The sequence below is a fragment of the Hakea prostrata genome, chromosome 2, assembly GCF_041222555.1.
Source record: "Hakea prostrata isolate BN-2017 chromosome 2, UWA_Hpros_2, whole genome shotgun sequence".
NCBI lineage: Eukaryota > Viridiplantae > Streptophyta > Magnoliopsida > Proteales > Proteaceae > Hakea > Hakea prostrata.
The window spans coordinates 54,665,389-54,793,582 of record NC_142601.1 but is presented as its reverse complement, the minus strand read 5'-3'; the positions used below and the strand labels follow the sequence as shown (position 1 = coordinate 54,793,582).

At 37.1% G+C, this 128,194-nt stretch overlaps 16 protein-coding genes and 1 non-coding gene across 22 annotated transcripts in view; 6 read left to right on the top strand and 11 right to left on the bottom strand.

Annotated features, from left to right (window-relative positions):
• Window positions 1–9,440: 9,440 nt before the first annotated feature.
• On the top strand, window positions 9,441–25,795 carry LOC149024941 (agamous-like MADS-box protein MADS2). Its single transcript, XM_089145134.1, has 8 exons — window positions 9,441–9,625; window positions 23,146–23,224; window positions 23,350–23,411; window positions 23,583–23,682; window positions 24,369–24,410; window positions 24,754–24,795; window positions 25,434–25,570; window positions 25,674–25,795. The coding sequence occupies exons 1-8, from the start codon at window positions 9,441–9,443 to the stop codon at window positions 25,759–25,761; spliced, it is 735 nt and encodes a 244-aa protein (XP_089001260.1). The 3' UTR covers window positions 25,762–25,795.
• A 9,300-nt stretch (window positions 25,796–35,095) lies between these two features.
• On the top strand, window positions 35,096–58,183 carry LOC149024940 (agamous-like MADS-box protein AP1). 2 transcript variants are annotated; one of them, XM_089145133.1, is made up of 8 exons: window positions 35,096–35,539; window positions 56,433–56,511; window positions 56,628–56,692; window positions 56,779–56,878; window positions 56,977–57,018; window positions 57,318–57,359; window positions 57,470–57,582; window positions 57,668–58,183. In XM_089145133.1, exons 1-8 carry the CDS (start codon window positions 35,355–35,357, stop codon window positions 57,774–57,776), a joined length of 735 nt encoding a protein of 244 aa, XP_089001259.1. In that variant the 5' UTR covers window positions 35,096–35,354; the 3' UTR covers window positions 57,777–58,183. The 2 variants fall into 2 exon arrangements, with proteins under 2 accessions (XP_089001259.1, XP_089001258.1); XM_089145132.1 differs by having other exon boundaries at window positions 56,956–57,018.
• A 2,022-nt stretch (window positions 58,184–60,205) lies between these two features.
• On the bottom strand, window positions 60,206–73,361 carry LOC149024939 (Regulator of chromosome condensation (RCC1) family protein). Its single transcript, XM_089145131.1, has 9 exons — window positions 73,154–73,361; window positions 72,629–72,896; window positions 67,285–67,478; window positions 67,156–67,203; window positions 63,928–64,000; window positions 63,466–63,637; window positions 62,268–62,699; window positions 61,995–62,186; window positions 60,206–60,604 (listed from the first exon to the last, which is right to left on the bottom strand). The coding sequence occupies exons 2-9, from the start codon at window positions 72,879–72,881 to the stop codon at window positions 60,538–60,540; spliced, it is 1,431 nt and encodes a 476-aa protein (XP_089001257.1). The 5' UTR covers window positions 72,882–72,896; window positions 73,154–73,361; the 3' UTR covers window positions 60,206–60,537.
• Window positions 73,362–74,750: 1,389 nt separating this feature from the next.
• On the bottom strand, window positions 74,751–76,186 carry LOC149024938 (uncharacterized). The gene is made up of 3 exons (XM_089143033.1): window positions 75,697–76,186; window positions 75,468–75,553; window positions 74,751–75,101 (listed from the first exon to the last, which is right to left on the bottom strand). The coding sequence occupies exons 1-3, from the start codon at window positions 76,028–76,030 to the stop codon at window positions 74,811–74,813; spliced, it is 711 nt and encodes a 236-aa protein (XP_088999159.1). The 5' UTR covers window positions 76,031–76,186; the 3' UTR covers window positions 74,751–74,810.
• Window positions 76,187–77,167: 981 nt separating this feature from the next.
• On the bottom strand, window positions 77,168–77,241 carry TRNAN-GUU (transfer RNA asparagine (anticodon GUU)). The gene has a single exon. It is a non-coding gene; the product is annotated as a tRNA-Asn (tRNA).
• Window positions 77,242–78,574: 1,333 nt separating this feature from the next.
• Window positions 78,575–80,218, bottom strand: LOC149024936 (uncharacterized). The gene is made up of 2 exons (XM_089143032.1): window positions 79,717–80,218; window positions 78,575–79,613 (listed from the first exon to the last, which is right to left on the bottom strand). Exons 1-2 carry the CDS (start codon window positions 80,046–80,048, stop codon window positions 78,752–78,754), a joined length of 1,194 nt encoding a protein of 397 aa, XP_088999158.1. The 5' UTR covers window positions 80,049–80,218; the 3' UTR covers window positions 78,575–78,751.
• Window positions 80,219–82,445: 2,227 nt separating this feature from the next.
• LOC149024935 (uncharacterized) lies at window positions 82,446–84,307 on the bottom strand. Its single transcript, XM_089143031.1, has 2 exons — window positions 83,793–84,307; window positions 82,446–83,678 (listed from the first exon to the last, which is right to left on the bottom strand). The coding sequence occupies exons 1-2, from the start codon at window positions 83,797–83,799 to the stop codon at window positions 82,756–82,758; spliced, it is 930 nt and encodes a 309-aa protein (XP_088999157.1). The 5' UTR covers window positions 83,800–84,307; the 3' UTR covers window positions 82,446–82,755.
• Window positions 84,308–84,654: 347 nt separating this feature from the next.
• Window positions 84,655–86,226, bottom strand: LOC149024934 (uncharacterized). The gene is made up of 2 exons (XM_089143030.1): window positions 85,868–86,226; window positions 84,655–85,757 (listed from the first exon to the last, which is right to left on the bottom strand). Exons 1-2 carry the CDS (start codon window positions 86,161–86,163, stop codon window positions 84,890–84,892), a joined length of 1,164 nt encoding a protein of 387 aa, XP_088999156.1. The 5' UTR covers window positions 86,164–86,226; the 3' UTR covers window positions 84,655–84,889.
• Window positions 86,227–88,921: 2,695 nt separating this feature from the next.
• LOC149024933 (uncharacterized) lies at window positions 88,922–90,532 on the bottom strand. Its single transcript, XM_089143029.1, has 2 exons — window positions 90,198–90,532; window positions 88,922–90,099 (listed from the first exon to the last, which is right to left on the bottom strand). Exons 1-2 carry the CDS (start codon window positions 90,494–90,496, stop codon window positions 89,289–89,291), a joined length of 1,110 nt encoding a protein of 369 aa, XP_088999155.1. The 5' UTR covers window positions 90,497–90,532; the 3' UTR covers window positions 88,922–89,288.
• A 4,218-nt stretch (window positions 90,533–94,750) lies between these two features.
• Window positions 94,751–97,904, bottom strand: LOC149024932 (uncharacterized). Its single transcript, XM_089143028.1, has 2 exons — window positions 97,479–97,904; window positions 94,751–97,381 (listed from the first exon to the last, which is right to left on the bottom strand). Exons 1-2 carry the CDS (start codon window positions 97,778–97,780, stop codon window positions 96,517–96,519), a joined length of 1,167 nt encoding a protein of 388 aa, XP_088999154.1. The 5' UTR covers window positions 97,781–97,904; the 3' UTR covers window positions 94,751–96,516.
• Window positions 97,905–101,404: 3,500 nt separating this feature from the next.
• Window positions 101,405–101,974, bottom strand: LOC149024931 (uncharacterized). Its single transcript, XM_089143547.1, has one exon. It carries the CDS (start codon window positions 101,972–101,974, stop codon window positions 101,405–101,407), a length of 570 nt encoding a protein of 189 aa, XP_088999673.1.
• Window positions 101,975–103,305: 1,331 nt separating this feature from the next.
• LOC149024930 (E3 ubiquitin-protein ligase At3g02290-like) lies at window positions 103,306–109,625 on the top strand. 2 transcript variants are annotated; one of them, XM_089145126.1, is made up of 5 exons: window positions 103,306–103,470; window positions 104,272–104,673; window positions 105,846–106,272; window positions 106,557–106,666; window positions 109,157–109,625. In XM_089145126.1, the coding sequence occupies exons 2-5, from the start codon at window positions 104,554–104,556 to the stop codon at window positions 109,181–109,183; spliced, it is 684 nt and encodes a 227-aa protein (XP_089001252.1). In that variant the 5' UTR covers window positions 103,306–103,470; window positions 104,272–104,553; the 3' UTR covers window positions 109,184–109,625. The 2 variants fall into 2 exon arrangements, with proteins under 2 accessions (XP_089001252.1, XP_089001251.1); XM_089145125.1 differs by lacking the exon at window positions 109,157–109,625 and having other exon boundaries at window positions 106,557–109,145.
• Window positions 109,626–110,181: 556 nt separating this feature from the next.
• On the top strand, window positions 110,182–112,788 carry REV7 (DNA-binding HORMA family protein). Its single transcript, XM_089145129.1, has 5 exons — window positions 110,182–110,400; window positions 110,495–110,575; window positions 110,671–110,783; window positions 111,402–111,591; window positions 111,933–112,788. Exons 1-5 carry the CDS (start codon window positions 110,370–110,372, stop codon window positions 112,130–112,132), a joined length of 615 nt encoding a protein of 204 aa, XP_089001255.1. The 5' UTR covers window positions 110,182–110,369; the 3' UTR covers window positions 112,133–112,788.
• LOC149024928 (oxidoreductase bty37-like) lies at window positions 112,653–115,240 on the bottom strand. 2 transcript variants are annotated; one of them, XM_089145127.1, is made up of 9 exons: window positions 115,144–115,232; window positions 114,942–115,066; window positions 114,389–114,548; window positions 114,161–114,280; window positions 114,011–114,054; window positions 113,781–113,906; window positions 113,354–113,438; window positions 113,185–113,241; window positions 112,653–113,085 (listed from the first exon to the last, which is right to left on the bottom strand). In XM_089145127.1, the coding sequence occupies exons 2-9, from the start codon at window positions 115,046–115,048 to the stop codon at window positions 113,008–113,010; spliced, it is 777 nt and encodes a 258-aa protein (XP_089001253.1). In that variant the 5' UTR covers window positions 115,049–115,066; window positions 115,144–115,232; the 3' UTR covers window positions 112,653–113,007. The 2 variants fall into 2 exon arrangements, with proteins under 2 accessions (XP_089001253.1, XP_089001254.1); XM_089145128.1 differs by lacking the exon at window positions 114,942–115,066 and having other exon boundaries at window positions 115,144–115,240.
• Window positions 115,241–116,791: 1,551 nt separating this feature from the next.
• Window positions 116,792–124,156, top strand: LOC149024927 (hexosyltransferase GAUT11-like). The gene is made up of 2 exons (XM_089145124.1): window positions 116,792–117,287; window positions 122,263–124,156. The coding sequence occupies exons 1-2, from the start codon at window positions 117,135–117,137 to the stop codon at window positions 123,715–123,717; spliced, it is 1,608 nt and encodes a 535-aa protein (XP_089001250.1). The 5' UTR covers window positions 116,792–117,134; the 3' UTR covers window positions 123,718–124,156.
• Window positions 124,157–125,933: 1,777 nt separating this feature from the next.
• Window positions 125,934–127,777, top strand: LOC149024926 (uncharacterized). Its single transcript, XM_089145123.1, has 2 exons — window positions 125,934–126,443; window positions 126,566–127,777. The coding sequence occupies exons 1-2, from the start codon at window positions 126,278–126,280 to the stop codon at window positions 127,567–127,569; spliced, it is 1,170 nt and encodes a 389-aa protein (XP_089001249.1). The 5' UTR covers window positions 125,934–126,277; the 3' UTR covers window positions 127,570–127,777.
• A 164-nt stretch (window positions 127,778–127,941) lies between these two features.
• The window catches only part of LOC149024925 (Chaperone DnaJ-domain superfamily protein), a 13,522-nt gene continuing 13,269 nt past the window's right edge, over window positions 127,942–128,194 (bottom strand). For all 3 annotated transcript variants that reach the window (XM_089145122.1, XM_089145120.1, XM_089145121.1), the window contains exon 5: window positions 127,942–128,194. This exon is cut by the window's right edge and continues 106 nt beyond it. In XM_089145122.1, the coding sequence (XP_089001248.1) occupies window positions 128,160–128,194 (35 nt within the window). In that variant the 3' untranslated portion in view covers window positions 127,942–128,159.

The following is a 128,194-nucleotide window of genomic DNA, read 5'->3' as shown; positions in this document are numbered from 1 at the left end:
CCTAAGTTATTTCATTTGAATGAAATATGAGGGATGCGTTCAAGTCAATAAAACATTATAAGACATCGTACCAAAAAATAGAATTAATCATTCTCAAATTAATGCAAGTTATTACCTAGGGATTCTTTCACACCACTCACAAGGACTAAGGCCTAGACTTAGAGGCACACCGGATGGGAAGGTGAGGGACAATGGGAAAGGTGTGGAGGAACGGAGGTTTGAACCCAATGCCTCCTTGGACTTGGTACCTCTACCTATGAGGTTGTCACCATTGTTACAAATGGGATATTGAGACATTGAGGTGCCTTGGAGCTACTAAATGTTGATAACAAGTTAGATTAATAGTGGGTCCAAATATCTAATATCATAGGTGAAAATCAAGACTTGAGATTGCATTGAGTATGAAACTTGAAAAGTATTATTGTAGAGAAACTCAATGATATTATCAAGGCAAGTATAAATATTTATACAATGTAAATATACAATCTAAACTACTTCTAAACTGCCACAACTATCAGCTGTAGGATGAATAGAATTTGTGACCATTAGATGAGTGACATCAGGAGTATGTCTAACATGCCCCCTCAAGCTTAGCATATCCTAAACCATAAGCTTGTCACGTAGTAAAACAAAACGGCTATGAAAGAGACTCTTAGTAAGACAATTAGCTAGTTGGTCCAAGTAGAGATATAATGAACAAAAAGATAACAAGTAGAGACTAAATCTCTAACAAAATGAAAGTTTATCTCCACATGTTTGGTCCTCTGTGGAGCTGGATGCCCAAGGCGTCTATGCCAATCTATTGTAGATGCAACTAAAGCAATAGAGGAATTACAAGCTACTAAACTCCTAAGACACAACACAGGAGTGATTACACATTACAATATTTACATCATTTTGCTTTGAAGACAAAAAACTATTAGGAAACGATACAGTGTATAGCCCACTAGTACACATCCCCATCAACAACACTTTGTGAGTGATGAGAAAATAATTCAAAGTAAGTCCAATTATCCTTTGCAGATCGAGAAATCAACAGCAAATTACACTTTACATTAGGCACACACAACACACTGGAAGAACAAAATTCCTGCTAGAATTTGAAACATAAATGGTGCCAATATGAGAGATCAAGAGGGAATTACCATTGTCAACAAACACCCTGTCAGTACTAGAATAAGACTCATGCACACTCAAATTGGAAGTTTGCAGTCAGATGACTATTAGATCGCAAGCAACTCTAGATCTTCCACTTTTTCGATTCCAAAAGTCCCTACGGTAGTTGCCACTAGTTCTACCATTCTGAAAAATTCCCTTATTAGACCTTATATTACACTATTGTTTTGAGAACTATTGCGAGACCAGTTACCAATCTGAGATGATTGAGTCACAAGATTAGCAGTGATAATTGGATCATCAGGAGCAGAAGAAGATTGACGCATATGAAGCTCATGTGTAATAAGATGACCCAAAAGATTATCAAAAGATAGAGGATCTGCCCTCATATAAATAGAAGTTTATTAATTTTTTAAACTTAGTGCCTAACCCCCTAAGAGTCGAAAGAACCAAATCATTGTCAGAAATAGGGGAATCTGTAGTAGCCAAAGCACCTACAACTAATTGAATCTCCAGCAAATAATCAGCAATAGAGTTCGATCCCTTTTAAACATGAAACAATCAGACCTTCAAATCAAGAATCCTAGCCTTTGAAGTTGAGGAAAAAAATCAAATTAAGAATACCCTAGGCTTGAGATGAAGTCTCGGCTTTAACTACATGAGAAAGGACCATTTCAATGAGAGTGACGAGATCAACCAACCCAAAATTAACTGATCTTGACGATCTCAATGCACATATGAGATCAACGAAGAATTGGCTCCAAGAACAACATTAGAGGATTGACAAGGAAAGGATCTGTCATAGTATCCAATTAAATCATAACCCCTAAGATACGGAAGAAATTGTGTCTTCCAAATGAGGTAATCGGTAGAGGTGAGTTTAATCGACAAACCACTGCCAAAGTTTATCGCCACAAGAGTAGAGGAGGCCGGAACCCAATGGTCGGTTCATTGCGGATGTGACTCTATTTCAAGCAAACGTAGGCTCAAAAGCTGCAAGCTACTGCGTGAATCAAAGAAGCAATGGCCCTACTACAACACAAAGGGGCCTTTTGGCCTGCCAAGCAATCAAACTATTGCGCACGGAGACTCTATCACGATCTTACGAATCTGCAACTCTCTTTACTTAGTGAGACTCCATCCTTACGCTTCAAGACAACATCCGAGAGAAGAGCTCACTTGTTATACGAGATTCGACGCTTCCAACAGAGCGAATCAGTGTTCCATTCTTTTCGACAACATCCTTCCACATTGGTGTATGGGGCCTGTTTGCTTTAGGCTTATCAATATGGCGGACCACAATTGGGTAAGAACCCTCAATTCTGCCTAAAACTCGTTCCCCAAATTGATGTAATTGAGAAGAAGACGACACATTAGGAGTTGAAGGTAGAACCACAGTGGCAAAGGGCGGATTTGTAGCCGCAGAGGGTGGATTTACAGTGGGCAGAAACAACACCATTAAACCCATAAATGTAAGAAAGGGGCGTTTGCCCTAAACGAAAGTGATACCATGTAGACTTGTAGAGAATATAAACTCAATGATATTATCAAGGTAACTACAAGTCTTTATACAATGCAAGCATACAATACAACCTACTTCTTTAACTGCCACAAGTATCAGCCATACGATGAATAGAAATGTGACAGCTGGACTATCTCTAACAATTATTGACAGAGGACATATATTTTAGAAATATACATCAAACATAACTTTTTGTTATTGTGGTCGGGACGAAACGTCTCCACTCGTTTCGACTTTTATCTTGAAAAAACGATCACTTATTACGTGAAATGTGGCGAAACGAATAATCGAGATTTCGTCGATCTTGACCGTAGCCCCGTAGCCCCGTAGCCCGTACGTGAGTGAAGTTGATTTTGACGGTTATTGCGATTTGCGCAAGAGAAGAGAAGAGGGGTCTGATTACTTTGTCAGCAGAACTCGACACGTCTCAAGCTTTACAGTCAGGTAACTGTTGGGTCAAAGACGTTATGCATTGCTCTCTCAGAAAAGCGAATAGCACGTTTTCCAGTCCCTCGTCTGCGTGATTGATGGACGTCTACCCAATCAGATGTCGACACTTTTTCTCTTCTTCCATGCGTATCTTTCAGATGAGATCCACCTTTCTTACCATCATCCATCATCACCATTGGCCCAGACCACGTAAGCCCATCGATTCTGTCTTCTTATTTTAAAAGTTTATTAACAAAATTAAAAAAAAAAAAAAAATTGCTCATATATGACCTCGTAAATAACGATGAACCGGTAGGAAAAAACATTATCACATCAAATATCAAACATGTCGAGTGGAATCTCCCACCCAAGGAATGGGGTTCAATTTCAGTCCGATGCATTGACTAAGTGATCCATGTCGAGATCTTGACCACTCATTTTTATATTTTTTTACAGATAAATATAGTTAAAAAAGTAAAAAAAAAACAAAAATAAATCGGTTGATCTAGATTTTACTGCTATCCACCAATTCATCATGACGATAAGCATTTCAGTGCTACACGTTAATCACACAACACTAAAGCTCCATTCAAGGAAATTAGAGGGTCATCATGCAATGTCAGGTCATACAAAGGTCTAGGTGTCACCGTCAATAAATAATGTCAATAAATGAGAATAAATTTTAAATCCAAAAATAAAAGATCAACATTTTGGAGTAAGAGATTAATACTTTTTCTTAGGGCTGAGGTGAGGTCCTCAATTCATATAAGAAAGAGAAAATAAAAGAACTCTTGAATATCGTCTCTTTTTTCAAGTACAATAAACAAACCTCCTCACAAGTTTAAAGGAGAAAAATCTTCATCTTCTAATATTAAAGATTGTGAATACAATAATAAGATTAAGGTGTCTAAAGAGAATTTTGAACATATTCAGATTAATTTTGTATTTGTATTTTTTTTTTTTGATAATAGAAATAAAAATCATGTTTTCTTTCACAGTGATAAAAAAAAAAAAATCAAATTAATCAATCATTTGTCTATAAGGTAGGACATGAGTATGGTGAAAGCTTAATAAAAGGGAGTGTACTCATGACTATTCACCCACAGTATAAATAATAAATGCATCTAGTGAAGAAAATTTTCAATTAGTAAACGATAAATTTTTTTTTCATTTTTTATTTTTTCTCGAATAAATAAAAATGGTAGCGTTTGGTATGATTTATACAGTTTATTTCTATTCAAAAAGTGTTGAAAAATAATTAAAAGTAAAAAACATGTCTCAATTTATTTTTAATTTTTCTATGAAAATAGATTTCATCTGTTTTTTGTGGTGATTCTTATAACACATGAGACTACAATGGTTATGAGCGAGATTAAAACGATAAATTCAATTTATTTTATAAAATTAAAATCTTCATTATCTTCCTTTTTTTTTTTTTTTGGTACGACATTATCTTCCTTCTTTATTCCTCCATAATCCCCCCATTATCTCTGTTGACAAAAAAAATTGTTTTATAGAAATATATACCAAATGTAATTTTTAATAAAAAACCTATTTTATCAATTGATTATCCCATGTTTTTCATGTTTTAATCCGAAATTTTTTTTTCTACTGATTAAATAAATAAATAAATAAATAAATAATATATATATATATATATATATATATATATATATATATATATATATATATATATATATATATATATATATATATATATATATATATATATATATATATATATATATATATATATATAAAATGAAAATCATGCCAAAGAGAGCCTAATGTGCTCACTTGTTTTTGTCGATTTCATGTTCACCTTTGACAATCTAATTACACTCCAAGATACAATAGCATTTTTATAAGGACCTTTTCACAATCCAAATAGAGAAGGTTATATTATTGTATGAAGAAAGATAAACTACTTCCATTTCTTTATCTTCTTGGCATGAAATGACAATCATAGAATCTCTAATTGATCATCTCACCTTCTCTTGAGTCCATATTGTTTCTTTCGATGGTTGTTGACCATGAATTACTGGGAGACCCACAGGGTTAAGGACTTAAGATGATGAGTTTTTATTTTATTAATTTATTATTATTATAAATTTTTACTTGTAAAGCCCCACATAATTTGTGGTTATAATGCCATCAAGGGAGCACAAATCAGTCAAGAGAGATAATCCACACTCCCTTCTCTCGTCCATTTGTCATCAAAATGTTTGACCTCCTTAAATGTTATGAGAAATTAAACGCGTCTAAGTCCCTTGCCAGTCTTATTTTGATGTTGGGTATACTCTTAGTTTCATGAAATGCAACATTTTTAATTGGTCTAGTTGTCGGTTCTATTGGTTGGTGGGGGTATTGTTTTGTTATTGGTCATATCTGTTGATGTTTGGTTGTTGATATGATGTCACCCACTATGGTGGGAGAGGTTCAAATTTTGTTTATTACCTTGTGCTTGTTCACTAATTTTTGTAGTCCTTCAGAAACATGTTGTGTATTCATTTGTTGTATGTGCTGTATGAATAGATTATGTTCCTGGGACTTTGTATTGGCTTATCTACATGTATAAATTAAGATGGATGATGAAAGTTTGATCAGATTCAACTCTTTCGTGTCAAATGTTTATATTGAAACTTGGTTTTCTCAGGTTGTGTTATTTATCTTATAAGAAGGATTGCCGTGTTATCTAAATTTCCCTTCTGTGGTTTCTTGTGTTGTTTCCTTCCTTCGATATTGTTTAATCTTGTGCTTTGAGTTCTAACTAACACCATGTTGCTTGCGGTCAAGAATGACAATTTCAAGTTTCATTATTACTGTGATAAACCGGGGATTACCTCAATATGTTTTGCAAATGATATCTTTATTTTTGGGTGAGCTTTTGAAGCTAATGTAGGCTGCCTTGATAGGATCTTGAGTGATTTCTCAACAATATTATGCATAAGTGTTAACCGTGAAAAGTCAGTTCTCTTGTTCTCAAACACTTCTCAATCAATGCATGAGGTTTTTACACAGACTCTTGGGTTCTTGATTGGTGCTTTCCCCATCCGACACCTTGGGGTCCTACTCACCTCCAAGCGTCCCTCACCAGCTGACTTTGCTTCTCTTATTTCCAAGCTTGAGAGTAGGCTCACGGTGTGGAAGGTCTTTATCTTATGTAGGTAGGCTTCTCCTTATTAAGTCAATGCTTTATGGTGTGATTGGATATTGGATCTAATGCTTTTGTTTACCTCAATCGGTGGTGCATTCCATTGAGTGTGCCATCGTAAGGTTTTTGTGGTGGGGGCCAAGGGATAATGGTGCTTTCAAGGTGTCTTGGTAGAAAAAATGCTAGCCTCTTGATGAAGGGGGTTCGGGTGTTCGTGATATTTCTACATGTAATCAAGCAACATTGATTAAGCAATTATGGATGATATGTTCTCCTCCCAAATTGATTTGGAAGGATTTGGTTCAAGCGAGATGATTGCAGAAACACACCATTTGGTCCCTTCCTAAGACTTCCTATTGTTGGGTTGATGGGTCCACTGATCCCATTTTCTTGAGTTGTTGGGATGAGATTACAACCACTCCTTATCGTTGGTTCACTATTGATACTGGACAACCACTTCAACGGGCAAGTTCACCATGCAATCAACATATGATGTAGTCAGGTGAAGCTCTAAAAAAGTTGAATGGCACCGCCTCATATGGTTTTTAGCTGCACAAAAATGGCATTCTTTTATTGCTTGGCTTGTGTGTCTTCATCAATTGGCTACAAAGGATGAGCTTCTTTCTTGGGGAAGAGGTGGTTGATCCAGTTTGCTTGTTATGTGGTTTGCAGCAGGAAACTCTTCAACACCTCTTCTTTGAATGTGCTTTCCCTCATCAAGTTTGGTGTAGTGTGATTAGTTTGCATGGGTGTAGCCAGATTAATTAACCCGATGTCTTGGCAAGAAGCTTTGGAGTGGTATCTCGATCACTTCAAAGGCAATGACACTTTCAATGATGTCTGCAGGTTCTCCTTAAATTTAACGATATATGATGCTTGGTGGGAAAGGAACTGCAGGATTTTCAGGATAAAAATAGGTAGCCTATGGAGGTGTTTCAATACATTACACATCTCACTCGGCTTCGTTTTTTCTCAATTGAAGAAGGTTGTCCCTAATACTCCTCAAAATAGGCAATTCTTTAGTTCGTGGAGTATCGATGTTTTCTTCTCAGTTAAATGGCCGACGGTTCACCATTGGCGTCCCCCTCCTTGGGATTGGATCTTGATTAATTGCAATGAGTATATTTGTGACAATTACGGTGGTTACGGTACCATTGCTAGGGACTGTCAGGGTGGTACTATTTTGCTTGTATTGGTAGGCTTTGTGGCATTAAAATTTTGTAAGTGTAGATGCATGCTATTCTCTATGGTTTGAAGAAGGCGAGGGCAATTGGATACAACAAGGTTGTTGTATAGTCTGATTTGTATGTGGCTATTGGTGTTATCTTGGGTATCCTCCGTGCTTCATGGAAGACCCTTAGCTTGCTAGAGAAAATTCTTGAGTTGTGAGGAATCAATTTTTGGATTGTTCCTTTTATCATGGGATTAGGGAGACTAATTGTTGTGCGGATTATTTGGCTGGGTTGCCAACTATGGTTTTTGAGGTCTTGCTTGATCCTCAAGCCGGACCAACTTCCAAATCTCATTCGAGAGGAGCAGTGTGGTCATTGGTATTTCAGAATATGACATTGTAATTATATTTGTATTCTATTGATATAAGTATCCTTTTTTCTCCGGGGAAAAAAATTAGAGTAGCGTGCTACTAAAATTTTCTATCCATAGTTGTCGGAAGATAATTGGTGTTGGAAAGAAAAGAAATTATAAATTAATTAAATTGCACGAAATATGAGTTCAATAATAAAGACAAATAGAGCAACATGAATGTCTAGAGAAAGTTTTGCAAAATTATCGTTATTTGGTTGATGATGACCAATATTTTTTGGTGAAGAGGTTACATGCATAGTATGAAAAGTTGGCGATATATCGTCATGTCAATGGAATCCGACACAAAACCCATAGGCGACATGGGAAATTCTAAAAATCGGTAATATATCACCAATAACGGCGATATTTAGCTAAATTTCAATTGAATTTCCGTGATTTTTCACTCTACTTTTTGCCATTTTCTCTCTATTCTCCAAAGATAGTGCCGTTGTATCTTGTAATTGTATAATAAATTGTAGACTTTAGTACTTCTCTTTATTAGTTGTGTACTAATATTCTCTTTATATGCTTAATTTGGTTTATATGAGTTTTCTAGACTTCTAACTTTGCCAGCATACAATTAGGCACGTACCGATCATGAACATTAATTTAGATGATATTTTAGGCTAAAATAACGCTTTCAGTGTGCTTATTAACATCAAATTATGCTATTCAACAAAACTAATGCCAAAATGACCTCAAATACGTTCGAAACTAGCGTCGATTTTTCATTGACACCAATCTAAATGTTGGAGAAATGTTGTTGATATTTGAGGTGTCGGTGGTGTCGATAACTACTGACACCCGAATAGTCAACAACATTTTAAACCTTAGTTACAAATTTAAGTCTCTATGATGATACATTATATTTCTTTTCCCCTAATATAAAAGCTACTAGTTAGAATATCAATTACCATTAAAAAATCTACGCGGTTGATAATGACCAATACCTATTCACAGTTTATTTGTACATGTAATAGTCTTCGCTGCCCCTAGAACTTTTTCCCAAAAAAGAAATTTTGCAAAATTTTTCAAAAAGGGTTCTGGGGTTCAACAGGCATAACTCTCGTCCACTGCTAACTGGACACGTGGTAAGCCCAGAGTTGAGTATTTTAAGGATGGTTCTGACGTTCGAAGTAAATAAAAGTATTAAAAAACAATTAAAAAAAAGGGAACAATACATCAAAAGTAAATCAATTTAAAAAGAAGAGATTTATGTGAAATGGAAAAGGTGAGCGAAGGATTGAGACCTGGTAGAAGGTAGGGTCCGCGGGTGGTGAGGAACCTAACAAGTACGCTCTTCTCTTTATTTCTTGTGAGGGAAACCATAAACCTGAGTTCGAAGGCCACATGTGAGCCAAGACTGAAGAAGAACATAGAAGGAACTACCGCTGTAAGGGTTTCAAACTTTCATTTCTGCGTCTCTCTCTTCTTTTTTTCTTTCTTTCTGCAACATCAAAGTACAGTTCACGAGAGAAGATCTAACTCCAATCTGAGACAAGCAGAAAGATAGGAACTAGGAAGGACGACGAAGAAAGAGAAACTAAAAGCTTAGTTCATATAAGCAAATAAAAAACTTCGTGTGGTTGTCAGAGATTGCAAAGTATAAGAAAAGTAGAAATTAAAGAGAAGAGAATGGGGAGAGGACGAGTTGAGCTGAAGAGGATCGAGAACAAGATAAATCGTCAGGTCACGTTTGCGAAACGAAGGAATGGACTTCTCAAGAAGGCGTATGAGCTTTCGGTTCTTTGCGATGCTGAGGTCGCTCTTATCATCTTCTCTAACCGAGGAAAGCTTTACGAGTTTAGTAGCAGTTCTAGGTATGCTTTCAGATCTGTCTCTGTTATAGTCTTAAATGCATGCTTTGATGCTTGGTTATTAGTTTGTCTGATTTGCTTCATTTACGCTTGGATTTCATTTCGTTTTCACTTCGATGAAACCAAAAACACGTTCTTTCTCTTCATCTCTTAAGATCTGCTCCGAGATGTTACTTTCTTCAGTTTTCGAGGTTTTGGTGGACTCCGCTTATGAAAAATATCTGCTTTTCTTTTGTTCTTTTTGTCCATTTTTCACTTTTGACTTCTGTTGTCTTCAGCTTTATTTTCACTCTCTGCGTTGCATAATAATATCGTGAGATCCGAGTATGGAAGGGGTTCGCGTGGATCTATTGATCCATTGATTAATAGATCATTAAATAGATTTTATTTTGGATTGTCCGTGAATTTCGAGTTTAAGCTGCTCGTTTTAGTATCCTGATAGGCTTGTGGTGCAAGTCTGTTGCGTTTTCAACTTCCCTTTCGGCATTTAAAAAGGCTATCTGGAAGATTTTCGTAATTTCGTTAGTAATTCTCTCTTCGACCAAATCTCAAATCTACGAGATGTTTGTTGCCTGGAACTGACGTTGAAAAATCTAGGTCACCGAGTCATCTGTCCAGCGAAATTCACTGTTTCATTGTAGTACGAGTTTTCTTTCATTGCTGGCTGATCCTACTCTCATGAAATTATAAGATCTGTTGGTATTATTTTTATAACGACATTGTTGTTGAGGCATGCATGGGTTTTTTTCCCATTCATGATTTCAAACAATTTGTTCCCCTTCTGTTTGGTGCCTCTTTTACATTAAAACCTTTTAGCAAAGGATTTTGTGACCTAGAGTTTGCCAATAGGCCTAACGGGAAATTCAATTTTCACAAACTATTGTTTCAAAGCCTTAAACTGAACTCAACCCCTTCTATAGGTTAGCTTGAGAGCATAAGAACTGATCCAAAAAAGAGCAACAGGTTCAATTAAGGAGACTTAAAATAAGTGTTTCAAACTCGTTTTAATGTATATAACGTTTTTAATAGTTTGGTATTAGCCTGCAAGTCTTTTTCTTTCTTTCTTTTTATTTATTAGGGCTTGGAGCCAAATCCTATTAACCTGCAAGTCAGTACAGGATCACCTGGGGCCTAGTCCACTTCTCTAGTCAACGTCCATATTGGTTTTAAAAGTATCAATGCGCCTCCGATTAAACTGATGAACAGACGATACAAGAATTGTATCGTTTTTGGGTTCCATAGGACATGGAGCTGGAGGCAGTGCGTTAGATGACCTACTATCTTCATGGTAATGGAGAAGACATAGAGAGAAAAAAATTAAAGACATAGCAATTATGAGTGCATCCCAGTGGTTTGAACCTTTTTTTTTGGGTAGTATCCCGGTGGTCTTAACTACCACCAAGTTTTGCTTATTTCATATCCCTGATGGGTCTGATCTGGTCCTGCATTCAAATTTCTATTTCCATGGCTTGAGATTCCTCGATGATTACAATTCAAGAAAGCTCATTTGTCAAGTTAAGTGTATCCCGTTTTGGCTGGGCTTATATTTCTAATTGGCTTCACTATATCCAAAATGATGAGAGAAACACTAACCGCCTACTGTCTATTTAATAGGGAAACGCCTACTGTCTATTTAATAGGGGGTAACTACAAAATTTGATTTATTTTTTTAATTCGGGGTAGAGGCAAAAATATTCTGTACAGGTACCAAAATAGGAAGCGGTATGGTGACAGTCCTATGTAGAAAATATTTTTGTTCCAAATGCCGAGGGTAAGGGTATTTGTAACACAATATAAGGAGTGAGTGAAGGCACTATATGTATGAAAAGTTTGAAGAAATGACAACTGTCCAATTTATTTATTTATTTTTTTTAAAATTTTTGTGATAGAATTGCATTCATGAAAAACTACTGAGAGAAACAACCAGGTGGTAAGAAATCCACCAGCCAAGGAGAGGAAACGGGCCAAACAGTCAAACTTGGCACTGACCAGGCCCTCCTAGCCAAGGTGTCTGCTAAAGCATTAGACACTTTTGAAATAAAAAGAAAATTACATACATCAATATCCTTTAAGAAATAAGACTTAAAATGTCTCCTAAAATAAGACTAAAATCCCAATCTAAGACCAAATTGGTGCCATTTAAGAAAGGGATAATCGGTTGATAATCAGAACATATCTGAATACATCTATATCCACTTCGAATTACATTTTGAAGGGCATCACGAAGGCCCAAAGCTTCACCCATTAAAGAAGACGAATTTTTTTTGGATCCGAAATAGCATGCAACAGAAACTTCCACTTGGAGAAAGAAAAACATAACCGATCCCATTTTTCTCTTCAGATGTTGTAAAACTAGCATGACATAATACTGTAAGTACTGTAGATATAGATTGGGAAGAAAAAAATAAGGGAAGACACCTAATTTAAATTGTTATCCTCTTGTAGAGAATCCACCATATGACCATCATTTTTTTTTTGTGCAATACTATCAAGAATTCATCAGCAGCCTTTTGTTCTTGTTGAACCACCACAATCGGAGGAGTGTCTTTTTGTCAAAAGATCAACAAATTACGAGTACGAGACTTGCCTCACAGCTCCATTTACTAGGACTAGGTGGGGCACATGACACCTAAACCCTATTGAGTGACATGACAGTTAATTCCTTCATTCTTACCTTGGAAATAACAATAATCAATATCACAATACAATTACGGAAACACTTAGTGAGAGAGGGCAATGCAAAATTTTGATTATCTAATGGCAACTAACTCTGTCTAAGTATAATTACACAAAAGTTACCATCATCAACTTTTCAAACTATAGTATCATCTTAACTATATATCTTTACCATCTTATACAAAAACTCAAGGATATAAACATAAACTTCAAACAGAGACAAACTGAAACATAAAAACCACTTGACCTTCCAATCATGTTTTTGTGCTGCTATGTGCTTACCATTATCTTGTTTCCGCCTATCTGCACATGATAAGGGAGAATGAGCTATACCAGCCCAGCGAATTTCATAACACAACTATGCTATAGTAAAAACAAAAAAATGTGTATATACAACATATTAGATTATCCAGTCTCATTGAAAATGCATATTATGCAAGATATTTCTATTTAAATCCTTTCATTTCAGTTCCTTTTTCAGTCATAGTCATAGGCCTAAACAATGCCATATAGGATGTACATCAGTTTATACCGTTGAAGTGGCTTTAGTCTTACCACCGTAGTGGCTTTAGTCTCCCACTAAAGAGGCTTCAATGTCAAGGCACAAGGCCATATACACCTTGTAGACTACTATCATTGGCTTAGACTAGTCTTTCCACCTTATAGTCTGGCCTCAAGGGCTGTGTTCATCAACAAAATCTATTTTATTCCTTTCCAGTCTTGATTTTATTAAGCTCTTCATATGAACAATCCTTATCATTATGTTTGAAAAAAATATATATTTCAAACCATGGTAAAAAAATTCGAGGGAAACTCAAGTTTTGACCGGGTGAAAATGGGAAACTTAGGTGGAAACTTGGGAAATTTTGAGGAAATCGAGGACTTTTCCGTACAAGTTTCGACAGGTTTTAGAGAGTATTTTGGGGTGGGATCCTGTGTTTAAGCTAATTAGAGTATAAAGAATACATTTGTTGTATTTTGCTAAAAAAATCATGTAGATATGTCATTCAATGTACATAACATCAATGTAGAGTTGTCCAAAAAGTACATTATAAACTTAACTACTTAAGCACATAACATTCAATATATAATTTTTAACTTCAAAATAGTTGACAATAAAAGGAAAATACAACTTAGTGTTAAGAGGAGTGCCAAGAGTGGATTCATCCTGTGAGCTGAATAGTACTATGCCTGTAACATCCTCTCCTCCAACCAACGAATATAGACATCCCATGACATTTTATGCCTATGGTTGTCAAGTTAATCGACAACTGTAACTTTATGAGTCTGATCATCAATATGCTTAAGATAACCAACATGAAGGAATACGCACTTTGGATAAGGAAGTCCTGATGGAGGGGTTATTTGTCGTGGGTATTTGGGGAAACATGAAAGTAGTAGTTTGATTGTTGGGTAAGGAGTGTTATAAACAACAAAATAAAAAATTTGGAAAAGCTACAAAATTTATAGGAAAAAGTCTCAAGTTTTCACAAAATTTTCCAACTTTCCCAGGAAACTTGGGAATTTTTTTTCCTCATGAACCAGCTAGTCCAACTGGGTTGAACCAAGTTTCGACAAGTTTTGAGGTTTCGATAAGTTTCGACGAAATTTCGACAGTTTAGATCGAAACTAAGGACTTTTTTTCTGTCCTCATGAGTTTCGTTTCACATTTTCCAAAATGGGAAATTTCGGTGGAAATTTCGCAAGTTTCGATGGAATTTTGTTCTATGTTTCAAACCAAAATACAATCATCTATAAATAAAACAATTTAATATATCACTCATTATACAATCATAAGCACTAATACTAGGTGCATACAGTCATTCAATTCAATAATATAGTCACTCATGTTCTCATATCAGTCATTTCATAATTGAAGAATGATTCATTTATAAAATATTATATCACTATATAGTTTACTAAGTATCACATAGTATATTACAATCATACATACAAATGAGTTGAGTTATAATACTCACATCATACGCTACAATCATATTTATCTACCAGTTGAGTTATAATACTCACCAGTCTTTCCAGTCCAAAAATTCTCTTTAAAATAAAAAAGATTTATGTTACTCCAGAGTGTATTCTTTCTTCTTAGGAGGTAATTCGCAATATGGTCAGTACCCAATTCGATGATTGATCAATGTCAATGTATCTTGCACTTAGGATTACCTCTCCCATCTTAATTCTTGCTTTAGGGTAGGGTTTTCAGATCTTCTATGATTTGACTTTAATCCTTGTTCTTGCTATGCTTGGTTAAATGAATTTTAGTCATCTAATAGGGTATCATCATTTCACTGGGCAGAAGTGTAGGGTCATTGTGACTGATGGATTCCACTGAATCTTACACTCAGATGCTACACTTGTTAGCTAGATTCCATATCTAACCCTATTTTCAATCCAGTCTTTAGGTCTTTTATTTGAACAACCTCGTTAAGGCTACATTACATTTTCTTTCCTAATTCTAGTAAGTCAATCTGGTCAATCGAGCTAAATAAACCTTTCCATCATCGAGTGTATGTCCTCTGTGTGTGAATCATTTTATTGAATCATACACTCAGATCCTATCCTCAACTCATAATTAAGGTTTCGGTCCAAATTGGTCTCTAGAAATTAGGGCTTTTGTCTACATAGAGTCTTCAAAATTAACTATGCTTGGAACTCCATATCAAATCTGAAATCTACGGGTTCTTGGTCTGGATTGCCTAATTATGGGTAATCCTTCAAAATTAAATTGGTGTTTTTGCATAACAATCCTTATCCTCATAACCCTATAATCTAAGTTGAATTTGCACGTAATTTTAACATGTCTCTTTATATTTTTCTAAAATTGCAACATTTTGATTATCATAGCTTACAATCAAATTTCATGCATGGTTCTATTAAGTTCCTTGCCCAAATTGATTGTTTATTTCAATTGTCTTCTTTCTTAATATAAAAATTTTCTTTCTCTTTTTTTGATATCTTTACTTGATATCTTTTCTCTTTCTCCTTACTAGTATATATACCTCCACCCCAACATCCCATGATGTTATTGTCTCTTCATTGGCTTGTATGGGCGTGCCCCCCCGTTTCTTACGACACTTTACTAGTATATATACCTCCACCCCAACATACCCATGTATATTAGTTAATTAGTCTCTTTCATTATTGGTCTTTGTTATGGGCTTGTGGGCCCACTCTGATTTCTTAGAAAGGACACTTTTGAGATTTTATTTTGAGGTACAAACGAACTTATTAAACTGGGGGATGGAGATATTAATATGCCTCAGCAAGAGTCGAACCCACGACCTCTTCACTAAGAGGTGTTGGTTTTACCACTAGAACAACTCTGAATTGGCACACTCTTGAGAATCTAATTTATGGTATTTTACGATTAAAAAAAGTTACGTTAATCATTTCCCTGTTTTCGATTCAATCTAATTTCACCGTACACACGTGGTCTACAAATGGTACTGGATTTCAGCCAAAATACGGGTTTAGAATCCAATTCTATTTTAAATTGTCCTTTAATTACATTAGAATCATTTGGTCAAACCATCCCAAAACCATGGTTCAGCCATCTGTAATCATTTAATAATCTTGTTAGAATGTTCTAGCATGAGTGTTATAAGATGTGGGGCATCACACTTGCAACATGGTAGTTCTTGAGCCAGAAATTTGATAATCCAATAAAGCGTGATGAATGGATAAAAACCATGAAAGAAGCAACAACAATAAGCCTTGTTCCAACTAAATGGGGTCGGCTACATGGATTCTTGCCCTCCAATCAATTCAGTTCGATGCCATGCTAGATACAAGGCCTAAGCTATACATATCCTTTCTCACCACTTCTCTTAAGGTTATCTTACGTCTATCCCTAGCTCTTCTAGTTCCTTTAATCTGGATTATATCACTTCTTTGTACATGGGCATTTATAGGTCTCCGTTGAACGTGGCCGTGCCACCTCAAACGACTTTCTCGAAGCTTATCACTTATGGGAGCAACTGCCAGACCAACTCTAATATGATCATTTCTTATCTTATCCATCTTAGTTTTGCCACTCATCCATCTTAGCTTTGCCACTCATCCATCTTAGCATCCTCATTTTTGCTAAATTGAGTTTATCTATATAATTCTTTTTAACAGCCCAACACTCTGCACCATACATCATAGCTGGTCGAACAACGGTCCTATAAAATTTTCCTTTTAAGCTTTAATGGAATACGCTGATCGCATAAGACCCAGGACGCACCTCTCCACTTCATCACCCTATTTTAATTCTTTGGGAAACATCATCCTCTAAATCACCTCTTTTACTTATGATTGAACCTAGGCACCTAAAACAATCACTTTGAGGAATCTCTTTATCGTTAAGTATCACCACTTCATCATTTGCCCGATCATGACTAAAGTTACAAACTAAATATTTTGTCTTCGATCTACTAAGTTTAAAACCTTTTGATTCCAAAGCTACTCTCCATGATTTTACAACAACAACAACAACAATAAGCCTTGTCCCAACTAAATGGGGTCGGCTAAATGGATTCTTGCCCTTCAATCAGTTCTGTTCAAGGCCATGCTAGATACAAGGCCTAAGCTATACATATCTTTTCTCACCACTTCTCCTAAGGTTATCTTAGGTCTACCCCTAGCTCTTCTAGTTCCTTCAATATGGATTATATCACTTCTCCGTACAGGAGCATTTATAGATCTCCGTTGAACGTGGCCGTGCCACCTCAAACGACTTTCTCTAAGCTTATCACTTATGGGAGCAACTCCCTGACCAACTCTAATATGATTGTTTCTTATCTTATCCATCCTAGTTTTGCCACTCATCCATCTTAGCATCCTCATTTCTGCTATACTGAGTTTATCTATATGATTCTTTTTAATAGCCCAACATTCTGCACCGTACATCATAGCTGGTCGAACAACGGTCCTATAAAATTTTCCTTTTAAGCTTTAATGGAATACGCCGATCACATAAGACCCCGGACGCACCTCTCCACTTCATCCACCTTATTTTAATTCTTTGGGAAACCTCATCTTCCAAATCACTTCTTTTACTTATGATTGAACCTAGGTACCTAAAACAATCACTCTGAGGAATCTCTTTATCGTCAAGTATCACCACCTCATCATCTGCCCAATCATGACTAAAGTTACAAATTAAATATTCTGTCTTCGATCTACTAAGTTTAAAGCCTTTTGATTCCAAAGCTAATCTCCATGATTCTAATTGGTATTAATCCCCACTTGGGTCTCATCAATCAACACAATATCATCCGCAAAAAGCATACACCAGGGGACCTCATCTTGAATGTCTTTGGTTAATTCATCCATTACCAGTGCAAATAGATATGGGCTTAAAGTTGACCCTTGATGTAGCCCAACTGTTATCGGGAATTCATTACTTTGTCCCCTAACTGTTCTAACACTAGTCACCGAACCATCATACATATCCTTAACTATATCTATATATTTACTTGCAACACTTCTTTTCTCTAGTAGTTGCCAAATTAACGCTCTAGGGACTCTATCATAAGCTTTTTCTAGGTCAATAAATAACATATGGAGATCTTTCCTACATTCTCTATACCTTTCCATAAGTTTCCTAATTAAGTAAATAGCCTCCGTTGTAGATCTTCCCGGCATAAACCCAAATTGGTTCTCCGTAACTGTAGTTAAGTGTCTCAAACGGGTTTCAATTATTTTCTCCCATAATTTCATCGTATGGCTCATCAATTTAATGCCCCTATAGTTATTACAACTTTAAATATCTCCTTTATTTTTGAAAATTTGAACCACAACACTTCTCCTCCAATCATCTGGCATTTTCCCTGTGCTCATAATCTTATTAAACAACTTAGTCAACCAAACTAGTCCATGGGTTCCTAAGCTCTTCCATACTTCAATTGGGATTTCATCAGGACCTTGTGTCTTGCCAAGTTTCATCCTCCTTAAAGCTTCTTTTACTTCGGATATCAAAATTCTACGTATATAAGTTCGGACATTGGTGCCTTGGTGAAAAGTGTAATCATTCGAAACATAAGTGCTTGAAGAATGCTCATTTAGTAAACTATAGAAATAGGTTTCCCATCTTTTCTTAATATCCTCCTCACAAACTAATACTTTACCATCTCCATTTTTAATACATCTCACATGGTCAAGATCTCTACTCTTCCTATCCCTCATCTTAGCTATCTTATAAATAGATTTTTCCCCTTCCTTTGTGCCCAACTTATTATATAACTCTTTATACTTCCTTTTCCTTTGCTTTTCCTGCAATTTTCTTAACTTCATTTCTATCCAACCTATACCTATGAAGATCCTCAACATCCTTAGTTCTTTGCCATGTCTTAAAACTAGCTTTTTTATTCCTAATGGTAGCTTGAACATTACTATCCCACCACCACGTCTCTCTATAAGAATGGATCTTTCCTTTTGATTCACCTAGAACATCTTTAGCCACCTTCTTAATACACATAGCCATCTCATTCCACATTGCATTGGTATCCCCTTTAAAATCCCATTTTCCTTGTTTGACTACTTCATTAACGAAGGATTTAGAGTACTCTCCATGATTCTAATTTGGTATTAATCCCCACTTGGGTCTCATCAATCAACACTATATCATCCGCAAAAAGCATACACCATGGGACCTCATCTTGAATGTCTTTGGTTAGTTCATCCATTACTAGTTCAAATAGATATGGGCTTAAAGTTGACCCTTGATGTAGCCTAACTGTTATTGGGAATTTATTATTTTGTCCCCCACTATTCTAATACTAGTCACCGAACCATCATTCATATCCTTAACTATATCTACATATTTACTTGCAACACTTCTTTTCTATAGTACTTGCCAAATTAACGCTCTAAGGACTTTATCATAAGCTTTTTCTAGGTCAATAAATACCATATGAAGGCCTTTCCTACATTCTCTATACCTTTCTTTTCCATAAGTCTCCTAATTAGGTAAAAAGCCTCCGTTGTAGATCTTCCCGGCATAAACCCAAATTGGTTTTTCGTAACTGTAGTTAAGTGCCTCAAACGGGTTTCAATCATTCTCTCCCATAATTTTACAGTATGGCTCATCAATTTAATGCCCCTATAGTTATTACAACTTTGAAAGAAGGAATCATGAAAATAGAAAAGAATGAGATATGGGAACTCATAGTCTCCCCAAGATAAAAGAAGTCATTGGAGTCAAGTGGGTGTATAAGACAGCTTAACTTTGATGGATTAATACAAAATTAATAAAAGGCAAAAGTAGACAAGGGATAATCAGTATAGTTGACCTATCGCTATTGAGATTTGCCCTTGGCTACTCTTCCCTTGGGATTAGTCCTTTAGAGAACTCTAGGGTTAGTTATTGAATTTTTGCAGGTCAAAATTAGAGTCTTGGTGAATTAGAGTCTTGGTGAATTAGAAGTCTAATTTGAGTTAGAGATAATTTCCTGAGTCATTGTGCATCTTCCTTAAAGATATATTCTTATCGGTCTTTATTTACAAGAAGAGTTTCTTTAGTACTTGAGTCGTAGGGGGAATCTATTTTAAAGAGACCCCATTAGATCTTTAATTATTTATTTGGACGGCTGAGATTATTTGTAAAGGGATCCTAACTTATAAAAGAAATTCACTTAGGATTAGAGTCTTCTAGTTAGCTATAAATAGGCTTGTTGTTTCTTTGTTTCTTCTTAAGCCTAGATTAATAAATTTTGTTCAAGAATTGCAGCCAAGAAAGATGCAGCAAGGTCTTATTTGGGTATGACCTTGTAGTTGTTTAGATTTTTCAAATCACTCCATCCTGAAATCCAGCAAACAGCCCAGTAACAATAGTAGCTCTACAGCCTTCTACAAGTAAATTCAGCCCCTCCCCCCCCCCCACCCATGGAATCCGGATCTTCTCCCCGTCGGGGAAGCACTCTGTGCTCCCCCATGGCTTCCTGACCACAAACATCAGTGGGTCCCACTGGTGAAAAAAAAAAACTTTTTTTAATTTTTTCCAAAAAGTGTTTTTCACCGTAGGCTCCATTGACGTTTGTGGTCAGGAGGCGTGGGGGAGCACTTTGTGCTCCCCGTACGGGTCGCTGATCCACATGATTCAACCAATAATCCTCCCCCTTCTTTCCTCCTTGCGCAAGCATTCCCAGCCCCAACCCACCCCTTGCGACAGCTCCAAAATCCCCTTCCACCCTCTTTCTTCTCTACAACAGCCTCTTTCTCTTCCATCATTTTTTTTTCTTTGTTTATTTTAATTTTTTGAATATTTGGCTCTTGCTGAAGTATTAAAACAGCAGAAAAAAAAAGAAAAACAAAATGACTCAAACAAAACAAGAAGAAAGAAAAGGAAAGAAAAAGTAAAAAGAAAGAAAGAAAGCAAATTGTAAGAAGTCTACCTTTTCCCTTCCTAACTGCAGGCCTTCCCTACCCTTTCCACCCCCTTCCATTATTTTCTTGAGTTCTTCCTTTCCCTCTAGGTTTTGCAAAACCCTTATTTCTTTTTTCATTCTACCCTTCCCAGATAATTTTAGGTTATCCTATGACAACCGATATCTCTTCCATCTAATTACAAATGTTGATATTTTTTATCCCTTATCTTAAAACTTCCCCATACCAAACCGCAGGTTTCCTAGGAAGATTTGATAAACCCCATATTTCTTGGTTACATCGCATATTGATTCTGAACATCGATCTCAAAACCATCCCAAAGTTACTGGTTAATGCTTTAGGCTTTTCCCTGTAACCCATAGAACCCCTTAATTTTTTTCTAGTGTTTCCCTCCAACTTTCATCTGGTTCAAAGCAACCCATGGGCATCCCATAGATTTATTAATTTACTTGTTGGAAAATTTTGGGAAAACCCTTAGTTTTAGAGAATTCTTCCAAGAAACCCTAACCCTAAAATTAGGTTTCCATCAGTTGGCCATGATAATCTTGTTTTGTGGAAGTAGAGTATCGATTTTTTATGGAAAAGAGAGACAGGTGTTGCGATTTTGTTTTTGGTGATCTGTAGCGAGCAAAGCTGAGGGTAGGGTTGGGTCAAGTGGGGATTTAGTAAACCCATAGCCATGGTGTAGTCTTACTTATGGACTCAAAGCTTTGCTCTTAGATCATTGAAGGAGACACCAGGGGAGACACCAGGGGCGGGGGACGACTAAGGTGTTCAATGGTAATAATGAATGTAGCACTCTAGAAATAGAGCATTCAAAGCATGAGTCACCAAGTTAATATCTTATCTAATCATTGATTGCAGCCAAGGAATTAGCAATGAATTTGACTCGTTTAAGGTAATCAGTGATGCAGAGCCTTTCGTAAGCACCCGAAGTTCACTTTGCGGACTGCTTTTGAAAGCGAGCAGCAAGGGCACCCCACAGATCCTTCGCAGTTTGAAAGACCAAGAATGTGGGATGATAGTGATTCAGTTAAGGTGGCTTATGTAGGCCTTTACAAATGATCTTGCTTTTGCCAAGCAATTAATTTAGGATTGAATTAGTGGCATTGTTGTCAATATTGATGGTTGTCGGTTGTGTTGCTAGAGTACATTGAGATGGCTCAATGGAGCAAATAAAATTTGATTCCAGTTGTTCTTTAAGAACAAAAGCAAGAACCATTTTAACAATAAATATACCACCTCTTCTTCGATTCTTTGAAGTTTGGTTGGTGGCTTGCAATACTTGACCATTACTAGGCCGGACTTGGCCTATGTGAACACTATTTTTCGAAGCATTTACACACCCACTATGGCTGACTTTGGATTGGTCAAACTTATTCTTTGTGATATGAAGGGTACTTTGGATTGTTTTATTTGTATTCAGAGAGATGGTCCTATACAATTATATGGGTTTTCTTATGTAGATTGGGCTGCTGCCCCTTATCTTGTTGCTCCACCACAAGGTTTACACATTTATGGGGTCTAATTGCTTCTCTTGGAGAGTCAAGAAATAGCCTATAGTGTCTCGCTGTAGAACGGAGACCAATTATAGAGCTATGGCATCTATCACTGCTAAATTAATGTGGCTTAGTTTTCTTCTTCATGGTCTTGGGATTTCTTAGCCCAGACTGACTATCTTATATTGTGATCATGTGGGGTCCCTACATATGAATGTGAATACAGTTTTCCACACTCGTTCCAAACATGTCGAGTTGGATTATCACTTTGTTAGACAGGAAGTGGCTCTAGGGCATTTGATCACTCGCTATATCTCTTCTTCTCATCAACTTGTGAACATGTTTACCAAGCCTCTGCCTAAGCGGCAATTTCTTGCTCTTTGTACCAAACTCAGCCTTAGAAGGCGGCCGTGTTTAAGGGGGGATATTAGAGCTAAGGAGAATTAGCCACTTGTATTGTATTAGTGGTTATATATATATATATATATATATATATATATATATATATATATATATATATATATATATATATATATATATATATATATATATATATATATATATATGAGTACTTGTCTAATTAATTAAAATACTTTTCATTTTGTTCTTCTATGAAAGAACCCCGGAACTGTTCTTTTGAGACTTTTACCAAACTCATCCTTTATATTCAGTGAATCTAATGTGTAAGTATTATTACTTTGCCGCAGTCAGGGACATAAAAAGCCTTGCTATAAAGAAAACTTTTGCCTTTCAGATCGAATACGAATCCATATTCTATATATTCATTAGCTAGATAATATAATAAAGAGGCATGCTGTAACATAAGGAATCTCTACCCTTATTGTTTGAAACTTAATTTGAATGTTGACCTTCACCGTCCTACCCCCTTCTCAGACCCCCACCCAAAAAAAAAGTTCTAAATGGGATTGAGCATCTCACTGCGTTTTCTGTTGTTCCTGATCTTAGCATGCTCAAAACACTTGAGCGGTATCAAAAATGCAGTTATGGCACACTGGAAGCCAGCCAACCACCAAAGGAGACACAGGTAATATAAAAGCCATAGCCAGAGCTCTTTCCTCTTATTCAATCTACTATGTTACTAAAAGCAATTATAAGTCGACCGTATGACGTTTAGCAATGTTTTAACATTGGCATATTGTCATTGAGCAGAGCAGCTACCAGGAGTATTTGAGGCTAAAAGCGAAAGTTGAGCTTATGCAGAGATCTCAGAGGTAAAATTCTAGCTTTGGCACGTAATCTTCTCTCTTTAGTAGGAAACTGCTCTGTTATTTGTTAAAGCTGTCCAAGTTCTTTTGCTTAGGATGGATTTCTAGTTAATTCTTATGAAAATGTCGATCACCTGCTTTCTGATGCATTACAACTTTCAACCTTGAATACCGTAGGAACCTTCTTGGAGAAGATTTGGGTCCACTAAATACGAAGGAGCTTGAGCAGCTTGAACATCAGCTTGACATGTCCTTGAAACACATCAGATCAACAAAGGTAAGCCCCTTCTTTTTCTTTTTCCTTTAATCTTTCCTTTTTGGGGTAAGGACATTTACCCTAAGTAAGAGGGAGAGAGGGGCTTAATCTCTACGAGGAAATCGAATTTGAAAGACAAGCTGAATCTGGTCAAGCCGTGATCTACCATGCACCCAGGTCCCAGCATTTCCTTCACTTGATAATACATGTCAGAGGACTGAATATTTAATCAGGTTTCCTCATCCAACTTTGAGCCTTACTTAAGAGATTTGTAGCTTTCTTGCGGTTATAATGAAGGAAGCGGCTTTATTTTTTTCTACCTTTTTTCTCCTATTTTAAATGAATAAAAAAAAAAAAAAGGTAAACGGCGTAGGTATGTGGTATGCTATCTGAAACTCAATTTTGAATTTTTTTTGGGTAAAAGAACTCAATTTTGAATTACTTTCCGAATTATATCAACTTCAGTTGGTCTTTTCTGTTTGGAGAATATTTTCCCATATTGATTAGCAGTCTTCTCGACAAATATATTTTCTCTATTTCGATAATGATACCGTTTTTTACCCCTTGTTAATGTAGTATGCAAATTCTTTGGGAAGCCTCTCCCATTATACAAATAAAAACCTTTGTTAAATGGATAGGGAACAACTATAATAACATAAGTAGGAGGTAATGAGACTGCTTCTGATTGCTATTTCCATGCCTTGCAGACCCAATTGATGTTGGACCAACTATCTGATCTTCAAAGAAAGGTGATGTATCCATACTTGAAAATTTGCTCTAGTGATTTCATTTGGGAAAGGTCATTTTATTCTTTTGCTTCACAAAGTTATAGCCTGGAAAGGAAGAGACAGTGACCATCGTTTGTTAAACATTTTGTTTGTAGCAAACAATTGATTTTGTAATCTACCAAAATAATAAAAAAAGAAAAGAATTGATTTTGAAATACTAAACCCAAATGGTGAACATACTGCATGACACTGTGGCCCATCCTACATTTGGAATCTGGCATCAAGCCCATTATACCCTGCACTTCGGTTTGGAAATGATTACCATCTACATCATTCTCATGTAAACTAGCAATGTTTTACGCAGGAACATATGCTTCAAGAAGCAAACAAGGCCTTGAGAAGGAAGGTAACATCTAACATTTCAGTTTAAATTTCAACTGAAAAAATATAGGGTTTTTTTTTCTTCATTTTTCTCATAATATACTGGATGACACTATGGCCCATCCCTGCGTTTGGCTCGACTCTCCTTGCACCATCTAAGCTATTGCACAAAGGTTTCTGAAGAGGGTATAAGGAACTAGGCATTCTTACATATTTGATATATTCAGTGATTTTTTTGTCAGTTTTGGTAGGGCAAACAGAAAAGCAACATTCACCGAAACAGAATGGTAATATTTTAAACCAACATAGTAAGGAGTAGGACTCAAAATTTTAAGAAATTGCTAAAAACAGCCCCTAGCTAGAATCTTCTGATTAACAAAGTTCAACTGCAGGGCCTAAATTTGTGAGAATGAACTTATTGGGGGGTGGGGAGTGGAGAGAGAGAGAAAAGCAATCCTGCTCAGTGCTCACCCCTATACTTGAATCATTTGCTTAATATCATAGTGTACCGCTTTCAAAGTTTTCTTTCCTCAAAACATCAATATAAATTAACCTTCCATCCGCAATTATTTCCTCATGGGTCCCGTTGGCTCATCATCTCTTTTCTATCTTACTTGTGCACGAATAAATTGAAGCTTTACATTAAATTTTTGTATGCTGCAGCTGGAGGAAAGCAGTGCTGAAAATACCATTCAACTCACATGGGAAGCAGCCGATGCAAACATCCAATTCAACCGTCACGCATCTCAATCAGAGGGATTCTTCCAACCTCTAGAATGCAATTCAAATCTGCAAATGGGGTAAAAATTGTATCCAAAACAATCTTTCTTTAATGAATGTTTATATGCCTATACTTTAATTAAATCTCTCTGATTGTGCTTCTTGGATAAAATGGTCACCCAGATACAGTCCTGCTGGTCCAGATCACATAAATGTTGCTGCAACTTCAGCCCAAAACATCAACGGGTTCATTCCTGGATGGATGCTTTGAATTTTCAGGGTAATGATCATCATGAGAAGATCTATATTTGCGCATGAAAACATGTCATATTTATGCTAGTTAGTTCAAGCTGTAATTATCTTCTCAAACTGAAGAACAATAAGAATGTTTCCCTCACTACGATATGTAACTTTACTAAGAAAGAATGTGTAACCTATAATTGCTAAGAAAGATTAGAATACTTCTTAGAATGTCTAATTTTTCTTTTTTTTTGGTGAACTCTTATAATGTCTACTAGATGGTTATTTTCCAGCTAAAAATATTAGATGACTGTAGAAAGTCCCTGCAATCGCAATTGGCTTTGTAATAATGACGAGTACTTCATTCTGCACCAGTAAGACGTGCAGCCCCTAAGAAGCAATATTTGTTCGACAACTCATGTACCTTTAAACCTGTGTCTGTGAATCTTGACGGTCAATATTCGATGACCAAACCCCCTCAATGGTCTTGTCTCCTGATTTGAAAGAAAAAAACAGGAGAACTAAAAAAGATCCATGCCAGATGCAGGGACGGGGAAACAAAGAACAAGAAACTTTTGCTTTTCACTCTCCGAGGCATGAAATGACCTTATTTTGGGAAAGGGAAAAGGAAAAGCTACAGTCACCAAAAACTTTTCATTCCCCAAGCATCAATCAAGGAAAGTAATAAACCCTAGCTTGTGACAAGTAAAGGAAAACAAAACTGTCCCATCAGAGTATTTGTTCAAACTTCAAAGAGTTTCTCCTGCTATGCTCACAGTAGTAAAGGGCAAAGTCGCCATCATTGCGACATGTATCAGATACGTTGAATTTTAGGATTGTAAAGTCAAACTTCAATCATAAGAATGGTTGTAAATGTGTTTCTAATACAATACAACGCTGGCGATTTCTTATATAATGACACCTAATTCTTGTAATTGAATCTTCGTCTTTTCACATTTTCTCTCCTCCTCTTTGCAATCCCTTAGGCTTTGTGATGTAATCATTACCCAAAAACATAAGAAATAGAGTTTGTTTTTTTTCTCCTTTTCTTTTGAGGCCTTTCGGTCTTAATAATGAATTAAATCTTTTATCTTATTTGACGAAAATAAAATGTAATTTACAAAGAAAGTAAATGCAATCTAAAGTAGTATACGCAACAAATCCCCAAAATGATGCATGCTACATATTATAATCTCTATACATCCTTCATTTTCATATAGTCGTACTTAATCCCAAAATTTATCTACCTAATCAAGGAGCAATAATTATAACAAATCAACAATAGTTATGAAGTCTACGAAACTCAACCTTCAATCCAAAGATAAGGAGCAATAACTATAACAAATCAGCAATAGTTATGAGTCTAAGAAACTCAACCATCAATCCAAAGATAAGAAAAGAAAAGAAAAAAAAAAAGAAAAAGTCAACCTAAATTAATATGACAAGGACATATTGGGATAATGCTATCTACAACGGGAGGTGATAACTTATTTTTATATGTGGGGCTTTGTCTTGATCCTAATGAAAGCAGTGGTCAAAGAATACATTATAAACTAAGAGGAAGAGAAATATCAACCAACAAAGATATTTCAAATCCCTGAAATCAAATTTTCATTTTTAATTATAAATGAATCCCTGTATTCATTTTCTTTAGGAAAAATAGAGAATGATCATTAATACAAAAAGCACGCTAAAACTAATTAAGACTTGAAAATCTTAAAGCAAATTGCACAAGCATCCTAAAATGGAGGTCTAAAAATACTGATATCCCACTTTATGTTTGAAAAACAAAGACATTCTAAAGTCAGGTTTTCATTGAATACATTAGTGCAATATGTTAATAAAAATTATTAAATCATTGTTTATATTCTTTTTAATTCCAAAAATACCCTTCTCAAAATATGATAAGTTTAAAAAAATTATTTACTAGGTAGGTGAAGGATTTTCCCTTCACCCATCTTCTTCCTATACTCCACCAGAAATCCCACCACGGTGACTACTTCCACTTCCCCTGCTCGCAACCACCGCTCCACCTCCTCTGAGTCTATAAAATAAGAGCTGTCTTCGGATTCAGACCAAAGCTTGCTTTGGTTGCTGGAGTACAGAAGCCGAAAGAGAAAGTCCAGCTCCTGGTACGGCCTCTTCTTTCTCTTCATTCATGGGTTGTGCTAGAAAATCAGAATAGCCCTTAAAAGGCATGGACCCCTCAGCTCCTCCACTATTGTCCTTGCATATATGAAACGAGTTATTGGTTGTATTGGGATGGTGATCGTTTTCTTCGGTCGTTAGACAACAAATTGAAAAATTATTTGGAAAAAAAAAGAAGTGGTAGATAACAAAAACTTGTTGAGGAATTTTCACGAACACTTAAATGGTTGTTGTAATCACAATATTTCTTTAGAGGAAATTCAGTGTTTACAATGAACTTGAAAAAAATGTTTATATAGAGCCTCAAAGGCTGTGGGTGAAAGAATAAGTCTGTATAACCAATGACTGGGTCACAACAGGATATAGGCTTGGTTCACGTCACACATGGTTTGATCATTAACCCTAAAGTAATATTACATAGGTCCTTAGTATATGTAAACGAGATAATTAACTCCTCTTAGTCAAATGTGGGACTAAAGTTTCCGTTATAAAAACCATAGGATATAAGACACCACTAAAGCATATATTTGTATAAAAATATAAAATAATATTAATTAAGCTTTAAACATATTTACAATCGTTTTTCTTATACTAAACTGAAATTCATTTAGATCATTTAAAAATTTAAAAATTATCTTTCTGATTAAAGGGAAAAAACAGAGAAAGAATTATTCAATTATTACCTCTTTCCCGTCTGCAACAGATTTCTGTTGCCGTTGGCAATTTAGATCTCCATTAGAAGTTTAGAACAACCACTAGTACTCACAGAGCTGAACGAAGCTCATCCAGTTTTTCTTTATCTTTACAATTCTTCTCCTTTTTCATCTCTCCATCTTCCTTATAGATTCTCTTCAATGGAATGAATTCTTCCATTAAAGGTCTACCATCTGATGCCGTACAGTATATTGTCCGATCCTCCAATACTTCAATGGCTGCAATAGAAAGAGATATATATAAGGGTATAACGGTTTTTGTGATCGTACAATTAACCATTATAAGGGAATAGGACCTGTATGTTTTTCAAACATAAAGTGGAGATGTCAGTGCTTTTGCCTTTTAAGTCTCTATTTTGGGATGCAAGTGCAATTTGCTCTAAGAATTAATTACTATATATAGCATTTCAAGTTCTCATTTCCACATATTCCAATGCTAGATCCAATAACGCATTGGTGCAAAAAGTCACTCTTTATGGAAGTGTGGTTCTTACACCAAAACACTGGTTGAAAACTTGAAGTGAATGAATGTGTCTGATGATGGAAATCTTGTCTTTATTAATGTTTCAAGTGTTCATTTTGGGACTTGTTTGAGTCCTGTGCATTAAATAATGTGTAGGACCGTCAAGCAAATTATTTTCGTCTGTTGGATTGAAATCTAGGTCAAAATTTCGACCTCAATCATTAATTCGATTCAATAGACCGGAATCTCGCTTGATCATGCACATTAACACCAGACAGACAATACGCTTATTTAACAAGCTAGCGAATCTCATTGACATCTCGGCCCACTTGTAGTGCCTTTTCTGTGAAAGCAAGGCGACTCTTATCAAATTTAAAAGCAAAATCAGTGGCAAGCTAAAATAATGTAAAATTATTTTATAATAGAGAAACTATATCTTATGGAGTTTCCTTTCATGTTAAAACATCCGTACATTCTTCATTAAAAAAGTAAAAATAAAAATTACTTGTTGCACCATATTTATCCAATCCCTTTGGTGTTCTTTCATACCTGTTTTAGCTTGTCATTAAAGTAAGAAAAGCAAAATATTTTTTTTTGGGTAAAAGAAATACAGAACATTTTTTTTTTGTAAGAGAAATACAGAACATAAAGTAACGGTAAAGAGAGCTTTCTTGCTGGATAAGGTTGAAAAAGTTTCAAATAGAAAATGATAAATAAATAAAGCATGGTAGCTTACTAATACTTAAAATGTTTGATTCAAAGATGATAGCATTCCTTGGACATTCTTCATTAAGTTTTGACTGAATAATCTGATTGTTTTCTATATACTTCCTGTTAGATCAGATGTTCTTCTTCATATTTCTTAAATGTATATCATTATTACCAAAAGAAAATGTATATCATTTGATCTAGTGTAGATAAAAAAAACTATAAAAAAAAAAAAAAAAAAAAAAAAAAAAAAAAAAAAAACTTCGACGGTTAGATTGCAAGTTGTATTTGTGCACAAAACAGAAATGATGGAGGTGTCGCAGATGATATAATGGGCCAGTGAGAATTAGTCAGGATGGATGTATTCAATGCCCTTATCACGACTTCTAGGAAAAGATAATATAAAGTTATCCATTCTTCAATACCCCCAACCCAAAAAATAATAATAATAAATAGAAAACTTCTAGGGAAAAGAACGAATTTATGTATAATTTATAATAAAGAAGAAGACTTATAATCTCATTCTCATTAACTAATAAATGTGGGTGTTTCCAGATGATCTGAGGTAAAGGGTTCAAAAATCTTGGGGTTAGGGGGAACGCCCTAGTTATATTTAGTACTTAACCGTCACCCCCCACACCCCCAACCCCCTCTTTATATAAAACTGCTGGTTTTCGGACATCGAAAAAAAAAGAAGAATAATAAGAAAGAGTTGAGCGAAGATATTGGTCATTTAACATGAAAAGCGTTTCGTTGAAGGAAGCATTGTGTGTTGTCCAACACAAAAAAAGACAAATTATTCTTATTCTACCAATTGGAATAACCCTCTTAATATCATATATTTTTCTATGATATTGGAGTTCCCACTTGGATAGAGATTTTCCTATTATAACATTTCTAATTTTGAGGGCTGTACTAAATTATAGAAAAGGTTAATGAAAAGAATAAAATGGAATAAGAAAATTTTCTATGTCCACCTCTATGAATTTAAAAATGGATGAAGGAAATATGTTTTCATCCACTTCTATGAAATTAGGGATAACGTATGCTAAAGTTTAAATGAAAATCTTAATTAATCATGAAACCGCGAGTTAACATTTTTACTTTCCATAAGATTTTTTTTTCCATTTTAATTAATAATAGGAAATACTTGAATCATTTTTCAACAAGAGACGAAAAGTTGCCACTATGTAAAGTATTACAGGAGAGAACTCTCATTTAACTTATCATTCAAAAATTTAACCAAGTTGTAGATTGTATGTTATGTGTTGCTGACAAACTAGGAGTTCGAGTATATCACCTATTTGGGGGGAGGGGGGGGGGAGAGGCAAATTTGGAGTGTTTTATTTCTCTTTTGAGAAACGAAAGGTTGAGAGAGTATACCTCATGATTGGCTCGACCTAAAATAGTTGATCTAAAGTCATAAATTAGTCCAATAAACCAATTAATCCTTATGATTTTAGGTATTGATATCATATAGAAGGGTATTACGGATTGCAAGATATAGATAAGAAATAATAAAATTTAGAAATAAATTTTATAAATCATGGAAGATAAGTTTATCTATCTGTCACCAATAATGTAAAATCAGAAAAAGGATTTTAGTGCGTTTTGTTTTTTTTTTGGGGGTAAAGACATTATAACAACATTAACTTCATTGACAAAGAAAGTTACCAGTTTGCATGATACTTGTCTCACAATTCACAAGCCAAAACGGCAAAACGGAGAAAGGATGAAAATGACAATTCTACGCTCCCAAAAACATAAGAATTCCGATAATCCCAAATGGTTGTATTACTATTACTGATTTACTGGTACGGTTATCGAGTGGTCAAATCCTTTAACAGCGGCGATTAGACGATCTAATCAAACGGTCACTTCATGCCTGTTTGATGATTGTAGGGTACAACTGCAACTTAACTTGCGAGGACGAATTTCGCTTCGATTGACGTCAAGTTCCGTTACCGACGTCAATGGCGTTAAATTTGTTCTCGAATCCAAGGGCTCATAAATCGAGCTATCTCATCAATGCCGTCCTTTACTCGACAAGTCAAATACCATGGGACACGGGGATAACGGAGATCCTGTTAGAACTGGACAATTCGCTTCAGAGGTCTTTTCAAGTCGAAAACAGAAGGTGGTGGAGGGTGGTGGCTTGGCTATCGAGTGCGACAGAGAATAACCAAGGAATAGCAGTGGGCCCCAGATTCCTTACGACAATCAACAATCCTCAAAACGTGTCGACCAGAAGAGATGCCTCGAAAGGTATTCGTATCTCTCCACCATATCGGAATTTTATCGGAATTAACATCCATTTCCTTCTTCTGTTTCCTTTGTCCCTATAGTCTTGTACACGAATTGCAATATTCAAAATTGGGTTATATGGAGATTACATAAAGTGTTCGACGAGATGACAGAAAGGAATGCTGTTTTGTGATGTTTGATGCATTGTATTTTCCTATATACTATTCAGTCAATTGCACAAAAAGTGTTTGAGGAAATGACTGAGAGTAATATTGTTTGGTGATATTTTGATGCATTATATTTTTGTCGTAGAAAATTATACTTCATAGAATGTGTGTCTATAATAATGCTTGTAGGGCGTGGTAGGTTTCAACCACCTATTACCCCGAAGAACGCAAGAGTACTGTCTCCCATAGTCTGTAGGACATTTTTGTTATAGTCCATTCCATTGTGTTTGTTATGCTATATCCATGCTATATTGCACACAAAGGACAATAACTTGCAGGGAACCAAAGATAAGGCCATTACCAGGGACTGATGATGATGATGGCCTCACCTCAAGACCCTACAATGGGCGTAGCTAGTGCTGCCTGGTTTACCAAATGGCTTGTAAGTTGTAATGCTGACTTATCATCTTCCCAACTGAACTGAGCTGATGATGTATTATGCCACACCAATATTCCATTATTGGCTTAGTAGCGTATAGTATAGCATGCAGTTGACCCAATAATAAGTTAAAAAAAAAATCCATGTGGATGGGTCCTCAACATCACTGACAAGTACATGAATGACCAAGTGGAATTAACCATTCAGGCTCAACAACAACTGTTTGCAATCAAAACCGAGACCCACCAAGGTGAGTCTATTAAATTCCAGCAACCCAAAACATAGTTTAGTTTATTTAAAAAAAAAAAAAAAACATAAGCTGATTTTATGTGTACATAATGCTTTAAAAGGGTTAGAATTAATGAAATTTACGGAACATGCATATAAATGATAGGCACTACTATGTCAGACACATCACTCAAGTAAGATCTGGCTCCATGCATGGAAAGTGTAATTCAAGAAGAATTCATGGAAAATGATCTTAAAGGCGAAAACTTCACCTATGATATAGTGTGACTCAAATTCCTATACATATGACTTCATTTCTTTCCGGACAAAATAAGTTCATTGTTGATTCATAGAATCTTCACTAATTAACTTGAACTCGAACCATGTTCTTCCCCCCAAAAGAATATGACACTTTTTGTGATTGATTTATCCCTGAGAGCAAACATATTGATTATCAGACCCACCATTTCAATAGACATACTTGGGCTCATTTTCATCTGCACTCACAATCACTGATTCTTTCTCAATTTGTTAAGAAATATTTGATTTTTTCACCACAAATTCTCGAGAGACCTACATCTAAATGATAATAATAATAATAATAATAATAATAATAATAATAATAATAATAATAATAATAATAATAATAATAATAATAATAATAATAATAAAATAAAAAAGAAGAAGAAGAAGAGGAAGTAAGACCTCTGGTAAGTTCCACATGGGTCTCACCTAAATTTGTGGAAAAAGATGCGTCGGAAAGCACATATTGCTCCCTCGATGGAGAGGTGATCCTGACTTCATTAGTGTGGTAGAAAGCACATGCATTCACATTTTCTTCCGCATTTTGAGTGTTATTTTTTTCTTCTTCTTGTAAATATGGTAATGGAATCCATTAATTAACCGGTAATGACTTCCATATTTGCCAAATTTATCCTTGAAATAATCTTATGGAATGGTTTTTCTTAGACACTGAAATAATTTTTCTAGGTAATTTTACTATCATGTAGAGGATTTAGCTGGCTATTTATGTCTGTACCATTGTCTTTACATTGGCCATGCCATCCCCCAACAAGGGTGGAGCTACCCCAGGCCAAGGGGGCAATAGCCCCCCTTCTCCAAATTTTCTGAAGTTCATTAGAGATTAAGACCCTTCCATGTGTGAAATATCAGCACTTAGCCCTTCTTCCACATTTTATGAATTTTCCTTCAAACAAACCTCCCACTTAAGCCTTCAAAGGTAACTATCAATTGTGGCTTCTCACTATGAATATCAATGTTTCCACAAGTTTCCAGTGTTGCCATTTTTGCCTATTTTCAGTTGGACCATTCATAGACGGACATCTGATCAGCTTGAGTGAGTGAGTATGTTTAGCATCAACACAATGTGCCAAGACAAGTCCACTTCTCAACTGATATTCCCTCATGTTTGATTGCATGGAAAACTATTTCCAACAAAATCCCATTTGAATGTGGATATAAAAGGGGAACCAGAACCAAGTTGTAGTTCCAATATTTCCATAGATAGATATGAGTTCCCAAAAATGAAATAAAACACACTGACATCAGTTCGTTATGCTAGTGTTACTAGCAAGCTGCTTCTTTTTTATTTTTTAAGGGGTAACAAACACTTGTTTTAACTTGGACCACAAGAGGAAAAACATGCTTTACTTGCCACAAGTAGCAAAATCCAAGTAATCCCTCTTTATCCTTAGGTTCGCGAGGATTAACGGAAATTGTGAACATAGTGGCAAACCTGCAAAATGCTTCGGTCCTTGCCCCTATTAGCAAATCAAAGTTCTATATTATTATCATAACTTTAATAATAATAATAATTAATTCATAATTCATGAATAGAAAATCATATATTTTTTTATTTATATTTTTATTTTTGGGAGAAGAAAGGTTGCGTTTTAACTTTTTAAGTAGTAGAGCCTCAACACGGAGACGCACACCGTCTTAAGAAACCGAAAACGCAACCCTCGGTCCGTACAGCCACGAGACTGGTTGTACTGTGTTGTCTGGGCTTTGTGGCTCAAAATCGAGACAACCACGAGTGTGAAACCCCCAGCCAATGAGAACTCGACAGCAGGATTGATTCAAACCACTCTGGTTTCGTCAAAACCGCTATTTTCCTACATGTATTTCATTTTTCATTTTTGGAAAAAGGATTCATGTATTTATTTATATGGGAATATTTCTATATATATATATATATATATAAATATAAACATCACTCCCTCGTTTCAGGTCGTCGGAGACTCCCAAAACCCTTCAAGAAATGGAAACAACGAGGAAACCTCAATAACTTATTCATATTACCTAATCTGTTAATTTCTCTCTTTCTGTTTTTCTTCTTCTCCTGCTACCTCGGAAGGAACTTCTTCCCCTTGTTTCCTTCTTGGATCCTCTAATTCCTTCCTTCATTCCTCCTCGAAAAGAAAAAAAAAAGAGATTAACAATAATACAGCTTCTCCAGACACAAGTGTACGGAGTGAACGCTTTGAAGAAGCTATGGGGAGAGGACCAGTTCAGTTGAGGCGGATCGATAACAAGATCAATCGTCAAGTAACGTTCTCGAAACGAAGAGCAGGATTGCTCAAGAAAGCGCATGAGATCTCAGTTCTCTGTGATGCTGAGGTCGCCTTGATCGTCTTCAATGCTAAAGGAAAGCTCTTCGAGTACTCCACCGACTCCCGGTACACATTCCATCCACTGTTTTACTGCTTAGTGTGATACAAATCTCATTAAAACGTTCTATCTTTCTGCAACTATTATGTTCTACCGCTTAGCATGATGGAGATCTCACTAAAACATCTCATCTTTCTGCAACTATTGCGTTCATCACTACTTGCTCGCTGCTCGCTGCTCGCTGCATTTTATTTTCCAAGTAAAAATAAAAAACGTTCCCGTATGAACAGATTATGAAATTCCGGTGTAGCTATCCATCGTCTCTTGTGATTTCCTTTTCCTTCCTTCTCTTCTATCTTCTTCACACTTGCAATCTTTCTTTCCTCTTTTTCGTTGGGAAATATAGAATATATAAATTTTGTACTGGATTTCTTCAAGTGGAACGTTAAATATGATTTCTTCGGACTTTTAGCGTAGCTTTTTTTTGGTAACTTTTAATTATAAAATTTTATGCTGTTAGCAGATAATGGATACAGTGCTATTTTTTAGTTAACCGTCATTATTTTATATTATATTTCGTAACGAGTCTTGGGGACCGGACCAACCTTGAACCGTCGGACAAACAGCTGAGCTTAGGGTTTACTTGAAGCTTTCGTCAAGAGAGGAGTCCTGTGCAGTTCTCACCTTGTTCAGGTTTATTATTCAGTCCGTTAGTTCGAGTATCTTCAGAGAAGAACGAGAAAGAGAATGAAAGAGGGAAAGAGGAAGACCAAAATCACTTAATCTGACGAACGCAGTACAAAGTTGAAACCCTTGGTTTCATGTGAAGAATCGTATTCTTAATCGCTTACACATTTCCGGTTAAACCTTTATAGCAGTTTTCGTTAACGTAGTCTATAGTTATAGATAGGGCTTAGGAATCTTAGTTTTACCTAACCTAATTGTTTTGTCTGGATCTGTCATTTCGATCCTTTGTCAGGTGATTGCAACTTGGGACTTACTTTTGAGTTTCAGATTCGATCAGTGGTGGATATTTCATTTTTTCCCCCTTTTTTATTCTCCAAAATATAGGAAACGAAGTTGTTCAATGATCATGACTTTAACATTACTGAGAAACTCATGCTTGCTCAGAAAGGTTCTGATCCACAGAAAGTGTGAAGAAAATATCTTATTTGGACATCTACCCCGTTAGGGTTATCATATATTCATAGCTAAGAAGAGTAAAGGCTGCATTTGCAAGAATCAAAACCAATGATACTGGCGGCCAGCCCTCAGTGGAGTGGCATATAGATTCGAGGTAATAGAACATCACAAAATGATGGAGGACATAGGATCAATAGGATCCTAGGGGCAAGAAAACTCTACAATCCTCATGGAGAAGACAACTGGGGACCTAATATCAAGAAGGGTGTTAATACAGTACTCAACTTGTTTCCTGAAATCTGTATTAGCTAAGTCCCCTATAATGATGCCAAGAACTTAAGCTCTTGTAAACTGTATTGGTTTTAAAATTGGGTCCGTCAATTGGAGACTGGTACAGTATTAATAATAAAGTTCCGATGGGTTCTAACTTCTACCAACCACTTAACGGAGGTTCTCAGATTATTTCATTATCATCCCTAGATACATAAGCCTCAAGAAAAGTGGATAAGACTTCTCTAGTTCTCCCCATCTATGCCTGACCTGGTTAGATTTCTATTCCATTTCTTTGATACTGATCAAGACTTCAAAGTTGTTCAAAGTCTAAAGCAGTTTGGTTTGTATCTAGGCAACCACTTGCAATCCACTTTCACTAAATTTAGTTAATCTTAATTTCTTAATTACCACAGTCAGTCACACCTAATGCTGGAACCATGGAACCTAGGTTCAGGAAACCAAATAGGAGTGGAGTCCATGAGTAAGGTTTTGCCATTGTTTTCACATAAACTGTCAGTCTAGGTTCATTAGTTCTTTGTTGGGTCTCAGATCATAAAGTCACTTTGGGTATTCATTGGTTCACCCTACAAGTTTAGAGGGCAACAGAACTTTATAAAGTAAAATAACCAATTGGCAGTACAAGTATAAAATTTTAAGGATTTGACGAGGATTGACATGTCAATGTAGAGATAAAACCTACCCCGAACAAATATAGTAAGATTTGATAATGATTTGATAAGGATTGACGCGAGAGAATCAATGTAGAGATAAAAGTCCACCCTTAACAAATATAGTAACTGAGTTTTGACATCCTCCTAGAGATGGTAATGCAATAGTGGTCAATACAGTCCCTCAAGTTGGAGGATAAAGAGAGTAGATCATCAGTTTGTCCCCAAAATATTGGAACCATGTAATAATGAGTACACATTACATGGTTCCATAGTGGGTCAGGTATTGTAGTCTAGATGCATTCTCAATGTAAAAGATAAGTTTCTGTCTCTGGAAACCACAAGTTAAAAGAACAACCATGTTAGATGTGGATCTGGGGTCATGGACAATTGAACACAGCGACATTGTGTTTGAAGATCAAAGACAAAATTCTCTAGTCAGCAGCTCTGGGGAAATAAGTGGAGGTGCAAATCATAGACCACGTTTGGCATAAGGTGCCCAGCTTCTGAAGAAGTGAAGATTAGTCAAAAAGAAATATGAAAAACTAGCGTTTTGAAGATGGAAACTCTAGATTCTCAAACAAAACAAAATGAGCCACCCATTCCAACCCTTACAATACCCACCTTGCTTTACACTAGACTCCCTTAGGTAAGGAAAGATCACTATATACTATAGATTAGTGATGTATTGAATGTTCTATGTTATTCTCTGATGAAAGACCATCGATCTGGTTCCAAAAAGACAATCACAATTAGAAACATAAACTTGATTTCTTTTAAGTCCATGCAACTGACGAACTGTGGAACAAGAGGAGATGATACTCTTTGGACCTCCAGTTGAAACTATTTTCATTAAAAACTAAAAACTGGAACGAACTAATTATATCATCAATCAATTGAACAACGAAGATATTAATGCATTTCATCACCAAAGGAAGAAAAAAGAAAAGAAAAAAAGAAAAGAAAAAAAGAAAAAGGAAAAAAAAAAAAGAAGGATATTGATGCAGCTCTAGATAAAATATATAGCAGTATATCGAGGGAGATTATGCAGTAATCACGCTCTTGGTACAGCAGCAATGTATTCCATGGTGTGTGATTGGGAAGTGTCTACACCATGGAATATATCTCATTGTTATAGGGAATGTAATGTTGTAGCTGATCATCTTGCGATGACAGCGGCAAGGTTTGAACTATCAAGCCCGATTGATAGATGGTCAGCTACCATTTTACAAGAGAGGGAAAGGATATGCTTAGTTGCCTTGTTTTAGGTTGCTGTAAAAGAGAGTAGGAGGGCCATGCTAATGCGAACTTGTCTGCCCAATTTTTACTTGTGGTTATAACTTGTCTCATTTTTGTACATCTCTTTTAAAATAAATTACTGGTTAGGCTCCCTTTCGTATAATTTATGACTCAACAATTCTCATTAATATAATCGATTTAAACATGAATTCATATATATATATCCAGAATTGAAAAACCTGCTAAATGTTTTTTATGTGGTGCTATTAATGAATATGTGCATTATTATTACTTAACTGCCAGTAAAATGGTAAAATTACCAAAAATTAGAATAAAATCTTGTTTTTGTCATTCTCCAACCTCCTTTACTCTCCTCTTCACTTTAACAAATTTTAGGGATATCAAAACTAGCTCAAACCAATAAAAACGAGCAAAAACTCAAATTAAAGCTGATATATATTTTATTAACAAAACCAACTTAAAACCATTGTAATGATAAGTAATATATTATTCACCCAACGGTACCAAACATATTTTTTTGTTATATATTATACTATGTCAAGTAGTAATCACATGAAAACTATTTATCATGCATAACCTGTTGTCATAATCGGTTATTCATAAATAAGTCATAAACATAAATATAAATTATAATAAAAAGAGAAAACGAAAGATGTTGGATGATTGTGCTAGTAATTATCCCAACCATGGAAGTATTCATCTGTTGTTCTTTTTTTGGTAAACTTCTGTTGAAGTTTCTTACGTTCAAACTGTGTAAATAATTAGATACAGTTGCTGTAAAACAAAGTGTCTCTCAGTTGTGGGTCGTGGAGAATGCCATGGTGATGCAAAATTGCCATGAGATATCCTAAATTTGATGTGGACAAAACTTCCACGCAATGATTAGCTCACAACAAGTTTATCAATGGCCCCAAAAATGGAAAAGGCCAATAGGCTCAGAGACATGAAGAGTCTCACGTTAAATGTGGAAATTTAGGTTTTCTATTCAATTAGGCTTAGGGTTTCATATATATACCCCCAAAAATATGTAGAACTTTTATGAAGTTGAAGTTATGCCTTCAGCTCCAGAAGTGAAATCGAATCAAATAATAAATACACTATATGTTAGCTTGTAGAGGAAATGAAAATACTGGAAATTTATCTCTCTTGGAAATGCTTCATGATGGAGGAGGTGACTAACAGGTGGGAAGATGATTTGGGCAAGCTATGGTTGTGATGACTGATGAGGAGTTGATTTAAGGGGAGAATAAGGAGTATTAATTGTTTCGCAATGGTAAACATTAATTTGCAGTGATAATGAATAAATAATGGAAAGCATAAGGTTGCAGGAAAAAGAAAGCATAGTATACAATATTAAATATTTCAAGAAATCCATCTTACCATATTCAAGAATACATAAGAAAAACTGAGGTCCATCGCTTACACCATGAAACCTCCTCACAGCAACTGTCTAATCTAATATAGTGTGTTAATGTAAAAGTGCAAGTTAACCCAGAATCAGAATCAAGCAAACCAACAAAATATCCTCTTTTCTCCTAATTATGTTCGAGTGACAACCATGACAATATTTTAACCCTAAGCACAGTTATACAATCAGTTCTTTGGAACACATAAGTTCAGTCTGAGACCCACAAAAATAACTTCTAGTGATTTTCGTTTGCTCAGCATTTGTAATACCATCGCCCATACTTCTTTTAATTTGACTGCATCAACCATTCATTTTTATAATTTTGGGGACTCATTTGATAGTTTCCTAGATTCTGATCTAAGCAGTGACCTCAACTTCATGGCCCCATATCACCATCGTTTACTCCCTACTTCAGACAAACTAAAGAGCGAAAATTTTATAGCTATCTATTATTTTTCATGTCCAATTTTGATCCCAACAAAAATTTAAGGGTTAGAGATTTGTCTCAATTTTAGGGACAGGATGCAAATCTGGCATTTTCAGCCTTTTGACGTTCAGTTGTCTATGCATGGTTTTTGGTCTTCAACATACTTCAACCAATGTTAGGAAATGCTTTTTTCTTCCTTTCAACACCATAAATAAAAAGACCATTTTATTGTGATGTGAATGGAACCATTAGAGGAAGGTACGTGAATCACATTTTCTTCACAAAAAGTTCTAAATTCAAAAATAGCTTAAATTTCTCCAAAGTTAGCTGCACCTCCAATTAATTAGACAAGTCTTCTACAAAAATCTTTAATGAAAAACAATGTTGGTTTTAAATCACATTCTTTGTATCTTATTTCGGAAAACCTTTTTAGAGATGCTTACTAAGAAAACATCCTCCACATAATCGATCTGGGTGATCAATGGAAGACAAATCTTTCACCATTTTCTCCTTAATAGCTTTAAGCCATTAAAACTCAACTATCCAAATCTTAGGTGCCAATGCCAATAGGAGTCTTTAACGAAAAATTTTTTGAATTTATCAAAATCATTTGATATTCATCAAGAACATTCTATTTCTTGTAATTGCCTTTTTTGGGGACAAATAGTATATATTCAAAACACAACACAGGAGTTTTTAAGGTAGAAACTCTTTTGATTCAAGCAAAGATAACACGCCAACCGGCATGCTTAACCTTCACACATTAAAGCCTCGTTGTTCCCTACAAATAACATTCCTTAGATTAGAGAGAGACATGCCCTCTAGATCCTAAATGAACCCCTTGCCTCAAAAGAAATAACCTCTCAAATCCTCCTAAAAGTCTTGGACTTGCCCATCCTTTTCCTCAATTTCCTCCCCCACCAAATTTGGTACATGGTAGTCGCAAAAGCTAATTTTCCCATGTTCTCAGCATAAGAGTTTCCGGCATTTTTTTTTTGGGGGGGGGGGGGGGGGTTTAAAAATCCATCTCTAGCTTAGACAGGTAGTACAAAATTGTACCCCATAATTAATGCAACTTCAGTGAATAAACTGCTTCTTATACATTTGTAGCTACTATAAACTTGCTAAATAGAAACGGCTTGAATGTAAACCCTAGATGCTCACTTTTCTGGTGAGGCATCTTCTCCATTTCCAAAGCAACCACTAGAGCTATGGAAGGCGTTTTCTTAGCTTTTGTTCGGAATGGTTCGGAAACTACTCGTTTTTTCCACCCTATCAGCTGGAAGGCGGTCTATCGGCCTTAAGTAGGAGGCTGGGAATATGACAAATACTATAATTTAGCCAATCTAATGAAGCTCATCTAGAAAATCTCCTATAAGCATGATTTCATTTGGGTTAACTAAGTCTACTTCTATTTTCTAAAATTTGAATCTATTTGGACTGCCTCTCTCCTCTCTTGCCTAGGTTTGGAGAAAGCTCCTTTAGTTGAGACCCCATGCCCTCTCTACCATTTCCACCTATTCTACAATAGCTCCTCTGTCTCCTTTTGGCTTGACCCTTGGCATCTGATGAACATACTTTATAACCCCCTTAGTCCTTATACTGTTTATTAGTCTTGTATTCCCAAGTCCACTACCGTCTTTACCTTCAGTTCCTATGGCTCCTACTCTCCTCCTACCCCCTTTGCATCTGAGTTTCACACAAGTTTGGATCTAGCTCCCCCCCCTTCCCCCCAAATCTCTTCACGTCCTCCCCCGTGACACCCTTCCTCCTTTGGTATCTTCTCCACTTCCTCCGCATCGAACCTATCCCAAACCTTAGTCAAAGACTCCCTTGGACCCCTTGGTTTGTTTCAAAGGTCACATCCCTTGACACTTACTCGTTTGTTTAGAGATCCCTTAATTGATGCCTTCTCACTTAGTCTTTTCTTATCAACTGATTTCAACCAACCCCAATTGTATCATTTGCTAGAATGGATCGGAAGACCTAGATCACATCTTTTTCACATGCCCCTTTTCTCGCTTCCTTTGGGGAAATGCCCTTGCTACCATTCTACCACATTCTAACTACTCTTTTGGGTTTGCTCCAAACTGATCATGGATTTTGAGATCTCTTTTTTCCTTTTTTATTTGTAACATAGTAGGCAAATTGTTTGTGGGGCTACCATTCATCACAGATGGTGGGAGAGGAACCTTAGGAGATGGACATCCAACTCTAGATCCTTGGATGCGATTTAGAAAGCCATATGATTTAAAGTCTTCTATAAGACTCACTGCTTACCCATCCCCCTGCTAAGGACATCCCAAGGATAGGTTCATTGTTGTTACATGGGTTTAGGCTCTTCCTTTTCAGTCCTCTACTTGAAAACTGGCCTTTCTCCTTTGAATATTCTCTATTCTTCCCTTTTGGGGGTTTTAGGTGATAATAATTTATTCATCCCGAAAAAAGTTCGTAGTTGGAACTGCTCCCGAGAAAACCCTCCACAGAAGGAGTGCTTAGAACTATGACCATTAAACCATACAGCCTTCCGCCAATCCACATTTTTGTTCCCACTTTGAATGGAACTCCATGCTTTCTTGAAAGAAAATTCCCCACTGAGCCTCATGACATCCTTAAAATCAGCTCAACCCCAACGAACTTGATCCAACTCCTCCTAAATCTCTCCAAAATTTGTAGTCACTGGCATTCTAAACACTGACCCATCTTCATCTAGGACGTCTGCCTCCTAGCCATTCTGTCCAAACCTGAAATGAATCCGATATCCTTTGTATACGCATTAAACAACACTCTACGGGGGTGTCAATTGTCCATAAAAAAGTAGTTGCTTGGCCATTCCCAATGTTCAACACCATTTCCTAATCCACATCGGGGCAAAATTTCAATATTTTTTTCCAAACTGAAGAAAACTAGAAATATGTGACCATTTACAGCAAATCTCTTCTCAAGTATTATGAGTAGATCCATTGAACCCGGAGAGAATTATGCTTTGAAGCAATTTTCCAAATTAACTTAATGCAAGCCTTGTCACAAACCAATTTCTCTGATTCCCAAACCTTCTTCCTTCTTCAGCAAACACAATGCTAACCAACTAGTACAATGCACTCAGAAGACTTCCATTCTCCTAGCCACTGCATTAAGAATTCCTACAATATCCCCTTGCATCACTATCTTTGACAACTACACCCTAGCACCATAGGGAAGAAGCCTCATGTTCCAAATGGCAAGCACTTCTCCAAAGCTTCACCTGAGGTAAGAAGATATATTAAGTGGATACTATAGCCCTTTTTTTTCCCCTATTCCTAATAATTGTCTCAAACTAAATATTTTGTTCATCCTGCCTGTCAAAAAGTAGCATCAGAAATATATTGATGCCTTTCATTTCTTAAACAAATTAAGATTCTACCTAATTAGCATGATTGGTTATGGGTTCAAGTTCTTAAAGCAACTTTATGGAAATAGACATAAGATTACCTACATCTGATCCTCCCTACACCTCTTAAATGTCGGAGCCTTGTGCAGTGGTATTATCACTTTATGATTTATCAAGTTTGAGTCCTAATTATTTATTAAACATAGATGTCGACTCTAGGAACCAACCACATGGAACCCCTTAAGGTACCTGCAGTAGATGGACTTCATCCACTACACAATGGATTCCATCTTTCATATCTTCCTTAAAAGTCGCCACACCCTCATCACCTTTAGCTGTGTTCATTGTGATGTCTTTCTTGTCTTTATTCCAAATCAAGTTTGGTTATAAATTCATGCTCTAGCAGCTTTTATTTCTTTTGGTTGAGCTTCTCTTCATGGGCTTGTAGCGATCCCACGTTTTGGTTGTAGTCATAGAAACTATGTCTTAATTTATACTACATGGTCAAACTTTGTATTAAAATTGAAAGGATTGTTATCTAGATGCTGTCTAAATTTTCATCTTTCATTTTTTGATTGATTTGCAACTGCAAGAATAGTAACAAACCCACCCTTGTCCTAGCTAAGTCAGAAAAACCAAGTAAATGTAAACTAAGGTCTAAAAAAGGTAATGAGATAAGAGAGGGAGAGGGAGATGGAAGAAGACCAAAAAGGTGTAGCCCAGCAAGTTAGGAGATTCTCAGCTAAATGAGTCTTGGATCCTTGCTCTTCAATGGGTAACCAAGGCCGCATTTGGTATAAAACCTACATCATGTGTGTCCTTTGTCCCCACCTCTTTTTCATAGCCGAAATTGTTTTCAAACTTTTCATATTTAAAGATTCAAATTCACCTGTAAAGTTTAAAGGCACACCTTTGTACCTTATTAACTCCTTTATGACCCTTCTCTAGCTCTCTTTGGGAGAAAGCTCTTGCTTCCATTTGGCCTAGGTCGAGGCATTCTTATGGCTTTGCTCAAGATTGGGAATGGTGCTTGAGAGTATTCTTTGGTTCATCTCTGTGCGACCAAGTTGGTAAGCTAGTGTTTGCAGCCTCTATCCATCACTTTTGGCGGGAGCGCAATCTTAGGAGATGGTCCTTCAAATCTCGATCTCTTGACAGGATTTGGCACGCCATCTGTTTTGATGTCTCTTATAGACTCCTTTCTATTCCCCATCCCCCGGTGGTCGACTCCCATAGGAATAGGCTAATTGTTAGTTCCTAGAGTCTCACCTCTTCCATTAGGCCTTCCCCTTGATAGGCTTGTTTCCCCCTCCCCTAGCCCTCTCCTTTGTATTTTTTTTTCAGTTCTTATCTTTAATTTAATTATTTATTCATAAAAAAAGAACTTCTTTATGACAGTTTTGAATGATCTTCCACAATTGCTTAACAGTGGTTCAAATGCTATTTCATTGAGGGTGCCTTCGTCTGTACCTTAATGGACGATGGAGACCCTTGTTATCTTTTTCTCTTGCTCCTTTCAAAGCATATCTTTGAGATTAGGAAAGGGTGGCTTGGTTTTTTAGCTTCTTGGAGTCTTCCTCTTGACATCAAGTACTTCAAGTAATTTGGATACTCCAATTGCCTTACTTGTCTTAGGTAACTTAAGGAAATTGGAGGCTGAGCATCTTAATCATATTCTTCTCAGCTTGTCATGATATTGCTATGTTTGAATAGGAAATACTCAACTCAATTCACTAACTTGAATCTCAAACATGGTACACAAAAACTAACGGAGACCTTTTTATAAGCTACAAGACATCTTGGCATCCTTTTTGAGATATTTCAAAAATATTCTACACACTTCTCTTAGATCTAATCTTTGATTTTTCTCACAGTTCTTCAAGATCCTAATTTTTTTTTTTTTAAGTGCACTTCTACTAGACTTTAAATTCTGCAGAGTTTTTCTAGTCAATTACAAACTAAACATCATCGTCTAAGAAAACTCAATTTCACCCAAATTTCAAGTTCACATTTTACACAGTTTTCGTATTATTCATTTCTCATAATAAAAGCTAATTCAGAAGTTACCTTAATACATGATAAGCCCCGATAAAGTCATTTGAGTTGGTATGGTTATGTTCAAAGAAGATCTTGGGATGCATTAGCATGAATGAGTACTTTGATTCAAATAGAAGGAAGTAAAAGAGTTAGGAAAAGATCTAAAATCAACATTGAGAAGCAGTCACGAAAACCATGCATAGCTTAGGCCTTGTTTCAAGTGGATTTATGTATCTATCATTGTTTTTTTTTTGGGGGAACAAATTATACTATAGCATCCCGAAGGGAAGAAAACCAAGAAATACAAGAGGGAAGGAAAAGACCGGGGGTTGGGGAGCTAAGTGCTTTGGGAAGAGTATGACAAAGAACTATCTAGACCCCAAGTAACAATAGTATGCCTTTTCCTCGAGGTGTTGACAATAGGCTTCAAAGGTAAAGAGGAGAGTTTGGCTAATATCACAATAGATGACCTTCCAAATATGGTCTGTGGACCTAGATTTGGTTGTTCATTTGCAAAAATTTCACTCCATCTAAATGCATGAAATGCAAGAGCCTAGAAGAAGCTTCCTTACAATATTAGTGACCTAGGATCCCCCAAAAGTAGAACCCAACCAATGGCACTAAATGGCATAGGGTTGTGGGCATTTAGATTTGGGCTAGATGGAAATCAAGGGAGCTAGATGTGTCTAGAGAAAGGGCAATCAAAAAAGAGATATGGGATGATTCAATAGCTGGGTAGAAGATACAAGAAGGGATGGCTTGGTTGAAACGACAAATGAGAAATGATTGTGTGTGAAGGCATTGGGAGAAGGTTCTCCAGACAATGAAGGCTTGGTAGGGAATGCAACCTTTAAACCATACGTGATCTTGGCCCAAGGGACCATGGGGGAGGTCCATAGATATGGTTCCAAGTTGAAGCAGTGGTGAAAAAAGACTTTTTGGAGGGAAGGGGGGCGGGCCAAGCTTTGGAAATTATGACCAAGAGAGGAGGCAAGACTTAGGAATACTCAAAGAGTAAACTGCCCTAGCTCCAACCACATGATAAAGAATAATGTCAAGGGGGATCCAAGTGTCTAGAAATACAAATGGAGATTTTGGAGCCGTCTGTAATTCTAAAGGACATAGCGGAAAGGGCAGAGGGACAGAGAGAGGAGTTTGTTTCAAGACCAAGAAGGATTGGGGGTGGGGGGGGGGGGGGGGATGGTGGAGTCTAGATAGAGTCATTTTTTGAGCAAGAAGGAGAAGACCAAATTAATGCACAAACAGAATTTTCTTTTGAGGAAATTTTCCAAATAAGTTCAAGGAGCCCATCAATGTTGAAGTTTTTTATTCGATGGACATAGTCGGATTTGGGTTTTTAGATATTAGCCCAGCTGGTTGGGTGGAGGAACTTAGAGGTTTATTGACATTTCTAGAGAAAGCTACAAAAGAGAGATTCAATGGTATGGATGGTTGGGAAGGAAGAGTCCCACACCAGTAGATATAAGAAGCTTGAAGGACCAATCAAATTAGCTCAAGCCTTCCTGCGAAAGACAGAAGCTTGCCTTCCTAGAGTTGAAGGTTTTCGTGAATGAAATCAAACATTGGGAGTATAATGGTATCCATGGAGACAAGCAAGGATGAGAAAAGTCCTAGGTATTTAATATGGAGAGAGTCAATCAAAAACCCAGTCAAGTAGAGAAGGGAGGTTGTTTCAAAAGGAACTTAGTAGAGGGTGAGGATCCATTTAGCCGAACCAATTTAATTTGGAAAAGGTTTGAATTGTTTTATGTGATTGTGTTCTTTTTCATAATCTATATTTTGTCATTGCAAAGATCTGAATAGTCACTTAGTTGGGGTACAGTTCGTTTATCAAATGTATGGAAATATTGCAGTCGGTTGTTAAATATATTCAAACATCAGCCCAATAAAAGAGATACACCTATCTTACGGTTCCAATATTTGTTGTAATTTTTTTTCCAGTAAAATATATGTTGTAACTTAGGTCCAAGATACCCTAAATACTTAAAGATACTCTAAATATTTCTCCAAAGTATTTTGAGTATCTCTGTAGGGTACTTTTGGAGTCTTGTTGGGGGAAAAGAATTCTGATAAAGAACAATTGTTTAGGGTTTTGTTCACCTAAGTTGAACATAGCATAAAACATGCAGAACAAGCTTCTGATGCAATAACGATCATCCATCTAACGAGTACTTTCTCACAATTCATATGAGAAAATGATAAAAATATTAATATTTAAGGAAGGATAGTTACCCTCAACACCAGATGCAGTTTGTATAACCTACAGCAATGACACCAAGAACAATTAAAGATTAAAAGATACATGTTGGACCAATTAGGCCTTAGGAAAATAACTAACTAAGAAAGCCTGCATGGAGTTTCTCACCTGAAGAAGAAAGAGAAACAGTTTTCTGAATTCTTTCGCCCCACTCTCCCCTCAACCCGCCCCCCCCCCCAAAAAAAAAAAAAAAAAAAAAAAAAAAAGAAAGAAAAAAGAAAAAAAAAATAAAATTAATAAAAAATATATAAATAAAGAGAAAAAGAGAACCACACAGGACCCAAAAAAAAAAAAAAAAGAAAAAAAAATGTAGCCATTTTTTTTCGTAGAATGTAGCCTAGTTTTTATTCCTTCAGAGTTCATTTCCACTTTTCTTTTATTAATTTGTGTCAAAAGGATAGCTGTTTGGTCTTATAACTTCTACATCAGTGTGAAGTGTATGATCATACTAAGACATCAACACACATAAGATTTTTAATTTTAAGGGAGACTAGACTGTAGTTTTGTATAGACTTATTTCTAGTACAGGAGCAAGATGATTAACCAACTATTCTTTTTTTTGGGTCAACCCTAGTTATTTATTCTTTTTTTTTTTTTTGGAGTGTCTCCCTTTGTTTCTTTTTTTTTTCTTTTTTTTTGTACTACTCCATTCAGATAAAAAATTGTGAATTACAAGGCCATTCAGATAAATAATCGTGAATTACAAGGCCATGAGTGGTATTGACTCAACCAACCACGGAGTGGTATTCTGCCATGTTGTTGCACACAGAATTGACAAGGCCACCTTTGCTAGATTATTGGAAACTGAGTTGGCCAATCTAGGAACATAAGAAAAAAGACAATTAACAAACTGAGAAGTTAGGAATTTGATGTCTGAGACCACCAACTAACCATTGAGGGGTATTGATTTCTTATCTCCTCTTAGAAAAGAAATAAGATCAAGGCTATCAGACTCCATCTCCAAATACTCAAGACCCATTTCTTTCGCTCCTTGTAGTCCTTCTCTCACATCCATAGCTTCTCCATCAAGAACATTGACAAATAACATTGGAACAGATCGAGCAAGTACAACACAGCCTCCCACATCTCTTATAATGAGGCCAACACCTGATTTACCATCTCCCTTAGAACGTGCAGTATCTACATTTGATTTGTAGTAAACAGTTCTAGGAGGAATCCATTTAACATCTAACTAGATTGTTGTTGACTTCTATGGCTTGTAGGTTTTGGAAACGTGCTATCCATATATTCATTAGTACACCTAATAGCTCTCTCAATCACCTCAGTTGGATGAAGGTTACCTTTCCCAAATACTCTGTCATTTCTAGCCAACCAGAGTGACCATAACATGAATGAAGCTAAACATTCCAATCATTTCAACCAGAGTGACCACAACATAAATGAAGCTATACATTCCAACCATTGCCCTTCCCTTTTACCGCTTGCATAAAAGGCTTTCTACTGTGAAATCCAATCAACAAGCTTTAAATATGGAGTTTGGCCAAAGTTGATGGAAAGGGGGCTTCCAAACCAAATTGCTTGAGCGAAAAGACAAACACAATGGGCCTATTCTCATTTGGCATTTTTGACATGCTTCACCACTAGCTAAGTTTTAGCCATCGCTCTCCAGGAAGCTTTTGATCTTTGGTAAGGTATGACAACTCCACACCTTCTTTCAAACCTCTATAGGAACCATCGCCCAAACATCTACCCATGATGATCATGGCTGCCTACTATCCTCCTCATCTTGCATATTCTTAAGTAGGTGATATGCCAACCGTATAGAGTAAATACCTGATTTTCTGCCCACACTATATAGTCTTCCATTGGAAAAGGAGGAAGGTTAATACTTTGAATTGCAGCCGCCAACCCTAGTTCAAAGACTTGCTCAATTAATTCCTTCCTCCATTTCCTGTCCATGGGGTGAACGAGTTGGTCCACAGTTTGGATAGAATGACCAATTGAATTTGTAGGTACTAAGGGCCATTGTCTTGTGATGTCCATACTTGCACCTTATCCCCTTTTCCTGTTCTCCACTTCAATCCATTGAGAAGAACATCTCTCCCTTCTAGAATACTTTGCCAACCCCAAGAGGGATTATTACCCACTCTGGCTTCCAAAAAAGAGGTGTTGGGATAATAAACCACCTTCATTATTCTAGCAAACAAGGACTGTGATTCTTGAAAAAGCCTCCATGTAGCTCTTGATAGTAAAGCCTTGTTATGCAGAATAGGATCTCTAAGTCCCAGACCACCTCTCTCCTTAGAGTATGTGAGTTTCTTCCATGATATCCAATGTACACACCTCTTATCTTCTTTCCCTCCCCAAAAAAATTTTGTTGCCATCTTCTTGGTCCTATTGTGATGAGATTTGGGCAGTTTAAAATGTTGTGTTGCATCATTAATTGATGGAAGAGCTGATGACTTTAGGAGATCTCCTTCCCAATGTAAGACAATAGACTCTTGACCCAACTGCTTATCTTTCCCTCAGTTTTGTTATTAAGATAATGAAAAACTTCAATTTTGTTGCCTCCTATTACTGTCAACTACTTTGATGGGCCATCACCATACGGTAACTTCAACACTCTAGAGAACCATCTCTTCACCTTTGACGGGGTATTTGGGCTGAAAAATAAAATTGACTTCTTTTGATTCACAATATGATCGCTAGCTTTGCAATATTTATCCAATAGTTCTTTGATGTTATGTACCTCTTGTACCAGTCATCTGCAACAAGGAGACGAGATAAGGCTTCATTCCTATTTCTGATACGAACACCTCTTAATATTCTTTCCAACTCACCGTGAGAGGTAGAGCACTTAAAGCTTGGGCACATATTACAAATAACGCTGGTGAGAGGGGGTTTCCTTGTCTTATGCCTCTAGATGGTTTAATTGAACACCTGATGAATCCATTAATTATAAGTGAATAATTGACCGAGGACACTGAAGCCATTATAATCTTAACCAACTTGCTGTCAAAACCCATATTTAGAAGTACTTTTCCAAGAATCTTCATTCCACCTTATTGTAGGCCCTTCGAAATCAATCTTCAAGGCCAATAGTTTCCTTTTACCTTTCTTCCTTCCTTTGATATAATGAAAAGCTTCATGTGCTAAGAACATATTATCTGAGATTAAATGATCAGGCACAAAAGCTGGTTGTCTCCCTTTGTTATGGGTCCTCAGCTGGAACCTTGCTTCAGTTCAGCGAAATTTGCAACCATTGGATTGAGATCTCAATCAAGATTTTGATCTCAATTGCTTATTTTCAACAGGTAAGATTGAAAATCTCGACCGAGATCTCAATCCAACAATCATTGTTTCAAGCTGAATAGTTCAACGCTGAAGCAATTTCCCCCCAATTGTGTGTTGATTACGTACAAAAGCCACTATAATTTAATCTAAATGTGGGAGAAAAAAAAAGGTGCAGCACATTGTTATACCAAAACCATTTAGGAGACCAACCATATCAATGTCCAAGCTCATCAAAGTCATATACAACCCCATCCACGCCTGGTCCAGGACTAATTCAAAACTAAATGTCAAAAACGATGTGACATATGGCAGCCTTACTCCCATAGATTTTCGGGAAAATTATGTGATTAGCTGCTTTTAGGTTTCTTTTTACAAAAGTAGCCACTCAATGTTTCACTTAGAAAACTAACTAAAACTGAGTTTGTGTTTACAAAACTAACCAAAATAGTGATTTTTCATATCTTTGGACATTTTTACCCCTAAAATTGATCATACCAACATAGGGATAAAAATGTCCAAAGGGTATGACACTATTTTTTCCTTTTGGTCAAAATGGTGATTTCCCCCTTCGGTGTGATTAGTCTTAGGGGTAAAAAATGTCCAAAAGGGGATCAAAAAAATCACATTTTTGGTTAGTTTTGTAAACCTAAACTTAGTTTTAGCTAATTTTACTAATTGAAATATTGAATGACTACTTTTATAAAGGTAAACCTATATGTTGCTAATCATGTAATTTCCCCAAGATTATCTTTGTTCAAGCTCCTTCAACTGTTAACCCCAAAAAAAAAAAAAAAAAGCTCCTTCAACTGCTACAGGCTACCCCCAAAATTCTTTCTTTAAAACTACAAAGTTGATAGAAGGATCCATGGTAAGTGCAGCGTCCCATGTTATCCTTATGGGTTTTCTCTTAAATCTCAACCATTGGTGCAAAAATAACATCAAGGGTTGAGATGTTACAGTAATTATTTTGGGTTTTCTTTATTTTCCTATAAAATGTCTAGGTTTATTGTTCATAATGCATTGAGTTTAGATTATACAATGTCTTTGATGAGCTCATTTCAACCTCAAAAAGTTCTTATTTTGAAACCTAGAAGAATTTCTCACCATCTTTGAAGAGTTGGTGTTGTCATTGTGTGTTATTTACTTGCCTACAAGAGTAGCAATTTACAATTTACAATCTACAACCCATCCTATAGAAGAAGTGTTCCAGAACTCATATGTTACTTAAGCAATTTTCAACATAAAAGAATCTGAGAAATCTGTACTTCACAAACTCCGGAGCCCATGAGTATTTGGCTATGGAGTCAACTCATTCTAAATTATATCTTTACATACAAAGATGCTTGTTTACCCAACAATGCAGAATTATGGGAAACCCTGAATCCATGTTCAAGTTTATAGGAGCTATTTCTGTCACTGATTTGAATCCAGCATCCTAACTCGAGGCTTGCATAATTTTTTATCAGAGTTTCTTAGGAGAGGAAAAAACTGTTGGAGATCAACTCTAGCAAAACATGCTAGTTCATTATCAACTCCAGTAGCCACGGAAACTATCATAACAATGACGTGAGAGTTGCAATTGGAGATCAAAGAACACCTGATGCCAAGTCACATTTGGTAAATATATATATATATATATATATATATATATATATATATATAATATATTTAATATATATATATATATATATATAATATATTTTTTTTTTTTTTATATATATATATATATATATATATATATAATAATAATAATAATAATAATAATAATAATAATAATAATAATAATAATAAATAAATAAATAAATAAATAAATAATAGAGAAGGAGAGATAATCATCTCTAAACAACAGTATTCGGTTTCTTTATTTTCTCTTGATAAGGAAGTATGGTCTAATGGAGGCATGCTATCTAATACTTGGCCACCACCAATTGCATGAAATAGAGGCAATCAATGAGGACAAGGATAATTTATACCCCCTTTATTGATAAACGCAACAAACTTGTTTAGAACTGTTCAAAAAATCCTTAGAAAACCCTAGATTCAGTTTCTAGGTTGGTTACATGGTATCATAAATGTAACTAAAACCTGTTTCTCTCTATACTTGTCATTACAGGGGTCATTTTCAGCTTTAATGTGAAGAAGGAAAACGTATTTTATGCAAGAAGAAGAACTAGGGTTTCATATACTTTTTTTCAAAGAAGATCTTGTAAACTTTTTTACAATTATTTTATGATGTGAGCAGAGAGAAGTCATCTGAATCTGAGAATGGCTCCCGGCGTTCCCCTTCCCCTTCTCATCTCCCTTCACCACCTCTGTAAACCCTACTGCCATTGATAACCCCATTAACCCCTCATCTTCCTAACCTTCACCACCACTACGACAACCCTGGAGCTCGCTTTTCTCCAAACCCTATTCTCCCTCTACCTCAACCAATTATTCCCTATCCTTCATCCCTCCATTGCTTTCGGCTCCCTATCCCCTCGTCCACTGCCCCTCCTCTACAACCAATCCCGGCACCCTCCCTTGGAAATTTGTTGTTATCGGCCAATTTCTTGGCCCTTGTCCCCCCATTAATGTTATCAAATTCCATCTCCAAGCAATGGTATGCTCAAGCCTCTCTTGAAATCTTTGCCATAAACTCTGGTATCTTTTTGTTTAAGCTCCCCTCTCTCTCTCTCCGCAAAGCCAAAGCACTTGAAGGCTCTCCCTGGTTTGTTGGTAAGGCCCCCGTCTTCACCAAGTCTTGGGAACCCTCAATTCCTTTTCGCCGGGATACATTTTGCTCCCTCCCCTTGTGGATTAACCTCCCTGGTCTCCTTCTTGAATTCTAGAGTTCTAACTGCCTTAGCCGTATTGGCTCAGCTCTTGGTCACCCTCTCCATGCCGGCCCTAAGACTCTCAATTTGTAGCGGCTCTCTTATGCCTGAATTTGTGGAATGTTTCTGCAGATAAACCCCTACCCCCTTGTATCTCAATTGAAGATGATTTTGGTCTCCACTACGACCAAATTATCATTTACAACTAGATCCCGAATAGATGCTTCATATGTGCTTCATTTGGTCACGACGACATGCTTTGCCCTGTTGTTTCGAACTTGCCGGCAAACTCATGCCCGAAGATGTCTTGTCCCCTGTCGATGCCTGAAGATCTTGTGCCCTCTGTCCAACTGGGCTCTTCTCTTGCTAGTGTGCCACCGCCGAATGATGAAAAGATGCCGCCTCCTGCAAATTCTTCTGCTTCCTCTCACCTAATCATCGATAGATTTAAGAAATGTTCCATTGATGTTGCTGTTGTGGCCGCCACCTTTGTTGGGGCTCAAGACCTAACATGCATTGCTGCATCCCTCGCTCTAGAAGACGCTTCAGTCATTGCTGCAAATTGCCCTTTTCCCTCTATCGGCTTTCTGGAAACTGTCCATTCTCCAACCGATGTGTCCTCTGAATCTCTAATCCCTTCTCCCTTATCGTTAGCTCCCCAAATCACCACCGGAATCTTACAATCTACCCCATCTTCCTTGGCGCTAGTAGCTTGAACTTACCGGAGGCGTAGATCTAGGCAAAAGCCTGCCCAAATAGTAACATCTCACTGCACGTTTCCCCTGGCGGAAAAGCCCTCTATGAACCTCTGCCATCTCAAGGCCGACGATGCCACTGCTAACCCTGCCATAGCCTGGGTCCTGCTTCTTCCTCAGACACCGTGAGCCCTTCTCCCAACCTCCTTGGGTGGTTGCTTTACTCGCCTGATCCTCAACCTGCAGATTTCCCCTTCCATGAAAGCTCAACTACTGAAATTTCTGACCACCCTTCTCCACCTCTGTTTCTTTCCAGTTCGATAATCAATCTTCTAGAAGATGTTTCCTTCGATAACCCTAATACTCCTCTCTTCTCCCACGATCAAGCCATCTTGACCATTTTATCCTCCCCTAAATCTTCTTTTTTGGGTCCCTTGACCCATGGGCCCAAGCCCTTCAATCCTAGCCCTCTTCAGAATTTGCCTTTGTTTTCCTTATTAGACCCCTTGGCCCATGGGTCTAATCAGCCCAATCCAAGCCCCGCTAAGAACTCGACAATCTCCCCTATTCAAAATTTCTCAGCCCACTCCCCAAATTTGCTTGCACTGTCATCTCTCAGGCTTGTGGTTCAATCCCTACCGATCTCGATTCAGTCCTCCCTCTCTCCCCCATCGCATGTCCTTGACCGCGCTGAGTGTTGAAGGAGCAATCGCCTAACTAAATAGCATAACCCTTTTGGAGACGACTTCTTGATGGACCTCAAGTCCTCTAAAAAAAAGAAAAATAAGAAGAAATCCGCAAAATAGTTTATTTGGCCCTGTTCAGCCCATTTTCTTTTGGCCCTGCCATTGTTGCTTTGTTAGTGTTTTTAGCCTTTGCTCTATGTCTGCCGTGTTGTAAGTGCGACGTTTTCAATATATTTATATATTTTGTTGATTACTCTATAATGCTTAACGAACCTCCTGTTGTAAATTGAAGCCAAAGTTCATTCTTGCCCCCAAAATATTTCCCTTCTATAGTTTTCATGTACTGTTCCTGTCGCAATTAGTGCTAGTTGCCAGTATCTGTCTCTGCCTTTGGTAATCTCTCTATTAAATAAGCTATCACGATTCACCTCTTTAAGTGAAAAACCTATGTCATGTTACGAGGATAATCACCCCATGTATGTAATAATCAATGCAATTTTGGTCATCAAGAATTTGATCATTCCTTGTGTTTGGTGAGGTGTGTGTGCAAGACATGCATTTAGCATCATTTAGCTTGAATCTGGAGATTTCCTTGGTTTTGAAATTCTTGTTAGACTCTAATTAAGACTCCCATCTTATACACAGCATGGAGAATATCCTTGAAAGATATGAGCAATACTCGTATGCTGAGCGACAGCTTCTAGCATCTGATCCTGAATCACAGGTATATTATTAATCTGTCCTCTAAAACTATTACTTTTCTAGATGAAACTGTCCTTGGGTTGACAAATACATCTGTTTGTTAGAGGTTTTCTTACCCTTTTGCTGAATATTTTGTAGGAAAACCTGCCCTTAGAACACGCCAAACTTAAATCCAAGATTGAGAGTTTACACAAGAGCCAAAGGTCAGTGATCAAGTACGCGAGTATACATACACAAAGGGACAGAGAAGGTAAACCATGCATATTAATATAATCAACTGTGATTGCAGGCACTACATGGGACAAGATCTGGAGTCCCTGAGTATCAAAGAACTCCAAAGTATAGAGCAACAGCTTGATACTGCTCTCAAGCATATACGGACAAGAAAGGTATGCAAACTTACTCAGATTAATATATTAGAATTAAGTACCGGATAAAGTTTGTTCAAATTCTTGTCCTTAAAAAGAATTCCTTCTGTTTTATGCAGAATCAGCTCATGTATGAGTCCATTTCCGAGCTCCAGAAAAAGGTAAGACCTTTGACAGAAAGAACTCTCCAAAACATGTGAATTACTAAAAGAAATGCTGTAACCATGAAACAAATATGTTAATTAAATAGGGCGAGAAGGAGGCAAAGAAGCACACTAGTACTGGTGGTTTTGTGGTTGTGAGTCCCTTTTGCCATATGGGGCTGTAAGCCTATAAACCTCGTCGTGGTGCACGGATCCATCCTATAAAGGACCTCAACTTGATGGTTGGGTTATCAAAACAATATAAACTTGAGGGTTGCCAAATATTCTTTACATGATCTCATATGGGTCTTTGACAGGAGAAGGCATTACAGGAGCAAAATAATCAGCTTATGAAGAAGGTGTGTGACCTTCGTTGCTCGCTTGGAACATACCTTTGGCTTCAAATCTTCAATACTAAGTTATGTAACAAAACCATACTGCAATTGTATGTTTTAATGATTTGAAACAGATCAAGGAGAAGGAGGAAGCACTTGCCCAGCAAGACATTTTGGAGCAGCGGAACGAGGACCAGAACTCGTCTCACTTCCTGCTTTCCCAGCCACTTCCTTACCTGAACATTGAGTAAAATTACTGGTTCTCTCTATCTTTCGCACAAGATGGTCTATAATTAAAACTGAACATATATAATTGTGCGATGCTGTGGCAGTCATGAGGCGAGAAGCATGGGATGCGGGAATGAAGGACGAGCTCAAGGTCGGACCAACATTCACATACCATCTTGGATGCTTCGTCACGCAGATGAAATCAATGAATAGAAGAGCATGAAGATGCACCACTCTACTTAAAATCATCGCCAAGTTTTAACTTCTTCAGGTTCATCATGAGACAAAAGTGTTGTGGAATGCTAGATATAAATACATACATATATGTATGTCACCGCAATATATCTGTATATCTATTTCTCTGTTATGTGGAATCTCTACTGCCACTATAAACTCGATCTATCTGAATCGAAAGTGGTTGTTTCGGTATAGCTGGGAACCTCCATTCTGATTCCTTCTATGTGTTTATGCCCCAGATTTATATATCTACTGAAGAATCGACTGGCTATGAGAAACTTTCGTCCTCCTCTGCTAAACCTTACTATATGTTTTATTAGTGCATGCTGTCTTATGTGTATTTAAAGACCTCTCATTTGGTTTCCTTAGTAATAACATAAAACCATCCCCCTCTCACTTTATGCTATCTTCTTCCTTTCCCCTCTTTAATCTTCTTAGCAAACACTTTACTTTTACCCCTTTTGGACAAAATAAAGTCTTGGAAATGGTTCGGACCGTTACACACACTATGGGTTGTTCATGGTTTTGCTAATGGCTTTTAATTAATTGATGACTGCCGGACGTACACTAATACATTCTATTCTACCTCCAGAAAAAAACAACTAATGCATTCTATATATTTATGGTACACTGATACGTTCTATTCTTTTACTCCAAAATAAAAAATAATAATAATAAAAAAAGCCTAATACATTCTATTCTCTACTACCAGAAAAAACAACTAATGCATCGATCCTATACATTTATGGTACTTTACATGTCTAGAGAGAGATATGAAAAGCCCTAGTTCAAAGGAGAACTGTAAGATGTATGAGGACCCTGAGAGATATTTTTTTTGATATAATAAAATGAGGTGGCCAAAAATGGACGTTGAAAGTGTATTATTTTTAGTGAAATTTTAAGACTGCAACTTTATTTAGTTTAGGAAAATAAGCAAAAAAGCTTTAACTTATTGCTGATGTAACATCTACTTTTTCCCACTCCTGTCCTTTATACACCTCTATTTTAGGTGAGTCTTGGATAAAGTAAGATTGCTTGGACTCACATGTTTTACTTTTTTCCTATTTTTTTTTATAAATTGCTTGGGTGCTCTGCAATTAATGCATATCACTTGCAGCGATTAATCTTGACCATCTATTTTCAAAAAGTGTACTATCAATTTTTGAGAAATGAACAGTCGAGATCTCAATCTTAATTGTTCGTAGTACAGTGCTGCGCATTAATTACGCAATACTAAAGTCGAGCTCCATATTTTTTATTATTTACCTTTTTCATCCCCTTCACCCCACTTCACTATCCTACGTATTAACTAAATGTAAGGGGCTCAACCCTTCCGTTATGCATACACTTTCTACTTTTAATGCTTTGTATGCAAAGGTTCAAGAACATAGTAGACATCTGGAGAAGAAAGACAGTTGGGCCAGCTTGCCAGAAGAGATCATAGCGTTGATACTTTCCAGCTTGCCAGAAGAGATCATAGGCATATGGAGATAGAAGATGCATTCTTTGGAATTTGCAAGAAGGTTTTATGGCAGCTCAATGTGTGGGAATTGGGTACTGAAGGCGCTTCCACAGCCTTAATGGAGTTGAAAGCTATAAGGGATGGATGTTGTTGGCAAAGTTGTTGGGAGTGTTCTATCTCCAAGTCAACTCTTACTTCAAACTTGGAATAGAGGCCTTGCAAGGATATGGCTCTTCCATATATTCACTGTACAAAACTCTTGTTTATGAGACCTCTAATGCTCTTTTTTGTATCAATTCTCATTTTCTATTATAGCTATTTAAAAGAAATAAATAAAAGAATTGATTATTGGTCTGGTTTGGTGAATTTTGTTGAAAATAAATTATAGAATGAAAAATAATTTTGGTGTAAAAATAAAAAATTGTTGAAAATAATAATGAGCAAGTGATAAAAGAGGGAAAAGGTATAATTTTTATAAAAAAATATGTATTGATTATTTTACCCTCATCTTAATCATAAAATTTTGGGTACACTTGTGCACAAATGGAGAGAATGAAATTCTCACCATAATCCTTAATAGACAAAAAGTTTATTATGAATTTTGGAAGTTTTTCTATTATTTTAATAAGAATAAAACTGATAATAAATGTCAAACAACTTAAAATAATGAAAAAACTTCATAATTGAAAATGATAATTGATACCAAAAAGAGCCTAAGTTTTAGATTTCAGATGTATTTGGTTTCAACATTTTTTGGGTCAAACAAAAGATTGCAGATACTCTAGCTAGGGATGCAAATCATTTTAAACTTTGTAACCATTGTAGTGGTATTCCACATTTCCACCTACTTTCATGTCCTTGACCTTGGATCCCTTTAATTTATGATATTTATATATTGCCCCCCCCCCCCCCCCCCCCCATCCCCAAAAACAACAAACCTATTTCACTCATTTTTCTCCTCAAACGTCTCAAGGCGATTTGGTGACTCTGTCCAGTCACCATGCCTTCTACAGAAAAAAGAACAGTCACCATGCCAAACACGGTGCTGGCGATTGGATACGTTTCTTCCGACAGAAAAATAAGATGTACCTATACTTGAATTTTCCTTCTCAATGACAGACAGCAGACCAACTTCCGCGTGACCCATATCAAAACATGTAATATTGCTTAACAGCAAGGATGTGTTTGAGCTTTGAATTTGGTTGTGTGATAACCCAAATCAAGAACACTTACTGGTTGTGTGATAATACAAGAATCAAAATATTCAACATTTTGTCACTGCAGTTTTTCATCAGTCTCTTCCTCTTGATGCAGGCTTCTGCCCAGATCAGGCCAATGCGCTCTGTAGAACATAAATAACCAACAGACGGTGAGTTCTTAAAGATGATCATAAAGCCAAACTCATAAAATTGCAAAGTATCAGTATCCAGTTTGGATCACATTTGCACAAGTACTCAATTAATTAAAAGTATACTGCGCTTGCAACGTCCACAACACCACTGTTTTAAGTATAGTCAAACCATTCGAGATAAAGATTACAACAGCCATACGGCTCACAGGACAGTAAACTATCACTGAAAAGTTCACGTGCTGTTTCAATTATTCAATGATCCATAAGTCCTAGGCCTTAAATATTTGGTTGAATTGTTTTCTTTGGCCCCCAAAAAACAGGCCTCTCAAGAAGTCCCATGGTTAAAAACATTCGAGTGAGTTAACTTGTTTGTCCCCTTTCATGCTGGCTTAACTTCTGGTCTGATAGATTAGATAGAAAGCACTACTTAGCATATCAATAGTTTGAACTTCAATATTCCTAATGCCCAGAATAACATATTGGCAGACCTAATGCCCAAAATAACATATTGGCAGAATTTTTTAGAATCACAAAAAGAATACTCACAAAAGAGGGGGTTGGGGGGGGGGGGGGTTGTTAAAGAAGGGTTCTGTAATTGGAAACTGAGTCATCCAATCAATATGCTACTTCCTTTTAACCAGCAAAGATATTGAGACATACTATCTGATACATGTTCAAATCCACATAAACCGACAAGCAATGAACATGCATAAGATGGGACACCATCACGACGATAAACACCACCAAATTATACATGGTACCACATTCTAGGCTTCTAGCCATCCAAAGGAATTCCAGAAGATCGATGAATCATTCACAACTTGCTCAGTAAGCAGCAAGAAAAGAATTATGTCAACCACTACCTCAAGTTTGATGTGATAAATTTTAGCCATAAAGAACCCCTCATGAAAAAGTTATATCATTTCTCTGGCCAAAGAAACTGATGGCTAATAATCCAGGTAGAAGATTGGAGGGCTACATAATTAATATAGATTAGAACTTAAATATGAACCATCCAATCCATCCCTCTCTAACAGGTCCATAGAAGTAAATTAATAAATGAGACATATCAATGAGGTGGATTCCATTCTTGCTTTTTATCTTTTTCCAGCCTTTAAAAGGCATGGCAAAACATAAGCAAGAATGGACTTGAGCAGAGGACTCTTTTCCCTTCAAAGGAATCCATAGCATGAACATCAGAGGAACACTCACTATTAGACTGAGGGTTCCACTGAAGGCAGAAAACAACCACCTTTCCCACGGGATAGATAAGGGAACTAGGGTTTATAACTTGGACGTCATAGAAAAGACCCAAATGTCATAACAAAGTGACTGACAAGAAATCATCCTTCGAAGAAGAGTCAGCAAACAGAAGGCATACCTCAAACTTTTGCATATGCGCGCTAATGCATCTGATCCTGTTCTTGATGCAACATCCTCAATCATGGAAGCATTTGCTAGATTAACACCATCTGCAAGCCTGAATTCACATAAATCTTTCAAGGAGCAAGCATCAGTCAACACAGCTGAATGGCCACCACCAGCTGCCAGTTTCCTTATTTCTCCAATGCACCTGCATAGGCATACTTCCTTTGATGAAAGCAATAATCTAACAAAAGGAACTTAATTCACAAGAACGATGTCAACACATTACCAATCAACAGGTGATGGGTACCAAGCATAGGTTGATTTCTCATTAGCTGCCTGACCATAGCTATTATAACCCCAACCATAAATCCTTCCATCTCTCATAGAGACAAGTGTATGAGAATGTCCACATGCAACAAGTTGGACACCTTCTGGGATAACCAAAACAGGAATATCACGGAATAGTGTATCAGACCCATTGGGAAAGCATGCAAAGTATCCACTCTCGGGTCCCAGCCCTAACTGCCCAAGCTGCCCACCACCCCAAGCATAAAGAGCCCCCTTTACTGTCAAAGCACATGTGTGGACACCACCACCTGCAACATCCTTCACTGTGATTCCTTCAAGAGCAACCACTCGTCTGGGCAACAGCTCTTTATCTACAGATTGAAGGGAACAATGGCCAAGTTGACCCATATTCCCTGAACCCCACGTATACCTGAAAAAATAAAAGAAAAGCAGTTACATAACATGAATAGTCCACCTGATCCAATCATTATTCAAGAAGCTCAAAGTACAGACGACAAATTGTGAAATATTAGCATACAAATAGAGAAAAGCAAGTCTCAATCCAAAGTAGAAGTTCTAAAGAGCCAATGGTCCTGCATCAGCAAATTGTAAGGGTATCGACTAGACGTAATTTGAGCCAACAATTTACTTTCATGCATGTGTGAATAATGCGAAAGTTAAAACCACCCCAGAAAACAGAAAAAAATAAAACTTTCTACAGTGTTTGAAGATCCAGTGCAAAAAATCATGTGCAATACTTGTACTTCAGATAGAGTAACCAATCCATGTATTCGGAGCTGCTAAAAGATATAATGAAGGGGCTCATCAATATGAAAGGTCAGCTGAATGGGAAAGGCTTGTGGATAAAAAGATTCATATTTAATCAAAAGACATGAAAACTGAAAAAGCAAATAAAACAATAAACACATCTATCAATAAGAAATTCACAAGTACGAAAAACCATATTGGGTTATTATGACTCGACTAAATTTATGTTCACTATCAATTTGATAGGACAGAGACTAACAAATCAAATTTCCAGTGCATCCTCCAATCTTCCAGCTAATCACGAAATCCCGATTAGAACAGCTCTCTAGACTTCAAAGACTTTTCAGTTGTGTCATGGGGTAACCACATTTGTCATGTGTAATAGAAGAACTCTATCTCCAGCAATGAAGGTCCTTCAGATCACTTACACATCACCACTTTCTGATATAGCTGCTGTGTGGTACTCCCCGCATGACACTTTAATAATCTTCACAAGCCCAGGGGCTTCATCTAGGAATTTCGCATAAGCACTTAAAACACGAGCCCCCTGGAGCCCTTCACAGGTAAAACCTCTGCCAAGTTGACCATATTCATTGTAGCCTGGTTTATCAGAACAGTAACACAGCTCTAATTAATACACTGTAGAAATCCATGAGAAAAGATTCAGGTTTTCTCTTCCAACCATTCATTTTATCTAACAACAGCCAATGTTTAAAACTTAATGCATTCATGTTCATGCTTCAAATTGTTCAGCGACAGTAACATCTTCCCTTAAATGTCATGAAAGTGCAAGTTGAACTACCAACAGAATTATAAAAGCAATTCACAGGGTTTTAAACAGAATGTTTTTTTTTTCATAGCAGCAGGGATGGATCTTATCCAAACTTTACCCCATGCCTGAAGTAAGCCATCCTCAGACAAAGCCACCGCATGAGCTGCTCCACAGGATACTTGGCAGATGATCTGTAAAAATGCAACATAATACAGGGGATAAACAATGATATAGAAATGATGGTGATGGTGACGGTGACAGAAGAAAAAACATGCAAATAAAAGAATACAACTAATATATGTAAGAATTAACTCAGTCCTACAAAATATAAAAAGAGTAAATTCTTCAGCTGGTATTGCATAAATAATATCAATTTTCCCATATTTATGATAAACTACTTTGATCCACGTCTGCATTCCTCCTCTTTTAAGTCTTGGTTTCAGATTGATGCCTATATAATTGATTGATACGTTTCCTTTTCATCAGCATAAAAACGTATGACAAAAATGTAATTAGGTTGCCTAAGGTCCAACCCAAGCTAGTGAAATTTCAAAATAAATTTTAGAGAAGTTCTGGATCTTCTAAGAAATGAAAACGGAATACAGTTTAATAACTTAACTTAAAAAAAAAAAAGAACAGGCCTTTCTGAAATTTCAAAAACAATATATATACATATATGTGTGTGTGTAAGTGTAGTTACCTTTCTTCAACCTCTCTGCAGGTCAAGACAAAGTAATGCAATCTGTGGTTTCTCTTTCTTCAACCTCTTGGCAGCTCAAGACAGAGTAATGGAATCTGAGGTTCAGAACTCCACCCAGAAGGTAGTTCTGTAATAAAAGAATCTTCAAGGCCACTTAGGAAGGCCAGGCCACAAAGATGAACTTAAAGGTGGGGACAAATTTTTTAATTAGACTGACTAATGGGTTATAGTAATCAAGGTGTTGCCTAAGTGTCCAAACTCCTTGGGTCCTTGCTGCCTTGTTGGTGTCACTCCCTCTAAAATGCCAAGGTTGCCTTGCTGCCTTGATAGCTATTCGACAGGTAGAAGTTGAATAAGAACAAAGAGAAAAAGAAGAGAGATGGCCGGGGGGGGGAGAGAGAGAGAGAGAGAGAGAGGGAGGAGATGCTGGGGTTGTGGAAAAGATACTGGCTATGAATAAAACAAAGCTTTAAAAAGCAACCCAAGATTTGAGGCTTTCCTACAACCACTTGACAAAATCTAGAATCATAATAAGTCAATACTACTCCCTCATATGGCCAGGGATCAACTGAAACTTCAGATGATGGATCACAACTGCTGATTCTCTTAATCCCTAATAATTCCAGCAACCAAGCAATTGAAGAATCCAAGAGGTCCCACTGAAATAGGTCCTTGTATTACAGAACCAGGTATGCATATCAGTTCATAAGTCTTATTCCATTAGGAAGTTGAGCTGAGAAACTACAGGAATGTTCCCCCATAAGTGGGGGACTGATCTGCCAACATTGTAGAAGGAAAGGGAAGGCAGAAATCAGGAGACATTAAAGGTTACAGAGAGAGGAGACAGTATCAGTGTGAGAATTCCCTTAACTGACCACTTGGTCCACTCTTTCACTTTTCGATTCCTGCACTATCGCCTTTCATATGAGCAACCAAGTCACCTAACCCCAGCATGACCACTACAGAAACAAAATTTCCCTAGCCCTTTCACCGTGAAACAAATCCAAGCCTTTTTCCATGTCCCAGCCACCTTTCCCTGTTTTAAAATCTTTCTTATTAGCCAGAACTTTTGTCTGACTTTGGGTATCATTGGAATAGGCAAAACAGAGAAGCAATTACAATATAGGAAGAAAAATAAATGGAAGAAGAGAGAGGGAAAGAAGGAATAGTAAATACTAGGAAGAACTAACTGTTGGAAGAACTCAGACCTAAGTCAAGAAGAACAAGGGAGAAAGGAGATCATGGTATTCTAATTCAAGAAGTATGATTCCACTGAGGAAGGAAAGTTAGCAAAGCATCCTAAATAATAGGGACAGGACTGCCCTGCCTCGTCAACATTCTTAAAAATCTACTAAGCACCTCTAATTCGACAGGCATGATTCCATTGAGAAAACAAAATCTTAAGAACAAAACAGAACACTGTCACATAAGTTATTTTTATTAGCAACTGATTTTTTTAGTAAATCAATATGTTAAAATGTACAAAAATCAAATTGAACAAAAATTAACCAATGTTCAAGTACTAACAAGGAAATACCAAATATGTGTGAGCACTAATTCACCTGCAAGTTGTTAAATTTTTTTCATACATGACGCCATATACCTTTAAGAAATTTTGGAAAAAAATTGGCAATGTCTTAGTGTGGGCGGTTTTAGCTGTCTAGAAGGTATTAGGAGCACCACCTAACCAGACGTAGATGTATATATGCAACAGAAACAGATAATGAGGGAGCGGACCTAAGTAATATGAATACATATTTCTATAAGATACTATGTGAAATGCGATTTCCAAACCTTACGTCGAGGAGCATGGGCCATGGACCACTTGGTCTGCTCAGCTCCATAGCAGCATAGCTTTTCTTTTTTTTTGGGTTGGGGGGGGGGGGGTGGGGGTGGGAATGAATAGCATATTACCAGCAAGAAATTTGATTCAATTTTGCTTACAATGCACTCAAGGCATCAAATGTCCTGGACATAGCATAGTCACTCAATTCAACAGTCTTATGATCCCAAAAGCATCTGGGTTACAGGTGAAGTAATTCAAACCCTGCAAATCAGGTTGTGACTTCTGATCAAATTTTTTTCATTTTTCTCAAATTTGCATCAGTTTCAAACTTTAGATTTTTTTTAAGTTGCATAAAAAATTCTACCACAAAATTTCTTGTTTCTGGGATTTAAGAATCCTAGCCTCCAAAGGATATTCTCTTATTACCTCCAATACAACTGTCAGATTCAGATCATACTTTAAAGACTTGTTCCACTGCTTGTTTGTTCATCCAACTAGAATTTCAGACTGGTCATAATTGTTAGAGATAACTTATATGGTTTTCTCACAGATCAGACTATCCCTATCCCTACAGTCCCATTACAAGCTAATTACTGGAAACTGGTTCAAGAATAGCACTGCATTATGATATCTTCCAAATCTAGAATGATCACAACAATAACTCAGCCTTATCCCAACTAAATGGGGTCGACTAAATGGATCCTTGCCCCCACATCATTCTCAAAAATTTAATGCTAAGACTAGTTTCTTATGCATATGAAACGAAATCCCTTATGGCTGTAAACATGAATACATGGAATATCTCCTACATTACTCCAAAGATGAGTCAAATTATAGTTACAGAGTCTAAGATTATGTACCTTGTTTGAAGGAAAGGCTCCCCAATATAAACGTGGACAGTTGGAGCCCTGAAAAGAGAAAAAGGTAAAAGCTTAATGATAGGCTAAATCATTAGAAGTACAATAACCTGAAAGGCTTATGGGAAGTACCTGATTTTGCCCCCAAACCCAAAGTCTACTGGTTGAGATAGTCCCATCGTTTTCCCGGGGTTCTGCAATAGCAGCTGTACAATGTGCTCCACAAGACACAGATTTCACATATTCTGACTGCAACAATTTTACCTTTTGTGGATGTCTTCTACCTTCTTCAGTTCCATCCCCGAGCTGACCAAAGTCATTTGCCCCTAAGTTCAATGAAATAGAAAATAATCAGCTCCACCATGTAAGGCTTACAAATATTGACAATGATGTAAACAAGATGAAAACAAAATGAAAATACTGAAGAAGAGGAAGGTAATATCACAATTATCAACCCACAACAAATTTTGTTAAATCAACTTCATTGGCAGAAGAAGGTTTGTCTAAAACATCGTTCACTGTGAATCAAATGCCAAAAGAAATATAATTCTTCAAAAACAAAACCTCCATTTCTGCCTGAAGTAGAAATATCAATTATAAGCCCTACGTTTTAACAAAAAGAGTACTCCATAAGATTTTAATATTAGGTAAAGGGTCCCAAGCATTAGAGCTGCTCAAGGAGTTCCACTCATTGCTATGGGTGTCTTGAAAATAGCATCCTATGGTCTGAATGTCATAAAAGGGCATCTCCACCACAATCAGGTGAATCCCTCCAGCAAAGACAATAAAGGAAACAAAGGATACATGGCTGTATTCTGATCGATATCCAACCTCTAATTAGGGCCTTTAGACTTGCTGCCCTGCCCTTGGAAGCCCAAGTGAAGCCCTAGACTTGCTGTCCAGCAGCATTTCAATTTATTACTGAATTTCCATACTTATCTTTTCAGTGGTAGTTTTGTAATTCTGCCCAATCTAGGGGTAATTCAGTAAATTTTTTGATCAGTTATTTAAGTCATTAAAATGCCTATAACTTAGGGTCGTACTCCATGTACAGGTTGAAATATAAAGACCTAATTAAGTTAGTACTTTATTTCCTGCTCTAGGCCTGTTAATTTCTTTTTTGAGTTAAAAGTTCAGTTAGGAATTCAAACCAGATTAGACCTCCAGCTTATTCTGTATAAATAAGCCCCTCCACTCGATAAGATGCCCAATTTAATAAAGTATTATAAGTTCAAGTCACCTTATGTGAGTGTTGCTACTGTATCAGTACTTTATTGAATTTGGCAGGTCAAAAATTGAAAAAACATTTAAGGTTCTGGCTACGTCAAACCAGATCTGTGCTATGGCCAAATAAACGGCTTCAAGAAGCCATATGATTCATTCAAAAGCTCTAAGAGGCTCCCCATTCGGGTATCTGGCAGCCCACACTCCATTTCCTTTTCCATGTCACCTTATTATTTATTTATTTATCAATTTTGGACTTCCCAAGGCACCTAAAATTCAAGGTAATATCTACATCACTCAACTATTATATCTGTTCCACCCATTAAGCATATCATCCCCCCAATCCTAGCAACCTTAGATCCTAGTTTGACCCCATTCTGACCATCCAATTTCAAGATAATAAAATTTTCTTGAATTTTTGTACTCCTGAAAACCCCCAAAAGAATAACCCCGTATCTACCTATCCATCTTTCAGCCCATTCTAACACCTATACACCCCAATTCCCATTTCACAAGAATTTATTCCACATCTCTCATGGGCCAAGTAATCCTTGAAAACCTTTGAAACCTAACCCTTTTGCCTAAAGCCAAACCTAACCATCCTGTGTGTGATATTAAGCCATTCTACATGGACCATCACCATTGGTATTGACAGAATCAATCCCATCACAGCCCATATCATGAAACCCCATCCCATAACCAAAACTCCAAGAAACCCTTTCTTGGTCCCATTTACAGTTGGTCATCTGTAAAGATCTTGGAAGAACTGGCCTTCATTCAGATAAGGCTACAACAATTGTCTCTCCAGCCAAAAACAATGAAGGAAATAAAAGAAAACATGGCTGTATCATGATGACAAGCTGAGGCACAAATGCTCATACATTGGGCTACAGCATGACATGCTATTAGAGTTCCTGAGAAGAAATACTTAAGATGTAAGATTAAGATAAGCAATGAAGATATAACATGTTAACTTTTAAATACATATTTCCATGTGTTTGATCAAAGAGGGGGGGAAAACTACTGCTCAGTTTCTATGAAAGGATAAATGCATAAAACACCAGATACACCATGGATCCTGTGTAGACATGGAAGAAAGATGAAAGAAAAACCCAAAAATAAAACAAAAGTTTTAATTCTCAGCTAATACTAATGCCCACCAATGTGGAAACTGAACCATCTTCTGAGCCCTTCACCACTGATCAAGGACCTAAATTGGCACCTCCCTTTGCTCTTGCCATTGCGTTCCTCCTCTGCCATGGGCATGTCTGTGTTCTCAGAATGTTCCTCTTCTGCAACAATCATTGTGCCAGCAAAGAAATTCTCAGCAAGGGTGAGGTTGATGTGTCATGGGATGTCAACTGGAGTAGGGAAAGCAGGTTCCATTGGCAGAGCCTCGGTTCCTTTAAAAAACCGCAGGGCAATGACAAGACCAAGTAGGGTGTGAGGCACTGGCTCAGTACTGGGCTGAAGAACTTGCTCATCGTGCTTGGCATTGCCAACTTCTTTTGACAGTGCTTCATGCTTCAACTCTTTCCACAAGTTGAGTGAACACCCATAGCTATCAGAGTAAGGCAGAGACAAATAGTGCACCTTCATCTCGAGAGATGACCATTTCTTGATGCAGGTACATAACCAAAGTGGACTTGTTTTATTAGGAATCAACCTAAGCCTGGATTCTATACATGTTGGGCCATTGGACCACTGGTTTTAATCGTAATACGCCGCTTATTGGGACTAAAATATGGGTAATAAGAATGCACAAAGGGTTTCCTTGTTGAGCATATTGAATTTTCCTTTACTAGTTACTTGGTTTCTTTTACTTAGTTTCTCCTCAATGTCCTTTTTGTTTAGCTCAATTGAGCCACTTCTATGTGGTTCTTACTAGTTAATTGGTTTCTTTTACTTAGTTCCTCTTCAATAACTTTTAAGTAAAAGAAACCAAGTAACTAGGGTTTCCTCGTTAAGCATATTGGATTTTCCTTTACTAGTTGGTTTCTTTTACTTAGTTTCTCCTAAATGTCCTTTTTATTTAGCTCAATTGAGCCAGTTCTATGTGGTTCTTACTAGTTACTTGGTTTTTTTTTTTTACTTAGTTCCTCTTCAATAACTTTTGATTTGACTTAGTTGAGCCAGTTCTATGTGGTCCAACTTAAGTTGCTGACTGCATTTGTTTTATTAGCAAAATGTTAGTAGAATCCACACAGCAATGCTTATTACGTTATATACTAAAAGTCTAAAACTAAACTCTTGTTTTCAATCGTTAACAAAAGCAACGAATGGTCACAATGGTAACCAATGATTTAAAAATAAACTTGCTGCTGTTGTTGCAATCTTCTCCATTGAAATCTCCCTTGTGTTTGACAAGGTCAAGATTGGTGCTTGATCGAATCAAATTACAGGTGTGAAGATCAGGCTATTAATTTCAGTTTGTTCTCACTCTTCCATTCCATCTTCTTGCTTTACATTATAAAAGTACTGCTCTACCTATTCTGATGTTTCCTCCATTTACAGGTTGATCAACTATCCAGTTTACTCATCATCAGATGCTGATCGAATCAAATTAATGATCTGATTTGAGATTTGGTTTCTGAACCTAATAACCAATTCTATCTTCAAGCAATCACCATTCTCAATATCAGATTCCAATAATTATTTACAGTAATCCTATTGTTACTAGAATGGCTTGTCTTTGATATATTCATGCTGACGGTTCAATTGAGAATTTATCTCCACTCTAATTGTAATAATTTCACACTCTGATTGTAATTGAATGACCTACTTTGAACGGACATTGAGTCTGATGAGATTCTCATTGGAGCTCTCGCTTCGACGCCCCCTGCAGCATCTTGGCTCTGACCGCTTCTCTCCTGCTCTGCCGATCCCTGCTCACCCTTAAACTCTTGTTTCCACTTGGCCTCTCCCTCGGTCTACAATCCTCTCTGCTTCCCCCACTTTTTCTCTCCCTTCAGCCCTGTAACTACGGTTTCCTTTCCCTTCTTGCAAAATTCCCCTTGTTGTTCCATCTCCCTCTCCTCCCTCAGTGGGCCCCCCACCCTTTCCCCCCCCCTCTCTCTCTCCCCCACCTTTATCTAACCCCTCTCTTCCGTTTACCCCTTCCCCTGCAAGTCTTCATACAGACCCAAATCTGCCACTATGGGCTTCCCTTTCTACCTCTTCTCCCTCTGGGCCCAAACCAGCCCACTCCACCCCACTAACCTATTTTGTACTTGACCAACATGCTAAAGTTTTAAGCCCATAGAATAGGCCCATGACCACAAAAACACATAAACAAAGGCCTAACACCTAGGTCGATTTCAAAGGAAAATAGATCAATTCGACGCTGGGTCTGCACTAAGTAGTACATGTTTTAGCCTAATTAGTTAGGCTGTTAACTAAGTTCTATCTTAATAAGTTTCTTTTTAAATTTATTTTTTTTTTTGGATGAATAAATAATTAAATTAAATGAAACACCGAAATACAAGAAGCATCCAAAAGGGAGAGGATCAACGAGAGGGATGGAATTGGGAGTTGAGTCCCCAGAGCCCAGAGGACAACAATGAGCATGTTCTTTGGGGAATCCAGACAAGAGATCTTCATCCCCTCCATACTATATCATCCATATCCTAACCCTGACATCCAATCAAATTTTCACCTGCATCGGATTCCTCAAACCCTAGACCCCCAGCCCTTTCCTTGTTTGATTGAATTTCCACAAGCAAGAAACTTCAAACCTAAATTCCAACCATTCTAACCATCATGATTCCTTCATATTTCAGGAACAGCATTCCCTCAGTAGCCCCCCCCCCTTTCAATCCCCATCAGAGCGCCAACTTCCTCCTGAAACCCTAACTCTAGCAAGCCCTAAGTTTCCTTAAAACCCTAAGTTTAAGGACTTTATTTCCAGCCATCAAGTTCTGTCCAAGCTTGGACTGAACCTAGCCCCCCCCCCCCCAGCCCTAGCCCTGTTATGCCTCGATACTAACATTCAGCCCTAGTTCCTATTCTAAACCCTAAATCTACAAATTCCCCAAAGTGAATAAATTAGGAGCCTCTTTTAATTTTTCCTTCCAAATAGATAATAATTAAGCAACATCCATTTCACAATTCACTTAGAATATGAAGAACTTCAACTCATTCTCCAGGGAAAACAAAATCCAGAAAGATACGGTGAAAGCAAGTAACGACAACTAAGAACAGGAGAAGAAGAAAAAGAGACAAAGGTAATATCTCCAGAGTGAAGAAAGCATACCCCAAGTGAAAAGTGAACCGTCAGAGGCGACAGCCGCAGTATGTTCGCGACCACAGGCAATGTCCAACCACCGAGAATTGAATCCCGCAGGGCACCCAAAAAGCTCGGGTTGTAGACACCTTGGGAACCTCAGCTGGGATTCTTTACCCTCTCTGGCCGTTTGGCCACGCTGGTTATAACCCCAGACATATATCGCACTCTTGGTAGCAAGTTGCACAGATCGTGAATCGCCCAAAATATCATGAATCTCCATTATCCACGAGTTTTACTGATAACAAAAATAAGAAGCAATACCAGAAAAGCAAAATTAGAGTTACAAGACCCAAGAAAGTATCAACAAGAATTGGAACTGCGAGTCGCATGGAGATTCAGAAGAAAATTGATGGAAACGCATTGACCAGAAATAAACAATGGAGCATCTATGTTCCTAGCGCAAGGAATTGGAAGATTTTCTCCCGGATACCAAGAAAATGTTAACGGAGGAAGAAGAAATTGCATTAAAAACATTTAATCAATATCACGCACCTGAAACTGAAATGCGAACTTGCAGACAGATGTAGAAGAATCGTAGAATTTTTTTTGGTAACAGATGAATCGTAGAATTAGGGATCTACGACGAAATGCCTGGAACTGATCTCGACAAGTTTCAACGAGAAATAAGAACTTTGATATCCTTTTTCCAGTAAAGAGAAACGTGAACCGTGGATTGACCTTCAATAACTTGGCGAGGAGAAGGCATTATTAATGTGACTAATTTATCATTGGAGAACCATGCCATGGAATAAGAATTATTATTACCAAAAAAAAAAAAACAAGGTTGTAAGAATTATTAAACTATTTTTCATAGAAATTTCACCTCTCATACTTTTTCAGTCTTCCCACTTCTGTAGATTGAAGAAATCCATATAACTGATTGGAATGGGCCCAATGAAATGGGCCTTTTATGAGCCGGTAGACTTTGATCACATCCTAATTGGAGAAGCCCATGCAACAACAGCATTGGTTTTTGCACAGCAGCGGCAGATCGAACGGCCTTTGAAGGGCTTAATTAGAACGCTGATGGAGTAAGATGGGGCAGCTGGGCCCAAATCTTTCACCTGCACCGGTTATGGAGGAGATTATTCAATTGTCTAAACTTTGTCTTGTAATTTTGAGTTCATCTCTAGGTATTTAATGGCTAGCCCACTCTCTAGCTCAGGAAGCCCTCCCTTTGGCAAGGAAGATCGGGTGGCCAATTTTTACTATGGGCCAAGTGGCCAAATTTTTTCTTTTGGCTGGGAATGCATCTTGTTCTTCCCCCTTTGAATAAATGTATGATTTTTACCAAAAAAATTATACAGGATGTAGGGGAGAGGGAGGGGGAGGGAAGGGTGAAGGAACTAAGGTTTGAATCTTAGATTTCTTTGGATTCTCAAGTTACATTTATGGATCTTGACATGTCTAATCTCAAAGCTAGATACTCTTTTTTTATCCAAGAAATTTGTTAAAATGGAGATTAATAGTCTTAAGTTTTATTTTAATTAATTTAAAAACTATGATCTTCCTTTGAAATTGAACATGTATTAAGAATTGAATTATGTAAGTCGGAACATAAAATCACCTCTCAATTTTGATAGAGGATCCAAACTCATGCTTAGGAGGTTGGCACCCCGTATACCATAGCTTGTCCACGTTTTCCTTTTTCTACTTTCACTTTATCCATTTTTCACTCTTCTCTTGGTCCATGCTTCTGGTGGATCTACTCGAAAGAAAGTGTCGGAGGGACCCATTGCCCCTCCTTTAGGCATGATAGCTAGTGGCCTATATGATGACCATTTTCACTTTAATTAGTCCAATTCATCAAGTTCTTAGATGTCCTCAAAGCTCAATTATACTGAATTAGTTACAAGTAATAAGGGGGGGGGGGGGGGGGGGGGGGGGGGGGGGGGGGGGGGGGGGGGGGGGGGGGGGGGGGGGGGGGGGGGGGGGGGGGGGGGGGGGGGGGGGGGGGGGGGGGGGGGGGGGGAATAGTTTTTTTTTTTTTTTTTTTTTTTTTTTTTTTTTTTTTTTTTTTTTTTTTTAAGTGGGGATAGGGTGGGGGGGGGTTCTTTTTGGGGGGGGGTTGCTTGCTTGCAATTAATAACTACATTAGACTAACTAAGAACACAAAAGCCTCATGTTCAAAATCATCCATATATATCAGTCAAGCTAAGAGCCAGAAATCTTTATGGTGCTTTGTGGTAACTAGATATCCTCCAAGCTTTTTGCTCTTCCTCCTCACAGCAATTGCCATGCAATGAGAGTTTTGGATGCAGTACTCTACAACCCCTCCTCCAACAACCTTGTGACCTGTCCATGTCATTAGCTGCCGCCATGTCATCGAACATCGCTTTCTCTGCCCTAGAACCAATAGTGATACTCCTTGTTTCTTTGCTTCTTGTACTATGATGGTCCCTTTGTCCATTCCTTCCACCAATGCAATCTCCACTTGAACCTATAAGCATGGGTTTCTTTGAAATCAGTCCCAGGTAATATACGATTGAGGACTGGAGGCCCATAGGCCCTTGAGATGATAAGGGGTTAAGTCATGGAAAGACGGAGGTTAGACTCAAGACCACATTGATCTTAATGCCTCTATAAAAGAAGTTGTCACTACTGTGCTAGAAGCATATTTTGGTGAAAAAAGAATTCACGGACAAATGCCGATCGAACACCATTTTCTTATTGACACCCCTCCATTTGTAAGAGAAACAATCAGTATATATCATTAACTTACGAATAAGGAGAGCTGTGAAGTGCAGAAAGATTACTAGCAAGGAGCCAAATTCAGGACATGATGTTGGAACTGTGACTTACGCACCTCTGGTCTGTTCATGTGACACATATTCTTCATCGAGAAAAGAAATTCATAAACCCCTGGACTTATCGCATTACAATCTTGATCGCCTGTAATCAGAACAAGAACTTGCTAAGTTTTGGTAGTAGAGAAGAGTAGTAAATCAGAAGGAACAAATGCTACAAGATAAAGGCTTAAATTTATGATTCCATTCTCACAGCCCATTACAGATCTAAAGAAAGCAATCCCATACCTACTAGCATAGAAAGAGGTCTGGTTACATAAATAAGCACAATAGTGTCTTGGCTCTGAACGGTATGGGTGAGAGCCCATTGTACAGCAACCTTAGCTTCAACACTCGAATCAACCACTATCATGATCTTTCTACCTGGTAAAAGCTTCCCTGCTGCATCACCCAAAGCCTTTTTCTCTCCATTGCTTGAAAATGCAGGAGGTTCCAGATTAGCTTTAATGGAATTAGAGGAGATGGTTCTGGTTTGATCAATCGTAGGTGGTGAACGAACTTGGCTATGAGTTGTGACCCTGTGTAAGCAGAAACTTGCTAACCTTATTCCAGTTCGACCCATCTCTTGAAATGGCCGGTGGTGATGGTGGTGTTGGGGTTGAGACAACCACAGCTTTTAAAGATGGGAAAGAGAAGGTGATGAGACACTGGTAAATATTAGGTATTTGCCTGTTGCTGAGGCAACTTCTTCTTGTGGGTTCGTCTAGGCGGGCAGTCGTTATCCTAGCTTTTCTCTTTCTCTTCCTTTGTCGCCTAAATCATTGTTCTTCTTTGCCTCTTTTGTTTTCTGTTTTGTGGGTCTCGTTGAACGTGCTTACAATGAAGTAGTAGGTCCATTCCTGGGATGCCAATGTCCCCCTTTTCATTTTAACCTTCTTTAAAGAACAAGCTAAATGGAATAATCTTGAATAAAGGAAGTGAGAATATTTTGGAATGCTATGTTAGGAAAACGGGGTGTCGGGATAGTCATTCAAAAGGAAAACAAAAAAACTTAGAATAAATTACAATGCATACATTATTTTTGAGGTGAAATTAGTGATCACCTACTATTAGTTTTAAAATTGCATGGCACCCACATGCATAATTACGAGTTATCCACAGTTAAATTTGTAATTTAATAGATTATAAAATTAACCAAATAACTTAAGGGCATTTGGGTAATTTTATAGTCCATTGTAACGGCAAATCTAACCATCCGTGGATAACTTGTAACCATACATGTGGGAGTAGGTGCCATATAATTTGTTCAAAAACTTAAGCTTTGTAATCCGTTTAAAAGATCTCCTCCAAACCAAGAGAAACATCTTGAAAGAGCCTCTACATGCACTCATGGTCAAACAATATGTTAGAAATCTCATCAACAACCTTTTAAAGGCAAAGTGACCACACTAAATACATTCCCGCTTTGAAAATTAGTTCTAATCTCATCAACAACCTCTCCATAACCTCGGGTCACATGCCAATTTGACCCCTCCCAACCCCCCCCCCCCCCTCTTTTTTCCACACTAAATACATTCCCACTTTGAAGATTAGTTCTAATCTCCTCTATGATTTGAGCAAACTTTCCATAGCCTCGGATCACATGAAAATTTATGCAAGTCTTGAACTGATCACCCCCCTTTTTTCCACCTTCCTACCCCGCTTTTAGAGGGCTTGAAACAAAAATAAAGAAAATAGGAGAAAAATATATTTAGATTTTCGCTAGAAGGAGGGCTTGAACCTCCGACCTTGTGGTTAACAGCCACATGCTCTAACCAACTGAGCTATTCCAGCAGTTTATATATTTTGTACGATGTTTATTACTTCAACTAATTTGTATTTGTCATTATACTTTCCTTTCCAAAATTCTTATTATATTCTATCAGAGATTAACACCATAATAATGCTGCTTAGCTATCATTTTAGTTAGGGGAGACTATATAATAATTTGACCTAATTTCAACTTATGAAGCATACATGGAGAAGTTGTGGATATTCACAACAACAAACATGTGTACATCCATTTTATTGACTTTACATCTCTTATATATGCAGACAATGAGTCAATGCAACTCACACAAACCAATCATTTATACATGTTGCCCAAAGAAAAAGAGTATTACAAACATGAATTTGTAATTTAATTAGAGGAAGACCCATCACCTCTTTTTCTTTTTGGGTAAAACATCAAATTTATTGAACAAAGACATGACATAAATACTGTTGATAAAAGAGAAATTCCAAGAAACAAATGACTTCTCGGGATGCAGGATCTCCAAATAAATACTGTGAAGAGCATGTAGTCTCAGGCACTGACTTATTGGTTATATTCTAAGCAATCTCCAAACAACCTGATTCCACACAAACCTTTATCAAAGCCCAATGTAACTCCCTACCAAATAAAACTGAATCACCAGAGAAGCCCAAAGAGAAATCTTAAGGAAGGTGCTCACTTAACTCAGAAGATAAAAAAAACTTAACTGTGTTGTTTTTAAATTTGTGAATAGAACTTCTAATGTTTATGCAAACTTTTTAGCCTGTGGTGCTAGATTGTTTAGTCTTAATAGCGTTTGGTGGTGTTATAAACATTATGTCAGATTTTGGAGCAACAATGGATTATTTCACCGTTTTTTGTAATTGACTATACCTTGCTAGCTACCTCTAGGTCATTCAATCTGAGTGTTTTATATAAGTTTCTATTTGAAGAAAAAAAAAATCTTACGTTTTAATTTGTAATGATTTTATTATATAAATGATATAAACCCAATCACAACACATCGAATCGTAATTTAAAACTAAATTCGAATCGAAATCAAGTAAGTTCGGATTAGAATTCTATCACATCAAAAGTAAGAAATCAGATTTTGGTGTTATGATGTTTTACTTGCCTTCGAGGATAAATTTTTTAATGCTCTGATGGAATCAAATTCTATAGAAGTGATCAAGTTGGTGACCAAGTTGGAGTTGATTCCATTGAACATACAAAACTTAGTTTGGGATGTGGTGATTCTTGAATTTGGGCTCCATAATATTTCTTTTTTTCATGTTAAAAGGGAATGTAATGTTGTGGCTGCCTTGCTGGAAAGACTCTCTTTGGCCTATTTTAAATGCCTTGCGTGGATCACATGTTAATATATAGACCTCTTTCTACCCAAAAAAATCATCAAAATGGTAAACCATCGACTAAATTAGGTAGATGATTCTATAGAATCAAGGGTTTTCATCAAATTATTAGAAAATAAAACTACAAAAATATGAAATATATGCAATCTAGAACTACAAGCTAACTAGGGACTACAGATGCTCATTCCCATTTGCTTCTAATCTGGTGGTCATGTCTAAATTCATAGGTCAATAACAAGCTTCCATCCATTCTCTTAAATACAAACCTTTCTACCAATACATAACATCCATATTTCTTCCACTCATTCTTCCCTCCTTGAAACTCTTCCACCCTTTCAACTCTCACTTGTCTTTCATTCCCACCTTTCCATCCCACCCTTTCTTCTTCCCATCTCATCCTCTCTACAACTGCTGAACTCAACCCCACCCTTCCACCTTCACTTACAGTACTGAACCAAATCACACCTTGATCACTAGCCATGAAACTGTGCAGAGCTTCAGTGCCAAAGAGCAACACCACCTCTCTTTGAACAGAAACATCCACAGCCACAAAATTTTGGTCGTTGAGAGTCTTCTCACATTCATAAATTTGTTTCCACTGTTGCTCGAGTGTTATCTCATAGAACATGGAATTCATCATCTGGTCTTTCAACCTTCCTTCTTCCTTGATAAACATAAAAGGGCTGTACCACTTACCCACCACCACATTCTCAGAGCTCTTTGTAGACACTGGGAAGTGATCAAACTGTGGTAGACATGCCCGGAGGGAAGCGTTAATACCTTGAGCTTCAAATAATGGGAAACGATGTGGAGTTGAAGCATAAACGTTCCAACCTTTTCTGGCTAAGAAACTTGGAGGAGTTCCATCTTGAGCTACAGATTTTCCAACATAACCACTAGGACCCAAACAAGTCTCCCGAACTCTAATTTCAACTTGCTGATACACATCCTCTGGATCCAATTCTTTGGGTTTCACATCCGAAACCCAGTTGAAGCAAAGACAACTCACCTTGTCTTCTTCAGTTGAACTTACATATGCTTCCCTGCAAATCGAACCAAAAAAATATAAATATCATTACACAACTATAACAAAAGGTAAGTTATAGTTTAAAACAAAAGTGATGGCCAGAACTCATTCACTCATACCCTGTATGTCGGCCACGAGCTTTTATAACATAGTATCGATTGGAAGATAGAGGTTGATCAAGAACTGGAATGAAGTAGACATAATCAGTAATAGTGTGATTCTTCCTGTTCTGTCCAGTTCCAGTTGAATATGAGTATTGGACTTTAAGGGTCTTATCTTGAGGGAATGGCATCTCTCGAATGTTGCTATCTTTGCAAAATCCAAAACAAGTAGTACCTATAGATTCTTCATCTTGAATTACCAGATAACCGGAGTAAGGACCTTCAGGGGGAGGTAAGGACAGAGAATTGGGGGATTGCTGGTACTGGGAGAGATATCTTGTTGCATACATCTCTTTGTCTCTTTAAAATTCTCTTAAATCTTTATCCTTCACTCAACCTGCTCTGTTTTCTCTCGTTCTCTCTCTCTCTCTATATATTTGCATTCAAACCACTTATATATAAACGCAAAATAAGATTCAAAGATAAGAAGAAGGTCTTTGATGAATTCCTCACCAGCCACCAAAATTGAAGACAAAGTGGATAGTTCGGGCTATTGATGAAAGGTACTTAAACACTATTGGTCTCATTAATTTATTGTCCGTAAAGAAAAAGTCATATTTAAGACGTGCACTCAACAAATTGTTACATGAAATGTCCTGATAAGGTTCAACGTGGCACTCTGCTTGTGAGACAAAGATTTTTTATTTACCTAAACTAAATTTTTTTTTTTTTTTTTTTAGACTTGAGATAAACTTTAAATTTCAACGTCAAATAATTGTGTTGTCAGTGTTTTTTTTTTTGGTCAAAGTCATAAAATATGTGAGGTTTTTCATCGTGGGGAGATGATCCGATTCTCAAGTGTATTACATATATTTCAAAATAAATCAGTTTCTTCGGTAGCAAGGGAATTGTGAATTGTGAATTGATCTATAAATTGTTAGTTTTTTTTGGTCAAAATTATTTTTTATAATAATATAGTGAAAATAAACATATTAAAAAACAAGAGGACAATCTCCATCAAAGTTATTACGTGGCCAAACTCGCATCCTTAATAATAGAAAATGTGTATTATATATACTTCAAAATAAATCAATTTTTTCAATGGCAAGGAAATTGGGAATTGGGAATTATAAAATAAAATTTATTTCTTGAATAATTTTCTTCCAGACCTTTAAAGTTTTTTCTATATCATATTTAGTTCAAAAAAACAGAAACAAGTACAGGACTTAAACGTGCATTTTTACAATGTAATCATCCATATATACACTAAGTAAGGACCTATTGGTAGGGGACATGTTATTTCAATGCAATATGTTGTCCAAGACTCTTGTCATTTAAGTTACATAATCATGATATATACATAAAACATAATAATTTATAAATTTAAAAGTTTTTTATTAATTTATATCTTGTCAATCAGACAAGTCTGTAAAATCAAGACATGTAGCTTGAATGTTACATTCAACGTAATAAAATAAAATAAAATTTAACACCATACATATTCCTCAATCCAACAAGTAGATGCAAAACTCTGGGCATGATCAACCAATACATATCATCCATATTTCTTCCACCCATTCTTCTCTCCCCAAAACTAAATATTCATGAAATAATTTATTGAGTGCAAAAATGATTTTTTTCATTATGCAAAAATTAATGAGACAAATAGTCAAAAGCGCGTTTTCTCTAGTACAAAATATGGATGAGATAGGAACAAGAACGAGTGAGATGGGAAGGTGGGCAGAAATTAATGAGACAAATACTCAAAACCGTGTTTCGTCAATTCTCACTGGGTTTGCTAGCAAGGGAAATGTGAATATTTTGGTGTAAGATGAAATTTATTTTTTTAGAAAAAATAATTTAGCTGTTAGAGTATTATCTCTTTCATGTAGAACAGCTTTTGTATTTCAAATAAGAATATAATTTTTCGTAACTAAACTGATGTGTTTAAAATCTGCTCAACCTCTAGATCCTTGAAAAATAACCTGTAAAATAAGGTTAGATGTGGTTCGAACGTACAGTTGGGTGGCCACTTCCGAAAGTTAAGTTAGAAAGTGAAGCACCATAGAGCTTTGATGAGTTGCAAAGCTTAAATTGAATATAATAATTGAGGAAAACGATTCAGAAACCCTTCTTTTCCAACCAATGGATTCATTCGTATCTTTTCTTGGCAGCCGTTTGATCTTAGGGTTTTCACCCTTCCTTTAGTGGTAAGGGTAATTACCTTACTTAGTACGATCGCCTATCTCTTATTAATGGTAGTTACTAGTTACCTTCTTCAACAGGATTACATCCCCTGAATCCTGCGGGATCACGCTCATCCTCATAACTATAAAGATCCTTCATCCCTAGTTTGGTTCGAACTTTGGATCGATTCCAACCAAGTTTCTTGACCCGCCCGGTTCAGTATTATTTTATCCTCATCATAAACTAAAACCTCAGGCAATCTCCATTATTTGTCTTCAATGAGAGTACTAGTAATCAAAAGCAAACTTCTTTGTGCCTCTGCCTCACACCTCGCCGCTTGAAATCATAAACGTCAAAGTACTATCCATGCATTGGTGCAGGATGAACAAATGAAGATGAACGTGAATTTTTACAATGCAATCATCGATATATATATATATATATATATATATATATATATATATATATATATATATATATATATATATATATATATATATATATATATATATATATATATATATATATATATATATAAATTCAACACCAAACATATTTTTCCAATCCAACACTTAGTTTACAAATCTAGAGTACCATACAGCCATGAAGGATGAAAGACTGAAGGGTGAAGGATGCTCATCAATCCACCCTCACACATGACACACAGAAAGACTTTGAGCATTATCACAGTGCTCATTCCCAATGCAACCCACACAAACCAATCATTTAATCATTTATACATTTGCTGAGCAATCTCCAAACAATCTGATTGCACACAAACCTTTATCAAAACCCAATATAACTCCATACCAAATAAAACTGAATCACCAGAGAAGCCCAGAGAGAAAGCCTAATAAGGAATTAAGGTGCTCACTCCCATTTGCTTCTGATATGTTGGCCATGTCTAAACTCGCAGGTCAATAACAAGCTTCCACCCATTCTCTTAAATACAAACCTCTCTTCTAGTATGTAACAACCATATTTCTTCCACATAGTACTGTACTCTCCTTCAAACTCATCCACCCTCCCAACTCTCACTGGTTCATCTTTCCCACCTCTCCACCCCACCCTTTCTTGCTCCCATCTCATCCTCTCCACAACTGCAGAACTCAAACCCACCCTTGATTCCACTTCGACAGAACTCCAACCCATCCTTGATTCTCCTCCAGCTCCTTCTCCATTTGCAGTAGTAAACCAAATCACACCTTCATTCACTTTTGTGAGATCATGTCGAGCTTCAATATTGCCAAATAGGAATGCCACCTCTGTTTCAACAGAAACATCCACGGTCACAGAATTTTGGTTACTGAGATTGTTATCACATTCATAAATCTTTTTCCACTGTTGCTCGAGTGTGATCTCATAAAACATAGTTTTCTCCATCTGATCTTTCACTCCTAGTACTTCTTCCTTGATAAACATAAATGGGGTGTACCACTTCCCCACAACTACACTCTGAGAACTCTTGCTAGACGAGGGGAAGTAATCAAAATCTGGTAGACGTGCCCGAACGGAAACGTCAATACCCTGAGCTTCACCTAATGGGAAACGGATTGGGGTACTAGAAGTATAAACTTTCCAACCTTTTCTAGCTAAGAATTCTGGAGGATAACCATCTTGAGCTATAGATTTTCCAAAATAACCATTAGGACCGAAACAAGACTCATAAACACTAATTTCAACCTGTTGATACGCGTTCTGGTAATCCAATTCTCTGGGCTTCAAATCTCTAAACACATTTGAAGAAACAACAGGGGACCTTGTCTTCCTCACTCGAACATACATATGCTTCCCTGGAGATCGAATTAGAAAAGAAAAAAAATTACAGTCACAACAGATTAAAAGCAAATTCTGAGATGATTACTAACAGAATTGATAGAAATTGAGAAAGATGATTCACCACATACCCAGCATGTCGACCACGTGCTTTTATTGCATAGTATCGATTGGAAGATAGAGGTTGACCAAGAACTGGAATGAAGTAGACATAATCAGTAATAGTGTGACTCTTCCTGTTCTCTCCAGCTCCAGATGAATATGAGTATTGGACTATAAGGGTCTCATCTTGAGGGAATGGCATCTCTCGAATGCTGCTATCTTTGCACAATCCAAAACAACTAGTACCTGTAGATTCTTCATCTTGAATTACCAGATAGCCAGAATTAGGACCTTCAGGTGGAGGCAAGGAGAGAGAACTGGGGAATTTCTGGTACTGGGAGAGATATCTTGTTGCATACATCTCTTTGTCTCTTCAAAATTCTCTTAAAAATCTTTATCCTTCACTCGGATATGAAAGCCTCAACCTGCTCTGTTTTCTCCCGTTCTCTCTCTATATATACATATTTGCATCCAATCCACTTACATATGAATACAGAGTAAAATTCAAGTTAAGAAGAAGGTGCTGAATTTTCATGAATTCTTCCCTAAAGACCAAAAATTGAAGACAAAGTGGACACGAAACGCGCTTAAAGACAATTAATTTCTCCCATTAATTAATTTCCGCCCCTCACGAAAAAGTCATGAAGACTCTGGCTGATGAATGCGACAACGACTGCAACCACGACTGATTAAACGATGTTGGAAACAAATGCTGATCAAAGGCCTTAACAGTACCGCTGCCTGACATTTTCTCTCTGGATAATAAAGCGAAAATAGGAACAAGATCTAATGTAGAAAGTTACAGATTCACTCCATTACAAGTTTGTAGCTAAAGATACTGAACAGACCATGAGAGAGAATGAAAGAAACGCTAATAGAACAGAGTCAAAATGCCACGAAAACAGGAAAACAACCTATCAAGTATCCAAGTATCAAATTCCAATACAACACGTAGATGCCAATTTACATATCTAAAGTACCATGCATACACCCATGAAGGATGAAGGACTAAAGGATCACGAACAGCTTTGATCCTCTCCACACAACTGCCCATCACCCATGGGTACACGAACAAACTGTATCAGAGCCACTGTGAATCGCCAAACTCAGAGAATGATCACAGTGATCATTCCCATTTACTTCGAATTTGATGAAGATGTCTATACTCAAAGGTTAGTAACAAGCTTCCATCCATTCTCTTAAACACAAACCTCTCAACCAATACATAACATCCATATTTCTTCCACCCATTGTTCTCTCCCTGAAACTCTTCTACCCTTTCAATTCGTACTGGGTTTGATAACCCATTTTCCCATCCCACTCGTTCTTGTTCCCATCTCATCCTCTCCACAACTGCTGAACTCAATCCCACCTTTGGTTCTCTTCCTCCTCCTCCTCCATTTACGATACTGAACCAAGTTACGCCTTGTGTATGATCCTGCAGAGCTTCATTCCCGAGGAGCGATGCCACCTCTGTTCGCACAAGAGCATCCACAGCCACAAAATTACGGTCACTGAATCTGTTTTCACTTTCAAAAATTTGTCTCCAGTGTTGCTCGAGTGTGACCTGGTAATACATGGATCTCCTCGTCTGACCTTTCAAGTTCCCTTCTTCCTTTACGAACATGAATGGAGTGTACCACTTCCCCACAACCACCCTCTCCGAGGTCGTCGCAGACGCAGGGAAACCATCAAAATTTGGTAGACGTGCCCGAAGGGAATTGTTGATACCGTGAGCTTCAGATAACTGGAAATGGTGAGGAGTTGAAGTTGTAACGTCCCATCCTTTTCTGGTCAGGAAACGTGGAGGAATCCCATCTTGAGCTATAGATTTGGCGACAAAACCACTGTAACTCGAACTAGAAGGCCTGCGAGCTGTGATTTCAACCTGCTGATACACATCTTCAAGATCAAATTCTCTGGGTTTCAAATCCTCAACTATTCCACAGCAACTAGTGACCTTGTCCTCCTCACTCGAACTAGCATAAGCTTTCCTGCAAATCAAATAATAAAAAGTCTCAGCCCAGTTAGAACAAATAGGCGATGATCTCTGTAACAACAAAACCCAGAATTGAAATGAGATCGGTGGGTGATTCACACATACCCTTTATTTTGGCCACGGGCTTTGATAACGTAGTATCTATTGGAAGAAAGAGGTTGATTAAGAACTGGGATGAAGAAGACATAATCATAATCATCAGAGTAAGTGACACAGAGAGTTTTGTTTTGAGGAAATGGCATCTCTCGAATGTATGCATCTCTGCATAACCCAAAACAAGTGGTGCCTACAGATTGTTCATCCTGAATTACAAAATAACCAGAATTGGGACCTTCAGGCGGTGGTAATGAGAGAGAGCTCGGGTGCTGCTTGTACTGGGAGAGATATCTTGTAACATACATCCTGTTTCTTTCTTTCCGCTCAAAATTTCTTAATCAATTATCTCCTGAATCTGAAAGTCTCAACTTGCCCCGTTTCGTCTATGCGTTTTGACATATATTTATCCCAAATGTATGTATACATGTCATGAATAACCAAAAATTGTCAAAATAAAAAGTCTCAGCCGTCAAGGTTAAGATTTCTTCAGCACACACGTTACATCTTACATGAAGAAAATAATGTGACGCATATCTGAGCAACGTATGCAGCAAGAAATCCTCTTAGTTCTTCTGCTTTCGATGTACCTTCTTATGTTATGTTGGGTAGCGTTAGTAGATAATTTAGGGTGGAAATTTCCTACAAGTTTCAAATTTAAATATATGTTGACAACAGAATTTGAATTCTCGTTCTCCTGCGCATTTCAGATTTCCGTGAAATTATTATGGTATGTTATTCAAAGTCTACAAGCTTCCAAGCCTGGAAGTAAGAGTCGTATACACTGAAACTTGAATACCTATTGATCAGCTCATGACTAGAATTGTTCAAAAAGCTCATAATAGAGACTTCTAGTTATCCAACATTGTGAGATCTTTTAAACGATTTTTCCTAAGTCAAAAGCCTCGCAATGAAGCTTTTAAGAATGTCCAATATCATGTTTGCTTAAAAAAGAATGTTCAATTTAATATTCCATATTATTGGGGTTAACATTTTGAAAATCAGGTTAGAGTCAAGCTGCCGCCCAACTGATAATGCTAAGCCATATATTATAATTTTGATAATCCAGATTCGAATGAAATCATTATTAATTAGAAAAATTAATATATATACATATATATTGAAGTGACATTCAGAATACACGATATCAAGAAATAGATGATCTAGACTCACATTTTTATCAAGTTAAGAGCAAATTATTCAACACCCCGTCTTATTTGGGGCAAACGAACGATTGCCCACTATTGTTTTATAAATTACATGACACCCACACAAAAATTATAAGTTACAACAATTCGATTATTTTTTTTAAATATACACAATTATTTGAGTGGGTTTTTTTTTTTTCTTTCTGAAAACAATTATTTGGTTAAAATCAGAAACAACCCAAAAAAATAAAATAAAAAATAAAAAAGGGAAAATGTTGTGTTAAATAACCATTCTAAAATAATAGAATACTTTGACAAACCTTTCTTTTACATAATTTTCAAATCCATTCTGGCCCACCCAATTCTCCCTTTCCCCTCCATGTGGTTCTCCCTCGGCCCATTCCCTACCTTAACCAACGGCCCAACCATCCCCTGTCTTACCAAGCAATTCCCTCTCTAATTTAAACCTCTTCAGCCACTCCATTTCTCCCAGCCAGCCCTTCTATGGTCCTTTCTTCTGACAAGGACGCCTAGCTATGAAAGTTCACCCAATATTGATACCACATTTTCAAGAGGTGCTACAAAGCAGGTGGTTATTGCGCAACACCCAAGTAGAGCTCCTAAGAATGATCACAGTGTTCATTCCCATTTACTTTGAATTGGATAAAGATGGCTAAACTCATAGGTTAGTAACAAGCTTCCACCCAAGATGACTAAACTCAAGAAGATCAGGAGACCTGCTGGACAAAAGAAAAATGTCAATTACAAACAATGGTGGAACATTCCACCAAAACCTAAGCAAATAGAACTTTGAAGCTCTTTTGATCAAGAAAATCAGCAAAAAGATTGCTATCCCTAGGAATACAGTGAAAATAAACATGTTAAAAACAAGAGGGTGACCTCCATCAAAGTTGTTACTTGGCCAAACTCGCCCTCCTAATAATAGGAAAGGTGTATTACTTCAAAATAAATCAAGGGAATTGGGAATTGTAAAGTGAAATTTATTTCTGGAATAATTTTCATCTAGACCCCTTAGGTTTGGTCTATATCATATTTAGTCCAAGAAAATAGAAACTTTGCATGTGCCTGTTTGTTGTAGTATCAAAAAAGTCAATTTAAGCACTAGTTATGGCTTTTATGACCAAATTGTCCTCTTTTTTTTTTAAATGAGTTCTTTATATACACACTCCCACTTTGCCACAAAACTTGTGACACCCCATATGGTCAAAAAATTATAGATAAATTCTAAAATTCAAAACTAATGTGTTAAAATGACCTAAAAACCCCTTAAACCCTGCTTCAAAGAACCCTAAACAAGAGGGGGGATAATTCCGACACTTCTCAGTGGTCGGGATGGCTCGGCTAGGCTGAAAATCACCACTTTGTTTCGGCCTGTCCTTTCCGAACGACTCTTTATAATCTTTTTAATTATATAATAATTTTTTGCTAAGGGGAGGGGAGAAAGAAGGGCAATTTTATCATAATAGTGATAGTTTATCTTTCACTTTTAATTCCATAGAAGAAGCAAATGCAAAGACTTTTTATTTTTATTTTTATTAAAAATGACATAAATAAACCAAACTCAGGGGTACAATAAAAATGTAAAATGTAATTTTACAGAAGTATACTAAAAACCCCGATAATCTCGACTATTTGTCTTCAATGAAAGCACTAGTAATCGAAAGCCCAAACATCTTCTTATGTCTGCCTAGCACCTTGCAACTAAAAATCATATACGTCTAAGCACGAGACTATCCAAGCATTGGTGCAGGATGAACAAAGAAATATGAACATGCATTCTACCGTGCAATCGTCGATGCATACACCAATACACCGACGGAAAGCCTATTGACAAGGGCACATGTTATTTTCAATGCAATAATTGTCAAAGATTCTTGTGGCATATAAGTTACAAAATCATGATATTTACACAAAAGAGAATGATTTATAGTTTTAAAAAAATGCACTAATTTTATATCCATCTTATCACCAATCAGACAATTTTTTAAAATCAAGACATATGCTTGAATGCTGCATGCAAATAAAGGTAAAATAAAATCCAATACCGAACATATTTTCCCAAACCAACTCATAGACCGTAGACGACGTCATTTACTTTATAGATTTAGAGTATCATACAGCAATAAGGGATGAAGGACGAAAGGATCGTGAAGAAGAGTGTACAAAGACAGACCAGTATCAGACCTGGGTCGCCAAAGTCTGAGCATAATTGCTTACAGTGCTCATTCCCATTTACTTCGAATTTGGTGAAGATGTCTAAACTCTTAGTCTAGTAACAAGCTTCCATCCATTCTCTTGAACGCAAACCTCTCAACCAATACATAACATCCATATTTCTTCCACCCATTCTTATTCTCTCCCTGAAACTCTTCTACCCTTTCAATTCTCACTGGGTTTGCTAACCCACTTTCCCATCCCATTCGTTCTTGTTCCCATCTCATCCTCTCCATAACTGCTGAACTCAATCCCACTTTTGATTCTCTTCCTCCTGCTTCTACATTTACAATACTGAACCAAGTCACACCTTGTGCATGATTCTGCAGAGCTTCATTGCCAAAGCGCGATGCCACGTCTGTTCGAACAGGAACATCCACAGCCACAAAATTAGTGTCACTGTATCTGTTTTCGCATTCAAAAATTTGTCTCCACTGTTGCTCGAGTGTGACCTGGTAATACATGGATCTCCGCATCTGATTTTCCAACTTCATTTCTTCCTTTACAAATATGAATGGAATGTACCACTTCCCCACAACCACCCACTTTGAGGTCTTCGCAGACGCAGGGAAATCATCAAAATTTGGTAGACGTGCCCGAAGGGAATTGTTGATACCATGAGCCTCAGATAACTCGAAATGATCAGGAGTTGAAGTTCTAACATCCCATCCTTTTCTGGTCAGGAAACGTGGAGGAATCCCATCTTGAGCTACAGATTTGGCAACAAAACCACCATCACAAGCTGTGATTTCAACCTGTTGATACACATCTTCGAGATCAAATTCTCTGGGTTTCAAATCTTCAACTTCTCCACCGAAACTAGTGACCTTGTCCTTCTTTCTCGAACAAACATATGCTCCCCTGCAATCAAATAATTAAAAGTCTCAGCCCAGTTAGAACAAATAGCGATCTCTGTGACAAAACCCATAATTGAAATGAGATGGGTGATTCACACATACCCTTCATTTCGGCCAGAGGCTTCGATAACGTAGTATCGATTGGAAGAAAGAGGTTGATTAAGAGCTGGAATGAAGAAGACATCATAGATATCTTCCTCTTGAATGTGACTGACACATAGAGTTTTGTTTTGAGGGAATGGCATCTGTCGAATGAATGTATCTGTGCACAACCCACAACAAAAGGTGCGTACAGGTTCATCCTGAATTACAAGATAACCAGAATTGGGACCTTCAGATGGAGGTAAGGAGATATAGCTGCGGTGCTCCCTGAGCTCAGAGCGATATCTTGTAACATACATACTGTCTCTCTTTCTGCTTGAAATTTCTTAATCTTTCTCTCTCAAAACTGAATGTCTCAACTTGCCCCGTTTCGTCTCTGCGTGTATATTATATATATTTATAAAAATTGTCAAAATTTCATGTCTAGGTTAAGATTTCAGCACACGTTACCTTCTGACGTTGGTCAAAAGCCACATTTGCATAATAACTTAGCAAGATATGCGGCAAGAAATCTTCTTTGTTTTTGCCACGAATTTCCTCTTACCTTCTTATAATCTTATGTTGGTCAGGTTAGTAAAGAATTTAGGGTGGAAGAAATTTTCAATTTAAACAAATTATATATTGATTATGCATATGTTATAAATGTCCAGCGTGGCAGTTAGAGATTGGGCAAGAATTCTTCAATCTCTTTTAAAATTTCAGATTTCGTGAAATAATTATGGTTTGTTGTTCAAAGCCTACACGGTTCCCAGTGCTGAAATAAGAACTGCACATACTCAAAATTGTTTAATCATCCATCAGCTACCCAAGAATTGTTCAAAAGTCTCACCATATGGGATTCTAATTTATTTAAGATTGTGAGATCTATTAAACAATTTTTTTCTAGGTTGAAAGTCACACAATGAAGCTTTTAAGAAAAAAATTGTCCAATTTCATACTCGTTAACTATATTATTGGGATCAACATTTTGAAAATCTGATAAAGTCATGCTAGTGGTGCATAATTGATTTATCATTCAGATTTTAATTTAAATGAGAACTGTATCAATTGTTGTATTAGCATATTTATTAAAGTGATGCACCTTCAGAATACATAATATGAAGAAATAAATGATCTAATTAATCAAAATAAGACTCACAATCTTATCAAAATCCTAAATAAATACCTAGACTTGATCATTTTTTTAAATCCTACAAACCCAAATTATTTGGATTATTTTTTTGGGTAAAAAAAAAAAAAACTTAAATAACCATATTCTAAAATAATAAGAATACCTTTAACAAAAAATTTTTACTTCACCTTTAAATCTATCTTGGCCCACCTTTGAGAATGTAGTCGAGGTGCACATAAGGTGGTTCAAATAAACCTAAGATACCCCAAAAAAAAATTAATAATAAAAAAAAGTCCTAGCCCATCCCTTCAATTCAATTCTCCTTCCCTCCTTGACTTGGTCCCTTCCACCTCCATGTGGTTCTCCGTCGCACCCCCCCCCCTTAACCCAGAGCTCATTTCCGCTCTTGCCCCTCAACCCAACCATTGTTCATCTCCTTCTTGGCCCATTCCCTACCTTAACCAACAGCCCAGCTATCCCCCTTCTTGCTAGGCCACTCCTCTCTTGATATGATTTAACCATCTTGAGCCCCTCCATTTCTCTCAGCCCTTCCATGGTCCTTTCTTCATGTGACAAGAATGCCTATAAGAGTTCACCTGAGATTGATGCCCCTTAAACAACTGCATTTCCATAAGATGCTACAGAGTGGATGGTAGAAATAATGAGAAGCAAATAGAAAGAAGAACTCTCTCTTTTTGCTCAACCTTTTAGCTTAGCATAGTGTTTTATTTCCTTTGTTGCTATGGCCTTGCCCACCGTTGTATTCTCCCCTTCCCCCCTTCCTTTCTTCTTTGGTTAATGAAAAATTTATTTGTTCAAAAAAAAAAAATTGTAGAAAAATAGGTAATATGGAAACGGAGAGTTGTTCTTAACATTATCTAATATGGAATTCTACCATGGCCATTTCGATAGTTGACCTTCTCAACTTAATGGCAGTTTCATCCCTCCATATTTAGAACAACAATTCTTATTCACATAGGGCGCGTTTGGTAACGTTCTTAAAAAACATTTTTGGTGTTCTTTTGTTCTTTGGGATCGGTAGAATGGGTTAAAGGTGTTTGTTAGAACGGTTCGTTCTTCTGTTCTTTAAGAGCGGACCAGTCAGAAAAGTGTTCTAAATAATGCCTTTTGCAGAACATCAAAAATATGTTTTTACCAAAAAAATAAAAATAGAAGTGATAAAATTGATTCAGATTGAAACCTTAGAACGAGTTTATCAAATACCAACTTGTTCTAATAGTGTTCTGCAAATATTTTTATGGATTTATGAAATACCAATTTTCAAGCAAATAACTGTCTTTTAGCACAGAAACATTAAAAAATGGTTTGGCATAAGAACTGGTCTCTCAAAACAAAATGTTACCAAATGCATACATATTAAGATACTTAGACAATTGAGTCCTCCAATCAATTATTTTGAGGCTGTCAAAATTTTGGACAGTCTCCACGCCTACTTAGCGTTATTAAACAACATTTTTTTTCTAATGATTTGGACGCATTTAAGTGTGACTATCACACTATATATACATATATTAAAAGCGGATCATTTGAAAATTTCATATTGTTGATTCATGTGAAACTATATCTTTTTCAGGATAGCAGGATCGATCCCTTGATTTATTGATTGTGAACTGATAACGCTAGAAGGTTATTATCATGGTGGGAAAAAACATTCTGGAATTGTCGAAAGATCCCATTGTGGTAGAACTACATCAACTATGTATGAGTTTTTCCTTTTGAAGTTGTCAGACTTAGTTGCCTCTTCCTTTCTTTCTTTTTTTTTTTTTTCTTTTTTTTTTTTTTTTTTTTTGGCAAGAGGAAATTTATTGAAAATAGAAGAGGTTAGGTACATCCTATCATCATTCTCCCTAATACAACCTCTTGAAGGAATACTTGGCTCCAACAAAATTCTTTAGCAAACATGAATGGAGTAGAGGAATGGTTCGTGATGGCTTCTCCGGCATAAAGGAGAGCATACGAAGGCAGTGAGGCTTGTATTTGATTTACTTCTTTCTTTTCTGTTCTTCATGGCTTGAGATCTTGACTGAGAAGGAATTCTTGTCGTTGCAACTGGTGATGGTGATGAGTACTCGACGGCCATTGGAGGAGCATATGGTTCTTATGTGATTACCTATTTGTGTTTCGATTTCCTCTGTATTTGTAAATTTTTTGAATTCCATATTAGATTTGACTCCAAACCTGAATCCCGGAGACATAGGTCCAAACTCCGTCATCAAATTCTTGTGTCTTCTTGCCTCCTTTGCTTAATTTCTTGGTAAATCTCTGTCAACCGATCATGTTAGGGTTTACATACATGAATAGCTTTTTAATGATCTCCATATTTGACCCAACCGCCATGGGCCCTAAATTGAAATCACAGGGTTTTGACCGTCGAGGGGGTATGCTGGTGGTGGGTGGTTTCTGCAAATTATAGTAAGAAGATGGGTGAAATAAGGTTTTTCTTACCTAAGGGTTGAGTATGGGATAAGACACAAAGGTAGTTTATTGAATTGCTATTATAAAGGTATTTTGGTCATTTCATTTTGACACTTAATTGAGACTAACTTACTTTGTTATGTGTGTGTAACTAGTAATATTGGAGTAAATCACAACTGATTCTTAAGACATGCAACAAAGTAGAGTGGTAAAGACTCATACTTCTTAGTGAAGAGATTATAGATTCGACCCTGTGAATGACATATGTAATACCTCCATACCCTATGTATAAAACTCTACTGCTTCAAAAAATAAAAGACAAGTTTTCAGCCCTCATAAGAGAAATAAAACAAAATACAGCAATATACATATTTTTCCTATCAAACACTTATATAGTTAAATGCCAATTTCAGTATATAGAGTATTGTGCAACAATGACGGATGAAGGATTGTAGGATGGTGGGTTGCCAAATTTTGAACATGGTGAATTGCTTCAGTGCTACGCAACTAATGCACAATATGGTATAACTAACGTTCCATATCGAAACTTGTGGTCAAGACAAAATCTCGACCACTCGTTTCGTGTAAATGATTTTTTTTTTTTTTTGGTAAAGTTTAATTCGCCAAAAACGAGTGGTCAAGTTTTTGTCTCGATCACAAGCTTTGATCTAAACTGTAGACTGCATGGTTATTGCGCAACCCAAGTAGAGCTCCTAAGCATGATCATAATGCTCATTCCCATTTACTTTGAATTGGATGAAAATGGCTAAACTCATAGGTTAGTTACAAGCTTCCACTCAAGATGGCTAAACTCAAGAAGACCAGGAGACCTAGTGGACGGAAGAAAAATGTCAATTACAAACAATGGTGGAACATTCCACTAAAACCTAAGCAAATAAAACTTTGAAGCTCTTTTATCAAGAAATCAGCAAAAAGATTATTACCCCTAGGTTTAGAGTGAAAATAAACATGTTTAAAACAAGAAGACAACCTCCATTAGAGTTGTTACCTCGCCAACTTGCACCCTTAATAATAGGAAATGTGTATTACATATACTTCAAAATAAATCAATTTCTTCCGTAGCAAGGGAATTGGGAATTGTAAAGTAAAATTTATTTTTTGAGTAATTTTCATCTAGACCCCTTGTGGTTTGGTCTATATCATATTTAGTCCAAGAAAATAGACTTTGCATTTGCTTTCCTTGTAATATAAAAAAAGTCTATATAAGCACATTATGACCAAATTGTCTTTTTATTTTTTATTTAAATTATTTACATACACACTCCCACTTTGCCAAAAAACTTGTGACACCCCCTTTGGTCCAAAAATTATAGATAAATCCTAAGATTCAAAATAAATTTTAAATATAACTAAAATTTTCTTGTGTTAAAATGACCTAAAAACCGCTTAACTTAGACTTTACTTTCAAAGATAATCTTAGACAGAGATGGGTGAAGGGATTCTTGTTTCACTCATCTTCTTCAATGATTGGGTTGAGCAAAAGAAAGATGAAAGACCTCACCGAAAATCACCCACTACCACCACCTCTTCTCTTCTTACTCGAGAAAGAGAGAAGCTAAGGCATAGGAAAATTCAACCTACTTTGTATTACTAACCGAGGGGCACTTTGATCCATAGTCCATACAATGTATTAAATAATATGAGGAACACTTTGTTCCATCCACATTTGAAATTTGAATATTCATAACGGCAGCTAACGGTGCTAGTCTGGTTGAGACCCACACATAATATATTGCACTAAGAAAACTCAACATTAGTTTGTGATCCACTAAGGGGACCCACACCTTAAAAAAAAAAAAAAAAGAAGAAAAAGACAATTTTATCATAAAAGTGATCATTTATCTTTCAGTTGATTTTTTTTTTTTTTTTGACTAAAAATTACCCTTATTTCTTTAGAAAAATAATTGGTTGGCAGAGGAATATCGTTTTCAGATAAAATAGAATTTACATTTTAATTGAAAATGTAAAATGTAATTTTACACAAGTAAACTAAAAACTCAAACAATCTGGACTATTTGCCTTCAATAAAAGCACTAGTAATCAAAAGCAAACTTCTTTGTGCCTTTACCTAGCATTTCACAACTTGAAATCATAAACATCTAAGCACGAGACTATCCATGCATTGGCGCAGGATGAACAAGATGAACAAAGAAAGATGAACGTGCATTTCTACCTTGCAGTCATTGATATATACACCAAGTAAGAGCCTATTGACAAAGCACATGTCACTTTCAATGCAATTCTTGTCCAAAACTCTTGTGCCAATGCATAAAATCATGATATTTACATAAAAAAGAATGATTTGTAAATTTTAAATTTTTTTTACGTTTATTTTATATCAATCTTATCACCAATCAAAGAACTTTGTAAAATCAAGACATGGTGCTTGAATACTACATGCAAATAAAGGTAAAATAAAATCCAATACAAAACATATTTCCCAATCCAACAAGTAGACGCAAATTAATTTATATATTTAGAGTACTATACATACAACAATAAAGGATGAAGGATGCGAGGATTGTGAAGTGTGTAGATAGCCTCTTCGCAAGTATGCAACTGCCATCCCCCCCTACCTACACATATGGATTTACGAACAGGCGAAAATTACTTACTTTGATACTACGAAATTAATGTGCAGCATCTGCAGTGATCAGTTGCGCAGCACCTACAGTGATGTTCGCTGCACAGACCAGTATCAGAACCACTTGTGACTTGTGAGTCGCCAAACTCTGGGCATGATCAAAGTGCTCATTCCCATTTACTTCGAATTTGGTGAATATGTCTAAACTCATAGTTTAGTAACAAGCTTCCATCTATTCTCCTGAACACAAACCTCTCAACCAATACATAACATCCATATTTCTTCCACCCATTCTTCTCTCCCCAAAACTCTTCTACCCTTTCAATTCTCACTGGGTTTGCTAACCCACTTTCCCATCCCACTCGTTCTTGTTCCCATCTCATCCTCTCCATAACTGCCAAATTCAATCCCACTGTTGATCCTCTTCTTCCTGGTCCTCCATTTCCAATACTGAACCAAGTCACACCTTGTGTATGATTCTGCAGAGCTTCATTGCCGGAGCGATATGCCACGTCTGTTCGAACAGGAACATCCACAGCCACAAAATTTGTGTCACTGAATCTGTTTTCACATCCAAAAAATTGTCTCCATTGTTGCTCGAGTGTGACCTGGTAATACATGGATCTCCGCCTCTGATCTTCCAACTTCACTTCTTCCTTTACAAACATGAATGGAGTGTACCACTTCCCCACAACCACCCACTTTGAGGTCTTCGCAGACGCAGGGAAACCATCAAAATTTGGTAGACGTGCCCGAAGGGAATTGTTGATACCATGAGCTTCAGATAACTCGAAATGATCAGGACTTGAAGCTGCAAGATCCCATCCTTTTCTGGTCAGGAAACGTGGAGGAATCCCATCTTGAGCTACAGATCTGGCGACAAAACCCTGATAACCCAAACCAGGTTCACAAGCTGTGATTTCAACCTGCTGATACACATCTTCAAGATCAAATTCTCTGGGTTTCAAATCCTCAACTTCTCCACCGCAACTAGTGACCTTGTCCTTCTCACTCGAACAAACATACGCTTCCCTGCAATCAAATAATTTAAAGTTTCAGCCCAGATAGAACAAATAGCGATCTATGTGACAAAACCGCAATTGAAATGAGATGGGTGATTCACACATACCCTTCATTTCGGCCAGAGGCTTTGATAACGTAGTATCGATTGGAAGAAAGAGGTTGATTAAGAGCTGGGATGAAGAACACATCATCGAAATCTTCATCTTGAATGTGACTGACACAGAGAGTTTTGTTTTGAGGGAATGGTATCTCTCGAATGGTTACATCTTTGCACAACCCAAAACAAAAGGTGCGTACAGGTTGTTCATCCTGAATTACAAGATAACCAGAATTGGGACCTTCAGGTGGAGGTAAGGAGATAGAGCTGCGGTGCTTCTTGAGCTGGGAGCGACATCTTGTAATATACATACTGTCTGTCTCTCTTTCTGCTCAAAATTTCTCAATCTTTCTCTCTTGAATCTGAATGTCTCAACTTGGCCTGTTTCCTCTCTGCGTATGCAAATATATTTATCCCAGATGTATCCATACATGTCACGAATAAAAAAAAGTGACGAATAACTTAGCAACAGATGCAGCCAGAAATCCTCTTTGTTGTGCTTTCGACGTACCTTCTTATGTTCGTCAGCCTTAGTAGATAAATTAGGGTGGAAACTTCCTAGAAATTTCCACTTTAGATAAATTAATATTTAAAAAATTATTTGTTGACTACATAAGTTCGACTTCAGTGCTGCACAATTAATGTCGCAATGTACTATGAACAGTCAAGATTTTGATCTTTGACCATCAAAAATAACATGAATTGATAGAAAAAAGTTGATTAAGAGCTGGGATGAAGAAAGCATAGATTTTTGTTTTGAGGGATGGAATGGCGTCGCTCGAATGTAACCCAAAACAAGTGGTTGTTCATCCTGAATTACAAGATAATCAGACTTGGGACTTTCAGGTGGAGGTGATGAGGAGACAGAGCTGAGGTGCTGCTTGTACTGGGAGATAGATCTTGTAACATACATAAATATATCCTGTTTCTCTCTCTTTCTACTCAAAATTTCTTAATCTTTATCTCTTGATTCTGAAATCCTCGATCAGGGCAATGCATTAATATTTGCATATATTTGGCCCAAATGTATATAAAACTCTCTTTCTTTGGCTCTTTGCCACAGACATCCCTTTCTCATTCTTGTGTTGGTCAATCTTATCTTAATGGATAGTTAGGCTGTAAATTTCCGAGAACTTTCAAGTTTGAATAGCGAAATTTCGTGCCTTGTTCGTGTAACATAAATGTCATGCCAGGCATTGGACACGAATTCTCAATCCATTTAAGAATTCGGTATTCCATGAAATAATTGATGTTCATTTGTCAAAGTCTATACATAGGAGTGTAAATGGATAATCGAAATTCATTCCCAAATTAACATTCACATCCGTTAACAATATCTGAATCCGTCCGATTACTAATAGGATACGGATATAGTATGCCCCTTTCTTACCAATTATTATTGGTCCTATTAAATTCTCCTCTCTCTAATTTAGTCCATTCACTTTATTGTGGCCCACTATCCCAGGGCCCACCCACCTTAACCCATGGCCTATCTCCTCTTGCACCCCAGCTCGGCCTCTTTTTCATCTCCCTCTTAGCTCATTCCCTACGTTAACCCACAACCCAACTATCTCCCTCTCTTAGCATGCCAATTCCTCTCTGATTTAACCCTCACGAGCTCCTCCATTTCACCTAACCCTCTCGTGGTCCTTTCTTCGTGCAACATGGTCGCTTTTGAGAATCCAACGGAGATTGATACTCCTTCCTAGGGGTGTCAACGTGTGGTTTGGGGTGGTTTCGATTTGAGCTTAACAGTTTTGGACTAAAAAACATCAAGCCCAAATGCAACCTATTTGCAAAATAATGATTTTAGTTTGATTTTTGGTTTGGTGAGATTTGAGTTCATATAATCTAACGGTTTAGATTTGGGTTGGGATGGTTTTGAGACCATTATCAACTTGTTACCAAACTATTACAGCTCATTTACAAAAAAATTGTTATTCACTCTTAACAATAGATTTTGAGCAAAAAATAAAAAACATTTGAAGCAACAAACATTTTTTTGGCACTAGGTGTAAGTTAAACTTAATATATTAGAGAGTTGAAGCTCAAGATTGAACCTATGCATATCTCATAAATGTGGATGCTATTAAATAAAATAGGGTAAATATCACTTACCTCCCCTCTTAGTTGGACAAATAGCACTTACACCCCCTCTTAATTGGATAATATCACTTATCTCCCCTCTTACCTAGCAAATATATCAAACACCTCCCCTCTGTTAACTTTCTCGGTTAAATTTAACTTTTACTGTTAAATATTGTTTTAAAACCCAAACTACCCTTGGCTAAAAATATTTTTTATTTTAAACCCTAAATTAACATAATCACCCTATCAATTAAAATACTAAATTACCCTCACTTAAAATAATTATTAAAAACCAAAGCACCATGGTTAAAACCTAAATTATCTTTAATTTTTAAAAGCCCAACATACCCTCTTTTTTTTTTTTCTAAAATTATCAAACAATTAAAAAAACACTTACTACTATCAAGTAAAATTAAAAATACAATTAAAATAAAAAAGGTATGTTGATAAAATTAAACACGTACTACTATTTTGGGTTTTTTAATTGTTTGATAAATTATTTAAAAACAAAAAGGTATGTTGGGCTTTTAATAATCAAAGATAATTTGGGTTTTAACTTAGGTGTTTGGTTTTAAAATTACCTTTTTTTGTTGTCAACTCCGGTTTCCAAGGCTTTGCCTCGACTAATCCGGTGTTCGACCGGATCGTGGTGGGGGGGGATGAGTCTCCCAACCGGGATTTTTTTGCATCAACAAGGTTTCGTAACCTTGCTTAGGCCAACTGAATTTAGTATTTTAACTGTTAAGGTGATTACAGTAATTTATGATTTAAAATAAAAAATACATTTAGCCAAGGGTAGTTTGGGATTTTAGAAAAATATTTACGATAAAAGTTAAATTTAACCGAGAAAGTTAACAGAGGGGAGGTGTTTGATATATTTGCTAGGTAAGAGGGGAGGTAAGTGATATTATCTAACTAAGAGGGGGTGTAAGTGCTATTTGTCCAGTTAAGAGGGGAGGTAAGTGATATTTACCCAATAGAATATTATATCTCTAAAACTATACCTTAGTCGAAACTAAGACTTCTACCCAACAAAAAAAAACTAACGGTCTTAGTAGAATTAGTCCACTAAAATCTCTTCAAAAATATATCCTAGTGGAACTAATGGGTTAACAATCCTTATACGGGTTGGCCCTAATCAACTCAAATCGTCCAGGCTATGCCCCTCAGCCCAAACATTGTCCATTAAGATTCGATTTGAATCAGTTCGAACTATAATAGGTCAATTCAGCTACTTTTAACGATTGAAATTGCAAATTGATACCCCCACTCCTTTCCCACCATGTGCCTCAGAGTGCGACAGTTGCAAGAGAAAAAATCAAATATCTACAAAGCTAATGGTGACTTCATGTGAACAATAAATAATAAAAAATAAAAAAAAAACTAAAAATATTATCATTGTTGCCCGACATTGTAACTTGTTGCTTAGACTTAGGGCCATATTTTGTTTTATCCGTGGGTTGCTAGAGCGTCGCTCAACCGTTGTATTCTTCCCCTTGCCCCTTTGTTTCTCAATTTGATTAATGAATTAATATCTTAATTGAAAAAAGCAAATTCGCATACCTAGAGTTGTTGACCACCATTTTTTTTGAAGTGATCTTGTCATTCCTTCGATTTTTTTGATTATTTTTTTCTTCTTTAGAAGTAGAGGTTCATCAGGGCTAACTTGCGCGTACTTTGATTACATCTCAAAGAGAGACACTGTCTGCAAGGATTGAACCTACGACCTCTCCACTGAAAAGTAGAGTGAGAAGTATGGATCTCTATTTTTATCTTTGCCACGATCTCTCCACTGAGAAGTATATATATATATAGGATTTTTTTTTCTTTTTTGGTGAAGGGTGATTTTATTCATAAGAAGGAAATGGGGAAACAACATAGCCTGGCTCAAGAGCAATCAAGTCTTGCAACGAGGGGGCGTTCACAGGCCAAAAAACACTGGAACCAAGTGAGATGCCACGATGGGCCAAACAATCCGCTATAAAATTGGAAGAGCGGGGAATGTAAGAGAAAATGATGCAGGCTGAAGTGCAAGTTCTAGTATTAAGAGCTTGAATAGCAGTCAGACAGTCTAATTCAAGAATGATTCTCTGAAATCCAGCATTTATAGCCCATTGTATACCAGCTTTTATTGCTTCTAGCTCTCCAATCAAGCAGGAGCTCATTAGAATTTCCTCTGAGAACACAAATGTAACGTCTCTGTTGCTAGTTCTTCCAATAATACCAATGCCACCACAAGGTTCAAAGACTAAAAATGCAGCATCAGAATTTATCTTCAGCCAGTCCTCCTCAGGCGGAAACCACTCTCTAGTGGGTGGAGGAGTATCCGGGAAGGAGTTTGATCTCCACACCACTGCATATTCACAATAAGCAGTAAAGGCTTTATCAATTATCTCTTGAGGAGTACTGAGATTCATCCGAAGAGTTTTTATATAATTAATATAGAAAGAGGCTTCACCCCTGACACCGAGAAGATTCAAACTCTAATCTCCTATGTGGAAGCGTTGGTCTTTCGCCAACTAAGCCACCCCTCGAGGTTAGACTATTGACATGCATCTAACATGTATCCAATCTTAAAGAAAATTTTTTTATTTAGTAAATTAGTTAAAATAAGACTTAATATTATTAATCACCATTACTAAAATATAAGATCTTGCTTTGATAATGGACACATGACGATAATCTAATTATATGAGTTGGAAATTTCGTGTCCATGTAGATAGAGGATTCATACTCTATAATCCTTGAAAGGTTCTACTATACTCATCATAAGAATCATTAGGAGGACAACCATTGGATTGGAATTTTGATGCCAGATGAAATTTTGTATTAATTGATTTGAAAAAATAATAATATGATTGCATAAAGCATTATATTTGGAGATTTGGTTATTTATTGGTTGAAAATATGGGAAAGCCCTCCTCACATTATACTAGGAGTTCACATCCTCCACAATTTATACTTCTGTAACTCCTTGTAATTCATATTAGGATTGCGACATGACAGTTAATCATTCAAGTTTCAAAATTAAAATTCAACTAAAAAATCTATACAATTTCTCTTAATTTTGTCTTTTCTCTTTGTTTTTTTAAGTTTAATTTTAGAGATTTATTAGATTCAGTTTTTAATTGAATTCTAATTTTGACATTTGGATAATTAATTGCTATGTGTCACAATCCTAAATAAGAATTATTGGGAATTTAAAGGAGTGGGAATTATAGAGGATGTGAACTTTTAGACAATATACTAATTACATCCTAATTAGATAATATTTTTTTTCTATTTCTCCACTAGTTAGAAAAGGGACTATAAAAAGGTTATATTAAAGAATAAGTGCGATTATTGAAATTTAATGAAAAAAACTGAAAATTTAAAAGGAAATATCCTGAACATAAATTTAGAAACGTGAGATACTTCAATTATTTTATTTTATTTTATTTATTTAGTTTAAAAGGTGGAGTTTGGAACTATGGTCATGAATTAATTACATGATTAATTTTTTTGATAGTCTCCGTGTCTGACTCAACTACTTCCTGGCCCCAAATTGAATTCACAAGGCTTTGACCGTTAGATTAGCGTCGGTGATAAATGATGCCAGACCAATGTCGCAGATCTTGTGTAGTTCAATTATAATCTAGAGAAGGTAACGAAATCTTATTTTAAATTTGTTAATTGGAACAATTGCAGAAAGAAATATTATTTTAATAAAGAATGAATAAGACTTGTGCTACACGGACTCTGATTTTGAGAATTTCTATTCTACCCAACTAAGGTCGCTTTAATTCCGCGCTTTCCTGTTTTTCTGCGAAAAATCCAACTCCAAAGGAAGAATCAGAACTCTCGAACCCAGACCGGAATAATTTTTTGGTTTTCGAACGTGTTTGGACATCTGATTCTCTCTTTCTGTGTCGAGGTATGCAGTGTGAATTTTTGTTTCTGATTTTCTATTTTGTTTTCTACGGAGGTGGTGTTTTAGAAGGTTCTGATGATCATCTTTATTTGGAAATCTAAATGGGTTTTCGTCATCTTATTCGTAAAGGGTGTTTGATTCTTGGCTTTTGAATTCTGTTCTGATCGAGCTGCTTTTCCTGGGTTTGGCTTGTTTGCATGTCCGGTAGATTATTTGTTTTTTTTTTGGTCTTTTTTGGGAACACAATCTTTAAAGGGTACCTGCTGAAACATATAATCTGAGCGAGAAGGCTAATTTTGCTGATTTTTTTTTTCAGAATGTGTTTTTGATGTCTAAATTTCTGATTTTGATTGGCATTGCGGAGATTTTGCACTCAAGATTCAATTTGGTTTGTGTCTGTAAATGTAAAGAATTCTGGGAGTAATCTACACCCTTTCTCAATGGTGACGGTGATTTTATAACTTAGCTTTAACGTTTACGGAACAGAGTTTTGTGCTTATCGCAAATTCTATCGCTGTTACAGCAAGTAGATAGAGTTTGAATCAGTGTTACATTTGAAATTTGAAATAATTCCAAATCGTGTTTTTCATCTATTAGGATTTCAAACAGTGTTTCACGGAGGACCATTGCAAATTGTTCTGATTTCCGCCACTTTTATGTTAATTGTTGTGTCAGAAATTTTTAATTGGATTTTATATGATTAATTTAGCTTCTTTTTTTTAGATGAATTACTCTCCGATTGAGTTGAGAACTATTTTCTCTCTTCTTGATATATATTCTTCTTGTGTTTCTCTCGCTTGACAGGTGAGGACAAAAATTTTGTTCATCTTGTTCAGTGCAAAGAGTTCTCGACTTTCCAAACGATTTTGATCAGCTCTGTAATTAAAGAAGAGAGAGGGTGCTGACTCGTGGAGAAACTATAACATCTGCGAGCCTAGGGTCCTCTCTCATACTATATTTACCATCCAGTTCTTTCTGCCAAGAAAATTTTCTTTACTGGAGTTCCCTAATATAGTGAACCCTTGTGGATGAGACTGGAGAAACGCTTTACGAGCTTCGGGGTTAATAAGAAATTGAAGCTGCATCATGGGTACCGTTTGTTCTTGTCTACATGCTGAGGAATTTGAAGACTATGCCAATCCTAACAGTTCTGTTTATAGAAATTGTGTCTGCCTCAGATGCTTTCTTCAGAATATCATAAATGCAGTATGTTTGACTTCTAGACTCTATTTGTTTATTATTTATCTTATCTTTTTTCCCCTCCTGGTCAATGCTCTAAAAGTTAATCCTCGTACATTTTTTTTTCCTTCCACAATTTGTAGTAATTCATTGTGTGTTTCATGCTCTTAGAATTCTGACCCTACATAATGTATTTATTTGGTATCTGAGATGTTGATCACCTCCCACTGTCATGTTGTGTGGAGTCTGTATTTTCTTCTTCTCTCCTCATAATTTGACATAATAAACAATTAGGGGTCTTTAGTAATTTAACTCTTAACGCTCATGGAAATGGAGAACTTCTAAATTGTTTTCCTGTCTTCTAAACGTATTTGAAGAATCTGAGGCATTTCTTGCTCTGGTTGTAACTGATTCACTGCATGTAACGGGTGTGACTAACAGAGCTGGTGCAATGGGAGCAGGAATGGGAGGGTATGATTGAAGGAAAGCAGTAGCAGGTTATAGTCATTGGATTATCATTTTTCCCAGAGGGGAAGAAGGTAACCAATTTGGTAATCAATGTAAAAATTGTCTTAACACCTCCACAGGATGAAGTCTTATGGATCACATTGAGTGCGGAAACTTAGATATTTGATCAGGAGAATGTCTCTAGCTGTTGTGTGGAACTTGTGAATCTACAATTCACTATTTGCGAGATTTGTGAAGCATGGACATCCAAAATTTGAAGCAGCAGTTGGAATTATGGAACTGGGCAACATGTGCTAGAGAGCCTGGTTCTGGGAATTATTGATCTGCTGAGAATTATGTTGCTTGTATAACATGGTCTCTTTTTCTTGTTCAAAATATGCTTTTGCGAGGGAAATGCAACGGGTATGTTGAAGTGGGGAGTACTAATGCCCACTGTAACTGAACAGCTTATGTTTTTGCTTAAAAACTGGAATCCTGTTGATTGCATTTGAAGAACCTTGCAAAACTTAATAGTCTCCTTCTATTTTGCTATCTATCAGTTCTTGCTAAATCATTTTGCTTTGGCTTAAGTAGCCAAGAGTTGATCGATATCATTTTGTAGTGTAGACATGTATCTGTTTTAATCAATGTTGTTATTTATTATCAAATTTATTTGTTTCTGTTGCATAGCTATGATATTTGAATTTCATAGAGAGTGGTTTGGCTTATCTGTCATTTCTAACTTTTCACAGTACACTGTCTTATTCCGAAGAGGGGAGGTGCACACTATTTCTTCGTCAATCCAGGGGGCTACATTGACTTCAACAACATCAATTGACAGTTCTCTGTCTGACATGTATCACTCTCCTCCAAGACCTCTGCCTTATGATGCTGACCCCCGACGTTTCCGTTTACAGCGTGATGGTCTGGTCTCAAGACGTGAAAAGGGTTCAAGTCATTTACATGAGGAATCCGAACCACTTAGAGCAAGTGAAGCTGATGGCGATCCGGATTCTTTAAGTGCAGGAGACAAGTGGAATGAATCAGAATGTGATGGGGGATCAAAAGAACGTCGTTCTGAGTCCTCACTGAAGCACCCATTGGCAAAAGTGATGGGGGGAGTTGGATATGTTTATTCTTCTGCAGAAGATGAAGACGTCTGCCCTACATGTCTTGATGGTACTGTTCCTAAGTATAACTCTTATTATTGTGATAAAGTAATTCTGGACAGGCCTAATGTCTGTGCTTGAATGTCATGAGGGAGGGTGCCGTTTCATAAACATGTCCATACATATTATGGGCAGCTTGGTGTAATTTTGGAGAATGTTAATACCCTCTGCGCATTCAACTATTACTAGAGAGTGTTTGTATAATACCTTATGTATTCTTAATTCTTTTGAATGAGAAAACTCCATTTTCATGTAACTAAGACTGTTAATCTGTGATTGTGATTTTATTTGCAGAGTATACTCCTGAAAACCCCAAGATAGTGACAAAATGTTCTCACCATTTCCACCTTGGTTGTATATATGAATGGATGGAGAGAAGTGACAGCTGTCCAGTCTGTGGAAAGGTAATGTGTCTCATCTTCATGTCTGGTGAATTATTTGTTCATTCTGCAAATTTACCTTTAGTAATTGTTGTGCTAGTTGGTGGTTTTCTAGTACAAGACACATTGCCAAAGCACAGGTATATCCAATGCCCAAATTGTGGTCAAGCCCTTTGACCAACTTAAACCAGTCTTCCTACAGTTTCAAAGTATTGGTTGGTTCTGTTGAATCATAGTGTGTTTTATGTGAGTATGTCCAGCTTGGTTTACATTAGCTCTGAACCTATCAGAGCTCACAGTTTTATTAGCGCAATAAGCATTATCATTCTGGTGGTTTTATAGTAGTGCTACCTCACTTGAATTCGGTTATTCAAATTCAAAACCTTAGCTAGGTGGGATCTGTGGTGAGAGGCTGTAGTTTGAGTCTTTTTAATACACCTAAATCTGTGTTTTTAAGTGCTCAGCTAATACTACCTCAAAGAAACCAAAATCATTCAAAGTGTTAAAATTATATGTGTTTAAAAGTGTAGGAAAATTAAAATCTGATTAAAAATTTTTCAATCTTTATTGGCTAATCTTGAATAGGAATCTTTGGTCTTATCATGCGTATAGGTGTTTTAATTATGGTGATTTGTTTACATAATGGATGGAATCTTCTTTTCCTGTGCAGAGCAGCACTATTTAATGCATTAATTGAAAGGTCTTAATTTTTCTTTTTATCAGTTATAAGTTCATCGATGTATGTTTCTTAATTTTTCTTTTTATCAGTTATAAGTTCTTCGATGTATGTTTCTGAGACTAATACTTAATGGCAAAATTACAATAGAATCTGGATCCTATGAACCCCATCACCCCCAATTAAAAAATTATGGATGGACTAGCCATGTATTTTTTTTCACTGCAATTGATCATCTAATCTACAAGTCAATCAATTGTTCCCCAATTTTTGAATACAAAATGATTGTTGAACTTTGTTCAAGGAGATCCTGAGTGGAGCAAGTTTGTTTGTTATCCAGCTTTACTACTTCAGTTGTACTATATTTCACACTTACGGAGTTTTTACTGCTTGCTTGCAAGTGTTTGGTCTGGCAAAGATTTGCCTTTGACAGCTGAGATAGCTGTAGGTGAGAGACCCACAGCTGATATAACTTACCCCTCCTATCTTCTATTTTCCCCTCTTTTCCCCACTACCCATTATGTACAAGTTCTGCAATCAAACCACAAGTCCATCATTTGCTGCCCAGTTTTTGAAGACAAAATCATCATAAACTTTGTTCTAGGAGATCCTTACTGGGGCTGGGATCTTTGTGATCCAGTTTTACATTTGCTTACTGAGGCGTTGCTAGAATTTGGGTCATCCACATAACCTGTTCTGTCCTGCCTGGTTAGGGAATATGGTCTAAATGTCTGATATGTATGTTAAGAAATGACTGTTTGTATTATGTGAGGACTGGATCAAGTCTTGTTTGGGAAATTCTGGTGACTTGACTCTGTTATCCATGTTGAGATAATTATATCTATTACCCAAACTGCAGAAAGTTCTTATTTCTTATTTCTCATTTTCATTAATTTGTGAATTTAAATATTGTAAATAGTACTTCTGGGATTTATTGTCTCTCGTCTCAATAGTATCATTTCGAAAAGTAAATATGATAATATTGGACAAGCAGGGCTTAGAAATCAACAGCTGAGATTAAAGTTGGATCAGATATGAACATGTGTTTTTGTCTGAATTCAAGACCAGACTGGGTGAGTTGCACAAATAACCATGAACATGATGTGGTGTCCAACCTTAAGCTCTGCCTGGGCCAATCTGGAGGTGCATCCAAATGCTGATGACTGAATAAAGGAGCTACGGTTGGCATATGAGTTCACCGGTTGGATGAGCATGTGTTTTATAAATACTTACCTACCTGTGCAACCTGGGCATGCTTCAGGTTGTCATTTCTAGTTAAAGCTAGTACCTGAAGTTGCATAATAAAACACCTGAAATTCATGTTGAGATGGTTTTTGGTTAAGCATGTCCCTAGTAGCGTGAACATGACAGTGAATTGTCTTCAAGGTTTGAATTGTAGTAGCTCCTGCATACAGTCTTCTGTAGCTACTTTTGTGAGTCGTTGGTTGGTGGAAGAATGCATGTGAGGGACATTTCCTTACAGTTATGATCCAAGGTAGCTTATGTCAATCCAGCTTCACATGGAATGAAGGAATCAGCTGCCATGCTACAGAAGTTTCTTAGCTTTGAGCCAAGCAATCTTAATTAGACATGGCTCCCAAAAGATGCATGTCTGTGGGGTACGATTTCTTGTCTGCTCTATGATGGACATGGAAAGTAGTATCAGTTGTTGTATGCTTATGCATTCACTGTAACATGGAAAGTATTATCAGTCATTTTATGCTTGTGCATCTACTCTATGCAGATTACTCCTGAGAATATCCACATGGATAATGCTTTCTTTTGATTTTCCTTCTTATATGTACATTCTGAATTATCTCACTTGTTTTCTTGTCTAGGTAATGGTCTTCGATGAAACTACTTGATTTCCCTTGGAAGGTTCAATTCAGAGATGAAGATTTGAAAAAGGGAAATTGTAAAGTCTTTGTGAATACCCCAGTTGAAAGAAGTCTTCATCAACGAAATTGATCTTGCATTAGCTCGTCTCCCAAGTAGATTTTGAGAGAAGTACATGTTTTGGCATCACATCCTCACTAACATGGATACATTGAATGCCTTTTCTTTAATGTGGTTCCTTTAATAGATTTATTTGCAAAGGCTAAATGAAATCTGACAGGCTGCAGGGGAAACTTAGGAAGTATGATATGGAATATGCTTGTTTTCCATATTGAGTTATCCACTGGATATCTGAAATTCTACTTCAAATACAGAAAGAGTGTTGATTGAATTTAATATTAATTTCATGATGAAGCTCTACTTATCAATATATGAGAAATTTTCTCGCATTTATTTATGGAGATATTGGTTTATCTTTTTGATGGTGTATATTGTGTATATGGCTTCACCTAAAATATGGCACTCGTGTACTTAGCAATTCAATTTGGCAGTGATTAACCCCTCACCTGTCCGGTAGAGCTTAAGAACAGAAGAAGCATTGCATTTTAGCAGATGTTGCAGAGATATTCCTGATCACTTTGTCGCCAGAATCTTTTGGCGAACTCCAGAATTTGAGTTATACAGAAAATGTTCTATGCAAATTATCAGTGCTAGCTCGTTATATCTTAAACACTAATGCATTTCCAGTTAGTATGCAATTGCTCAGAGGTCTTCTTCTCTCAATATGGTTTTGAAGAAAAGAGAGACAAATGGCATAACCGCATGGTGATATTACTAGTGTGTATTTTCATTGGGAGAGAAGACACGAAGAAATTAAATAATTCATAGTTGGATAATAATTTCCAAGTTAAAAATTTTCCATTTCCTTTCCCTTTAATATCCTTTTGACATCTATAATGATTGGTCAGTGGCCCTAATCTGGTTCGATCCAAGATTCTTTATAAATAATCAAATGGCTAGAAGATCGATCCAGTCCGAATAGGCGAATTTTTTTAAATAACCGACATATCCTTCATACATGGGCTTTGGCGATACACTGATCGAATTCGTATACAGAGATTACGGTGCTTAGAGGCGAAGCTTACGTAGAATGTTGCGGCTGCTTCACTGCGCGTATCTCGGCTAGGAAGAGTAACTTGAAGCTACGGTGAGAAAATGGAGCGCAAAGATAAGCAATCCCCACAAGGTTTTAATCTTTGATTTATCGGAATTCATTGGTTCGATTCTGTTGTTCTTTGATCAAATTCGAAATCAGTGACCTTGAATTTCATTTGACCCAGGGGAGATATCTCGGATTGTTGTGGAATTACTGGAAGTCGCCATCAATTCGATTGTTTTCCTCAAAGGGGTTTATCCTTCCGGTGCCAATCTCTTACTGACCTTATAATTTTACAATCAGCTTTTTCAATCTCTTCTGTTGATCGTCAGTTTATGAAATTCCGCATTGTCGTTGCAGGTGCGTTTGAGAGGCGGCGTTACATGAATGCTGTTGTACACAGGGCTCGACACCCTCAACTTAGAGATTATATCCATTCTACAGTCAGTGGACTTCTCCCTTTTGTCGAAAAGGTTTGCCCTTTTCCTAATCTAGTTGACAATTTTGCCTCTGTTCTCCATTAAGGAGAGCTCAACCATGGTTTTCAATTGATCTGATTGTCTGATTTGCTTCTTCCATTGCTGGAAGTTTCTTCTCTTTTTTATTCTAGTACTCGTACTATTTTATTCCTTTAAATCATGATTACATTAGAAGCTGCTGGACCAATCCTAAGGAGCCCCAATATTATTCTGCTTATGTGCCCTTCTTCACTGATGAAGCAGTACATCTATGTGGATTTCTTGGTCTTTTGTATTGTTGCTGACTTCTTTTCTTTAACCTTCTGGTGCCCATATTTCTTTTCACTGGTTCTAGGTGTTGGCTTGTAAACTGAAGAAACCAATATGCTAAATTATAGTAAATAACCAAAAAGGGCATTACATAGATTCTGGTTAGCCCAATCGCAATGTTCATGCAATGCCTAGATCTGCCCACATAGACAGTGTATTATCTAGTGCTATGCGTGTCCATAATACTAAAACTGGAATGCTAATAGTGAAACCATGCAGTGTCTTTCTGGTTTGTCTTACCCTGGTTTGAAGTGTGAACCCTCAAAACAATAATGAGGAAGACTATGTCTTCTGCTCTTGCAGGGATTGGTGGACAGGGTAGCAGTTGTATTCTTCAACAGTGACAGTATACCAATTGAGAGATTTTTGTTCAAACTTGGGGTCAATCAGTCTTACAGATCCCGGGTGGAAGCAGCTGACCTGGAGTTCTCTCTTAGGTCATTTTTAATGAAGCTCTCAGTGTCTGAATCTGCCACTAAGGTTCTCCCTAGAGGTATGTGTACTAGATTGAGGATTCTTTTACATAGTTGTAGTTTGCTTTCCAGTTTGTTACTTTGATTTATCTTGCAATTCATCTTAATTATTTTTGGAGTGAAGTGGGTGCTCAGTTTAGTTCCTGAATGCACTCGCTTCTCATTTTGATTAACCCACAGTTCAATGATATAGGCAACCTGAGTTTTACTCTGGATATATTTTAGAGGAATTATGTATGTATTTGCATCTACAAGCATCCTTGTAAACAGAATAGTATACTGTGCTGCAGTTCTAATAGGTTGAGGTTTTGTAAGCACCATTTCTACGTTTTGATTCAGGATAATGATCCTCCTTTAACAGGCTGCAAGTGGGAGATAACAGCTTATTTCAGATCCCTGCCCGAGGCTGGATCAGGGAAGGAGGAGTTTTGGGTTCCAACAGACACAAAGCAGTGGCAACAGCCTCCTCTGATAACCCCAATCAAGTCTATGAGCAGTGAACCTCTGAGTTTGCAATTGTATTTAGAACATCCGAGTACTTCTGAACCAAAATTTCAATGAGATCTGAGCACCAGCTTGCTGTGGAAACAAAGTGCACCCCCTCTGCCTTGGGGGAAAAAGAACTTGTAAAATGTGGAGTCAGAACTACATTTGCAGATCTTAATTTCCCCCCCCCCCGCCCCCTCTCTTTCTCTTTCCTAAAGTCTCTTAGTTTCAGGCTGGAAATTGCAACCATTTTGTAATGTTCAATGGTGTGAAGCAGTTAAAACGCATGTAAAGTTTAAATAACATATTAATGTCCTGTAACCTCAGCCCTTCATGTCTTGTAATTACGCTTTTTTTTTTTTTTTTCATTAATTATTCATCCAAAAAAATATTTATATATATTAATGAATTCTTTACGGGTTGATGCTTACACAAATTCCTTGAAACATTAGTGATGAGATTGATAGATTACATCAAAACGTTGGTGATGTGATTGGTAGGTTGGATTTTTGTCATATCATGGTCAAAGAGTTCGGTCTTCTATTGTTTCTTTAGAAGCACATTTACAAATAGAATCAACACAGTAATAAAACAATTCAACCAAAAGAAAGTACCTCAAACTTAAGATACCATTCATAACTTATCAAATAATAATAAAGAAAATATGATACACAATACATTTTCGATCTTACAACACAATTAAAAATGCAATTGCAACACAAGAAGTTCATTACAAGGTAGCAAACCCTAATGCAATCTGAATTTATTTAAATCACCATGGTCTTATGAGTTCTAAAAGGACCAGGTTTGCATACAACACATATTACAATGAAGCCTCAATAAATAAATAGAAGGTTCGTCAAGCATTCTTATTTTTTCAGGATGCAGATTATGAGTTGCACCTCTCATAGATAGCCAATTACAGTAGAAGCTGTGTGCTCAAATTATTTTCATTTTGTGGCTGCTTCAAAATATCTCACAAATACCTCAGGTTGTTGGGCACCACTTAGATTGAGTTTGTCATTAATCTGGTCAAAAATAATTCTTTGATCTCAATACAAGCAACGGTAGTAGATGAAAAAACTGAAAACAAAAGTTCAGCAGGAAGCACAAAAATAATCACGCACCACAAAATGCGGGACTCCAGAAATGTTTGATGAATATTTTTCCAGTTCTTCAAAAACCTTTAATATAAACCATTAGAGCGATCAATTCAGCTGAATAATAATGCAGTATAAACTAGAAAAGAGCCCATTTTCATTTATAGTAAAAAAAAAATTGTGAGAACTAATTTACCTCCTTGACTCCATTGTTAGGATCTTCAAGGTATTCTGCCACTCCCTCAACTCCAGCCTTTCTAGCAGCCTCTGCTAGAAATTCCCTGTAATTAATCCAATATTTATAATTCCATGTATTTAAAATTACAATCCTTTACAACAGCTATTTTCTTTCAATCAGCACAATTTAGTGAGAACTCATGCCAAGCAAAGCTAATTAGTTCTGCTAAAAAAAAATCTCTGCAAAAATAGGTGGATCCTGCTTAACAATTTATTGTTGCTTATTCAAGTGAAAATTATCTTTAGAAGTTCATATGAAGTACAGAAATCTAAAAATCCAAAATTGTTAGGAAACATTGGGACTGGAGAAGCATAATTTGTTTTTCAGTTCTAACTATCTGCAGAAATAATTTAGATGAAGTGAACATGGCAGAGAGAATACTTACCGATCAGCAATGAACCTGCCCTGTGTAAAATATCCCAGGCACAACTCCTCCATGAGAGCATGTTGCTTATCATAGCCTTGATGGCCTGCAAATGTCAAGAGTCTGTGGCTGTCCAGGGTAGGCCCTCTGTGTTTTGGGGTTATGTTTAGTAGATATCTTACAACATGTTCCCAAATAACTATATCGATTGATCCAATTAGAACTAGAACTAAACTATGATCCAAGCTTACATGAGCCCAGACGTGTCATAGTCATATCCAAGACCTCGATATACCTGCAAAACTTAAAAAGCTTTCAAAACCATCAAAAGATACCATCTCCCTTGTTGATTTAATCAGATGAAAAACCAAATAAATAAATAAATAAATAAATCCCAAAACCTGAGCTGTTCGAGCTTCTATTTGTTCAGCCGCGGGTCCATACTTCTTAATATAGAAGTCCTTCTTTACCATGCCATCTTTTGGAGCATCAGGATTCAGGAAAAAGGGATGCCATCTAACCTGTGAAATTGTTTGTTCGGTCATAAATAACAAGGTTATGGTATATTTATAAATTGACATATCAATGAACTGAACAGGGAAAGAGAGAAAGGGCAACAGAGAATAGACCTCGAAATCGTATTGATCCTTTGATAAATCCATAGCTTTGTCAAGATTTATCTTGCCCACAAAACAATATGGACACACCGGGTCTGAACTCACGTCGATTCGAATAAACTTTTTTCCAGTACTGCTGCCACCCGCCGACTGAGCCATGAACTTTGTCTGTCTGTAAATACAAGAGAAAATGGTACCTATAACTTGTTCCAACTTCAAATTTATTTCTGTTTTTCTACAACTACTTATTGGAATTACTATCTTTATGTGCGTAACAACTTGGATCAGCTTAATAGTATTGTATTGTACAGGTTTAGGTTAAAGCTAGAGGTCGATTTAATGTGTTCTACTGATCAAATGAATCTGACTGCAGAAATTGATTCAAAACGTGATTTAATTCCAAGAAGGTGGTGTAAAGCAGACTGATCGTCATGAGATGATACAAAATGGCATCTGATCTTTCAAATTTGGCTAAGCAGACTGAATTATCGGTGGCACTGGCACCTCGACCAGATCAAATAATACAAATGCATAGGCGTATAATCTACTGATGATCAGTACTCACGAGGTGGTTTTCTGAAGAACTTGTTTGCCTACAAAAGCCAAACAAATTCCAGTGATGCATATGATGAACAATGAAACACGGCCTAATTTGGTGGTGTTACCAGTCATATTCCTGATCAAACCTATCTGCCATTACGGATCTCGAGCTTTGTTAGAAGATTAAGGAGATAATCCTTCTCTAGGTGGTGTTTATCGATACGTACCTGAACACGGGGACGTTGGAATTGGAGAGAAGAGAGAGCAACCGCATTAAGCTAAAGCTAATTTAGAGCGAGAAAATAAGGGCGAAATTTTCAAATATTCGTCAAAATAAGTCCACTGAGTGAGGGGCATACATATCTCATATAGTCATATCTGACATTACAAGTATAAGACTAAACTACCCCTAATCCATGTATGTAGAAGAAAGAAGGGACGTGAGTCACGTGAGGACGCCGTGGTCATTGAAATATCGAATATCTCCTTGGTGTCGTACTGTCGTACTGTCGTGAATCTCGTGGGCAGAACGAACTTCAACCGTAGAAGCACAACGAGGGAACCGTGGGTATCGGGTATCCAGAATCCGACATCCGACACCAGACGTCCATTGGGTAAACCACGTGTGTAGTACTTGTTGATACTGGGTGGATGGAATCGTCATTCGTATTAAATCGCTGAAGGCCAATTTATGTCACGTGTACAACGAGGGTAATTCAAGATTCTCCTGCTTATCTGGCATCCGGTATCCGACATCATCCATCGGGTGAACCGTGTAATTGGTTGATATTGAAGTTCTGTAACAAATAGCCAAAAAATAAATAAATAAATAAATAAAATAAAAGGAGCAAAAATAGGCCATGAGATTGTGTTGCCACTTTGAATTACAAGGGGCTCCCAGAGTCCCAGAGTTGGTGATAGGTGGATTTTTTAATTTTTTATTATCTTTTATTAATGAGTTCTACATAATTTATGATTGTAATGCATGCATTTATCGAACACCACCGACAAGGAAAATTGATGCACAGTTAATTATATTCCTAGCTCACTAATGTTGTTGCAGATCACTTTAGCCCAGAGGGCCAGGTCAGAGAGAACATGCATCAATACCTAGCATTATAACATTGGTGTGGTGTATTAGTGAGTAAAGACACCAATTCTGAGTAGGCTACTTCAAAAGCCCACATCAATACCTAGCATCGCCAAGCATTGCATAATCTATAACAAATCCCACAAGCCCACAAATTTTCACATGTTCCACTTATGGTTCGAAGTATTGTATATCACCATGTTGGAGTGGGGTGATATAACACCCCCTCCAACACAATGTCGATAATAAATTGACGATTTATCGTTGATATGTTTTCAAATGTTGTTAATGTCACTTTTCTTTCTTGTTTCTTGCATTTTAATCCTATTTTGCTCATATATATATATATATATAAAAATTTTGTTCAAATATTCAACTTTTATGAATTAATCTTGCTTCATTATCACTTATTATTATATTATTTATGTTGGTTACTGAGTCGGAGATTTCAAATATCTTGAGATTTCAAATCTATAGACTTCAAATCTATGGAGTTATAATTTATAAAATTAAGTGTTTGGTTGTGGAATGAAATCTGTGAATTCATCCTAAAAATTTATTTGATCGACATGATTTTTGTGAATGTACAATTGTATGTTTTTTCAAATCTCTGATTTCACCCTGTCATCTGATTCACCTTTTACACAAAAACGTGAATGATTTGTTGACTTCAAGAGATTTGTACAACCAAACGGGTATAATCCTCAAGAATGACTTTAAATACTCTAGATTCATGAAACAAACTTCGGAGTCGATTTTTTATCGACACCCCTTTTAAATGTATCGCCGTCGGTGGTGTCGCCAGCCACCGATACGGAGCAATTTTTGCTTCCACTAGCTCCTATGACAGAAGCTTGCGTTTCTTTTTTGCCTGCTCACCGTCAAAGGGAGCAGAACCGGACTCCTGTTGTCAAATCTGTCATTCCATTTCTATTTTCCCTCTCCGTAGTTCTTACTTCTTCAGTTTCGTGCGTGCTGACAGCTCAAAATCTCTGAAGAGAAGCTCTTGCTAGAAACCCGAAGGAGCGCCAATTCCCCAATTCAGTGTTTTTTCGTCTAGTCTGAGTGATGGGTCGTTCTGTCTGAATTCTTGATTTGCCTGTAAATCGTGGAAGGGACCTGTAAACGATGCGTCGACGGGCGGCCGAGTTTCGGCGCCCAGCGCGGAGGAAGTTTTCTTACTGGATCTGGGGACTCTTTGGGTTTTTCTCACTCGTGGCTTTGATACTGTTTGTTTTGCATCATAATCACCATGTATACAGCTTCGAAAATCCGATACAGGTAAGCTGGATAGTTACTGATTGTGATCCGTATTGCCCAAATCATTTTTGAGCTGTTATGGGGTTTTCAAAATGCAAAGATGTTTAATTTTCACAAATTTGAGCTATTATTGGTAGTTGAATTGGTCAGCATGTATCTTCAGGTTATTTTAGTTTGAGGTAATATGGATTTCAGAAGAAGCTCTCATTTGTGATTTCCAAAGTATGCGTACAATCCTTAGTTCATACTTGACTGGATGTTGTACGATGTGGAACTAGGAAATATATATTTTTTGAAGATTGCTCTATCATTCTATTGTTAGAAGCCCCTGAGCCTTATTTAAGTAACTGATTTCTTGCTTTGTAATTCTTAAGCTGGCCTCCTCTTAGAAATCGAGGATTTTGACTTCATATATTGTTTCCTCATTGGCCACTTATTAAAACTAGTAGAGGCTTAAACTTAGAGATATATATAATGTCAATTCACAACTAGATAAAGAAGCATGCCCCCATTTTTACCTTTCTTTATTAATATCCTTCTTTTTTTCAATAATGGTTAGGCCCTTGCGAGCTCTCTTTCTCATTGTGTTGGTTAGACCAGCATGACTTGTAGCAGGAGTCCAGGGGAACTGGTTTTAATGGTAGTAACTAGTAAGTAATGCGAATCCTGTTTAGATGGCCAACCTTTCTCTTAAAGCTTAGGTGATTCTTTTGGACGGGCTTGATTTTGAACGTTTAGTGTTGTGGATCTCATGGATGTAAATACCATGGTTTCTGATATGGAAGAACGATCGTTTGTAATATCCCAACTGCTTGACTTTATTCCCATGCAATAAAATGCAGTTCTTACATTGTGTAAGAATTGGATGTGACTTTACTGTATCAACAGCTTCCAATATCTGTAGAGTACAGGATGGATAGCAGAATATTGGAGACCCGAAATTTTGTTGAGCATTATAACATTGTTGAATCTCAAATTCCCTTTGCTTTTCTCTGGTTGTAAATGTTATTTGTTGCTGGCTTCTATTTGGGTTGATTTCTACTCCTTGGAGCTAGGTTGTGTTACAGTGTTACTTTTCTTTATTGTATTCTCTTTGCCCCCTCTTTTGGTGTCTTTGATCACTTGATATTATCTGATTCCTAGGTTAAGTCCCAGTTCTCTCCTGTTAGTATTAATCTGCTACATATAAAACGATAAAAGTACCTCTCCACTTCATCCACACTACTATAATATTGTAATTCTCTTCGATAATACTGTAGCTCTCCAATGCCAACCAGTCTTGATATTCTTCATTCCTGCTATATTTTGCTAATGCTCTCCTCATCTATTGAGTTTAGAGCTAGAAGAGAAAATAGTATGGAAGCCATTACTTTTGGCTGCTTCTCTGAGTTTACTTCGCAACAAGACGGAGTAAATTTTCTAGAAAAAAATTCACATATCACCTTTTGTTTTTTAGTATGACTGTTCTCTCTCTCTCTACCATTTTTGGTGAAATTTCAACTGAAATTCTGCATAATTACTGGCTTTGCAACATTCCAAACATCTTTCATCTAGAATTATCTAATTAAAATTTTGAAACTAAATGACTCATAACTGCATTATAAGAATAAAAATAAGAGCGACCTAATAAAAGAAGGGCATACTTTGTGCACGAGGCTTCCGCTGCTGCATGGTCCGGGGATGGTCATAATGTACGTAGGTTACCCCTACTTTTGGATAGAGACTGTTTCCAGACTGATCAGTGACCACTTGCAAGATCACAAGCAACAGTAGTGGTGCTCCATTGTGACCAAGTGGTCGCTGACTCACAAGGTTGAGTCTGGAAACAGCTTCTTTATGAAAGTAGCATTATAGCTGCTTATGTTATGACCCTCCAGACCTTGTATTGGCAGAAGCCTCATGCATTAGGATACTTTGTTTACTATATGTTAATTTTCTCATATTAGGTTGTTACTAGCATGATTATATTTATACCATTATGCATTGGTATGGCTTCCTGAAAGGTCAGCAAGCCAAGATGGTTCTGGAGTAAATTAGGGCTAATAAAGATCGAATGCTAATATATGTAAATGAAATTAGATAGGCGACAGCCTATAGTCAAACTAGTTGCCCAACCATTGTTGTCCCACTGAGATTACTTGATTCTCAGATGGGAGTCTCACATAAGTACAGTTGATGTTCTCACAAGTAGTTATCACACAATGAGGGTTTCTTCTCTCCCCCCCCCCTTCTTAAATTGTGTGCTGAAACAACAATCCATGGTTCCATGGCTTGGGTTACATCAAATGGATTAAAAGATTGTTGGGATTCCAAAACTAATTAGAATTACCATACCTAGAAACTAATCCAATAAAATACATTAACTGCAACTTTCAATCTTCTTACTATGAAATTTAAAGGACAATTACAATGTCTAGTCGTCTAGGTACGTATAATAATCTTTTAACTCCACCTAGGCAAGTAAAACCCACTTCATTAAGTGACCTAGGGTGAGAATAAGCTAATATTAAGCCTAATCCTATGTGGCTTCCTTTGTAACACGTTTTAGGTCCATTAAATTAACCCATTACAAAGAAAACACTGGAATCAAACTCCCAATGTGTACATAGCCCCACCAGGGCTCATTTTCAATAAAATAAGCCCCATGTGTGACATATTTGCATCATAGGTTGTCTAGGCAATGTTTAGGTGTGCGCCTTGTTGCATAAGCAATCCTCCAACTCTTTGGGTCACTTCGACAGCACTTCAATATTATAATATTAAATGTTTTTCCTTCATTTGTAATGCATATTATGTCCTGTCTTTGAGAAAGTATAGAAAAGGTATGTTGTACTTGTACACTGCCAACTTGGGTTCGAAGCCAAACTAGCATTTTGGTTTTATTTTTATTTTTATAACAATCCAGGGGTTCCATTTGTTTAGAGATAATTTGCCATTTCACTATCCACACATGGAGGATTTCATCGAAACCTGAGATATATTGAAGTTTCAAACCTTGACTAGGAAAAATAAGAGTTCGGTAGAGGTTTGCCATGACTAGAGCTGTAAGGCTGTGAGATGAAATTGGAAGTGTACTCTTCCTTTAAGTGCCACTTTTTTGTTTCAGCTTATAAAGATGTCATTTCTAGACCCAAGGGGTTTAGCATTAGTGTTGAGACTATCAATACTGCCTTGAAGAGAGTTGGTAGTAGCTTCTAGGGATGTATCCATGGATTGTGAGATTGGCCATTTCTGTCCTATTTTTCCCCACATAAACGTTTAATTAAAGAATTATGTCACTATTAGATGCCATGGTTAAGGGGTAGGCCTACTGTTTTGGCCAGTGAACAGTACCCATTAACTGTGTTTTAAGGTTGTGGAATATCAGTACAACAGAACTCGGTGGAGAAAGTGATGGAGGAAAAGAGTAAGACGGTCAGAAGACTCGGGATCAGATTAGACTTTATTAGACATGAGATTGATGGAAGATTTAGTTCGTGTTATTTACAGAGACACAATAGCACTGAAGATTTTTCTAGTCCACTTGTTGAAGGGCATCATGTGTTATCAACATGCAAGCCAAAACCTGAGATTCCTTTCATGGTTTCCACAGTTAATGATGCAGAACACTGCCCCTGTCCTTGCAGTTTCCTCTGAGGTTTCAGTTTAGTTGATGCATTTCAAAAAATAGACTTTGTTGCAGGATAAATAAAGGTTCAAGAATTTTGAAAACCATGTTAATGAGGTTGGCAAATGCGACAACCAACAAATTAGGCTATATCGTAGGTTAAAAGAATGTTTAAGAACGACAATGCCACAGGTAATAAGTTCAGGAAATGGTTAGAACAAACAAAACCTTCCCTTTTTAAGTAGAAATATGCTTTAAAAGTATAAGCTTCGAGCTACTTCAGTTCGTGCCCTGGGGGGAGTTTAGACTTGTCTTGCACAAAAGCTTGTGATGTGTCAACTGGATCCTTTCTAGGAAGTGAAAAACTGAAATTTATATCACTGGCATTGCCACCATTAGTAGGAGGTGCAAAGTAGGTAGAGTTAAAAATGAAAAATAGCTTCCCAGGTTGCACCAATAGGTAATGGGTTGAGCAGAAAATGTGACAGGATAAACAAAAGAGAGAATTATATGAGAATAAAGAAGAACCAAGGAAAACCAAGTTATGCTGGAAGATGGAATGGTAGTTACGAACAACGAAATCTGAAGTTACACAAGCAGCTTCTCTTTTTGTATAGATAAGTAGAATTGTTAGATTGATTCTGCCAAACTGTTGAAGGTTTGTGGAGTTTTTGGATTATGTATGGATATGACTAAATTTTCTCGGTGTGAATAATTGACAAATTTACTTTTTTTGGTAGGAATAATTTGACAATTTAAGCGAACAATTAAGAAGAAAAGAAAATAAAACAAAAAGACAGAAATGCAGAAGTCACCAAGAGGTTGATATATTCCATTAAATCAGGCCAGTAGTCCTTTAAACCTAATCAGTGGAGGACTTGGGGGGGGGGGGGGGGGGGGGGGGGGGGGGGGGGGGGGGGGGGGGGGGGGGGGGGGGGGGGGGGGGGGGGGAAGGGGGGGGGGGGGGGGGGGGGGGGGGGGGGGGGGGGGGGAGGGGGGGGGGGGGTAGGGGGGGGGGGGGGGGGCGGCCCCCGGGGATAGGGGGGGGGGGGGGGGGGGGCACGGGGGGGGGGGGGGGGGGGGGTGTTCGGGGGGGGGCCGCCCCTTTGGGGTTGTTGTTGTTGTTGTTGTAGTGGGGCTTGGCCGGGGGGGCCGCGGGCCCACGGGGGAGCTGGCGCCCGTACAGATCCCCGGGGGAAGTTCCAAAAGTATGTTCACCATTTTAGGTCTTGAACGTTTTCAAGGATTTTATGTTTAAAATAATTGACTGTTATTGCAGAATAATTAATTGAAATATGAATTCAAGTATTGCCAAGTATTTACTTATCTATTTCCTAAAAGGGATCTATTTTTTTACTATCACTGATATTGCATGTTTCCATGTCTCAGGAGAAGAATGAACAGATTGGAGTTGACCAACATGAGAGTTTAAATTATACGGAAGAAATACTGAGTGTTACGTCATTTGTTAGGCAATTAGGTGAACAAATGATTCTTGCCAAGGCTTATGTGATTATTGCGAAAGAACATAATAACCTTCACCTTGCTTGGGAGCTCAGCAAAAAAATCAGGCAATGCCAGCTCCTGCTCTCAAAAGCTGCCATGATAGGGAAGCACATTACGTTGGAAGAAGCACAACCAATAGTTCAAGGCCTATCTGCACTAATCTACAAGGCACAAGATGCACATTATGACATTGCTACTACAATCATGACAATGAAATCCCACATCCAAGCCCTTGAAGAGCGTGCAAATGCAGTGACAGTGCAGAGCACGGCTTTCGGGCAATTAGTAGCTGAGTCTCTGCCCAAGAGCCTCCATTGTCTGCATGTCAGACTGACAGCTGACTGGCTTGAAAATTCTGCACTACGGGAACTTGCAGATGTGAAGGGAAATTCCCCTCGGCTTGTGGATAACAACCTCTACCACTTCTGCATTTTCTCTGATAACGTTCTTGCTACCTCTGTAGTGGTTAACTCCACTGTCTCCAATGCGAACCATCCTGAGGAGCTTGTCTTCCACATTGTCACAGATAAGATCAGCTATGGAGCAATGCAGGCATGGTTCCTTGGCATTGACTTTAAAGGCTCTACCATAGTTGTACAGAGCATTGAAGAGTTCTCTTGGCTGAATGCCTCTTACTCTCCCATTTTGCGACAGCTCCTTGAGGCGGAGGTAAGGGCTTACTACTTTGGGGACCCTCAAGACTCTCGGGTTGAGCTGAAGTTCCGGAATCCAAGATATGTATCTTTGTTGAATCATCTGCGCTTTTACATCCCAGAAATATATCCCTCACTTGAGAAGGTGGTTTTTCTGGATGATGATGTTGTTGTCCAGAAGGATCTGACCCCACTTTTCTCGTTGGATTTGCATGGAAATGTGAATGGAGCAGTAGAGACTTGTCTTGAGGCATTCCATCGCTATTACAAATACCTAAATTTCTCCAATACAATCATCAGTTCAAAGTTTGACCCACAGGCCTGTGGATGGGCATTTGGGATGAATGTTTTTGACTTGAAGGTGTGGAACAAAATGAATGTGACTGCAAGGTATCACTACTGGCAAGAGCAGAATGCTGATCAGACTCTCTGGAAGCTAGGAACCCTTGCCCCCGGCCTTCTCACATTTTATGGACTGACTGAGCCCCTTGATCGGAGATGGCATGTGTTAGGCTTGGGTTATGACATCAACATCGACAATCGTTTAATTGAGAGTGCAGCCGTTATTCATTTCAATGGGAACATGAAGCCATGGCTAAAGCTGGCGTTTGGAAGGTACAAGTTTCTATGGGAACGGTATGTAAATCATACACACCCATTTCTTCAAAATTGCATCAAAAGTTGAGCTGTGGCTTCTTCCTGGATCAACCTAATGCAATCTTCGGTATAATCAGCATCAATTTCAAAATGCTCAGCCTCTCAATATATTGTCACAATTTTGTGGAGTCAAAGTCAAGCTTCGTTAGAACCATTTTTGGGTTTCAGAAAGGGGGGGAAACCGAAATGTTATTGACACCAGAAGGAAAGAATGTATTACATCTGCGGGTGGGTAGAACTCATTTTTTTTCTGATGAGCTTCAATTATAGAAGGTTTTAGGAATATTTGTTGTGTAGCAAATTTTGCAATAACCTCCATGCTAGATAGATGACAATGTATTTGGATAAAAATTTTGTAATTTAGTAAGATTATTGGGTGAGAATTGTTCAACAGATTTACAAGGTCCTGCTTTGGTTTGCTTTAAAATAGTCTGAAGTTGTATAATCTCATCTGGTTCTTTGTCATGGCTATGATTCTGGTGAGCAGGAGGAATCCTTTCACCCAATTACTACAGCATGTACATTATCATTCAGATGGGTTGCTGATCGCATTAGTAATTTTTGCTAGCAGCCTATCATCCAGCTCATTGTTTGATTACTGTTTGTCTATCCAAGGTGAAGCATCCACTTCATTGGTTGGCTTCGTGCTCAATGTAAACTGAATGTACATTTATGATTTATGACGTTCTGATAACTGGGTATTAGGAAGCATAGGAGAAATGGTCTTTGGATGTCATTATCTTTCATATTAAATTGAGACATTTTGGAACATTGTCAATTACTTCTTTGGGCTCACTGGCCTCAGTCTTCCAAGTTCGATGACTTCACAAATCAAACCTGAACTCTAGGTCTTCAGATATTCAAATTTTCACAAATTTTCAAGTAAAATTTTCGGACCCATCCCCTGCCTACTCTGCAAATAAAGTGTCAACCCAAACGAGCAGATTGAATTGATAACTTTTCCTACTATTCAAGATACTTTACACAGCCAGAAGCTTATTCATAGCCATTGGATTATTGGAACCTTCATCCTGAAAGCATGGGGATCTCTATTGATCCAATCAGAATATCAAGTACATGCCCCTATTGCATAGCCACCTGTCTTCAACTGGGTTTAGGAAAGAGAAATAACCCATTGAAAATTATAACTGTTTCCAAGTATTTCAAATATGACATTGATGAAGCTTCCTATCCTCGGCAGAACATAAAACCTGCTGTCATTTCATATAATTTAATGCTGCAATCATAGCTATTCTTCGTTTTCTGGGTGGCATCAAAGAGGTCCAAAACCGGACTTAATGGGGGCATAACCCTTTTGAAAACTCATCCTGCAAATATGAAATATGCCTGTAAAATGAAATTTTGCTCTTTTTTTTGTCTTCTTTATTTCTTTTTAATCGAGTTACTTGGTTCCATGCTGTTTCCACTCATTCCACTAGGTATTCTGTCTGGATCCATTACATTCCCCTGTTTTGAGGGCACGCTGGAAGGCTTGTAATTCCTGTTTTGATGAATGTAGAATTACTTTCACTACATTAATAATGATGCCTGAACTCGGCAAGCTCCTTGTTTCGTCCCAGTTTTGATTGTCTTTCTTTGGAACCACTCATCTCATTTTGTAAAATTTTGGCATATATTAAACCCTTTTCCCAGTGCAGCTGTCAATCAGGAATTGAGACAACCAGAACAACGTTTGTCTTTGACCTACATCAGAGAAGAAAACAGACAGAATGGCATGCAATTATTTCATATGCTTCCAGACCCTTTTTAATTCATAAACACCATGTGATCTCTCTCCTGTAACACCCGTGACGAGATAACTACAATATCTGATTTCCACACAGAACCAAACCAATTTAATTTTACTCAATCGAGATCGACAGAGACTCATTCCACCATTGATTCTATGTTATAAGACCTCGACTCACAGAAACCCAATCAGACAAATCCGTTCACCACCACAGGAGAACAGTGACATAAGAGATTACTATTACTCAAATTCGGAGAGTATTAACCTGTCAATTTTAATGAAGAATAAGAATGAAGTAAGAGAGATGGCCATCTTCAAGAATTCAAGTGTAGGGGTTCTTCTAACTCGTGACCAACCAGTAAGTATAGCTCGTGAACCCATGTGTGGAGGGGGGACCCAAATCATTTAACTTTTTGTCCTTCGCCTGCTCTATCCAACATTCACGACCAAACAAAATCAACCGCAGAAGAAAACGAAAGGCTTCTTTCTCGAATTTTCTACTTCATGATGTTTGAATGATGCTAACTCTGTGGTCTAACCATAGTCCATCGGAATTCTCACTTCTGAATAGATAGATTGTGCTTTGATAAAGATGTTTTCTCCTCTCTCGCCAACTGTTGACAGTTAGTTAAACCACACACGCTACTGCTAGTAGTTTGCAGTTGATTGGCTTTGCATGAGTAACATAAAGAGTCTTGGTGGGTCGTGTTCTTCTATGCAAGAAAAGTTTCTACTGCATTTAATTTCCCTTGACAAACAACATAAATAGTACCAGGCTCTTAATAGTATACTGAGCAAGTCAGAGAGTTCCAGGGAGGGATTTTCAAGTAGCATCAGAATGTCTTGCTTGCTGATTTTCATCATTCTCATCAGTTTCGCCTTCAATAATCTCTCTGAGGCTAAACATGAGAAGGAGCTTCCTCCATCTGCAATCATAGTGGGTAGTGTTTATTGTGACACTTGTTTCAGACAAGACTTCTCTAGACGCAGCTACTTCTTATCAGGTTCAACAAACATCATCCAATATTTGGAAGATTAGATAGATTCCCAGCTTTCTCTCTTTTATCTGCAATATTCTTTTGCAGGCCTAAATTTAATGTAAGTAAATACTTTTTCTCCATTGCAGATGCTTCGGTTGCAGTTCATTGTGGGGATGGAAGCTCAAATCCCAGTTTTAGCAAGGAAGTGAAGACCAATAAACATGGAGAGTTCAGAGTTCATCTACCTTTCACAGTCAGCAAACATGTCAAAAGAATTAAGAACTGCTCGGTCAAGTTAATCAGCAGCAGTGAGCCTTTCTGTTCGGTGGCCTCTAGGGCTACTTCTTCATCACTACATCTGAAATCAACAAAACAAGGAGTTCACATTTTCTCAGCTGGGTTTTTCACCTTCAAGCCTTTCCAAGAGCCAGAGTTGTGTAACCAGAGACCAAGACTTGAAGCTTCAAAAGAACAACTCATTCCTAAAAACACAGTCCTTCCCAGTCCAGGCATAATCCCGACAATCCCACCTGTAACTCAAGATCCAACCATACCAAATGTACCTTCTATCACACCCACAACTCCGTACTTATCTCCTTTTCCTACAATTCCCATTATTCCACCATTGCCACCTTTGCCACCTTTGCCACCTTTACCAAATCTCCCTCTTCTGCCCCCATCACCAAATCTGCATAATGCTGAAGTTCTTTCAGGCAAAACTGTATCCACGCATAAAACTGTAAGCCACCCAACACAACTGTTTCCTCCTCTAATTCCGCCTATATTTCCTACACCACCTCCATTTGGGATTCCAAATCCATTTCAACCTCCACCACTTCTGCCGCCACTCCCGTTTCAGCCACCCCCTCCACCATTTTTCAACCTTCCTCCAGTTCCAGGGCTATCCCCACCACCATCACCACCACCATTCAACTTACCACCAGTTCCAGGGCTATCTCCACCACCATCATCATCACCACCACCATTTTTCAACCTTCCACCAATCCCAGGGCTGTCTCCCTCACCTTCACCCCCACCCCCACCACCAACGCTACCCTTTCCTTTCCCTCCACTAATCCCGTTCCCACCTCCACGGCTCTTCCCAGGCATTCCTCCAGCTTCTCCACGTTTTAAGGAAACCTCTCCATGAGGCATTCAAGTGAAACGCAATCTTCAGTGCTGCTTCGATGTATTGTTGTTCAATAAATAACTCACACCTTAGTGCTTTAGTTGCCTGCTTCTTTTCGCTTTCCTGTTTTCTTTTTGTTGTAAACTTGTAATACCACCGTATCAGACTGTCTGATAATATAAGCATATATTTATTGCACCAAAATTAGCACGCAAATTCATTAAACCTTCTTGCATGACTTTAATTCTTGAACATCATTGTATTATTTCGTTTGATGCATTCTTTACTGTGCAATAAAAAATTAGAGCCAGCAGCTTCAAAGTAAAAGAGTACTTAGCGTGCCAAAGGAGTTTAAAGAGAGAGAGAGAGAGAGAGAGAGAGAGAGAACGTAGGCAAAGATTATAAAGAAATGCCAACTTCATCTTTCATTCTGATGAAGGGGTAACTTTTCAAAACGAAAATGTTTAAAGAGTACTATCCTTGTAAAGAAAAATTAGCTAAGAAAGTTACCCCACCTATTCCTACTAAAGGGTACCCCACCTTTTCTTTCTACAAGGTACCTCGAAAAAATCTTGTTTGTCTTCTACCTACAAGAGTTACAGATTTCCATCTCAAAATGTTGGCAGAAATTTCTCCTTCAAGCGAG

Bases quoted from the DNA above. Each gene is read 5' to 3' on its own strand.
- LOC149024941 (XM_089145134.1), top strand. From the start codon at position 9,441: ATGGGGAGAGGACGAGTTGAGCTGAAGAGGATCGAGAACAAGATAAAT. The intron at 23,225-23,349 runs GTAATATAAAAG...GTCATTGAGCAG, and splicing joins AACCACCAAAGGAGACACAG to AGCAGCTACCAGGAGTATTT. The intron at 25,571-25,673 runs GTAAAAATTGTA...ATGGTCACCCAG, and splicing joins AATTCAAATCTGCAAATGGG to ATACAGTCCTGCTGGTCCAG.
- LOC149024940 (XM_089145132.1), top strand. From the start codon at position 35,355: ATGGGGAGAGGACCAGTTCAGTTGAGGCGGATCGATAACAAGATCAAT. The intron at 56,879-56,955 runs GTATGCAAACTT...GTCCTTAAAAAG, and splicing joins AGCATATACGGACAAGAAAG to AATTCCTTCTGTTTTATGCA. The intron at 57,583-57,667 runs GTAAAATTACTG...ATGCTGTGGCAG, and splicing joins CTTCCTTACCTGAACATTGA to TCATGAGGCGAGAAGCATGG.
- LOC149024939 (XM_089145131.1), bottom strand. From the start codon at position 72,881: ATGGAGATTCATGATATTTTGGGCGATTCACGATCTGTGCAACTTGCT. The intron at 63,638-63,927 runs GTAAAGTTTGGA...CTGATAAACCAG, and splicing joins TGGCTTACTTCAGGCATGGG to GCTACAATGAATATGGTCAA. The intron at 60,605-61,994 runs GTATGCCTTCTG...TATGTTCTACAG, and splicing joins CGCATATGCAAAAGTTTGAG to AGCGCATTGGCCTGATCTGG.
- LOC149024938 (XM_089143033.1), bottom strand. From the start codon at position 76,030: ATGGGTCGAACTGGAATAAGGTTAGCAAGTTTCTGCTTACACAGGGTC. The intron at 75,554-75,696 runs GTATGGGATTGC...TTCTGATTACAG, and splicing joins ACCTCTTTCTATGCTAGTAG to GCGATCAAGATTGTAATGCG. The intron at 75,102-75,467 runs GTGCGTAAGTCA...CCATGCTTATAG, and splicing joins GTCACATGAACAGACCAGAG to GTTCAAGTGGAGATTGCATT.
- LOC149024936 (XM_089143032.1), bottom strand. From the start codon at position 80,048: ATGTATGCAACAAGATATCTCTCCCAGTACCAGCAATCCCCCAATTCT. The intron at 79,614-79,716 runs GTATGAGTGAAT...TTCGATTTGCAG, and splicing joins GCTCGTGGCCGACATACAGG to GGAAGCATATGTAAGTTCAA.
- LOC149024934 (XM_089143030.1), bottom strand. From the start codon at position 86,163: ATGTATGTTACAAGATATCTCTCCCAGTACAAGCAGCACCCGAGCTCT. The intron at 85,758-85,867 runs GTATGTGTGAAT...TTTGATTTGCAG, and splicing joins GCCCGTGGCCAAAATAAAGG to GAAAGCTTATGCTAGTTCGA.
- LOC149024933 (XM_089143029.1), bottom strand. From the start codon at position 90,496: ATGTATGTTACAAGATATCGCTCTGAGCTCAGGGAGCACCGCAGCTAT. The intron at 90,100-90,197 runs GTATGTGTGAAT...ATTTGATTGCAG, and splicing joins GCCTCTGGCCGAAATGAAGG to GGGAGCATATGTTTGTTCGA.
- LOC149024932 (XM_089143028.1), bottom strand. From the start codon at position 97,780: ATGTATATTACAAGATGTCGCTCCCAGCTCAAGAAGCACCGCAGCTCT. The intron at 97,382-97,478 runs GTATGTGTGAAT...ATTTGATTGCAG, and splicing joins GCCTCTGGCCGAAATGAAGG to GGAAGCGTATGTTTGTTCGA.
- LOC149024931 (XM_089143547.1), bottom strand. From the start codon at position 101,974: ATGAATCTCAGTACTCCTCAAGAGATAATTGATAAAGCCTTTACTGCT.
- LOC149024930 (XM_089145125.1), top strand. From the start codon at position 104,554: ATGGGTACCGTTTGTTCTTGTCTACATGCTGAGGAATTTGAAGACTAT. The intron at 104,674-105,845 runs GTATGTTTGACT...AACTTTTCACAG, and splicing joins TTCAGAATATCATAAATGCA to TACACTGTCTTATTCCGAAG. The intron at 106,273-106,556 runs GTACTGTTCCTA...TTTTATTTGCAG, and splicing joins CTGCCCTACATGTCTTGATG to AGTATACTCCTGAAAACCCC.
- REV7 (XM_089145129.1), top strand. From the start codon at position 110,370: ATGGAGCGCAAAGATAAGCAATCCCCACAAG. The intron at 110,401-110,494 runs GTTTTAATCTTT...CATTTGACCCAG, and splicing joins AGATAAGCAATCCCCACAAG to GGGAGATATCTCGGATTGTT. The intron at 110,576-110,670 runs GTGCCAATCTCT...TTGTCGTTGCAG, and splicing joins CAAAGGGGTTTATCCTTCCG to GTGCGTTTGAGAGGCGGCGT.
- LOC149024928 (XM_089145127.1), bottom strand. From the start codon at position 115,048: ATGACTGGTAACACCACCAAATTAGGCCGTGTTTCATTGTTCATCATA. The intron at 114,055-114,160 runs GTTTTGGGATTT...TAAGTTTTGCAG, and splicing joins TAGAAGCTCGAACAGCTCAG to GTATATCGAGGTCTTGGATA. The intron at 113,086-113,184 runs GTGCGTGATTAT...ATTTTTGACCAG, and splicing joins CTGGAGTCCCGCATTTTGTG to ATTAATGACAAACTCAATCT.
- LOC149024927 (XM_089145124.1), top strand. From the start codon at position 117,135: ATGCGTCGACGGGCGGCCGAGTTTCGGCGCCCAGCGCGGAGGAAGTTT. The intron at 117,288-122,262 runs GTAAGCTGGATA...TCCATGTCTCAG, and splicing joins GCTTCGAAAATCCGATACAG to GAGAAGAATGAACAGATTGG.
- LOC149024926 (XM_089145123.1), top strand. From the start codon at position 126,278: ATGTCTTGCTTGCTGATTTTCATCATTCTCATCAGTTTCGCCTTCAAT. The intron at 126,444-126,565 runs GTTCAACAAACA...TCTCCATTGCAG, and splicing joins ACGCAGCTACTTCTTATCAG to ATGCTTCGGTTGCAGTTCAT.